Source organism: Acipenser ruthenus, chromosome 1 (genome assembly GCF_902713425.1).
Source record: "Acipenser ruthenus chromosome 1, fAciRut3.2 maternal haplotype, whole genome shotgun sequence".
Taxonomy (NCBI): Eukaryota; Metazoa; Chordata; class Actinopteri; order Acipenseriformes; family Acipenseridae; genus Acipenser; species Acipenser ruthenus.
In genome coordinates this window covers 14,197,266-14,311,692 of record NC_081189.1, presented here as the reverse complement: position 1 = coordinate 14,311,692, position 114,427 = coordinate 14,197,266, and the positions used below count along the sequence as shown (strand labels likewise).

Sequence of the window (114,427 nt, the reverse complement as noted above, 5' to 3'; positions counted from 1 at the left end):
ATTTAATTGACGACTAGGAGCTGCTGACGTGGCCTGTTCACGATGGAAATGACCCATTGAAAAATGAGGCCTCCTTCTTAATGGGTAATATCCTCATTTTAAAATCATTTGGTGTGGGACCATCAATCCACTTTTTTAGAAGAGTCTAAAGCCTTAAGTTGATGTATTTGGAGAAGTGGTAGGCTGAAGAAAAGGTGGAGGGAAATGAATGACCAGGCAAAGACAGGGGTCACCAGATTGAAATGCTCAAGTAATCCAAGAATGCTTCCAGTCATGTGGAGCCGGCAGATAGGGACTTATTAAACAGGTGAAGTAACCCAAGAAGCTGGAGCAGGTGAGCATAATACAAACCAGACCATTTATAATGACAATAATTAGGAGCCTGAGGAATTGGCTTCCTTTCTACTGCTCAATGAGCTTTTTCAGTGTGGTCTCAGTTTGGTTGCACTGGTTTGTAACACTCTTGTGTTGAAATCGCCCTTTAGCTTGTCATTTACCCTGACTCATTAGTCACACCAGTTATAAAGTCTTTTACAAAACCTTTGCACCAGTGGGAGATTTTCCTCGTGAATATGACATCAGTAAGGTACAGTTAGTAAGTTACTGTGTATCATATTATTGAGTATATTTTGTTGATCCGAGGAGAAAGGGACATTCATTCTAGTAAAGAAAGCAGGAGGGCTGCTTGAAATGTGCACAATGAAATACAGGGTAGTATAACTGGTTTTAAAATCTTTAGGGACTGCACATTTAATATCCTTCACATATGTGACATTGTATTCCTGCCTTTGACGGGGAGAATTCTTGAATACGTGTGTGGTCAGCTCAGGTGGAACGTCACTCAAAACAAGCACACCCCTTTGTGCTGCTCTGAGGTGTGGAATATCGAGTGTGGTTTAATGATGGTTTGCGCATGTGCTAAAACGGGAGGCTGGTGGTGATGTTTAGTGACAACTACAAAGAAGAGGACAGAAGGGAGACGAGTTCAAATACAAAGTTTAGTTGTGTCGTTCTTTCAAAGAAATAAAATCACATGTATTCATCTTTGGTAAATTCCGTATAAACATTACAAAAAATAAATACAAAGGAAACGGCAACTTTGTTTTGTTCTTTTTTTGAGGCAGTTTTTTTTGCACTCTACCGGCGGCGTCTTTCTTTCGCATAAAGACTAGGTGAGTACTATTTAGTTTAATATGTTAACATTTTTTTAAGTAATAAAGATGTTATACACGTGTCCTATTTGAAAGATTGCACGTGTATCAATGAACAGAGCACGTGTATGTATATTTATTTATAGTACATTTTAAAATGTTGTACTCAATCCTATTGATTTTCGTAAACTAAACAAACATTTAAAAAAACAAACAAAAAAAAAACTTGTTTGATAAGGCGCTGGGACGCTCCTGTATTTTCTTAAACATATATGCCGTTCTCCACACTTGTGAATTAAATTTCACTGAGCATTTTTGGTTGTTGAGATTACAAATTTAATTCTGAGAAATTGTTAAGATTATGTGAAAAAAGTTCGACCTTTTATTTAATTACTGATATTGTTTTCATAATACCGAACAGACTTTTAAAACAGAACAGCAATACTGTATTTCAGGTAAACTGCAAGTCTAGTGCAGCGTTTAGATGGAATGTGTTTGTTTTCCGTAGGGCTTAAGCCTGTATCCTAAGCGTCAACACTTCCATCATCAAAACCTACCATGCTTCAAAGGGTGGGCGGCGAAAAAGAGAAAGTGTTTCCGCTGTGCTTGGTAATAGAAAGTTAATTGCACTTTTGGTAAATATCAGTTTTTTGTTGTTGCAAAAAGTAAATTAAAACTATTTAATATAAGAATACATCATCACACATCAGTGTCTTGAATTTGTAGTATTTTACCATAGCTAGCTATTGTCTGGGCTACTGCCTGTGGTTTAGGGCATTGTTTTGAAAATGCATATTCATATGACAGTCTGGCTCTGGTAATGCAAGATGTTACATTAAAAGTAACCTGTCAAATACCAAGGTCAATAATCAGTTGGTGCTTAAAAAAAAAAAAGAAAAGAAACACAAAACGAATAATGTTTGCAACATAGATCTTGTTGTATAGTCAGTATAAGTATACTACCTATTTAAACATCACATTTTCCAGGCAGAGCCATTCTAGTGGTGCTCACCAAATGCCACTGTTATCTATTGAAGTACAGTCTGCTTTGAGGGCCCCAGCATTTAATAGGCTTAATTGCTACTATCCTTCTGTCTGGTGTTTGACATTTTTTCAGCAACAAGAAACCCACAAACACAATAAATATAGTAACTAGCCATTTTCTCTTTGAAAATAGGTTCAGATGGTTTATTACAGACCCCCAGTTGAGTCCACCATGGATTAATGAAGCCTTGGACAGCTTGTAATAAGCTAACGCTGTATTTCCACAAATACTGCGTTTACTGCTCATGTGCATGTTCAGCCTGCTCTTTTTAGTCATTTTTCTTGTTAAACCCTCAATTAAAAATAATTTTCACACACTAAGTTAACTCGAACCCACAGCCAATACACAGATGTTTGTATTTTTTTGATGTGTTCACATACCTGTCAACTCTTACGGGTTTCCCGTATTCTTACAGCTTTTTTTTAAAGTTTAAGTCTTACGGCCGTAAAATGAAAATCTTACGGGCAAATCAATCTCGCGGTCAGGGAGAAACACGCAAGGCACCCGTGTCACTGATTGCTTGATTAAAAAAAAAAAAAGGCTGAAGCAGTTCACAAAAATGCCACCGCCAACAAAAAAACACAAAACTGGAAAGTTGTACAGTGTACGGTACCTTAAGGAATGGGAGGACAATCCTGAAATTCATGGCTTGGTAAGAGCTTCTCCTGACGGTGGGGGTTACGCATTGTGTATTCCATATAAGAAGAATGTGAAACGTTAAAGATGTTAATAATAATGAACACAGCACATGATGAAAAAGCTTTTTTTCTGCAGATTGCAATTAATAAACTGGGAAAAGTTATCTTTTTTTTCTTTCATTTTTTTATACTATTTGAGTTAGAGACGAATTTCTTAAGGTTTGGAAGCATTCCTTAAGGGTTTGTAAGCTCTGGTGTACAAGCAGGGCTCAAAAAGGTTTGACAGGTGTGTGTTCATGAAGTACAGTAGCTGATGAGTTATTGCAAGATGCATACTTGCCAACATTTGGAAACTGTTCAGCGGGACGCCCTTCTGGGTGGGGGGGTGGGGGTAGGGCAAAAAGCACTCATTATCATTTAATAGACGTACCCCCCCCCCCCTCCCCCATCATGACAGTAAGAATAGACATAGTGAAGCGTTCTTGCCTTTGTATGAGTTAGTGAGGGATGCAGGACATTTGCTAAGAAATTTGGACTGTCCCGACCATATACTGTTGGCATGTATGAAGATGATAGGTAACTGGAACAGTAGACCAAACTGAAAGCACCAGAGTTTGTGTGCCCGGTAAAGCTCTTCAACCCTTCCACTGCTTGTTGTCTAACTTCTCCCACACAAACTGTGTCCCTTAGATCCCCGTCGTACCATCTTCCAAGACTTTTCACTGGCTTCTCGGACACTGTTGGTATTGCCTCACCATTAATGTAGAACCTTTTATCTACTACTGTACCTTTTTAATTATATGCTCCTTGATTTAGTGGGCTTGAATTGCATTCATGCCTATTCAGTGTTATTGGTTAATTTGCCTAATAATCGATTAGTGCAGGCTACTGTTGTCATATCATCCATTTATGCTTGAATTGGTGGTAGTCACATTCCAGAAGCCAAGCGCTCTCGTCCCACTACCTATTTTGATGCCCTAATAATTACTTAAATTGCCATGGTAAAAGCCAGTGGAGAAATGGTGCATCCTGCCATTATTCCAACTTCTAGGCATTGCCATGCAGTGCTGAATTCTGAAGTTGAAAAACAAAATTGCAAAACTCCAAAGTAGGCTTTCACTAAATTTGTTATTGTCATCGGTACACTGGAAAAAATGAAATGCTACTCAGAGAAGTTCATGTGGCACTGAACCATATGCATTAGCCAGATCCAGGAATGTCACATTGAGCTGCTTCCTCTCCTTTTTAGCTGATTGAATTTATTGTCAGATCACATTGATGTGTTCTAAACATCCTGGGAAACCTGGAATGCCCAATTTTTGTACTGAAGTAACAATGAAGCAGTTCTTTAATAGGTAAGTTGACAACCTCTGAGCAATAATGCTGAAGAAAATCTTGCCTTCTACGTTTTAATAGGGAAATAGGGTGAAACTGACTGATGCTTGTAGAATCTTTTTCTTTTGGGGAAAAAAAGACTCAGCACCATGCTCTTGGTACAACCTGTTTTTTTCCATGCCACTTTCATCAATTTCCACAGGATTCTTAGAACTCCAGAAGCACTCTTGTACACTCTGTACAGAACTCCATTAGGCCCTGGAGGTGATGACGCCCTTGCTTTTTTCACAGCTTGCTCTACTTCTTTCCACTTAGGTGCACAGTCCTCCATTTGGTATTCTGGTGGATTGATAGGTGGGATGTCTGAAGGAATTGACATAGGCTCCTGCCTTTTTGAATCTGTATGTGTTTCCTCCAAATATCCTCCAGCTCAAACTTAGATGATTTTAGTGTGCCATTTTTCTCACTGGTGAATAACTTCTTTACACAAAAGGCAAGTGCGTTGACTTAAGAAATTCCAATGTTTTGTGGCTAAAGCTGTTACACAGGTGAAAGATGTGAGGTCATTGAGTTGAATTGTGCCGTTTCTTTATTACATTTTAAATGTAAGCAATATATTGCTGTATGTGTTATCATTGTTTGAAAATTAATTATAACTTACCAAAAAAAAAAAAAGTTAAGACTTGTGTGTTGGCAAAATTGATTTGGAATTTCAGTTTAAATAATAATAAAAAATGCCTATGTGATTTGTATACTTATTATTTTGGTAAATCAGGCCATTCTTAACCTCCAGGAGAGAACTGTTCATATCTTAATAAAGACTTATGGCCTATTCACACTGGACGCGATCCGATTTGTCCTATGATAAAATGTTGTGACTCCCTTTCACGGCAGTGGCGACAGGCACACGCACGTGATGTGGTAGGCAACTCTCCTCTTATTGGTCAGTCCCTAGCTGTTGCGTGACAAATCTCTAAAATAGACAGCAGTCCTATTTATCTGCCATCACTTCAGTGTCACCCGTTGCATCGCAGGCAGTGTGAATGGTTTGTATCAAAACTCCATGTTTTTATTTTGTTTGTCGTGGCGCAGTGTGTCGTTCTACACATTCGCTTGTCGCATCCCATCTGGTGTGAATAAGCCTTTAGGCTTTGCTATTGTTTCTTCAGAGCCTGGATAAAATGGTTATAGTCTGAAGTTTCGTATACATAATGCCAACAAAAGACTCATTATTTGAGGCTGAAAAGAATTGTCATCAACTTGTTATAATCTATGTAAATGAAACCCCTGTGTGATCTGAATCCATCTTGGCATTACAGCATCATACACATAAACAAAGTCTTTCAACTAGAAGTAATTGTTTGTATTTATTTAGCAACTACAGTGAAGTTTAATTTTACCAGAGATGCAGGCAATCAATATAAGGTTAAGTAATTTAACCACAGGGTGCCAATTATGAAGTGCTTGGAACCGAATGGTATTCAGACTTTGGAGATATTCCCAGTAATAAACAGGGATTTTATTGATCTGTAAGTGTAAATATTGGCAGGTCTTTAAGGATTTTTAGGGAAAAAAAGACATCTAAGAGATCATGTTTTAAGATTTTCTTCAAGTAGAAATAAAGCACAAGTGCAGTGACCATCAAATTTAAGCTGAGGGAACAGTTTTCATGGAACAGTGGCTTGAAACCTGGTTCCATGAGACTGGGAGACTTGGTTTGAGGCAGCTTTGCTTTTTCAAACCCCAAGTCTCCCCTGGTGTTGCCATGCAGTGGCCTGAAACCAAGTTCTAAGTCACAAAGTGTTAACTGAATCTGTTGGTCACTGTATTTTTTGCACCATAAATCCGGCCCCAGGGGCTCACCTAGTAAAAGTACTGCCATGTGGAGTGAGGATCTTGCTGGTTAAAATCCAGTTCCCCCTAGTTGCTGATCTTGGCTCACAGGAAGTGCTTTAGCACTGTGTTTGGTTCCTTAGTGTCAGGTACCAGATGAGGCCAGGCAGATACCTCTAGGCGTGACTTTGTACACCAGGGTTAGGTTCACTGGGTGGAAAGAAACTTCCAGCATGTAATTAGGAACCCCCCCCCCCCCAAAAAAAAGTCTGAAACCCAATTTTCTTTCGTTCTATAAAACTCTTCAGCTTTATTTAAGTTCAGAGTAACACTGGGGCTGATGGAGTCCCAGTTCAAAACAGTCTGATCTTGTACTGCTGCTGATGGAAAATAAGATTTCTAATCGTTTAACAGATGGAAAACAGGTTGAGCTCTGTTGTGTAGATACGTTTTCGATGCATACATCTTTGTAATAGAAATCTCAAGTGCAAACCAGGTTAATTAAATGTTTCCATCTGCACATGTGTAAGCTTATGCACTAATCTGTGATGCTATGTACTCTCTAATGCTAAGTGTACAGGCTTGTTTGACAAATACAGTTATTTCAATACTGCTAATTGTTGACAGAAACAGTTGTTAAAAGTAACAAGTGGCGTATATTCTTCTGTGTAGTTTCATGACTACACGTGCTTTTAGTGCCTTTAGATAGGGCCTATATGGCTGTAGCTTTATCATTGCGCCTTGATGAGAAGCCCATGGACTTTGATCAAAGCAGTGTTTTAAAACCAGAGGGGCCAAGTCACCGCCAGCTGCTGTAAAACGGCTTCATTGGTCTGTGTTTGTTTAGGGAAAATTACTTCCAGTTTACTGCTCGGTTGGAACTGTTTGCTCATCTAATGTGCCTCTGCAATCAATTCGACTTTATAATCCCTATGCCAAACCAAGAAATTTGCAATTTTGGTGTGAAAAAGGGGCAATGGATATTATGTCAGCTGTTTTTAAAGCAGTAACTAAAGTCCAAGACAAATGCAATATTTGAATGATACTAAATATAAAACGTTTTTTAAAAGTTTATAACGTTTTGCTTTTAGTTATAAAACAAATCTTTAATCAGATACCTTTAATCGGTACTTTAGTATGCTTTATTGACTTTCGGGAACACTCATGGCTGTGCCAGGTCACGTTTTATTTAGAACAATTTAAATCTGCGATATTGAAGGATTTCACTGAGTTATATGCTGAAGAATACAAGGAATTGGGAAAGAATTCACTCTTTTAATCTGCACACACGTTAAAAATCCTAATAGTGTGTGCAGGAACTTTGCTTTTAATTGAACTTGAGCATTATAGGGCATGCATGCGTCTCAATTAAATCTGTCCTGATTAAACCGTATTCCAAATGTTTTACTTTTATCGTGGTAAATATTTACTGTACTGTACAGTATTATTTGACTTTATTTATTTTATTTATTTATATAACATGGATAAATTGCCCTCCGGCAACTCAAGAGTGAGAAACTAAGTAAGACTTAGCAGAAAGTAAATGTTGGGATATATGAGCAGTGGATTGGAAAATTAAAATATAGCCCATCTCTGCTCCTTGTAACAAAACATGCATCATTTCTAGTACAGCGTCGCCAATTTGCTTGGTGCATAGCCAGACCTCCAGTGCACTGTTCACATTTGTACCAGGAAGTGATTAGGAAGCAGATTAAAACTCTGGCAAGTTGAAAGAATGTCTTGTCTGACCACAGCTTACTGAAGGCTTTGATGAGCGAAACCATTTTAAACAGAACATGTTTCCAATTCTGTAAAACTCCCTAAAAACTGACACGCTTGGGATTTAAATTACTGTAATACCATTATATATCCTGAAATTTATTTTTTGTTTACGACTGTAAGTCGCCCTGGGTAAGGGCGTCTGCGAAGAAATACATTATATATAATTTAAAAAATGTTTTAAACTTTACCATACAAGCAGTATTCACCTGTCAGTTTTGAAGGAGTAATTTAAGGTCATTACATACTGTAAATGTATTTTATAGTAATACAGACTAAAAGCATATGCTTTATGTGGTGGTTTTGCTTTTCACCTATTCATACCATTTCATGTCATCATTGTTTTCCCACTGGTTATAGTATTAGTGCTAGGACAAATCTGAATATTCGAACAAATATTTTTTGACATGTATTTGGATACAAAAAATCAGATGTTCATATTCGCTACAAATGACAAAAATACCTTGCACTTATTTACCGTCTCACCAGAATTTGCGCAACAGTTTCAAAAAATCTATCTCTATCTATCTATCTATCTATCTATCTATCTATCTCGCTATCTCACACAGGGTCAACACAGCAGCTCTTGAGCCTCTATTTAAAAGTTTTAGACAGCAAAAAGTAAACAAACCAGATTAAGCATGTGCACCCTTAGTGATCTCTATGGAAAGCCATCTGGGACAAAAATGTGGTGTTCTGCTTTAGAGCGAGCCAGAATCTTACTGGACTGAAATGCCTCGCTTAAACAGTACCCAACTTCCTGAAAATGTTGTGTAGTGATTTTATATAGACTGTATATATTCTATATATTTTATTGTAACCTTGTTCTGTGGAATGAAAAAAATAAAATATATTAACTTGAAGTGCTATTTGGCATTTTTTGTTTTGTAGTTAATTCACTGTCAGTCCTACACAACTCATTCTTTACTACTGGGATATTCTTCTATTTTAACGTATTGTGAGGTCTTGCTGTAAAATAAGGCACACACACACATGGGCCATGCCCCCTGCCCCTGCTGCTATGCTGTCTCTACCTGCATTCAGAGCAATATAATAGCTTTTATTGCTTTTTCAAAAAAAGAACGAATATCCAAACGAATATTTAAATTACGAGCAAATCTTTGAACATGAAAATCCCATGTTCATCCCAGCACTATTTAGTAGAAGGTGGTTTAGGAATACTGTCTCGGGCAAAGGCTGCATACAAGAGGATAAACTGAATAAAGCTTTATTGTTTTCTGTAGTGCACAATGAAATACAGTATGGGCTGTTTGACCCCAAATGTCTCCGTAGCATCCCGTCTGTTTACATTTTTGTATTCCTGCCCCAAGGCAGGGGGATAAGCAGCATTGTTTAGGCCAGTAGCTCTGAATAGCAAGTGTCAGGATTTGTGATGATGAGTTGGTAGAGCATCCTGGCAGGTTTGGTGTCTGGCTTCATTCACTGATACACGCAGCACATATGATCAATTGCTGGACTATTTAAGTTTGTAATCTGAGCTAAGTAGCCCGAATTATTTAGTTATGATTTTCTAGCAAGTCATTTTAAGTATGCTGGAACTACCATACATGACCTTGAAGATTAGCAGCGGAAACTTGAGAATTCTGGAAACTGAGCGACAGCTAGTATAAGGAATGAAGAACATGCATGTGCTCAAATACACTTTAATCAAGCAGAGCAGCCCTGCAGTAGAATACATTCCTGCACCAGATTTGAAGATCCCTGATTTATAAACAGGTACAACAGAACATTCTTGTGGGGTACTACAACTTTAATTCCAGTCAGTTAAAGAACACATTGAACATATGAATGCTACTTTGCAATTCGACATGCTACATACTGTAGGGTTGGGTTTTTTTTTTGTGCTCTTTCTCAAATTGTTTTGTGCTGTTACTGTATCTTGATTTATATCTAATGGTTTGGCTTTTCATTGGCTGTTTTTAATTCCTTTGCAAATTATAAATCAAACAAAGGTTGTGAAGTGGAATGAACTCTTCATGCTGAACAAAAAACAACTATTCAAGTTGGAATAGGTGCAAGCAGTGAACTGGCTAGAGGATTCTTTTAACCATAAGAGTGCCTATCAGTAAGAAATTGACTTTGGTTGGGAAATTTCTAGTAAAAACAAAGAATGGAATGGGGGGATTGTGGGAGGAATCTTTGGATAAGAAAACTCCATTATTATTAGGTGATAGGAGTGTCCCTCAGGTGGAGATAGTACAGGATGTGATTTCAGCATAATGCAGTTCTTATCTCTTGTTTGTCCCTGCCGTTGGCTACTGGCAAACCGTTTTTTAAAGCCAGTATTTGGCAACCAGACTTTCTGAAGGGTAAAAAAGAGATTTAGAAGAAGCCTTTACATCCCTATCTGATTGTAGCTCCAAATGTGACTTTTTAATCTGATTAAAGTGATACAGAACATTTTTATTATTTTTTTTATTCCCATCGTATTATGTTTCTTCAGTTTGAGTATTAAACGCTGAAACAAGTTTTCAGTTGTAAAAGTGTAAAGTTTTTAATTTGTTATTTTGTAAGTTTCTAGTATTGTAGAATCTTACAATGGTCTTGAGGCTGTATCATTAAAATGTAAAAGTAACTGCGTGGGGTTGTTAATTAGGCAGTTGATTACTTTCAAGTTGAGGTTCTGAATTTCCAAAAATTACAACTTGACCACCAAGGACACTAAGAAAAGATGACATTTGAAAGATTTCAGTTCTTTGATATCACACCTTTTTGTTTTCATTTTTTTTTAGTATAATCTGCTTTGAAACAATGTCCCCATTAATTATTGTTTTGTGCATATTGCTATTGTGCAGTGGAAACCAACGCATGGTTCAGCAATTCAATGTTAAATCTCAAGATCGTCAAAAAGTGTACTTGTTTAAATGGTGGGGATGGTTGTTTAGGGGGAAAAGCCTAATGAGCATTTTCTTAATATTTGATTATTGAAGTGAGCATCTTGAGTGCTCTTGTCATGTCAGGGGGCCTCTTGCTGAATTGTGCTGGAGACAGCCTAGCCTTCACTTCACATATGGCCCACTGTCTGGGTTTCACTTAAATGATTGCATGTCTGGAATTTATGGTAGTTCACACATTTTATCTGAAGAAAGGACACTAATTATCTCTCCAGATGGGCTTTTCTGGAATATTTAGTAAGCAGTTTCACAGAGCCTGAATAAAACAGACATTGTAGACTCTGTTGAGTTGTTTAGAGATATGTGTAGGTCTTACTGTAGGTTACGTCTTATTTATTTCTTATCAGACGTTCACACTTCTGACAAACTGTACTACCTGATGCGACCTAATTTAGAACCGGACTAGACGTTAACCGTGTTTAGCACTTTTGAAGCTGGTATAAAGGCAACTAATACGGTTTAAAGGCATAGCGTGGACAGGTCCTCAGTTTCAACCTTTCTGCCTGTTGCGCTCAAGTTGGTTTAATCTAGGGAGCCTCAAATAGTACACCTGAACAGTCTGCACTCAGCTAGCTGTTATCATGGATCAAAAACATGGTGTGGGTCTCCTTAAGCAAATCAACATGCACACATCACAAAAAATAGAACAGGCCTTTTATTGGCACAATGAAAAAGATGTGCGATTAGGTCTGCCTCTGAATAACCTGCTTGACTGGGCTTGTTAGTAATAAGTGTTTTAATGATAGCACTCATTTTTGAATAGTTGAATCATTAACAAGCATTCAATCATTAACATTATTTAAACAAAAAAAACTTGGCAGCAGAAGCTCATGATGCTGCCAAAAATATACTGTGCAACTTATTTTAATTGAGATAATTACCTGAATGTTATATTCAACATGACAGTCACAAACTTTTGCACAGGTGTAAGAATATTCAAAAATACATGAAAAGAAATAAAAATAAATAAATAAAAAAAGACAAACCACAAATGCATGATGAAGAAAGTAGCAGGATTCCGAAAAATATAGTATTGCGCAACATACCTGTATTTCATTTTCATTAACATCCTAACCTTTTTTTAAAGTCTGTTTTCAAAGCTCTTTTCAAAATGTCTGCTGTAGTGCACTGATAGTGTAAGGATTATTGCCCACATTGTCAAACAGGTAACACAGCAATAACGATCCATGATGTGACACAGAACGGAAAAGCCAGAGCACTTGTGTGTTTTTTTTTTGTTTTTTTTTTTAAATCTCTCTTCAAGCAGTGTTAAAGGACAGATCTCAAACCACAGTGCACTAGAGTGGTAATTTTGAAAAGAGCTTTGAAACACTTTAAAAGTTATACGTGTAAAAAGTTGTCAGGATGTTAACAATGAAAAGAATTATGTTAAAGTTTTTAATTTTAATCTGTCCTTCTAACAAGTTGGCAATGCTGTACTGGTGCTTGCTTTGTTGGTCCTGCAGTGCTCATGCATCCCCTCAGATTTTGCTTTGCATGCGTTTGATTTATAAGCTGATGCTTTTAAGATTTCCAAATCCTGATGACTCCTGGAGTTTTGTAGAGAGCATTAACAATTCTGTATAGTAAAATTGAAAGCTTAAGAAAGCAGGATGTGCTTGATAATATCATTTATATGAAACCTACAAGCAGAAACAAAAATGGAAATTCCTCCACTGCTCAGCTAATAAAAGAACAAAAAACAACCATCAATAGAAAATAAATTGTGTAGCAATACAATCACTAAAGCTTGATCTGTGAAGCTAATGCTGTTCTCAGAAGTTCACAATTCAGTAGCTGTCTTGGACCAGTGAGTTCGCTATCAATTAAAAAGTGAAAATACTAAAATGGAGAAACATTTAAGCCTACCTTTTTTACATTCATACCTGGTAGAAAAGTGTTGTCTGGAAAGTCTGGTAAATGGGTGAAATAAACTAGTGGACCACCAAGCAATCAGCACCAAGCATTGCTGCTGGATAGCAATTATCTTCATGTAGAGAAGGGGTCAAACCAGCCCTCGAGGGCCGCAGGGTCTTCTGATTTTTTCATTCCAACTAAAGCTCTCAATTAACTTAATTGATCTAATGTTCAATTGGACAGAATTAATATTTATCAAGGTCTTTTACAGTTGATTTAAAAAAAAAAATGCACTTGATTCAAGTTACTACTTGTGAAACATTTTGAGGGTTGGAAAGAAGTGTTAAATTTGTCCCGTTAATCAAATAATTAGACCAATTAAGTAAAATTCGGTTGCTGGCCCTCCAGCAACTGAGTTTGACACCCCTGATGTAGAGGAATAGGTCAAGTAATTTGTGTAGGTCTGCACTACATTTTTTTTTTTTTTTTCTTAAATCTATGCCAGTTACACAGTCAAGTTAGATACTGATATTCAGTGCATTCACTGCATTGTGCACATGAAACACCCAGCCCACTGGCTGATCGCTTCCTCACATTTCAGTTGTATGATACCATCCTCCTTCCCAGCGAGGTCAAGTTACTCCTGTCTCTGTGTGTGTGTGCGCGCGCTGATGATGATGATGCAGTTGAAGCCTGAGAAAATCAGCCTGGATTTGGAGCCTGGTGAGTCCAGTTTTTCTACTTTGGCGAAATGATCAATTTCCTCCTTATTGGAGGAGAGTTGGCTATTAGAAGGCTTAGAAATCAAAAGAAAGTTTGGTTTCATTGCAATTTAGTAGTAAACAAAAAAACAGTATAACCTATACAGGTTTGTTTGTCTTCTAGATGAAGTGCTACATGTTTTATTTACACTTATAGAAGTATGGCTGTTGATTTAAATGGCATGTGATTACATTGTGTTTACAGTATATGGTGTTTTGTGGCTTTTTTGTTTTATAGACTGAATTAAATATGCATTTCTTAACAGAGATCAACAGAGGTTTTAGTGTTTTTTTATTAAATAATAATTACAGTGCAACAGTTTCATAACAAAGACTTCTAACTGTGCAGCTCATGAGGTGAACGGTAATTGGTTTGCTCTGCTAAATGAACAAATCACCCCAGAATTAGCACAGACTTTTTTTCTCTGGTAAGTCTGTAGTGTCTGCTCAAACAGGTCAGGTAGAAACATTCCAAACTGATGTGATTTCTTGCCAATTTTGATAGTATTTAATGTTTCTTTCACAGTTACACTGTGTGAAAGAAACATGCTTGCCGGCAGTGATTTGGGGAATTGGCTGCTGAGAATGTGCATGCAGTTCATTGGGGGTGGGGAGAAGCATACAGTATATTTGTTTTAAGGTAGTAAAGATGTCTGAATAATTTGTCTTCGTAGGCAAAACTAGGGAACCTGAGCTGCCATGAAGTGGGAATTCTGTCTAACTGTAGAGCTTCTGTCTCCAAGGCCAGCCAGGGCTTTTCAGCAGCTGTTAGCAGATTTGCATTCTTATCTTATTGCCGCTAACTTGTTTTCCAGTGATGAAAACATGACATTTAATAATATTAATAAACACATGCATCTAGGATTGAAAGTGCTCCCTGTTCGCACACTTTTATTTGAAGTGTCTAAAGTTGCTCTAAGAGCATTTGGGAACATGAAAATAGATGACAAACCCTCTTCAAAAGCACAACTTTTTATAAAGTGTTTTTTTAAAGGGGAGTTACGTTTCACGGTAACATGCTTCCCAGTTACAGCTAGTGTACCACAATCATGTTCAGTTTTACACTCAAAGTATTGCTGTACATTCTTCCTGATTTAGCCTGCTCAGCACTTGACTTTATCAGTAGTTTTCTGAATGGTAGTTTAGGCTGTCTGCCCTAGAAATCGGCTTTCCGTTGTTGCTTTGTGAGCCATAAAGGAAACCTCCTACTCCAGCAGCACAAAGGCTGTAAATGTAATTTGTTTTCTTAGATTTTTTTTTAAGGGATAGAGTATTCAGAGTTCAAGAAAATACAGTATTTGTCAAATGATCCTTTTTAAATGCTTAGTAAAACCACTAATGTTTTTCAGTAGTTATTATATTTTGATCAGGCTGTGCTGTGTCTTAGCCATGTGAGTTTTAATGCAAAGTCATATTTTCTGAAAGAAAAAAACAAGTATAAATCTCACAGTTTAGATTTAATGGGAGCAATACAGTTATTCATCCTAGTTCTCTAGATGTTTACAGCACTGTTACATTGTATTAAATTCCTCTCTGAAAATGTGCCTTTGTACTTGCTTCACAATAGGGCCCACTACTTTTAAGACCTGTCTTAAAAAACGAATCTTCACTTCTGTACACTTTGGGCAACATTAATGTTTTTGTCAGCATTGGTGCACACGTTTACAAAATTAACTGTATCTACAGTAATGAGCAAGCATTTCTTTTTAAGCTGGTAATTTTCAAGATCATGGATTTAATGGATTAATGCTTAAATAGTTGGTTGAACAGTCAAACAGAAAAATATATTATAAATCGCCATGTAGAGTAGCTACAATTATTTTGTAGTATTGTTACAGATTTTAACAGCTGGATTGGATAGATACATACTTGCCAACATTTGGAAACTGGGGTCATACGCAAAAAACCCTCTATCATACAATAATAGACGTATCCCCTCAATTCAACACCACACGACCAGCATGCCAGTAGACACAGACACAATGAAGCGTTCTTACCTTTGTATACCGGTAAGTTAGTGATCAGCAGATGTGTCAGCCGCACGAAGAGCACAGCGTGTGGTTTTCACTAACTATAATAAATGAATTTTTTCTATGTGTAAATATCGGGACTTTCTTCCTATGCATCGGGACGTCTGGCATTTGCTAGGAAATCGGGACTGTCCCGACCATATAGGGACAGTTGGCATGTATGAAGATTTTTGAATCTATCCAAGAGAGGGGAGAGTGGCTCTCCACATTAACTTCAGCAAATAAGACCTGCGAGGTGTGGGTGTGCATTTCTAGATTCATTAGCCAACTTAACATCAGTGATTCGCCTACCTTTTGCAGATGCGTAAGTGTGAAATCAGTATGCGTTGCAGAACCTTTTTAAACATCCTTTTAGCTACACTTGACTAAATGAGAAAGAAGCACAATTTAGCTATATTAACCCTTTAACACACAACGCGTTGGGTTAATCCCATTGAATAATACTATCAGCTGTAACCAAATTAAATATGCATGCTTTATGAGACAGCTGGTATGTTAATGTAAATTGTTGCTTTCCACACAAAAACAAGTTGTGTTTTAAAATATGCATTATATGAATGTGGGGACCTAAAGTAAAGTTCTGTCGCTATATAATTTATACAAGCGCAAGATGATTAAAGGCTTTATTGGTGTACTTTTAAATGTAACCACTTTATAGTAGGCAAGTAACCTAAATGTTTTTTAGACATTTGTGCAAGAACGGGGCACTTTGAATTTGCGCAGATTCCAAAGTCAGTATTAAAAAATGCAGAATATAGTGCTCGATAAGGCCCTAATGTCACAGTTCACTTGCAAATGAAAATGCACAAAAGCAACAAATGATCAGATAATATATATATATATATATATATATATACACACACACACACACACACACATCACAGTATCTAAAACTGTTTAATGATTAACTGTTCCATTACCCTAGCTTGTCTCATTTGCTTTGTTTTGGCTGCATTTTCGTCAGGTGAAACTGGAGGAAACACTGTGTAACTGCACATCATAAGACAGACTGATTTGGCATTGGAGAGTATTTTTATTTATTTTTTACGCAGGCTGTGGTGGATATTCAGATAAATTGTAACATTGAGATGGGCTTTGTATCAGAAAACTAGTGACAGTCGGAAATCGCGTGTGACGGGTAAGTGCATTCATTTGTTATATATAAAGGGAATTGATTTTATTCTTAATACAACGGCTGATGTGTATCTGGGTAACAGAACCGAGTGCTGACTGTAATGCTTTTTTTCTTGTGTGTGTGCAATGTGCAAGGAATCCTCTGGAACCTGAGACAGAAGGTCTGCTGACCTAAGCCTGCAAAGTTGTTTCTTTTGTGGGAAAACAAACAAATTAGCCCTCAACCAAAAGCTTTGAAGTGGTTTGGCGGAGGTGGATCTGACTTGAGGTGCTTTGTAAATTCATGTGACGACTTCTCAGGCCTTGAATCGCAGCAGATCACGTATCCGTTTATATCGCATCACACTGCGCAGTACCTGCCGTGGAACCTAAACTTAACATTAGTCAATTACTGCCTGCCTTGGCTCATAATATTTTCAGAATTGATATCTTTAACATTGCATTGGATTGCACAAGAATGAAGCGTGCTGCTGCTTCTGTTGAAAATGATGAACACTCAATAATCATAGACCTTCAGTAATACTGAAATAAACTTGAGTTAAGGCAAACCAATGTGAAGACTACAACCACTGAAGAAATGGAAACAGTACTGAAATGAAGCAAAATAAAATAAATACATGAATATAAAATCAAGTTTCTGGTTGTTGTGGTATAAGTATTGACATTCGTGTTCATTATGCTGCTTCAGGCCTGATATTTTTTTGCTTGGTACTACATTGCTGCTATTTTGACATTTCCGATTTTATGGTGAATGTGTTGCTTTGAAACACTGATGGATTGACGTCACTAATGAATAAAACCCTTTATTTTTCTGGGTCGCAAATACTGCATTGCTAGTCGCTGATCCTGGCTTGCTGAACACTGTCCTACTGTAGAAATTCTTGAACCCTGACGTTGACTGGCCAAGCTTTTTGGGGTAATTCTTTTTCTTCCCTTAGGAAGCAGATTACTGTATGTGTTCAATTAAACTTTGTGTTTTTAAAATGTGTGCACAGCATTTGTAATTCAGTACTTGAAAACCATTAAAAACCTAAAAGAAAAAACTAAAAAAAACCCTACATGTTCTCTTAACTCCCGGAATCCGAGGCTGTATTCTGTAGTAACCTGCACACTCTGCCATTGTTTTGTTATTCCTCTCTGATCCAGCACAGCTGATAATATGTGTATCAGGTTTCTGTTTTTACAAAGTAGAGAAGGAGCCTCACCTAGGCAACAAGCTTCCATGTTAATGCAGGGCCTGACATACTCTTCACATCACTTTGCATTGATGTTGCATTTGTTGCATTAAAGCAGCAGCACTTCCACTTAAATACAGTAACAAATGAAAATAGCTTTTTGTTTGAACAAAAACTACAGTGTGATTTATTATTCAAGACAGTATCCTTGATATATATTACTCAGGTTACTAACTAACAAACATTTTTTACACAATTAACCCTTATTTATTCTTGCGGGTAGAAATCAGACTTTTCTACCCTACTCCTAAAATCGGAACCCCTAGTTAGGTATTAATTATATAAGGGTACATGTGCCATGTGCTGCTAACTCTCTGGATCACAAATCCACATCTGGGGCTTGGATGCTAGCTGCTGGATTTTAGCATGCTTGTGTGACGGTATTGAAAGGCCGGGGAATGTTCGGATTGCTGTGAACATCAAATGGGAATTAGCATTTTCAATATACAGTAATTGGTGATTTAAAGTATAAACACTATTGTAACGGCCTCATTGATTCAAAGAGGTTATAAATAGGATTACAGTCACATGTCGGCACTATAGTAGTATTGAGGTTTTCTAGTAGGGTACAGTAAGCCTCTCAAAACTCCAGGATCAAAAACCTGACCTCCTTTTGTTTTGGTAGCATTTCTTTAACAGGCAGTCATTAGAAAAGGGAGGGGACGGGGGCCATACACAATTATTCTTCTTTTAGTCTTTTTTTTTCTTTTCTTCTGGTGCTGCTTCTGCCTCTGTTTTCTTAAGCCATGCTCATCCTACAGTACATTGTGTCAGTTTGAGGATCTGTTCCAAGTCAGTGTCTGCTCTTCACAAAGTCTGCCCTTGGTTAAATAAGGAAGTATTGTTTCTATGGCAATGGAGTACATAAGGTACTGCAATTACATCAGATACAGTACAGTAAGCACACGTGCATCTGCAGTGGAGCACAGATCATTCGGACAAATACCTATGATTTACATTGTGTCATTTTATTTGATTTGTTAATTTTACTCCGGTAGTTAACTTTTAAGAGGCACTAAATTCACAATGATCAATAGCAAACCCATTTCAAACTTGTCTTTTTGGCAAAAAAAAATATCTGGAAAACCTTTTTATTTTTATCAAGGAACAATAATCTATTACTGGATCTTTTAATTGCGTACAACATATCTACTTTAGTAATTTTAGTTTTAAATGGTGGTGAAATTTAAGTTAACGCAAGAATTGAGAAGTGTTTAATATCACGTGATTCATATTGTGTTTGATCTGTAGTATCTGAGGATATGTCTCCTCTAAACCATTCTGTATCTCAGTCTCATATTCCAATATCACTGGGGCTGTTTCAAGTTCCATCTTGTTACCCAAAGGTCAAAGTTCACCTATTACGTATTGTTCAATGTTATAAATTAATTCACCTGCTTACATTTGTGTCCCCTGCAGTAAACACTCGAGTTGGATGCACATTAGGTGGAAGTGACTGAATTCTGCCACAGTGCAATCCTTAACCAAGTCTGAATGACTCGTAATGTAATCCTGCTGCTGATGGAAACTACAGGGACTGATTTCATATTGCTTTTAACATGGTCCCCATGGCAGATGGAAATGTGGTCCTGTTGGTTCAGTTCTGTTTTTGTTTTAATACGAAGGACTGGGCTGAAGTGGCTACCAGATCATTTTCTATTGCTTTGCTATCAAGGTTATTCAAGCAGTGAGGCACTGCATTCCTAGCTTGTGCTTTTGACACAGAGCCAGTGTTGGAGAATGGCAATTAGTAACTGCTGATATTGCATAGTGAATCTGAGAAGAGAAAGATGACTGCATGCCACATGTACACAGCCACCTTGTGCCAAAATAAAACACTGTTGTGCGAGTGGCCCACAGCTGCTGGTGTTCGTCTCCTATTAGTTTTAAAGTTGATGGTTTACAAGTCAGCAGGTGGACCTCTAGGTACAGTAGGGAGCATTACGTCACAGCCTTGATATAGTAAATGCATTAATACTCCTGTCTCACACAAAACAATAAGGGCATTGTTGCTTTTAATTAGCTGAGCATATTGGAGCTCTTAATTACACTTTGAACTGAGAATATTTTTACTTTACACATAGCAGTTTTATGTCTTTATAAGTCAAATTAAATGCCAAACATTTAATTACATTTAGTCTAATGGTATGTTTTTTTTTTTTTTTTGAAAGGACACTGTTTCTTAGGAAGGTATCTGAAAATACTAGCAGGTGGTGTTCATTTTCCAAGTAGATTAAGGTTCTGCTGCAGACTTGGCTAGAAGTGGTAGCATTTAGTGAAGGAAAGTTTGATTCTAAAATGCTTTTGCTCTTATTTGTTTTATAGTACTACAGTATTAAAGAAACATGTATAATGCCCTGTAGACATGTAGGATGAAAACTGGTCTACATTGGTTGCTTATTTCTGTGGTCATAAGTGTGCTTGCAGTGCAGTTTTTGCCCATGTACCTGAAGCTAGGCTGTTGGGTGATAACTTCAAATTACTGTCCTGTCTTGGACTTTGGGGGGTGTAAGTGTTCCATTTGCCGTTTTATATAGGTAGGACTTCTAGTTTTAGTAATATAATATTAATTGAGGATACAGCATAGGATAAAAGTGCACTTTTTTACAGGTCTGAAATTTAGGGTTTTGATTTTCTTGGGTGCAAAGCTTTTTTCTTTTAGGGCCTTTTCATATGTCAGGTTAGTTTACATGTGAACCCAGTTAAGTTTTATTTCTATTAGAAACAAACTGCCTAAACAAACCAAGTTTGAATATACATCAGACATGTGGTCTTTGAAAGGAACTTAAAATGAATACAAGCACTCCCTGTGACACACCTGTACATATTTTGACTCTTCTCTGTTCTGAAGACTACAGTAAAAATAAAAATTTAGGAGTCAAACACAGGAACACTCTTTATGAGCTTTCACTGAATCATCTTTTGCAGTATTCAATTTCATGAGGAGAAAAACCTGATTAATTGACAACAGCTTATGTAATGGTGACAGGCAGCACCCACCATTTACCCAGTCAGTTAATAAAGTGGAAGATGGCCTGGGTCTATTGTTTAAAACAGCAATCATTTTGCCTTAAAGGTCAGCCGTTAGTTGGAAATAAATGATCTTTGTTTTTGTGAAGAACATTTGTTCTTCATCTCATGAAAGGAAAGCCTTGGGATATTTGCATTTTTTAACATAATATTCATTCAGCAGCAAACGTAATACCTCCTTGAAAGAATGGCTTGCATTTGGGATTAGGAGGCACCTGCACCGCTGCACGTCCACAGTTAAACTAAGTGGCACAGCTTGGACACCGGCCTAGAGCGGAAACCTGGAGTTCAATGAACTGAACTAGCAAAGAAATGGTGATTCAGTTCATTTTCACTCCATTCAGTAGTCTCAGAAGAGAAGGATTTAGAAGTTAACCCAGTGCAGTTTTATGTTGTTCCCTTCCCAGGAGGATCCTTTATGTAAAGTGAATAGCCATGTTACTGCCACTCTCTGCTGTTGCCTGAACAGCTAGAATCTCTCTCTTTATGATACTGTATCGCATTTCTCGTTGTATAATGCGAGACCTACAGTGTGCATGAAGCTCTTGCCACTTTACCAGGTTGTTATCTAACATAATATAATATATAATGTAATGTAATATAATATAATGAAAATTTGAAAGCAAACGCAACTCGACGGTGTCATTTCTTTGTGAGTGTTGAAGTGGTTTCCATTGCCATATGAACGAGGTGTTGACTGACAGATTTGAAAGTTCGTCTCTCATGATCCCTTTGGCTTTGTGAAAGGGTTATGACAGTATCATGCCGGCATAGATGGTGCAATTGTGTGCTGTGCGGGGGTGTTTTGTAAGACTTTTTGAAATGTGTCTGAGATGACTAAGTGTGTGAAAATGGCTTGAGACTAGGTAAAATATAAGTAGGCTTGCTCCTTTTCAACATTTATTTTTCAGGGGTTCACAAAAAACCAAATAAATCACTCGTCTTTTAGAGTAACATATCTATTTTTGAGCCAACTCCTGGTTCTTTATTGAAACATCATGGAACCTCTTAATTGTGCAAAAGGTTGCAGAGGCTTTGCTACTTACTGCGATAATGTTCCATTTATTCTTTGCTTCTGACCAGCAGCTGACTAAATGCGGCCGGGTGGAGATATCCAAGCTAAGGAAAATCACAGCAAATAAAACGGGTCAATCATATTTGATGCTTTCCTTTTGTTACCTTTGAATGCCAGTATCTCCACTCAAAGTATGTCCCTGGTCATAAACGACTCATAAACTGAGAAGTGAAAATACATACTCTAAAAGGTAAGTGATTTGAAAAAGAACAAGTCTTTCTGCAATGAATTTGTGTTAGAAGGTGACATTTAGAGGATGTATTTCTTCATTGCTACCCAGTTGTACTGTATCAATATTTTGCATCTTTGGGGCCACAAGGTAATTTATGGGTTAGTTGTTGTTGAAGTTTAAATATTGTATTGTTTTAAGTGTTAAATGTCTAGAAGTTTTCATAAACGTTAACCACTGTACAAGATTCAAATGATGTCAAATGTAGATGTGAGCTGTGTTTATACAGCAAGTAGAAGTGTACAGTGTAAGATTCATTATTCAATATTTAGTCTTATCCATGTACACAATATTTTTAAAATTGAACATGTTTAAATGTTTGTTTAAACTTTTGAAGTTACAATTTTAGCACATTTTACAGACTAACTTCCCTAGCTGGAACAAATGGAATGGCCCTTACTGAGCAGCCCTGGCTGGATAAGACCCTTGAATCATTTTAAATATGACATTTCCCTCAGAACTACTGTAACTATACTGGGGAACTTGTTAATAATACATTCTTGGTTTTGTTTCTGTTCACATTCCACATACCTGCTAGTACATAACTGTGTCTGCATCCAAGTGTTTCACACACTGTTACTTTCAACACTGTCTTAAACATAACAAACAAAAAACAATGTACTCCTAATAGTGCAAATAGTGAATTTAATTTATTTCAATTGAAACAGCTAAACACACCTTTCCTAAACTACTGAATTAAACATCAGTATCACTAGGTTTTTGAATGGCATCCGTTTGTTTGACACACTTCCTAAATAGGAAAGCAGATGAAACGTTGGACATAGATTCAGTTGTTTGATGTCAACAATAGTATTTTCTTACGGCGAACCATAAATCTTTCTGCAATGTACAACACAAAGCACTGCAAATATTTGTCTGCCGCAGACTGCTTCAGTGACACTACTTCGTTGTTTATTTGCATGCTCTGGTGAAGCTAGTCATAAATCTACTTTAAAAGATTTGTTAGCTTGAAATACACTCCTATGAAACTTTTTTTACTCGGACCACAAAAGCATCTGTATTGTGAGGTACCATTGCTGAAAAAAATTAAAGCATTGGGGAGATGGACTAGTTGGGTCAGTTGCAACATTACACAGATTTTAGATTACTATTTTGGTACTAAATTGAGGTGTATGTGTGTATGTGTGTGTATGTATATGTATATATATATATATATATATATATATATATATATATATATATATATATATATATATATATATATATATATATATATATATATATTTATTTTTTTTTTTAAACTTCAGTTAGACCATATATACTATATTGGTCTAAATTAAACTTCAACTTTTTAAACACTTTAAGACAATTAATTTGTTTAACAAGGCACACTTGCATTGGTTTACTCCTAGAGCTGTTTTAAACCAGTCTTATGAACTCCCATACAGTTGACACATTGCCCTAGTATGTGTGTCTCCCACACAGTCAGATATACAGTATGTCTATAGTCCTTGTCTACTGCTCCCTCAATTAAAAAGTAGCATCCTGTCATTTCATTAGTATCCAACTTCTAGTATATGATTTGTTTTAATTTTATTGAATTTATAAAAATCCACATACTTTAGTGGTAATAAAAAAGCACCATAGTGCTAGTATGTTTAGGGTAACATGGGTTTTTCTACACCATGTGGTATTAATTTGTATGTTGAAACTGAGCCCATGAAGCAGTCTTTCTTAAGACCCATTGTGTGTTCTGGTACAGACTGGTTCAGCAAACAAGGAATTCATTGTACTTTTGGCATTTATTTATGCTGTCCAAGACTTGTCCAAGATAATTTGTGATTATACTCCCATTTTATACATTGTTGAGTACTTTCAGCAGCACATACACGACTAATGTGGCTAAAAATGGTTTTGTATTCTACGGTGGCTCATTAAGGACAAGTGGAAAAATGAAATAAAAATTTGTTACGTTGATCACAAGATAAAATAAGTTCATGATCGCGACATTTCAAACAGTTGTGCTGGTCACAAGATCAATTCTCAGGATCTCAAAGTTTCAAACCATTCGATTATGATTATGACAGAATTGAGAGAGAGTGCGATGCAGTTGACTTGAGATCTGTTTCACCCACTAGAAGCAGCACTAATTATCCTCTCCACCTAGCACACTGGAGTGGCGCTCTGATCTTGTAACGAAACATGCTAAGGTCATTCTTTAGCACACGTTATTGACGATCATAATCTTGGTGTCTGGCAGCAATCCCTCTATTTTTCACCCTTGAATTATTACATGTGCATACAGCACGATGGATGTACAGTAGGTCATCTACCTTTTTGATAATGGGTCTGATTTCGTATTTCCAACAGTGGCAGGGTTTGTGTGCCACTGACTGATTACATTTTAATGTTTATCTGTACATTGACAGTACTTGTACTGTATATTAGTGACCTTTATGACTTCTAGTAAAATCAAACAAGGATGCGCACATGAACTGGACGTGGGTAGCAAGTGGGGAGTGGCTATTTGGACAATGCACCACCTAATTTCATCAGTGTTCATTGATACGTTAAGCTTGGCATAGCTACAGAACTGATTCCCATGCATTCCTTGGGTGGTAGGTCATTTCATAAGCCTTTTTTAATTATATCTCTTGATTGTGTGGTTTTTTTTTGTTGGAAAATTTGTGACCAGATATCTGCAGCTTGCTTGCTCCGTGTGAATTATTACAGTTTGTTTTACCTTTTGTGTAGCATCTGAAAAAACCTAAATAAATAAAATCATGACTTCCCAGTCGGCCAGATGGTTGGCCTGTATTTGCTTTCACATAGACTTGCATTATGCATTAAAATGAGGGATGATGTGTTTAACTGCAAACATATAGGCTAAGTACAGGTTTAGTGGGCCAAATAATGAAAACAATAGGCACAACATTCACTATAAACGGCTGACTGACAAACAAACTGCTAAGCATTTGAGTTGAACGTAGTATAGTCAGTGTGTGAAATTAGAAATCCATGAAAAAACCTGAGATTTTTTTCTTCCTTAAGGTAATCAGTTTTTCAAGTAGAGGCCTCACACTGTGCTTGTAGCCCAATTGCCCTCACTGAACACTAATGTTCTACATTTTTCTATAAAGTAATTTCTTTCATAAGTTATACTGTTCATTCTTTCTCAGCCCGTGCTTGTTGGTAAAACACCACATACTGTAGATGCTCAGTGTTATTGTAGGCTTCCTGAACAGATCGTTTGTGAACTCTAGTTTTAAAGACATTAACTAATGTAGTGTTTAACTACTTTCTGACCAGGTGCCCGAGTAAACACATTGTCATTTTTATTGTCAGAGTTTATTTTAAACATCTTAAATTTGTCTATTATACTGATGATACTGGGGTTTGAAGTAGGGAGTACTGAATTGAAATAAACCACTCTCCTGAGTAAAATGTGTCTCCTCAAATGTGTGTGTGTGTGTGTGTGTGTGTGTGTGTGTGTGTGTGTGTGTGTTTTTATTTCAAAATAAAACCAAGTTGCAAAACCAAGTTGTCTACAACCATATTAGACCCCAGCTGTTGTGTTGTGCATGAGCACTAGGGGGACCCAGAGAATATGAGAGCGAATGAAGAAAGATAGCCACCTGCTGAAATGTATTATTTTTGTAATTCTATCCCTCAGGGGATACATATTGATATAGTGCAGGTGCCCATGTATACATTACCTGTCACACATACAATATATACAGAGAACCGCTTGCTCAATTGGGATGACTCAGATTGGACATTCTTTAGAACTGCAGTTAAGAGCAGAACATGGGTATCTTTACTTGCATATATTTATCACACTCACATTTTTACTATCATGATACTTTGAAAGCTCTAATTTGTATCTACAGTACTTCTGTGGCGATGGACTTGCCTGGTCTCATCTGACTACAGAGGGCTGGGAAATGATGAAAATGCTTTCTGTCCTACTCCAATAATATTGTGCATCATAACCATGCACAATATATGTAACTTCATTTCTAACGGAAGGTTTAGTCAATCTGAGAGCGCTTCTTTGTTAATCGTCTGCTTGTTAATCACCAATAGATTGATTGTGTTCACTGTTAAATAAAACCAAAACCCTGCAAGTTATAATCTACTTTTTTGTGTGTGTTTTGTGCGACGGGGAGGGAGCAAGGAGATTCAGAAGGACATGTAGGTTTTTCTAGTATTTTGTCCATTGGACAAGAAGTTTTGTTTAAAAATTGCACAACCCTGACTTGTTTTTCCCTTTGCACTGTATCTATTTGACACCAGCACTTGTTTACCCAAGTATTTCCTTCCTTTATTTACTGCTGTAAAGCCAGCAGGAAGCAATTGAAATGTCCCTTTATTTACATGATACAGAATACTTCCTAACTCACAAATGACAGATCTTTTATTAGTACTTATGAGAATAGCAGATCCCTCAATACAGTGAGGAAACGGTGCACACAAAGGGCATAGAACATTTGTTCCTGCATATGGCTTAAAGCTTTCTCATCTTCAATGACTGCTCCTAACAGACCCTTCACAACTTTAATGTCGTGAGAGCTCTGGAACAAATCATTTTGCAATAAACAGAAAAGGCAGATTAACTAGGACTAATCTGCTCTTTGTTCAACCTCAGTCTCTTAATGGGGTGTTTGCAAAATGTTCAACAATATAAGCCAGGCAAACTGGATTTCAGACATTTAGTTTATGTTGGTTGTTTTTGTCAGTCATATCTATCTATTTAAAAAAAATAAAAATTATATATAATATATATATATATATAATATATATTTTAGCTCATATATATATTAGGTAAAATTACGTGCAACTCTTTTAAATATGTCTGTAGGTTTAACTACTTTAACAATGATTTAAAAAAAAAAAAAAAAACTGAAATGATTAAAGCAACTGAAATCGATTGACCCACATGATAGGACTGGGAGCCACCTCTGACATGCCTTAGTCAAGGTCTGACAAGTGTTTTCATTGATTGGATTCAGGCTGGAGCAGCAGGGGGAGCGTTTGCTCATTCCACACATTTCACTGGTGTAACTGGAAAAAGAACAAAACTAACTCATTACTTCCATTGTTTGCTCACTGGCTCTCAAGCAATTTGCAAAAAAAATCCATTAGAAGGAAGTTCTAATTAAGACTGACAAGGTATGCTTAGCTCGCAATTCTTTATATGTTTTTGGTTATTTAAGTGTTGTCAGGGTCTCTTTCTGTTCAACTGAGATGTAGAGTTTGTACTCAAAAGATGCTTACGATATTTTGTCACTGCTTAAGTTATACTGTAGTTACAAAACTAAATTGATATACTAGGGGTTTTGTCATGGCAGCAGTAAAATGTACCCAGTTGTAGCTGTTGCTTGATCCAGTTTGGGCAGTCTCGCTTGTTTTGAACACGTCTATCTACATGTATGTACAAGATTAAGGCACGATGACGGTAGACTAGAAAAGCGCTTCTCTGACAGTTTTGCATAATTTTCTTTGCCTTAAGCTTGTGTTGGGATAAATATCTAAAAATCCAAAACAAATATTTTTTTTATATGTATTTAAAAGCAAGAAAGAACATGACCGCGTCCGGCAGAAATGATAGAAATGATTTTATTTATTTATTTATTTTTTCTTGCACTGGTTTATCAACAGTCTTGTATAGTGGTCGATGTTTTGTTTTTCGTTTGTCGCGATTTCTTCTAGCTTTTGTTACATGGAATGTAATAAGAGAATTAAAATGGTAAAAAAAAAATTCATTGTACAACACCTGCCTTTTATCCACATTTTATTTTATTTGAAGCGTTTACCATGTTCAAGTTAAAGTTATTTTATTACTTTATGAAAATGTTTTTACCTGAAATACTATGGCATCCTTTTATTTTGTAGTTAATTCACTAGGGTAAAGTAAGACCTTCTGGGATATTTTTGAACTTTGATACACTATTTTACATATTATGGCTTTGATACCATTTTGCAGATGTCCCAGCACTAGACAACTGTGCAAAAATCTTGTATTTTTTCTTTTTTTTTCTTTTTTTACTAGTGCTAGAAAATATCACTTGACTGCAACAGTAGTCATTATTAGCATAGCCAGTTTAGTTGATGTATTTTAATAGTGGTAAAATACAAAGTCCCCAGTAACTCGACTTGTTATTTACAGTTAAAGAAAGTTAACGGGAATCACTTCAGTTTTCTACATGCACGTTTTCGTGGAGCAGTGACCCACAAGCAGATTGATAAGAAAGCAGTGTGCAGTCCTGTCCTGCTGCAGTGTTAGTAAATCCCATGCCACTCTCCCTTGTTCAGAGATCTGCCCAGAGCATTGTCTTCTGTTTGTCTTGTTAAAATAACAGCAGTGTATTTGGGAGCCCTTTTCATCACCATCCATTTCGTGTTTGAGATGCATTCTCTTTCACGGTTAATGCTTAAGTGATGTCTCAGGAGAAAACATTAGGTCCATTGATGGGAAGACAAAGGTCAGCATTACTGTCAGATTGATAAGGGTTGCTTGGGATATTGTGGGTGCATTTGGCTTGTGGCTGTCACAAAGAGGAAGCTTGCCATTCAATTGGATAAAAACCATGATTTAATTTTCCAACTATTCCTAGTAAGCAATGAAGAATATTGTCATTATTAAAAAAACATCCAAGTTATAAGTAGATCTGTATGTTCATGGTGACATATCTACAATGGGGTATTTTTTTGTATTGGGGAATAGTTTAGGAGAATTAAATCCTATTAAACCTGTGAAACCTGAGTTATTTTACTTTTACAAAACATACGAAAACTGTGCTTTTTACACGTGTAGTATTTCTAGACCACATTAATAAAGTCAATCTTCTTTTAAACTGCTCTCTCTTATTTTGCCTGTAGCTTGTTCTTGCACCAGATCATGCTTCATACAGGCATTAAAAAGGTGAGGCTCTGTAGAGCTGTGTTTTGAGTTGAAACCAGGGCTGCAGAATGTTCGCACCCTCACCCACAATGAGCGCCGGAGGGTTTGGTTGGGAGCCGAAGATTTATTTACAATTGAATGTTTGGAAAAAAAATAAAATGTTACAAAACACTCAGAATTATTTTTAACATTTTATGAGGGAAAGGTAATAAATAAACATTCTATGAAATACAATTTGAAGCCTCATGCTTTTATACTGTACAGTAACAGCAAGAGAGGTAAACATTTAACATTCTAAGAATTTCTCGATGGCAATTTGTTATTGAATAACTATCTCAGATGTATCCTTAGTGGTGACTGATGCCTTGCACTGTCAGCTCAGATCACCTGCTAACCAACCAGCCCATTGTCTGGCTCGGTTTCAGCAGAAGGGAGGGACTTTTGAAATACCAACAACATTCCTGTTATTGTGACTTGCCACCCTAATGAGATTCGTTTCTATATTATTAACTATGATATATCCAACAGGTTAAAACACACTTTTAGACTCTGTTTAAAAGTATGTAGCCTAATACAGTACATACGTGGTCGTAACCGGCTGTGAGGACATAGAGGTCGTGTCCTTCTTGTCCTTTTTGTAAAAATTCTGGTAAAAGTACAAGAGACTCCTTAATTTTCTCTGTTGGTTTGCCATGTAACATAGATTTGGAGGTTGAATAGTAAATACCAAGCAGTCGTACAAATACTGCAGCTATAGCCTGAAACCTCAGTTTGACCTCGGTAGAATGTCTGCTCTGGTTACGATGCTGAGTACATGTACAACATTGTTATAGTTTTGCCTTATGCAGTGCAAATTGACACATTCAGGGTTGTCCACTAGATGGCAGTACAATAGAAATGAATACATCTGAAAAGCATAGCGACTGAAATGGCTGTTGGTACACTGTATGCTGAAGCAGTTTCTTGCAGTGACGCTATTGGCACAATGATGCATATACAATCCGGTGTATCCTTCCTTGCTCATGTTAGGGAAGGTTACGTAGGTCTATTAAAATTCAAATTGTAATATAAACCTGGCTGTGAAATTGGGTGTTTGTTGGCTCAATACATTCAACAAATACACAACGTCTCCTACCTTGCTATCCAGGCGTGTTTGTGTAAGCCACAGTTCTGAGTAGTTCTTGCCTGCTATAGAATGTGTACAGTATTTATGTTCTTTTTGTGTTTTGAGAACATTGGCATTCCTGAGAGACTGAGAGAAAATTGGTTGTTTTCTCCAGTGGCTGTTTTATTTTTTATACCCTTCATTAAAAGTGGGATTTTAAAAATAGCACGTCAGTAATTGAAGGTTTGTTTTTGCTGTGGAAATTTGAATGTACTAAGTCTAGATTTTTGTGGTTTTGTACCATAGCCAATTGTGGTAATGGCATTACTTGGACAGATAGTATGCATTCTTAAAATAGATGGGTTTTGGAACAGACAGAAATAATTCTTTGCTAGAATTAACTGTTACCTCCACTTCAAAAGTTTCAAAATTAACTATTTAATAATAAAATCTTAATTAAAGCTGGTTCTTCAACCAGTAGACTTTTGGACAAAAGTTATTTGGTTTTATTTAAATATAAAATGAGAATCTGTGAATTGCCACTGACCACATTGGGTTTGCTCAAGATACACACATGTTTTAAATCAATGCAAATTATTTACATCATGGGCTAGAGCTGTAGAACAGGGAAAGATAGGCATGAATAAAGACACCCTTAGGCCAGTGTACTGTCATTTGTTTTCTGTGTATAATCTGTCTCTGTACAGGTCCTGCATTCAGGTTTGTTTATAGAAATGCATGGAGCATGATGTACGGCACATTCGCAGAATCACGCTTATGTTAGAGGTGCTGACATTACTGTATTGGAGCACCATGGATATATTTAGGGATGCCCGTGCTGTTGCAATATGCTTGTCTGTTCCCCGTAATAAACAACATTTAATGGAGTGTATTCAGTGCCAGTGGATCACTTTGGGATTGGTGTCTATCGTCATGGTCACAAATGACTAATTTTAGTTTTCATATGTACATTACCTCCTCTTGACATTAAGTGGCTGATTTGTTGAGAGAGAGATTGATTGCAGTTAGAATCTCCAGAAAGATAACTCCAGCATTGGAGCAACAGACCAAAAATACTTCAGTTTATTGTCATATAAAAGTGTCATGTAAAACAAAACCTATTAAAACGGCTTTTCAAGATAAAGATATTCAGTGCTGAAACCTAATTAACCCCTGCTTAGGATAGGAATTGAGTTTTATATACAACTCAAAAAAAACATGTACGTTATGGGGTAAAGGTTTGCTTTTATTTAATTACTTTTATTTAAATTAACACTTAGAATTTCATAGAAATTAAGTGCTGCGTCATTGTCTGGCTAAATATAAAATGTGTTCAGCAAGTAACCTTTTTATGGATTGTATCTGTCTTATGTTTCAGTCTGGAGAATTCTGCATTATATACTGGAATCTTCCATGAAGTAGCGAAACAGTGCTGCTCTGAGGAAGTAATTAAACGGATGATATACATGTATATTAGATATGAGATGTCTTCATCCTCCCAATTTGGCAGATTAGTAGATAGATTGAAAGGAAAAGGGAGTTCCTGAATAATTATCGTGACATTGCAAAAATAGCCTTTCATCTTCAGTGTATATGCCTGTTTCTTTCATCTGTAATGGATTGGCCAGAAATAAATTGTATATATATATATATATATATATATATATATATATATATATATATATATATATATATATATATATATATATAATATATTTTTTTAATTTATCCTACATACAAAATAATTCTAACCATGATCTGTCATGAACTTCAGATTGTGTGTGTGTGTGTGTGTGTGTGTGTGTGATTTTATTTTTTCTCCCCACCTCCCTCTAGTGAGGATTCATCTCACTAACGTCGGGAATATAGGCATACGGGTCACACCTGCACAATATGTCACAGTTAGTAAGTTGATTGCATGTATAACACTGCTTTAAAAATGTCTCCTTCAGAACTCAGGCTAGTTGCTTTAATAGTGAAGAAGATTTTTGCAAATGTGTTTTTGTAACCTGCATGGTGTTTGGAAACTCCTTTTCTTTAGCATGGCTAGACTTCAGCAGTATGACACGCTGCCAGTGGGGTTTCATTAAATTACACTTTGAAAAATGCCTTTTCTCTGTGTGGGCCACAGCAAGCTTGTTTTTCAGCTGTATTTACAGTATAAGTGTACCTGGAAAAAAATAAAAATAAATGAATAATAATAATAATTCACTGGGAAATAAATTAGAAAAATTAAAATCCTATGCCTGCATTAAATGCTTTTAATAACTTTCAATGATTCACATGATTTCAGGATAAATTCAGCAGTTCCTGTAGGTTCCCTCTGCTGGGTAGTGCATTTCAAATCAAAGACTCAACCATGAGCACCAATGCACTTTCAAAAGAACTCCGAGACAAAGTTGTTGAAAGGCACAGATCAGGGGATGGGTATAAAAAAATATCAAAGGCCTTGAATATCCCTTGGAGCACGGTCAAGACGATTATTATGAAGTGGAAGGTGTATGGCACCACCATGACCATGCGTAGATCAGGCCGTCCCTCCAAACTGGATAACCGAGCAAGAAGGAGACTGATCAGAGAGGCTACCAAGAGGCCAATGGCAACTTTGCAAGAGCTACAGGCTTTTATGGCCAAGACTATTCAAAGTGTGCATGTGACAACAATATCCCAAGCACTCCACAAATCTGGCCTGTATGGTAGGGTTGCAAGAAGGAAGCCATTACTCAATAAAGCCCACCTTGAATCCCGTTTTGAAGTATGCAAAAAAAACACTCTGGAGATTCTATAGCCATGTGGCAAAATTTTGTGGTCTGACGAAACTAAAATGTAAGTTTTTGGCCTAAATGCAAAGCGTTATGTTTGACGCAAACCCAACACAACGCATCACCCAAAGAACACTATCCCTACTGTGGAGCATGGTGGCGGCAGCATCATGTTATGGGGATGTTTCTCATCGGCAGGGACTGGGGTACTCGTCAGGATAGAAGGGAAAATGAATGGAGCAAAGTACAGAGAAGTCCTTGAGGAAAACCTGCTGCCCTCTGCAAGAAAGCTGAAACTGGGACGGAAGTTCACCTTTCAGCATGACAATGACCCAAAGCACACAGCCAAAGCTACACTGGAGTGGCTAAGGAACAAAAGTGGCCCAGTCAGAGCCCCGACCAAAATCCAATCGAAAATTGGTGGCATGACTTGAAGATTGCTGTCCATCAATTCTCCCCAAGGAACTTGACAGAGCTTGAACAGTTTTGTAAAGAAAAATGGTCAAATATTGCCAAATCTAGGTGCGCAAAGTTGGTAGAGACCTATCCCAACAGACTCACAGCTGTAATTGCTACCAAAGGTGCTTCCACCAAGTATTAACTCAGGGGGTGGAGACTTATCCAATTATGATCTTTCAGTTTTTTGTATTTAATATAATTTTTTTTCTCTCAATAAAACCTTTTTTCCCCTTAACAGTGTGGAGTATGGTGTGTAGATAACTGGGAACAATCCTCATTTAAATGCATGAAACTCTGAGGCACTGACACAACCATCTTGCCTTCATAACATAACAGTAGCAATAGTCAACGTGAATATCCACGGGGTTTACTGGAAAAGATAAATACTGCATCTTGTAACCAAGACGACAAGATGATTGTGAAGAGGGAAAAACAGTGAAAAATGATTCTGGAGAGGGGGAGGGGGGTGTTACTCTGATAATTGCATTCTGGGCACGTAGTTCATTTTATTTTGGTTCATTTTAAATACTGAAGTACTTTTGTGGTGGGGGGGGGGGGTCACACTACACAGGATTGTGACCCGGGTAGCCAGGACCCGGGTCTGGACCCAGGTAGGAGTGCCATTGTGAAAGGGGCTTATGTCTAAAGTGACTACTGCAACATGAGGCCTTGAGTTACAGTACATCTAAGTCTCTCACCTCACTACATTTAAAAGGTTAACAAGCATTACTTCAGCAATATATTGTGTACATAGTTTGTTAGTGTTTCTGTTTTTTTTTTAATAATTTGATGTACTATTAGACATTGTAGGTAGAGGGCAGAAACACTGTGTTGTGGGGACTACAGTATGTGGTGCAGTGCATTACTTTGGCTTTTTCCTCTGGAGGCCCGTGGGATTGAATTCAACCTCACAAGTGTATCTGCTGCGTATGTTAGGGTGCATTTATAAATTGGAGTCATGCATTCCTGTAGTCTTTATTTATAAACGGGTCAGTGACTGGTATCAGTACTGGTTATGGTAGTTTTCTAAAACATTTTTTTAATAATGCTACTTGTTAGATCGGGGCTTGGTACTGCAAATCCTAATTTCACACGTAGTTACCAGAAAACAAATACTTGTAGTCATATATGTTTGAACACACTTCTTACTTGGTAGTTTCAGTACTGAAAAAGACCCTTTTTGGAATATATAAAATTATATTGATCTTTAGTACAGTACATTTTAAAGCATTAGACAAACCATTGTGTCAACATTGATACTACCATGGTATTGTACACCGTATGAATGGGGTTGTTTTAACTGTTTCATCCTCTTCAGGTACAACATGCATTTCTTAAATATTCAAATGTATTGGTCAATTCTGCTCTTCACAGAGAATTATTATTTTATAGAAAATAATAATTTCTATAATTGGTAGTGGTTCTCTTTACTGTACACACAAGTAACTGTCATGTTTAACTACCATATGTATTTCCATTGTTAATGAATATCAATCAGGGACTAAACATGGTATAGAAAGATCTGTTTTTCTTCCAAAACGAGCTCTATGTAAATGCACATCTTAAACTGTGGATGACTGTAGTAAACAGGTACTAAGAGGAATTAATACATTGGATGCAGCACTGGACAATGTTGCCTTTTAGTTTTAATTGAATGTTTAAAATGCAGCATTTCTGTACCATGTACACTACATTTTAGACCTTCAGTAAAACATTTGTCCTTGGCCTACTTCATTTATTCAAGCATTTCAGTTCAGTAACCGTTCTAAGCAAAGACTGATAACTCATCTGAATCAAACATAAGACCCCAAGCATTCTTTTTTTTATTTCATTTTTCATTTACTGTAACATTAGTTTCTCAGGTGATATTGTTTTCATTGCTGATACTGGGTGTGTTGCTAAAGTGTACTGCAGAGACCTGTAAATGATTGCAAAGTTCAGCCTTAGGCAACTTAACTCAGTCAGGTGATAAGCTACCTGTTCTTTTATTCACACACATTATATATATATATATATATATATATATATATATATATATATATATATATATATATATATATATATATATAATGAGACATGGAAAAAGACATTTCAAAATAAAAATGAAGTGGGTTTACTGTGAACTGCTGAAACTTCAAAAAAATTGGTTACATTGTATTAACTAACTGTTGGTTCAGTCAGTATGTATTATTGATATAGGGTTGTAGCTTATATTGTATTTCCTGTAAAACATGTTTTTTTTTTTCTAAAACTAATATCAAATTGTAATTTTCCAGGTGGTTTTAGTGGTTAAATTTATTTTAATTACTGGTACAGTCAGACAAACCTCTACTATAGAATACTGTTACATGCTTGAAAGAGCATGCTCATGTGTTGATTTTTAATATGAAATAAAAAAATTAACAAACAAATGCAAAGACATGTAAAAGATTTAGCCTACTATTAAAGTACATGCATATTTGACATGAGTTATTATTCATAATATTTTTTTTTCCATGGTTTATTTTAGCTTTAACTTGTCTTAACATTTGCTTTTGCTGGTTTGCTGCAGGCAGTCTCTGCATGTGTCAGCGTTAAAGAAACACAAGATTACCGAGCGGGGGGGCTGGCCGGGGCGTGGCTTCACTTGGAGGGCAGCAGGTACTTGTGATTGTTAGTTCTCACCAGCAGTGCTGCACATGCCCTGTTTCTGTTCATTTTCAACTATAGAGCATACTGATTAACCTTTTATTGCACAAGGCCTCTGCTCCAAAGAATTGCTCTGTTGAGGAGATTGGCCTTTAAGCATAGCAAGGAAAGTAAGGACACTTTGTAACTTACTGTTCCTGTTTGACAGCCTGTGGGCAATTCACTGCTACCCAGGAGTCTGCTGCTCTGGAAGACCCATCTGTTTCTCTTCACTTTGGACTGTATGTAAAAGGCCTGGTTCCTGTTATAGGACATGTATCATTTGTCTGTCATTTGAGGAAGTCTTCTAAACTTAGCGGTGTAACTAATACCACGTTTCAGTATTTTTAGGAGAGTTTTAGACTGGCCCATCAACTGCTGGGTCCAGTCATTCTGCTACCTGTGTGGTGTTGGTGGGGTTTAGTATGAGAGTAACAGGTAAGCCTTTTTGTATTCATGCTGCAGTGGGAAAGAGCGATATACAGTACAGTAGTATGAAAGTACCCACTTTTGTCTTGAATTTGAATAGTGTGCATGTCTATATGCAAATATTCACTCCAGGTTAGCTACAGTTCAGCTGTGAAGTATAGAAGTCTAACCATGCAGAGAGAAATAAGTGATACGGTTAGAAATTATGGAATGTATTTTAAAATGTGTCAGTGGCATGAAATGCATGTTTTATATAGTTCTTGTTTTGCTTTTATTTTAAGAGGTAATATATTATGATGAGGTTGGTTTAATATACATTATTTTATAAGTATAGAGGACACATTTAGTGTATATAAATAGTCTGAAGAACAGTAGTTAATGTTAGTAACAAATTTCATGTCAATTTAAGGTTTCAATGTAACATTGATAAAATTAGCAGTGTAACATGATATTTCGAAACACTTTTTCTTATAATGGCACTTGCTGAACGCCAACAGTGTCTGAAAGTAAGATGTTTTTTTAACCAGACATATTAATAGTCATTTGGAAATAAACACAGAAGATTGTAAATGACGTTAAATGTGCAAAGGTATAATACAGTGAAAATAGGCATGATTTCAAATCTACTGCTAAGGCCAAAAGTTTAGCATCACCTAGAATTTTAGGATGAACTATATGAAGCTGGAAGCCATAGTAATAGTGTAGTATTTCATGTTCGATTTTGAAATACCACATTTTTTAGTTTTTAGTTTTTGTCAATTATATGGAAAACTAGTACAAAGTGGTGTGTAATTCAACTTGTTAAAGTAACATTGTTCAGCAGGTTTCATTTGACCTTTATGAAACAGAATTAGTTAGTTCTGTAGGGTGATGCAAAACTTTTTTCTGTAGCTGTACAGCTGTAACACAACTGTCTCAGCTGAGGGTTTCATGTTAAGGTTGCACAATGTGAAATGTTCTGTATCGCTCCTTTTAGAAAAGATAATGTTTACATAAAACAACTTTCAGTTATATCGGTAGGTATCAAAGCACGTGTCCATAGTCAGATAAAAATATGTCTGCATCAGTAGTACAATCTATGACCTTGACCCACTGGAACATAAGGCGTGTACGTGAAGAGGTTTTTATTGACTAACTTTTTTTCCTTGCTTACTGTAACTGAATATAACCTTTTAAAAGGATTCTGGAGAGTCCGATTAGTCTGGATAGTTAATGAGCTGTGATTTATACACGTATTACTAACTTATACTGTAGAAATAATAATAAAAAAAAACATTGAGAAACATAGTATTAGGTAGAAAATAGTTGAATTAATCTCATTAAGTCAATATCCTACCTACACCGTTAAGACCATCTTAAATGTCTAAAAGATTTGTGAAAAAGGCAACCACTGTTTTAAATTTTGATTTTTGTAACTGCTTGATGGGTATATTTGTGTAAAGGAATGACGAGATTAACTTTATTCTAACCCCCTTCTCCTGCAGGTAACAGTAACAGTATCAGACCAGTCCATGGAGGGTCAGAGCTTGTTGATTGTGGGTCAGTCAGTCTGCATGTCAGGAGTTAGTTGCAGTGACTGTGTGTTTCAGTATACAGGGGCATGGGTTTTGTTTAGTTTTTGTCTTTTTAAATCAATTGTAGCTATATGTATGTATTGTATTTCTTAAGAGCTTTGTTATTTTAGTGAAGCGTGGTACTTAAAAAATAAATAAGCAAAATAAACACCAGACGTGCATACTGTAGTGGTGTGGGATTATAGTCTAAAATCTATTCTCTACTTTAATAAAACTTGCATAGGGAATTTGGAACAATTTCTGTAGACTTGTACAGTATGTGAAGCTATAAACCCCTTCTTACAGTCTATTCAATTTCAAATGCTTTAAACATATCTACTGCAGTAATCTTGTGTTCATTCTGCAAAATGATCCTTTTTAAGTACTGTAATACAGACTTGGTTAGTGATGCAGGGGGTTGCAGATTGGTGACATCTGGTTGGAGGTTTAGGTGTTTGAAGGTTGTATTTGTTACATGGAGTAAGCATTGTAATGTTTATGGTATAGTCTTTTAAAAACAAGTTAGTCTTGGCCAGTATAGCTGTAATTCATCCTTGGTAGTTAAGTAACGTTGTGTCCTTCATCTGTTTCATCAGCACTTGCCCTTCTATTTAACTTGATTTCAGAGCTGAAGGCTACAGTTATCTTTGCACTACATATGTGGGTGGGTGTGTGTGTATATATATATATATATATATACACATATAATATATATGTGTATATATATATATATATATAAACTACTGGCTTGAGAAATGTTCTGTGCGGCATCTTAAACATTCTTTTGCTTGTATTGGACAAATCCAATGTAGGTCCTTTCACAGGCTTAAACTGGCGCATAATGTGAGGGCATCCCTGTTTCATTTAACACTTGCCTGTTTATCAACCCAATTAATAATATACGTTTGTAAAGAAAATGAATTGCATGTCATTGTTCATCGTGTTCCTTTTGCTTGGCATTCACACTTGTTCTCGCCCCCACCAGGACGTGCATATCCCAGACATAGGGGAATGTATCTACAGAATGTTACACTTGGTTTTGCATATCGGACTCGGAACTGCTTATACGTTTTGATATTTAGGACATTTCTTTGGAACAAGTTACTCTGAATATCATTATCTGAGGTTCTATTGAATGAAGATCTACTCATGATACTGATGGCTCTTATTTTGCATTTACAGCCATGATGATGGACACAGGTTACTTGCGTAGTTGTATTGCGTAAGCTTGTGTCTTGTTTATATACAGTGTGTTACAGTAATCCCACAGAGCTGATTCCCCAATTCTTTTGCACTGTTGGACATTCTGTCATCGGCATATCTTATATAGGTCACTTCATTTCTTACTTGCAAAGATAAAACCATACTTTATACCATTTGGGATAAAGTAAGCTTGAATTACAATTTCAGGACTGGTAAATGTTTTCTGACATTACATAGCAACTCATGTGGCTGTTCATTAAGAATGCCCCGACTTGTTTTTAATTGGTGTACTTGTTGTGCTTCACTTTTCTTTATTCTTAATAGTTTTGTACAGTACTTTAAGTTAAATCATAAGTTTGTATACATTCTTTTCTTTCACTGTAACATTTTGCCACCATCCCAGTCACTTTAATTTTGCAATGTGGTTATATGCACACATTCAGCAAACTTTTTTTTCAGTATTTGAATTGCTTAGAGAACTCTCTCTTTCTGAGTAGAATTAATCATTGGTTTATGAAGCGGTCTATTCAATCATAAAATACAGAATACTTGATCATACAATTAAATACTGCATTGTGTACTGTAGTTCAGTATGTGGCAAGTCTAATAGAGATGCTAAGTTTTTTCTTTCTTCGCTACATGGCGACTGTCTGAACTTTGAGATACAGCGCTTTTCTACAGCTTCACTGTTTAGCTCATATTGGACAGTGTTTTACATGGTTGTTTGATAATTTCCGGTTTAATGGTGACTAGATAAACAAGACATGACTGTGGATGTGCAAATACTGTTTGTACTGTATACCACAGTGCACCTAGCTTTGCACCTAGCTGTACAAAACTGCATGATGCAGACTGGCATTTAAGAATCATTTACATGGTGGTTCATGATGTGTTTAATGTTTGTAATATCTGCACTTCGCTACGAATGAGAATATTTTGTATTTAACTGTGGAATAATAAAGGGAGAGAAGTTTTAATAAATCACAAAAATGTGAACTCATGAACGCTCTGTGTGAGAAATATTTGAAACCAGTTTTGACATGCATGTTTCCCTCAATTTTGCTTTCATTGTAGCCGCAAAGGTATGAACTGCAGCCAATGAAGGGCATAGATAGTCACGTGAGTTGGGGCTAGAATTATCACAGCAGCAAACATTCCTTAATGTTAGACATTTAAATACCATTTATTACTAGATGTATGCCATTTGTTTAGACATCTTGGAATTTGCTTTCTCTTAAACTATGTCTGTATGCTTCTTACTAGGAACTTTAGTAAAATGACAGAGCTAACAAAATAATACGGACACCAGAATGAATTACATTTTGCTGCATGAAAGGCACATTTTGTGATTTTTAGCAATACATTAACAAAATGTTTTTAGTGTTGCTCTGATAGTCACACAATGAATGGCAAGACATATTGTTACTCGGAAGGAAAGCCAAGGTGTGAGGACTAAGTCAACTCTCCTCCTCAGAAACCAATATCTGAGACACAACAGTTCATGATATACTGATAGTTTGATGTGTTATCTGCACTTCCATACTGGTGAATGCTTTGGAATAATACTTGCTAAAAGTTTTTTGGCTTTGCCATAAAACTTCAGTGTCTGTGTCTCCTGAACCTTCTGAATGTGAATTCTTGGATGTGTCTGTTTCTCTTAAACCCCAACACTATTTCCTCATCTGTGAAAACCAATAGAGTAGCCTGGCACTCCACTTACAGCTTGGTCTTAATAAAGTTTATAAAGTTGCTTTTGTTTTTTGTACTTTTTGTTTTTCACTAAAGGAATTTGAGCTGGAACATGTTGTAAATTGAACATTATTCTTGTCTGGCATGCACATGTCGTCTTTAACTACCCGACTGTAAGTCCAATCAGACATGCCAAGCCATTAATTTGGTAAGTACTTGAAACTAAATATTGAAAAGTAGTTAAAAGATTATTTTCAGTCCTCAGAGAGCACTTGATTGAGCTCCAGTTACTGTATCCCTTCAAGTGAATCTTTTTTAGCACTGTGATTTAAAGCAATTGAAGTGCATGTCTGGCATTTAAAGAGGCCCATGTTCAAACACAGGCAGTCCTCGCACTTAGGACACAATTGGTTCCTGAAAGTCGCGTTGTAAGTCGAAGCACATTTTCCCATAGGAACAATGTTATAAATTGGGTTTACGTTCCTGACTCTCTGGCCAGATAATATATTTTTACAAAAATTACCTGTTTTATATTGTACACATGCAAACATTTATTTAACTCTTTACATTCAGCCCGTTGATTTCAGAGTGCCGGCGCCCCGGTGGTTACATGCAGGCACCGTAAAAGCCATCTACCTGGCTTGTTTAAAAGTACAGACTCGGGGCTTTCCAGTGACCTATTCAGTGTGTGTATGTGGTACTCCTAGCCGGAACTACGATCGCCTGAAGTGAAGTCCCTCATCATGTGACAGAGTTCACAGCTTAGGTTTCGTTTTGAGTCCTCTTGTCAGACATTCAGTACGTTTACATGACAAATAGTTTTCTGAAAACTAATGTTTTCGGAAAACTGATTTTCTTAAAACGTCACTTTTCTGTGCTTACATGATTAACGATAGAAAGTCTAATTAGAATTCAGCTGTATACATGGATTGAAGTTTTTGGAAAACGCAGGATATTTTCGCATGCAAAGTACTGTAGTACCCGCCTAAGTACGATTTGAACAGAGCGGACATTTTTTTCTGCGGTAGAACGGAGACCAATCCAATAACAAGTGCTTTATCGAAGTGTCAAGTCTTAAATTCAAATATTACTATCCTATAGGTATCTCTTTTCAGATTCCACACAATGTGCAATCAGCCTTTCCAACAGCTCATCCTGTTCTATATGACCAGTTTCTTTTGCAGACATTATTTTAAATTATCACGTAATTTTAAAGCTGGAAAACGTGCTGCTTCAGTATGGGCTATTAACAAAAAAATACATACGGACAAATATTACTTCATCACAAACTATTTCTTCTTCTTTATTTCATAGCAGACGCCCTTATCCACGGCCACTTACAGTCGTAAACAAAAATACATTTCAAGAATCACAGTACACGTATTAATACAATTGAGCAAGATAAAATACAATGACTTTGGTTCTAGTAAGTACAAGTATGACAAAATACGATTCAACGGAGCAAATGGATCCATGCAGACTGACTACATATTATTATTATTTTCTGTTTTCTAAAACCACGTGCAGGAATGAAGGTCAAAGTTTGCACATGTGCAGTACGCTATCAGAATAAGTTTTCTGAAAAGTGCGTTCACATGATATAGATTTGGTTCGTTTTCGGAATTGAATCGGAAATTTCTAGCTCCTGTTTTCCGAAAACTGACCCAAGGAATATTCCCGATATATTTTCCGAAAACTGTTTACATGACTTTTGATATCGGAATTAGTTTTCCGAAAACTTAGTTTTCCGAAAATATCGGAATTCTTATGCTGATGTAAACACACTGATTGTTAAGGGCAAATAAACTCTAGTTACATGCATTAAAAAAACCAAAAAAAAACCAAAAAAAAAACACTAAGTGACTGAGTAAGCGCGACTGCGACCGGTACTGCGGTTCAGACACCGAGCGTGCGCACATGACGCATGGCTCATGTCTTGCCGTGTCGTAAATGCCGTATCGATATCGTAAAGTTGAAGCAGGGTAATAATGCAAAAGAGTCGTAAGTACCGTGCGTTGTAAATCGAGTCGCGCCTGTACTGTGTTGTAGTTATTTCATGTATTTTATTGAAATGCAGTATTTGCTATGATATGTAAGCTTCAGTCCCAATAAACATAGCAGACTCCCTGCAGCTTTTTATTTATATATGTGATTGTTGTTGGTGTTTTCTGGCAACACCTTCTCCATTAAAATAAAACTAATGGACTCAATGTGTACACAATTCCCACTGAAATGTAAAAACATTTTTAACAATTATTACATTATGAATCTGGGATAAAATCATATATCTACATAGTGGAGAGATTTTTATGGTTACTTTTTATATAGAAAACACATTCCAAGTAGAAGGCTGTAAATTATCAAGGAGTCCTTGTCTTATCAGAGAATGGAATTTGTGATAGCTTGGGGTCAATGTCTCGTCTCTCAACTCTACATTCCTAAAGTTTAAGCTGTTCCTCTGTGTGTGTGTGTGTGTGTGTGTGTGTGTGTGTGTGTGTGTGTGTGAGAGAGAGAGAGAGAGGTGAGAGAGAGCACCGTAAGCAGTCACTGCATAGTCAAAAGACAAACATTTTAAAAATAAGTCTCTTTATTTAATTGTCCATGCAGATTTAATGTATAGCTAAATAAATGTACTGTATGCATGTTTTACATAACGCCTCCAAGTTTTTAAAGAAGTTGATGTACACTGTTGCCAAGTACAGTAGGTACTAAGTACTGTTAAGTAAAAACAATGCATTCTAAACGAAACAAATCTATATAATGTCCCAATGGAGGTTAGATTAGGAGCCAGGAAATTCTAGTGTAAATTCTCAAGTTGGAAGACTTGGCAGTTCACGACCCTGGGGCAGTAAGTTTACCTCTTTCTGCATCAATCCCACACAACTTTAAAACTCTTGTTTGTTTTTTGTTCGCCTAGATGTCCTGTGTAAATATTTCATCCACAGCGTAAAGTGAGCTGATGCAAGATTGCAAAGCATTTTTTAAAACTTTTGATTTTAAGTTTTTCAAAGTTGTGATCACATTCTTACTATGTATTTTACAATGTTTCGTTGGTTAGAAGAATTGTATGAGTAATGTTATTTATCTTTTTTTTTTTTTTAAACATGTTTTTCTCCCTGTTTCAGGTTGCATGGTAGGCTGGACTTGATGCATGACATTTGCATGACTCCATTCAGTGTCTTTGTGGATTTTGTCAGTGAACTGATGCAGACATGGCTCAAACAGCACGGGTTAATGGCAGTGTTTCAGGTAATTTAATGTGCTTTTCTAATGCTTTTTTTTAAAGAAACTACAATCTGACTGGCTTTCTCAAAAACTAATAAAAAATGTGGACTGTTTAAAAAATATATACTATGCTTTTATTTAAAGTAACAACAACAAATCCTTGCTTTTAATGTATAATAAACCTCTGGTTAGTTAGAGGGAGGGGGGAAATTGGATGGGGTGGAAGAGTAAGCTCTATTTTGAAGTTTCCTATCTATAAATAAGCGAATAATAAAACCTAAAGCAAAATGCTATGCTGTCCCTGCTTGAGTAACTACTTCTAGACAGAGCATATTATAAATGTCCTGCAGTTTTAAACTTTGTTTTTGTTGTTAAATTTGTGTGATGCACTGATGTTACGGATTCTGTCCCCCATCTCTGAGATGGGATGATGTTAAAAGCTGTATAACCACAAATGCAGGCAAGCCCGGCTCTCTTGCATGGGGATTAGGATGCTCACTTGCGGTGTGCAGGTTCAACTGTTCACACCCAGACTCCGCCTGATTACATATAGCATTCACCTTTTAGTTTCTACTCAAGAAGGATAGGCAGGACAGTGGGTGCCTCCTGGGCTTTTATGGGCAGATGAACAGTGTCTTGTTAGGAGTGCCCTGCAAAACACTCACAGGTGGCTCACAGTTTGGATCATGGTTTCCTTGGTGCAGAGAATACATGCTTACGTGCAAACAATAAGAGTATAGGCTGCAGGGCAAAGGTTGTAACACCCAGAGAAAGCAACTTTTCTCACATCAAGGCACATGAGAACCAGACTGAAGTAGATTGAACTACGCTGATGGGCATGGCATTAGTGGAACTGTGTTCTGTAGGGTGACGATGATTCCTACACGTTAGATCATGCAAAGTGCCCATAAATAAACACCTACATCTTGGGGACAGCTCTTTCAGCTGTAATGAAACTTGATATTGACATTTGTTACAAGAAGTTGTGCCACATACTGTGGCTGTAGTTCAAACTTTTTCACAGTAATGATGCCTGAAATCTTGATAAATCTTTTGTGTCTGATTTTAATGAAACTAAGCGTTGGCATTAGAGTGATAATGTTCTTTATGCAGTGGATGTCAACCTACTGTTACTACGTAACAGACATGACTCCCGTTAAACACTTCTGGGGTCGATGAATCTCAGCACTACACCATCAACCCCTGAGAATTACTCCTCTTCCTATCTGAAGGTGGTGCGGTTCTAGTGCAAACTTGGATGTTGGGATCATGAAGGAATGTTTTGATCTGCTTTTGGTAAGTGTCCCTCTTGTCCTCCGCAGAACAGAGCATTTCATCCAGACGATGCGTTACAAAAATGCAGTGAAATCAGGGAATACGTTTAAAAGCATTGTCGAATAAAATGTTTTTTGACAATGAGACTGCTTAGGTTTTTGACAGTATCCCAAAACAGACTATTTTTCCTCTTAAACCTCCATTCGTCTAGCTTTCCAGCAATATTACTGGTTTGAACAGTTAGTTTATTAGAAGGCAGTAAACTGTAAATGGACTCCTACATACCTTGAAGACAACAGCGCTCTGTTTTCTGTGCTTCTACTGAAGGTTGCTCGGCAACCTAAGCTGTGAGGCAGATTGAGACAGGTAATATTTGTGTTTTCAATTGAACACTGGGATCATTCAGTAGTAAATGGTTTATTTTGGCCAGTCAGCATTTTGAAAGAGTACCCAGTTTTACTGAACACATTAATATAACCATACAGCTCAGTTAGGCCATACTATAGTATAAAACGTGGTCCAGTTTGGGATTTTGGTGTGCTTCTAATTTAAATACATTGGGTGTACAATTGAGGTATGGGACTGTAAAATGTTCTACAAAAAACAAACTGTGACAGTATAGTATGTGGTACAGTGTGTGTGTGTGTGTAATATTAGTGCTGGGGACAAATACCCGAATATTTGAACAAATATTTTTTGACATGTATTCAGATAAAAAAATCAGATATTTGGATTCGATAAAAATGACAAAAATACCTTGCACTTATTTACCACCTCACCAGAAGGTACGCAAGTTTGAAAAATGGCAAATGAAAAAGAGCTCCATGTGATACGTGAGATTTAATATATAATATATATAAAAAAAAAAGAAGGATCAACACAGCAGCTCTTAAGCCCCTATTTAAAAGTTTGACAGCAAAACAAAACAGATTATTGCGTGCGCACGATTAGTCATCTCGATGGAAAGCCATCTGGGTCAAAAAACCGCTGTGCTGCTTTAGAGCGAGTCAAAATCTCATGGGACAGAAAAAAGGCAAGCATGTCATTCTGAAATGCCTCGCTTAAACACTGCCCAACTTGCTGGAAATGTTATGTTGTGATTTTTTTATAGATTGTATGTATTATACATTTTTTGGGACCATGCCCCCCTGCCCCTGCTGCTGTGCTGTCTCTGCCTGCGATCAGAGCAATATAATGGCTTTTATTACTTTTTGAAAACTAACATAATATTTAATTATGAGCCAATATCCAAACATGAAAATCTTGTGTTCTGTAAGTATTGAAGTCATCTTGATTGTAGCTGGAAGTGCATTACATTGGATTTGTGAAAACAATTCATAGTTCATTCTTTTTTGTTGGGTTTTCAGCTATTGTACTAAACGCACTCACCCAGTGCAACGGTTTTGACAGTTAATTGTAGGTCAAACCTTTTTCTATCAACATTTCCTTACAGAAATAAAGGCTGTACCACACAATGCTGAGTAATATAGTACCATGTAATAACTCGTGAAAATGACTACAGCTAGAATAAGTCACACGGGAATACAAATTATGAGAACCACAGACTCAACTTAAATCGTATGTACCACTGAATAAGCTTTGGGAAAGGTGGTGGTGCTGCCTCAGCTTAATTAATCAATTAAACCCTACCCATGCAGATCTACACAAAATTCCACAAGCAAAAAATTGACTGACCCTATTTTTTCTCAAAATATTTTTTTGTTTTTTTGATTGTCATTCAGACCAGCTAAATTTAAATCCATGTAACTTTTCCATTAGAGTAGCCTGTTCTAAATAGATAAGAGAAGTAAACCTGTCAATGCAGAGGTATGCATCACAGCCAATAAAAAGGAATTGCTTTTAGAGTAATGTGTATAAGCAAACCCTTATGATCCTTCCACTAAAGTATTTTCACAGTGTGACACAAAAAATTCCAGTAGCTCTTCTGTATCCTTTGCAAACAAGTTGGCTCGCATTCCCCCTCCCTACCCACAACACTGTGGATCAGATCACTAGTGTGATTTTCTTTTTAGATTCCAAGCTGAAAGTGAGAGGAGGGTTACTTAATCTAAGTCTAATGTAACTAAAATCATTGAATTTCATACAGTGTTTATTACATAACCCAGCATTTCTCAAACTGGGGGTCCCGACCCAAAAGGGGGTCGCATGATCACAAAAAATACTGACAACCTTAAGATTAGGGCTTCTAATTTTCGATTTTAACCGATAAAACACCCAATATAAAAATGGTTACTCAATTTGCGTGAACTTCACCCCTTTCCCATGTACTACCGTACAAAAAAACTAAAACAAAACCCCCTTTCCTAGGGCAGTTTGTCAATGTCCCTCCTTCCTGACTCGTAACTATCATTGATTCGTTCTGAATACTATAAACCCACCCAACTACTGAGTGGCAGCAAATTCTACATTTGTATTGGAGACTCAGCTTGCGAGATTTAAAACAAGGTTACAATTACAGGAGAAGGCTTGTTCGTGGGGTTTAAAGCAATATTACAGTTAGATAGATAGTGAGAATTTAAAACAGAATTGAAAATAGAGGCGAAATGTAAAAAAATGCCTAGACACGCAAAAACCCCAGAATGTGTCCGTGACCATAAGGGTTTTGTTGTGGAAGACAGCAAAGGAAAGAAGGTACAAGTAAAGTTACTACTATTGTGACAGAAAAAACGGCCAAGCAGTTTGGAAAGTAACCGAAAATAATAATTTCATACAGTATACAAAGCAAAACACCCCCCCCCAAAAAAAAGATTTACATAAAACTCAAAGATCAAAATAAGTACTGGGGGGAAAAAAAAACAAAAAAACAGTAGCCTCCTTAAAATCCTTAGCATTACATTACAGCGCATATACACTTAATACTTAACAGTAAATGATGTAACATGAAGCCAGACCTCCTGTCGTGTTTACGAAGTGTCCAAATGTTTGTTTGTTTGTTTGTTTGTTTGTTTGTTTGTTTGTTTGTTTTGTATATATAGTTGTGTATAAAGTGCTAGCGCCGGTCATTTTTTTTAATTTTTTTTTATAAATGTTCAGGTTTTTTTTGTGTTTCACATGGTTTCTCAATTTTCCACAATCCCTGGACAATGTTATGATTATTGCTACAATCATTGGCTAACTCTGTTTGTTTACAAGTACTGTACTTCCAGCTTCCAGAACTGCATCCTGTTGGCTGTGAAAGGTTAGACTCAATGTTTTCAGACAGTAACACATGTTTCTTAAATGTCTACATACCCCTGAAGAGACTTTGAAAGAGGAACTTAAAGAAGCAGACTATTTACAAATCAGAGGAGTCTACAAGTAGACGGTACTGATATTTATGCAACCTTTCCAAAGGGGGGCACAGCAAAATAAGTTTGAGAACCCCTGACAACCTATTTTCTTAACTGTTCTGTGTATTAGTTTTACTTCTGCAGAGTAGGTTGAGTTTTGTGTTTTCAGATAAAGAAAGCAATAAGCATTGATGGAGATTTGATTTGAATGTGACACATGATTGTTTTATGGGTATATTTGAACCCCCACTTGCAGATCCTGGCAATTGCTACAGTGAGCAGAATGTTAGCTCAATGAAGGGTTAAAGGTGGACTTTCATTTACAAAAGGTATAACCACACATTCGTAAGCTTAATAGGTTAGTCACTGAGTGAGCTAGCTTTCAGGCAAGTATGACAGATGAACTGTAATCCCATTTGGATTCTGGTGCACTGGATACCAACAATTTTGAAATATATTTTTGCATTGAGTTTTAGGCCATCAAAGCTGTAGCAAAGGAACCTCGACACCTGTGGTTTTCAACCCTGGTCCTCACATACCCTGACCGGTCCAGGTTGGTTTCAGGAATAAAATATTTACCCTTTTCCAGTCATTGAGCTAAGACTAGCATTGCATTCTTATTTGTATAATCTATATGACAGGGGTATTCAATTAAATTCCCTGGAGTGCCAGATAAGGCAATGTCCAAATCTTGAGGGGCCACAGGGCGATCATGATGTGCGTATGGGGGGGGTGGGGGTGGGGTGGGGGGTGGTAAACCACTTACAATGATACGATTTATGATTTGCCATTTTAATAATACAAAGCAAATATGTATCACTGTACTGCTATTAAAATTGAATGCTAGTAAACTTAATTTTATTACAACTATTAAATTAAAATGGACATCTAAATTCCTTTTTGTTTAAAATGTTGACACTCGCTCGCACCGTCTGTTTTTGAAAAATGACTGCAAGCATGCCAGTTGAGTAATGAAAGCACATCATTTAGCACCCCACTTTGTGCAGGCATGCATAAAATACATTCAAATAATTCAGTATCAGAAGAGTACCAGGGTGAACAGCAAGCATTTAAACAGCAACCTTTGGAAAGATGGAAGTTACAGGAGAGGAGTCATTATCTGAAGAAGTGAAATAATATCAAACTGTAAAAAAATCTAGAATTTTAAAAAAGAATAATTGCAATCACTATTCATAATTGTGTTAACATTAATACAGACTAGTCATTTATTAAAATGTCGTGCTCTCATTTTAGCGTTTTTCATTCTGCGTTTAATGAGAAAGTAAAGACTTGGGCATTTAAAAGCCTATTTAGTTGTTTCACGTAAAAAAACATAAATTTAAAGTGATTTTCCCGCAAAACATAATTAAAAACAGCCACGTTTTGTGGAAAAACCGCCCAGTTGTCAGCACTGCAGCTGGCATCCAATGGGCCGGATTTGGCCCGCGAGCTGCCAGTTGAAGAACGCTGATCTATGATCTCATTAAGATCATGCAACATCACACACAGCCTACATTGATGCTTGGGAGGGAACACCCAGTAATGACTGCAAGTGAGGCTTTACAAAAACTCCTCGTTCTATCAAATCATCTGTTTTATTAAACCAGTTTGAAATGTTTCTTGTTGGTAACTTTTTAATGTACATAACTGACTTATTTTTGACAAAGCGACTTCTTTCTGGTGGTATACATCTGCAAAGGCTTTGAGTTGTTGAGGTGGCGTTGTGTGTGGTTTTATTTATTTATTTATTTATTTTTAATATTAAAGCCAGCTTTACTCTCTCCACATCAGGATGTCTGGTTGCTATTTTCCCCTTGAAAAGCAAATTGCTTTTCTTCTATGAGTTTGTAGTATATAGTGCAGAATGAAAGAGGAAGCTTCATTTACCCCTTTAAGTTGTCCGGCTTTTTATGTAAGTATGCCAATATTTATTATGCAAGTCTAAAAAAAATCTCTTTTTGATGATTAACTAATCCTGACTGAAACTCCAACCGAGTTAACTGATTCGCTTGAAGTCCGGCAGGCTGGCAGTGCTTTGCAATTTGTCAGGAAATTCCAAAGGAGTGTGAAATTTTCTACTGCAATTGGGGCTTGCTGATGTGCCTGGGCAGCTAGGCAGAGGCCAGTCTTTTCATGTGCTTTAGTTCATTAGAACTGAAAGTATTGTTTGGCTTTGGTAAGTACAGGAAATTTAGATTGTGTTTTTATTATTGTACTGTAAGTCTTTTAACTGCCCCTGTTGAGGGTTTTAGAGTCTAGCAAATTTTTATTTTTTGTTTTACAATAATCTTGACAGCAGTGTTTGTTTAATTTGCAGGGTAGTGAATGCTTACAGTAATGACGGATAATGCATTGTGGTGATTGTCGTGACATTTAAATTGGGTGATCTTTTGTTTGTTCTTTTTTGTTGATTTAACTGTTATTCAAACCTGTTTCTTTACAGTATTTGCAAATTTAAATAATATTTGTGCGTTTTTGGTTAATGCAGTACTGGTGACTCTTTCTATAGCCACGACACCTGTAAGGTTATGACTTGCCTTTTTACTAATCTTCATGTGTGTTTTTGAAGCTCTGAGCCATACTGTAAACAGGGTATTATGTGATAAATATACTTGAACTGTCAACTTTTTTAAATCGAACAAATGTTTCTGTTGGACGTGAAGGTCCTGGAGGCCAGCTTGTTTTTAATGTGCTTTTTATTTGTACTGTTTTACTGTGGCATTGGAGACCTAATGTAATATTTGTCTAACTGTCTTACATTTACTGCAACCCAAAGCTTTGAATGTCACTTCAGTTTCTTAAATGTCTCAATAAAGCTCACCTTACCTAACCTAACTATTTAAAAATATTAAGCCAGCTCAAAATGAATGTCAGGTGTTTTCTAAGGCTGCATTCACACTGGGTCCGTTTCAGACAGACTCTGGTTCATTTCGTTTGAAATAATGTATCGGTCTGCTTGCTGTTCACACTTATCTGTGAACAAAGGGGCCGAGTTCGTTTGGATGCAAACTGAATTTCATTTTTTTGGTTCTTTTCCATTGTTTTTCAGGACCGAGTGTTTGTTTTCACAATGCAGTTTAAGTAAACTCAGTTTTACATCAATTACATCAAACTGACTTGGTTGATAATCCAGACAAATGTAAATGTAGGACATTGAAAATGTGTTTTGCGCTGCAAGGTTTGGAGAAGGCGTTTCTCTAGTGTGAAAGCACAAGCTCTGGGTAACAGAACGCAACCATCAAAACGTGTATTCTGTGTCGACAGTTTACTTCAAAATCATTATTAAAATACAGTATCAGTTCACAAAAAGATCTTCATCAAGTATCATCGCTTGATTTGGAAGAAGCATGTTTGCAGTTGTATAAAGTAATCATGATAATTGCGGTGTAGAATAAAGAAACTGTATCAATACCTTAATGTACCTAAACCGAAAAACTGGTATACCGACCCATCCCTAGTGGGAACACACCCGAAGAGCCTTCAGCGTCATTACTCCCACTTCTATTGTAATGAATACTTTTTTTTTTTTTTTTTTTTTTTTTAACTGTTTTGTTTATTTATAGCAACACCTGAATTTTACTGCAGCACCCAAATACAAACACAAAAAATACAAATAAGAACATAAGAAAGTTTACAAACGAGAGGAGGCCATTCGGTCCATCTTGCTCATTTGGTTGTTCATAGCTTATTGATCCCAGAATCTCATCAAGCAGCTTCTTGAAGGATCCCAGGGTGTCAGCTTCAACATTGCTGGGGAGTTGGTTACAATTCAATTCTCTGTGCCTTGTATTTTCTGTTCTGAATGCCCCTTGTATCTAATCTCCATTTGTGACTCCTTGTTTCTTTTTTCAGTTCGAAAAAGTCCCTTGGGTTGACATTTGTCAATACCTTTTAGAATTTTGAATGCTTGAATCAGATTGCCGTGTAGTCTTCTTTTTTCAAGACTGAATAGATTAAATTATTTTAGCCTGTCTGCATACGACATGCCTTTTAAACACAGAATAATTCTCGTCGCTCTTCTTTGCACTCTTTCTAGAGCAGCAATATCCTTTTTGTAACGAGGTGACCAGAACTGAACACAATATTCTAGATGAGGTCTTACTAATGCATTGTAAAGTTTAAACATTACTTCCCTTGATTTAAATTCAACACTTTTCACTATGTATCTGAGCATCTTGTTGGCTTTTTTTATAGCTTTCCCACACTGTCTAGATGAAGACATTTCTGAGTCAACTCCTAGGTCTTTTTCATAGATTCCTTCTTCAATTTCATTATCTCCCATATGATATTTATAATGGACATTTTTATTGCCTGTGTGCAGTACCTTACATTTTTCTCTATTAAATGTCATTTGCCATGTGTCTGCCCAGTTATGAATGCTGTCTAGATCATTTTGAAAGACCTTTCCTGCTGCAACGGTGTTTGCCACTCCTCCTATTTTTGTGTAGTCTGCAAATTTAACAAGTTTGCTTACTATACCAGAATCTAAATCATTAATGTAGATTAGGAATAGCAGAGGACCTAATACTGATCCCTGTGGTACTCCACTGGTTACCTCGTTCATTTTGAGGTTTCTCCTCTAATCAGTACTTTCTGTTTTCTACATGTTAACCACTCCCTAATCCATGTGCATGCATTTCCTTGAATCCCTACTGCGTTCAGTTTGATAATTAATCTTTTATGCAGGACTTTGTCAAAAGCTTTCTGGAAATCTAAATAAACCATGTCATATGCTTTGCAATTGTCCATTGTCGATGTTGCATCCTCAAAAAACGCAAGCAGGTTAGTTAGACAGCATCTCCCTTTCCTAAAACCATGCTGACTGTCTCCCAAATGTGTTGACTGCTGAAGCCTGGAGTTAACTGAAGTTCTCTGATGAATTATATTTAAAGTTATATACAGGGCTTAGTCTTGTATCCTGTGGGGAAAAATTGGATAGCCACATATCGGCCTACACTAACCAATATTTCTCCAACAGACTTCAATTGCTCTGTAATTTTAAAGAAAAAGAAAAAAAACATACTTGCGACAGCCAAAATGATGATTGCAGTGGTGTACTTTTTTTTTTTTTTTTTAGAATGTAGCCTGTAGTTTGTTTGTAGATTCTGAGCACACAATTACACAGACTCATCAACACATCGGATAATGCAAGTAAAATGAAGAAATGCCCTACTGTGTGAATTGGATGCCACTGTTATGAGAAAGCAGTCTGCAATGATCAGCAAGTCTATTGAGACAATAATTCTGCAATTCCTGCCCAGTTGGTGTGAAAGCATACCTTTTGTGGAAAATTGCTTCTTGTGTTCCTTTTGTCCCAGTTCTGCTCTGTCGACTCACGTTACTCATAATTGGACCCAAAATGAAATGCCGCAAACGTACAGTACAGTCTGCTGATGTTTTATAAAGGCTGTGAAATTAAGGGAACATCTTATTAAAAGAGCTTCTGTGAAGTAATAAAATTGAACGACCAGAATTGCTGTTTTTGAAGAACTGACAAGTTCAGATAAGGTTTTCATTTTTTGTTGAAGAAATCGTGGAATACAGAAAAGTAAAATATTAAACCGCAGTCACTGACATAGCTTGTGTAAATGTTTATTTTAGCTTTTGTATCTTCTGCAGTACAGAAACATCATGTGCTGCTGTGACTGCCAGCCAGACTAGACGTTCCTGCTGAGATGCACTGTGCTTTTAAAGACTAATGATGGCATAGGGTTACTGTTAAACTACAAATATAACTCATGTGACGGTTTAAAAAAAACAACAAAAAAAACTATTTCAGGGTTGAAATATCAGTTGCCTGCAACCGTACAGATTTTTGTATTTCAACCTTCTGGGTTTTTTTCTCCAGGGACTAGTTAGTTCCATACAAGTCCAAAATATAAGCTGAAAACACTTTATGAAACTGTCTTTATAAACAAACATTCACAGAGTGAATAAACAAACAGCGGTGCAATGGGTATGTGGCGAGCATAATGCGTTATTATTATTTGGTCTTGGACTTGGAGTAATAAAAAAATGATTGAAAGTGATTACCTATTGCAGGAATGTTCATGCTCACTTTAGGATAGCAGGATTTGTCACACACTCCTGTTCTAAATCCTTTCTGGGGTTTCTCCTGCAGATATTTGTGTTGATAAATAACAATAAAAATTGTGCACACTGCAATTGTAGTGGTCAAAAAATAAAAAATTCCCTACTTTATGTGTACTTTTTTTTTTTTTTTTTTTTTTTTTTTTTTTAGCTTTGCTATAATTTAAAAAAAGTAAGCAGTTGTTTTACATGACTCTTGTTGCTACACTGAAGACAAGGGATAAGTGTAATAGAATTGGTTCTGCCGCACTCTGCATAACAACTTTGAGTGTCTTGCTTTTGTCCCACGGCTATGATTTCAGAATGATTGATTAGATACTGCAGAAGGAGACCGCCTAGTGCACCTTTTTTTAATTGCACTGTTTTTCTGTTGTACATTTCTGTAATGTGCAATTCTTCCCTTTTTTTTTTTTTTGGTCCTATTTATAATTGTCATTGAAATTTGTTGTTTCCAATCCCAAGTTTGGTTGTTCTGGTATTACCAGCTATTGTACAGCACCTCCCAGCACCACAGTAAATTATTTACAGGCATAATGATACAAAGCTGACAAACTTGATTTAATTTTCTATTGTAAGCTAAATGCTCAAAGTGTGTGTAAACCAGTCTTCTTATGGCAGTTGGGTAATTTGGTCTAAGTTCTAAACCTGGTTGGTGGGTATGAAACGACAGCCTCCCAGTGTGTCTTGATTTATACTCCCAGTTCAACAGTACAGCTGGATTCCGTTTCTCATAATGGTGCAGCCTGGTGCCAGAAAACACCGACACATTGAATGACATCTTTGGGACATGTCCATTGTGAAACTGCATGCCATTCACCATGTAAAACAAATGTTTGCTTGTTATGATGAAACACAGCTGTTTGGAAGTGTTACATACCCATGCATACCGGTATTTGTGTTGGATGCACAGGGATTTAATTCTAACATGAACTTGTATTCTATGATTTCAGACACATGTACAAGTACAAATTAGCTTTTGATACAGACTGTAAGAATTGTCTTTGAAGATATGGTGTTTTCATATTTAATAGTTTTACTACTCCAAAAAAAAAAAAAAAAAAAAATCCAACTGCTGAATGTCTACATTTGAGCTACAGGCGTTTTTTGGGGGGCAATGCATTACTATATATATAAAACTTATATATAAAAATGTGTAGTGCACATAATTTGAATTACTAAAGCTTACTGTATGATAATCATGTAGCTTGCTTTTTCTCTTACTTTCCAAAAAAACATTATCCATTGGACAATTCTTTCTTTCTTTCACAAAATGTAAAGCATTAAAATCTTGGAATTATTTATATATATATAAATATAAGGATTGCCCAATTAAGAGCCACATATTATAGGAAAGTAATAATTTAAACTGAAAAGGGTAAGTTTAGACGGGGTTCCATTCGGTAGGAGGAGGAGCTGGCTGAAAGAATCCTGTGATTGGTGGAGGCACACAGCCTATAATCAGCAGAGCTGTGCTTGGCTAAGTTTACACTAATAGTGGATTTTTTCCTTATGGGGTGAAGAATGAGAAAGCACAGGCAGAGTTTGATAGCGGCTTGCTTTCATTAGATGAAGCCAGTGTGGCGAATACTAGAATCTGAAGGCCAGTGTTATAAGCAGCAAGGTAAGTGAGGCTTATTTTTTTATTTTTTTTTAAATCCTAAAAAAAAAAAAAAAGACGTGTAAAAGTTCAGGAAGTTCATGAAACTTTCTTGGTTGCTGTGTTTTAAAATGTGTTTACCTGCAAGTTGTGTAGCAGCATTTTTTTTTATTTTTTTTTTATTATTGATTGGAAAGCTTTCAGAAGCAATTAAGATGGTATTGTACTTTCCGGATACAGTAAAACTTGGAACAACTGTTACCTTGTATCTGTCTTAAGCGAGTATAGAAGCTTCTCTAACTCGACGCTCAAGCAGTCATTTTCTCTCTTTAGCTGAGGAATTTATATCCTGTTGCAAACTGGTCAGACTGCATATTTTAAGGATTTGTTTTTGGAACAGAGGGAAAGTTACAGTAGCAAATCTTTCTTTAGCTGTCTCTGGTCTGTGTTTTCACTCTTTTAGTTTGAATTATGAACGGTCACAGGAAGAACTATTTGTGCAAGTTTGTTTACTCTTCTGTCCCCGTCCCCGAGGAATCTTTTAACACACGGTTCAGTGCTGTGGATGTAATCACCTGCTATTCAGCAGCAGTTACACTCATTATTCTGTTACAAAAAGATGTTTGTACAGCCTTCAGTGCTGTTTGACTGTCTGTCTGGTTAAATGTGAGTTTTGTTCTGTATATCAATACTGCATGTTAAAATATACTTGATTGATTTATTCTTGATTTTGTTATATTAGAATGTAATTATGGAGTTCATAACACACGTGATCTGCATTCACATATATTTTCTTTCTTTCTTTTGGATTAACATAAAAAAACAACAGCATCGCAATATAGTTTACCAGCAAAACCTACCAGGAAATAATAATTAAATAATGCAAACAGAAATTAAATCATTATTGTTTAGTGATGTGTTTTTGTTCAGAATGTTTAAATGGATGATGTTCTATTACTTTTGATAAACATTAGGTTATGTAATTGTGATGTACTCATTTTGTTGTGTTTTCCCCCTCACAGAAAAAGAGGGAGGTCTGAATGTGGAAGATGACAAGGACTCACCAGCCCCTTACTTTTTGGAAACTCCCTATGGTTATCAGCTAGACCTGGACTTTCTGAAGTATGTGGACGATATTGAAAGGGGCAACACCATCAAGAGGTTAAACATCCAGAGAAAGCCTAAAGTGGCAAAATCTGTGACAACACCCAGGAGTGGTGGTGGGCAGACCTGTGAATGGACATCGACAGAGTCGTTGTCATCTTCATCAAACAGCGATGACTATAGGCAGTCCCCATCTTTCCTCGCCACTAGAAGCCAACCAACTCCTCCTCCAGTGAGGGCAGCTGCTTTACATGAGGCCTCCCCAGCCTTTCTGAGTGTCCCTGAGGGCAAACTCCTGCCACCTCCTTCCCCGAGGCTTCCCAGACACAACTTTCTTGTGGAGAAAACCTTGATGGAGACACGAAGACGGTTGGAGCAAGAGAGACTGCTAATGCAGCCCCCTGCCAATGAGACCCGCAGGCCTAGGCTTGCCAGTTTGGGGGGAATGGGATCGACCGGTTCTCTTTCTTCCTTTACTGGATCCAGTGGGCACAATCAGATCTCCCCAAACCCCCAGCAGCACCTTCACAATGGGCATCAAGCCAATGGAGAATACAATCCATACTTTACCTCCTCCATAGGAAGCTCTATCCGTCACAGCCCAATGAGTTCAGGAATGACTACCCCAGTCACCAACGTTAGCCCCACACACTTACAACACATCCGGGAGCAGATGATGGTAGCCTTGAAGCGGCTGAAGGAGCTCGAGGAGCAAGTCAAGACTATCCCAATTCTGCAAGTAAAGATCTCTGTGCTGCAGGAGGAGAAGAGACAGCTAACCCAGCAGATGAAAAACCAAAAACCATCCAATCAGAATACTGGCTGTGCTTTCAGAAAAAGGTCCTACAGTGCTGGGAATGCTGATCACCTTGAACAGCTCTCCCAAACTAGAAAGGGAGGGGAGCTACATATTGATTCTGAGGATGAAATGGAAAGTCTAGGGCAGAGCTCTCAAAGAATAGAAGAGTTCAGGCAGCTCACCGCTGAAATGCAGGCTTTGGAGAGAAAGATCCAAGACAATAGCTATGATCTACAACCTGGCTTATCCCAAAATGTGGAGCAGCAACGGAGTGTGAAAGAACACAAATCTGTTGCTGTTGGGGCTAATGAGAACATGAATGACATTGTGATTTATCGTAAGTCATCTAGACAGTGTCAGGAGGTAGCAGTGGGGACCGAGACTGAGACAAGGAGTGCTGGCGTTGGTGTAACAGAGGCTTTGCTGGGCATGACAACAGAAGCAGAGACAGAAATTGAGATGCAGAATCAGACCATTGATGTACTGAAAGACAAAATTTACAGGTTGGAGGTGCAGTTGAAAGAAACAACCCATGAAATGGAAATGAGCAAGTTGAAAATGGAGCTTCAGGCAGCGGGATCAAGAAAGAAAGCTGATAAGGGGTCAATGGCTCGACCAGTGGTTTGCAGCACCTCTGTAGAAGCATCGGTGCAGATGCAAAGCCAAGCGGTGGGAAATCACATTGATTTCACTGATTGTTGTGTCGGCAGAGATTTGCAGACGTCTACTATTGGATTTACCTGCAGACCTGAAATCCAGAATGCCTCTGTGGGCCCGGAAATCCCCATGAACCGATGGATTGTCCGTGAAAGGGCGGAGACTCAGGATCAGTGTACCGGGCAGCATGTCGTAATGTGTAGCAAGAATGTGGGAGTGGAATTGAGTGTTTGTGAAACTGGAGTGAATACAGAAGAAACTGTGGATAGTTTAGCCCTTTGCAAAGCTAAGCTCGAACAAGCTAAAGAGTTTAGGTCAATAGGATGTGGGGAATGTTCAGTGGATGTGACAGTTTGCCCTATAAAAGAGCTGGTGTCTCTAGGCACAAATACTGATTATGTAGAGAGAGTGGAGTTAGGTGTCATGGCCATACCTCAGACTTCTTCTCAACAAACAAATACAGTAATAGATTCCATTAGCAAGTTTACCAACACAGAAACAGCAACTTTCATGAATTCCAGCACAAACACAGTGTTAAGCACTTCTGATAAGCAGACAAGTACAGTACCGACTGAGACTAGAACGGTTGCTGTGGGAGATGGTAGAGTGAAAGATGTTCAGTCTGTTAAAATTCGTTCCATTGGGGTGGGTACCTTGGTCAGTGGTGATGCTATTTTGGAAAAGCCATATGCAGTGAAGACCAAAGATTTTGGTGTAGGGCAGGTTAGTGTCAATGAAAACTTTTTGGTTGGTCTGAAAACACGCAACATTGCCTGTGGACCCTCAACTCAGGCACTTTCACCTGCCAATACCAGAAGTGTCGCATTGGGTGACAAGGGTGTTCATGTAACAGGACAGATCCAGCCATCTGAACCGGAAATAGCCTTTGGTTTGGACCACTATATTGAGCAAGTACAGAAACTTCTGCAAGAGCAGCAGATGCTTCTGGCTGAGAACTATAGTGAACTTGAAGACACATTCGGGCAGCCTCATTCCCAGATTGGTTCCCTCAACTGCCAGCTAATGAACACATTATCATCTATAAACACAGTTATGAAATGTGCAAGTACTGAGGAATTAAGAAGCTTGGACATCTTGAAGCTCTGCCCTGATACTACAAGTGCCATAACAGGTGAGGTGACATTTTCTTAAACAAGTGTCATATGCATAATTGTTTCAAAGCTGTTTTTACGTATACTTTTAAATTAGCATTTCATGGTTAATTATGATTCCTTCAAACTTAATCGTGCAATTTGGTTGTGTAGACTTTGTAACCTAAATGGTAGTGTGGTGTATGTCACATTCTCTCCAGGATTTCTTAATGGTTTTTTTAATGATTTTCCCACAAACGGCTGCTGTACAGGACGTTATTTATTCAACCAGTACTTCAGATATAATTTTTATACCCCTAAGAACATATTTAGAACTGCAACAAACTGCTATTTTAAATTGGATTTTTTTTTTTTTTAATATCCCAAACAAGCGGCCTCTTGCCAGTGTTCTATCTTTACTATGTTGTTCATACCACTCAGTTGGAAACATAAGGGAGTTAATATTGTGTCTAAAGAAGTACTTGATAGGATTTGACAGTTTTCCCTGACCCTGAAAAATGCATCGGGGCTTTGGAAATTTACCAACAGTTACCTAATTTCTTTTTATACCAGAAGCTTGGACTTTAAATGGAAAATGTTTGGCTGCTACTAAATGATAAATGATGCTGAATTATAAACCGTAATGAAGCTCAGTCCCCCTCCATCTATATTTTTGTGCATTAACCCAAACATAGTTTTCAGCTGCACTGGGGGCAGTAGTTGCTTGTACAAGATAATGAAATTGATTTAAAATCCCTAGTTCTCACTCCTTTAACACTTACTGTTATAGGGTCTTTAATGACCTATAGTCTTGCTGCCTTTCATTGAAGTACTGTATGGTAGGGCACACATTGTTAAGAGTTATTCCTGGTGTTTTATAAATCATCTGAAATTACTTTTGTGGGACGACTACAGTACGATGTGAAGGGGTGTTTTGAGAAGAGAGAATCTTTTAATTAACATGGTTGCTTACTTGATGATCTCTTTTGAAGTATGTGGGAAGATGAAGGACTCTGTTTTAATTGCAGTAGATTCCTGAACATTACTCTTGTCTTCTCTAATAAAGCTTCTGCATACAGTTAGTCAGTCATACACAAACATGTGCGTTTTCTTTGTATTCTTGAACAGTGTTTTTTTTTGGTTTTTTTTTACCGTCTGTGTCCAGGTTGAGAGTATAGCAGTGGCTGTACTGTATCTCAAAATTACAAAAATAGGTTTTATGATAGATAAAGCAAGTCACTTAACCTCCTTGTGGTCCGTCTTTCGGGTGAGACGTAATTGTAAGTGACTCTGTATCTGATGCATAGTTCACACACCCTAGTCTCTGTAAGTCACCTTGGATAAAGGCGTCTGCTGAATAAACAAATAATAATAAGGAACGTCTTTTTTGGACTTGCTTATCTTGTGGCTAAATAACTGGAAACATCTTAAGAATAATGAAGGGTAACACCTCCTTCAATCTGACAGTCAGAAATAGGAGTTATACTTTTGTACTTGCATTGGATCAAACTTGGACAGAAAAAATGTCACAAGTTGGCACTGCTGATTTTAACAAATTACATCCCGTAAATTATTAGTAGTTTTGCTTGCCAAATATTTTTAAGTATTTCCAGATTTGGAATTCAAAGCACTTTTACTAGACCAGCCAGAAGTCAGTAGTTTAGTAGCAAGAGAGACTCTTAACAGTTTCCTTCCTTTTTAATATTGTTTTCAGGGCTTAAAACACATATTTGCTTACAAAATCCACAACTGTACAGAAATTGTAGTAAAACAAATCATGTTAAATATTTATTTTATTGTTCAGATTTGTTCAAATAAGGTTTAAGTTCTTTTTTCAGTTTGGTACAGTAGATATATTCAAGCAAACTTAAAGAAAAACCTTTATCACAGTGGGCATCCATGGAAGCTAGAGTATAATCTTTAGTAAGTAGAATACAAAGCCAGTGTAATGTTGCAATAAGATATTAACTTTCACAAGTACAGCAGCAGTCTTTTTTACTCTGACTAATTAACCATTCCTTATACAGGCATGCAGATATCCTTGTTTGAAGGCAGACGCCTTCCAAAAACAACTTCACCCACTTAATACTGAAGGATGAAGCAGTAGTATGAAAGACTGGGTTAAAATGTTGAATACATATTTGATGAAGTATAACCCCTAATTTAGAACTGAATGGTTGGTGAGTGGGTTAAGCATTTTATATAGAGAACTGCATTGAATAACAGCAGCTGAAATCAAGTCTGAACTCTGCCATAGCAAATGAAAGATAACGTGCATATCTCAATGTAGCATTTTGTGTCTGACAGATATCGATCAGTCTTTGCTCAGCAGCACTACCAACACGTGTGTGTCCTCCACGACGCAGTCGGTCATTCTCGAACAGAAGGTCGAGGCCACACCAGTGGAGCAAGTTACATCTGTGTCTACAGTGAGCGAGTTAAACACTGGGTCCAAGACCTATACACCCCAGGAGAATGTGACATCTCGAATGAATTTGACGGATCAGCAAATGACTTCAGCCTTACATGGTAATTGTTTAGTTTTCTGTTTTGCAATATATTTAAAATATTTCTTTGAAAAGTGCGCCCCATTCAGGGCTCTTGGATAAAATCAGCTGTAATGTGTTCTGGTCGTTCATTGCACCCTGTAAGTCACTGTAGTATATTTATTAGCTAATCGATAAAGCACAGCTCAGTGTTCTCTGTACAAACATTACATTGTTGTTTCCTCTACCGAGGGTGAATGACAGTAATATAATGGTTATATTCAAACAAGCTGGGCACTGTGCATCAGCAGGTCTTGCTTATACGAAGTATCAGTGGAGGCTGTGGTTGAGGTTGTTTGTCACGCTGTTTGGCTTGGATTGAATGGAATTCTGTTTATTCAGGGCAGTGAAGCTTTGGGACAGTTGCAGTTTCTTTAAAGAGTGCTGGATTTTGGTAGCGCTTGTGTAAAATACTTCCAGTACATTAAAGGAGCAAGATGAACATTTAAAAAGTGTATATAATGAAAACTCTTTTCTTCGGTGAGTTTAATAAAGTAAAAGTGGAAGTGTTTACAAAAGAACAGCCTGTCTGGACCAGGCGGAAGACTTTAATCATAATAAAAATAAACAAAACAGGAAATCTGGGCAGTGCCACTTCCTTGTCCGCCCACACTCTTTATAGGTTGACTCACAAAGACTCATTCTGTATCCAAATTACCATTGCATAGTTTTAGTCCGCTTGGGATTTTAAAAACCGATTATTTCTTCCAGTAATTATAACCAACACATTTTTTTTCAAATTTTTAAATATTCAAGTAGAAATAAAAAGCCAGGGAAAGTTGAGACAAGCTCTTGTTTGGGTTAAAGTGAAAACAGCTTAGTGTCATTTTGAAGTTTGCAGAAACAAATATTTGGATTGTGTTGTGAAACTCGGCTTTAAAATGTGTTTGAGATCAGAATTGTGAGCCATGTTAAAATGTAGCAGTGTACCTGATTCATCAGCTAATAACAATGCCTTGTGTTGTGTACTGGCACAAAAATGTGCTGCCTCCTTTTCAGCCCAGGGTCATCGATTGCTCAATGATGTAGCGAGATATCGTTCCATTTAAGTAGCATTGTTATAGTGTACATTTCAATTTCAGTCCAATATATCTTAATATAAATATCATTACAGGGCAGTCTTGTAGTCCAAATACTCTGAAGTCTATTATGAAGAAGAAAGATGGCAGACAAGGCTCAAATGGCACAAAGAAGAACTTGCAGTTTGTAGGTGTGAATGGAGGGTAAGTTTTAAAAGTGTAACACAGGGCCGAAAATACATTGAAGAAATGTCCATAAAAAAATTAAAAACACATCTTGCATTAATGTATGAATGATGTACCTCCCAAAGGAATTGTGTAGTAACCCGACTTGGAATGGCAATGATATGCATGTGTGGGGAGGGGGAGGGGGTTAAACAGGATGGATTATAATGTGATGGTGAATAAACTTCTGCAAGAGAACTGCTGCAATTTGTAACAGCTGTTTATAGCTGGCTAATGGCAACAGTCAAACAATCTCTCCGTTGGGCAGCTTTGTAAAGCTTTAAGAATGATAATTGATTGTAGATGGACTCATGTTTTGTTAAAAATGTTCATAATTGGTTTTCAATGTGTTCTGTTTACACTTTGAAAAGGAAATGCCCCTCTAGATACATGACTTTGAAGAAATAGATCTTTGACCTGCTCCACTCTCCACCCTGACACGACCACTCATTTTGTTTTGTTGTCCAGGTATGAGACCACATCAAGTGACGACTCAAGTTCAGAGGAAAGCAGCTCGTCGGAGTCGGAGGATGAGTGTGAAAGGAATGAGTATTTGAATGAAGGGGTGGCTGGGAGAGCTGAGGAGTTTTGCAATGAAGGTGCAATGAAAGTCAAAGGAGAGACTGAAGAGGGAGATGCTGAGAAGGTGGAGATTAGAGAGAGGTAGTTGGAAATGTTTCTAAAAATGGAAATATTAATCTCTTTGTAACTTAAGGGCCCTAAGAAGACAAAGTACCCAAGCCTGTATTTGTAATGTACACTTAAAGAAACAGAGTTACTCAGCGCTATTTATTTATTTATTATATATATCGCACACACACCATGTGTTTTACTATGGAGTATCTAAGAAATTGAAGAAAATAGATTTCTTAGCTTTTTTTCTACCACAGTCATCAAGATATTTCTTGTATGTCCTATAACATACATACACAGCTAGGAGTTACCTCAGCATTGTGCAGCACAGTAATTTAGGTATTTTCTTTACCTCAGGTATGAGCTGAGTGAGAAGATGTTGTCGGCATGCAATGTATTGAAAAATCACCTGAATGACTCCAAGGTTTTGACTAACAAAGATGTGGTAAGCAAAATCCTTTCATACTCACTCACATACAAACACAAGTCCTCATTTTTTCAGGCTGTGATATAACTAAACCTAATCCAAGATCTATATTTGAAACTTGATTCCTGATTTATAAAATAAACACAACCCTCCCAGAGGGTGATGTATGCAGTATATGTGTTTTGGTTTGTTATAATTAGGAACAAATGGGAATTAATTCCCCCATTTTAAATTATCTCCACGGTGGCTCTAACCCTTGTCACCATAGAGTGTCCACCCTAAACCAGAATTACTAGGCCAACAATGATGAATGTTTTTCAGTGAAAGCTGGAATGTGTTGTTTCCTCAGACAGCTTTCATACTATGTTGTGAAGTTCTACAGTTGATCTAAAAAAAAACACTTTGAAGTTGTTTCAATTTTTATAAAAACAAAACAGTAAGCTATAGCACCCCCTTTACTTCCTGACCATAGCATGTCTTTATTAATCAAATCTGTGGCAATGCTGTACTGGGCTGATTCGGTATTTCAGTAGTTAATTGAATCTGCAAAAGACTGCAGCACTGGCAAACTTCATCCAATTGAAGTGTAGCATGGGGCCAGGGTTGGGGTTAATTCCTTTTTTTTCCAATTGCAATTCTATTTCAAATCCTTTTTTTCAAATCAATTCCTAATTCCCAATTCTAATTCATTGTCAAATCTAAGAAAATAGATGAAAAAAAAAATAAAAAAAACTTGCCATTTTAATCTTCAAAACGTGGAATTAATATCCCTATGCACCAAAAGGTGAACAAATCACATGGCCTATAAACTGCCATTTACTGCTAGAAACTGATCTGTCAGCCGTGGTATTTCTCTATTCTTGTACCATGACGTGCTTCTGATTATGTAAAATTGTTTGCTGCTGTTTCACCAGAGAGCTTGTCTGAACACGATTCAGCACGAGTGGTTCCGTGTCTCTAGTCAGAAGTCTGCAGTCCCGGCTATGGTTGAAGATTCTCTTTCTGCCTTCAGAGAGGTGTCTGCTGCAGTCCTGCGACACATAGTCAACATGGCTGATGGCAATGGAAACACAGCCCTCCATTACAGTGTGTCTCACTCCAATTTTGATATTGTCAGGCTGCTTTTAGATGCAGGTTTGTCTTTTTTTTTATTTAACAGTTGGTTCCAGCAGATTTATAGCCCTTTCCTCACTCTGCAGAAAATCTGCAGGTGATTATCTGGCACTTGCAATGGGGCTTCCTACCATTGTCAGGGCTGATAGCTACATATGATCTAGTGGGAGTAGCTGGGTTCAAACAACAATTGGTTATTCCTGGCATCGGATGAGTACTGTTTTCATGGCCTGAGTTGACACTTGTCTGCATGCTTGCCGCATACTGTAGCTATGTCAGAATATTCCCAACACAGAAATATTGTGTGTCAGGAATATTCTGACATAGCTACAATTATGTATTTATAACAGCTACTGACCTAATCCATGCAGTTATCCCAGGATCTTAACCATACATTGAGTCATGTAGTTTAAAAGGTGTGTTAACCAAGGTGTTAAAACAACTTTTCCTATCCCTGGTCTCTTGTGTTAATCTTTTGGTTCTTTGGTGGTTTTTGTTTTTATTTTTATATACATTGATTTGGAATGTGCAGATATTTTAGAGACTATGCTGTAGAAGTAACAGTTGCGGCTGCTTGCTTGTATGAAAAAACTTCCTGTGCAGTAGGAAGCATTTTCACTACAGTGCTCCAGTTGCAATCTGATCGACTAACCTGCCACACAGGAAGTGACTAGGAACCAACCTCATTTGTTTTGAACTACAGTGTTCTTGTAAATGTCTATCAGAAAAAGGGGGGATACTGAGAGTGCTAATAAGTGGTAAGAAAACCTTGATTAGCACTCCTTTTAATAAAAAATAAAAATGGATGAACAATGAAAATCCTTTTAAAAGTCAAGCTGTGTTGTTGATTCAAATGACACATGTAACCCCTATGTTTTTAAATATGCTTTTCAATACAAAGTCACAAATAACCTTTTTCCCACGTTTTACATGATTTGTTTTTAACAGAGCTGTGCAGGCGTACATTAAGCTGGTGTCTAGTATACTAGTATATGCTGAGCCAAATGTGATGAAGTGCAGGCACTCCTGAAAGAATGGCTCATTGTTTTGTTCCTTGTCCCACAGTGGTGAATGCCACTCACATAGCTTAAATACAGATCCATTGTGCATGAGGAGCTGGTTAATTGTTGTCTTACTCATTATGGCATGTTCAGACCGTTCAAATAAAACCACAAAAAAGAATATATATATATATATATATATATATATATATATATATATATATATATATATATATATATATATATATATATATGCATGCTCTCAACAGTAGATGTAATTTCAAGTGTTCACTGTCCAATAATAGTGTTATTTAACCTTCACCTTGACTAGTGCTGTTTTCAGACCAGACTGATTGTAATGGTTTCATTGCAGATGTCTGTAATGTAAATCAGCAGAACAAAGCTGGATATACTCCCATTATGCTGGCTGCTCTTGCAGCAGTGGAGGCAGAAAAAGACATGCGGATAGTTGAGGAACTCTTCAGCAAAGGGGATGTGAATGCTAAAGCCAGCCAGGTCTGTATTACATTAGCAAATGCAGTACTGTGTAATAAAACATGAGATTTTGTGGCATTTTCAGTTGGTGCATTTTAGGCATTAGTGTCACATGCTCTGCACATGTTGCGTTAATCCAGCCAACACTTCCATGTAATCACGTAACCACCATAGCGTGAATATGTGTAATGACTGAAAAAAACATGAAACTGTAGGCTCCTTCAGTAACATGAACAAGTTACCCAATGCCGATTTTATAAAGAAAAATAGGTAGTATTGGTTGAATATTTTATCTTCTACAAAGCTCAATTATTTTGAATTTTTCATATAGTAGTGCTTTTATTGTGTCGAATATCCTATCGTGCCATGTCACTTGAATTAAATGAAGGTGCATTGGGTGTGTATTTGATCAGATGACTGCAGTTTAACCAGAAGACACACGGTGGTTTTTGGTAAAATAACAAATGTGTGAAGAAGTAAAAGCACTGCTGCCCCCTGCTTGACACATTTGTGACTTTCAGCTGAAGCAAAAAGGGGCATTCCAAACTCGATTAACACTGAGACCACAGCATTCTCTCAAAACAAGTAGTTTACTTGAGGAAATTAAGCTTCCCTGTGAGGGGGGGTGCGATGGACGTGGGGATGCTTCTTTACAAAAACACACATTGCAATTTGTTTAATATAAAAAGAACATTGAAGGATGTACAATTACAATGCATTTTTATTTTATTTTAATTTTTTTAAGGCTGGCCAAACCGCACTAATGTTAGCAGTGAGCCATGGGCGAATGGATATGGTGAAAGCTCTGTTGGCATGTTCAGCTGATGTCAATATTCAGGATGATGAGGGGTCCACAGCTGTGATGTGCGCCAGTGAACATGGTCATGTGGAGATAGTAAAACTCCTGCTGTCTCAGCCTGGATGTGATGCTACATTGACTGACAGTGTAAGTTAACACTGAAAAGAAAACTCTGTGTAATATTCCTTTTATAGGTATTTAAAGCAGTATTTACTTAAATGTTTCTTTTTAATCTTTCAGGATGAGAGTACTGCATTATCGATAGCTATGGAGGCTGGACACAAGGACATTGCAGTTCTTCTTTATGCTCATGTAAACTTCTCCAAAGCCCAATCACCAGTGAGTACTGTATATATTGTTCATATGACATACAATATTTATCTGGCTTTCCATTTAAAAAAACAAAACGGCTATCATTAGAAGAGAGCAGTAACACTTTGCATAAAAAATACTTTTTAAATAAAAAACAATGTACATAGATTACATGTGATTACTGGAAAGTGTGGTTAAAATAAATCGCAAGTCAATCACTCAATCAATATTTATTTTATGTCCCGCCTCATAGTGGACCACCATCACAAAGTGCTTTACAAGATAGTGAGGAACAATGCAAAATATATTAAAATACAAAAATGCATTGAAGTACAGGGCATAGTACATTAAATACAAATAGTAAAAAACTTGTTTACTTTTCCAATGATATTCTAACAGTAACTAGTGTTTTGGCCACCTGGTGGCTAATTATTATAGCTGCTGTATTTTCTTCATGTCATTTTAAAGATGGCTCAGAATCTTCTTTTTCTATCTTTTCTTAGGGCACACCGAGGCTTGGAAGGAAAACGTCTCCTAGCCCAACACGAAGAAGCATGTTTGATTAATATTCCAAACCTGTCGATCCCCCACCCCACTCCCCAAGCTGCTATTGGTTCTTGTTAACCTGGACAGATACTGAATGTAGAAATCAGTTAAAAAAAAAAAAAAAAGTGCCTGAGCTCACCAGCGTATTTTAGCAATAAAAAAGTATGTATGTGTGTAATATAATTAATATATATATATATATATATATATATATATATATATATATATATATATATGAAATTATCGGCAGCAATAAGCAATTGAAGCTTGGTAATTTAAATATTCAGAAATGCTGCTTTCGTTTCTTCATTGAACAGTCAGGTCTCTTCCTAGCTCTTCCTCATTTTAATCTGCCGTTGACGTTACGTTGTCTCTATAATCAATGTATTATGTAATCTGCCAGTACAGGTTCTGTTACTCTCAAACAAGCCATATTGTCAATGGCATATTTATATTGCTAATCCTGCTTTACATTTATTTATTTTTTTTGCTTGTTTTTTAGCATTAACCCTTTGACCTCTTTCCTTTTAATTTGAGATTAAAGACCTAAATTGAAATCATTTTAGCATAATCCTGGGGAAAGATGAACAGGGAAGGTTAAAGGGTTAAATAAATCAAAGTGACCCATTTGTTTGGTCCAAATTTATTCTATAGAAAGATATCTCAGAACGAATATAGTGTATAACTTATGTAAAGATCATTTGTATCTATTTAAAAATTGAGTCAGTATTTTCAAACTGTTTTATGTAACCCAATTAATACAACATTTACATGAAGTTGCATATTTACTATCAACCTATAGTTTAATTCCTATAAATATTGTATTTGTCATTGTGTATATAAGTATATATGATGGCATTTTTAGTCTAACTGGAGGTGCTCCATTTGTAATCGCTTCTGTCTTATGTAAGCTTGTCTTATGTACATTTATGTCCCAGTATATTTAAGGTACTTTAGTTGTGTCCTGTATTTTTAATGTTTGAAGTGCCTTAGACTTGCCATATTTCTGAATAAACTGCTTTGTGCTAATTTGATTGCTGTTCTCTTATGTTCATTTTACACCCCAGAGCAGGATTTCTACTGAACAGACTAGCCACATACTGTACATACCTTCAAAGTAGTGCAGTCTGGCTCTAGCTGGGTTTGTAATGTTCTGTTTTTAAGTTTTGATCATCAAATTAGTTTTGTTTTCCCATCCAAATGCAGTATTAAGGGGAGTAATGTATTGACAGGGGTGTGCAATTCGTATTGCCCGACACCCAGGACAACAACATTTGTGTGAGGGAAACCAGTTTTGCTGTTATACTTTGCCCATCGGATAAGTAGTTTTTATTTATTTATTTTTCCTATGTTCGTTCTGTTGCTAGACATTCCAGGTACATTTTTAGAGAGCCAAAGAAACCCAGAAGTGGCTGCTAGGAGAGCCACTGACAATGCACAGAATAATCTCTTAAATTGAAGGTATTTACGTTTTTTTGTAAATTAGCAAATAAGTGCTTAATGTATGAACCTGACATTTAAATACAGCAATCTAGTAAAGTTACAACAAAAAAAACACCACAGTCACTAAGGTATTGGCAGCTTAGAAAAAAATCATGTTGTGTAATTTATAGTTATTTGAGTCATATGATCAAGCGTGCACAGTACTTGTTGTGATGTTTAAAAAAAGTGACATTTACTGTTTGAAAGCATTTCAAGACAAACTTTAGTGTTACTAACCTTTTTGCTACTTACCATATAATATATATATATATAAAGATTTAAATGCTTTATTTAAAAAACTTTACTAGATTTGAACAGAAGCGGTATTAGTTATTTATTGGTCATGCACAATCCATCGATTTATTTAAAACATTGATTGTCAAACAGCGATATAAATGAAATGCTTGTATGAGGTTCTGTACAATATTTTATTTTAAAATAAAATGGACATTCTCATGGCAGTGTGTTTGTATTAATTTATGTATTTCTTTTTCAGTGAGAGTAGTGTTGAAAACTTAATTCTGCTATTGGTAATGTTCTTAATGATAATAATAATTCCTATTGTAAACAGGTTAAGTTTTACTTGGTCATCTACGACTACGGTAACTAAACCCAGCCACGTATCAGGTCAGTTGATTAATGCCCGCTCAGCTAAAAAACATGATGATGAGCTTAACTAAATTTTAGTTGATTCTCATCCTGATTTTATAGGTCTCACTGAAACTTGGTTTTATCAATCTGGTGATGCCTCTATGTAAAATTCTCACCTCAGATTATGACATTATACACTGTCAATCTGAACTGGTAAGAAAGGTGGTGGAGTAGCTCTAATCTATAAACACTGGCACTGAGATTCAATCAGGTTTTGAAGCTTTATTGGTTTCAATACAAACTGAGCATTCTCTTTCAATGAGAATTATGATTGTGATCTCCTGGTACTCAAATGGATTTCGTATGAGAGTTATTTGATTTTTTGGCTCCTTGGACAATGAACTCTAATTTACTAGTGATGGGTGATTTTAATATCTGGTTGGACACATATTCGTGCCTTGCATCTCAGGTGTGTTTTTTAAACAGAAATGGATCTCTTGGGATTTCACCAATCTGTTGCAGGTTCAACACATAAACAAGGTCATTCTTTGGACTTTCTCTATTATCCCTTTACACTGGACTGATTCCTTTGGCCGTGTCTCAGACCAGGAAAACACTGCAGACCTAAAAGACTTTAATGAAGTTTTAATTAAGAATAATTCTGTGGCTTAGCTGTATCAACTGATGAAATGGTCTCCAAGAGATGTGTTTTGTCTAAATCCTGTCCTAATCAACTCTGGTACACCCCAGAACTAGCACAGCAAAAGAGAGAACTTAGAAAAATGGAAAGCATGTGGTGAAAAAGTAAAAACCTGGAATTAAAGGATGCTTTAAAATCTCTGCAAAAGGCTCATAAGAGAGCGATAACAGAAGCAAAATGTCAACATTTTTCTGGGTAGATAAATGATGCTATAAATAAGCCTAAGGCTTTATTTCAGATTGTCTCAAACTTAAGCAAAATAGTTTTTATATTCCTGAAGGTTCCCCAGAATTATGTGAATCTACACAAGATTTATTTATTGAGAAGGTTATAAAGATCCGTGCCTTTATACCAGCTGATACTTCTTGTCTTTTACCTGGAGAAAAAGACCCAAATTTAAAGATGCCCTGTCAAATTGGTCATTGATTACAACTGCAACCTTGGAACCTTTTTTTAGCTGATACTAACCCTTCATATTGTAACCTTGATCCTTGGCCTGCCACCTTAATAAAGGTGCTAAATCTGTTTTGCTGCCGGTTCTTACTGATTTAATAAATAAATCCATTACCGAAGGAATTTTTCTAACTCCTTTTAAAAATGCGCTGATTTCTCCTACTGTAAAACAGCCAGGCCTTAACAAATTAGAATGTTCCAACCTTCACCCTCTCTCTCCTTCACCTTTTATGGCAAAAGTTCTTCAATGTGTGATTGGGTCCCAGCTTCAGGACTCTATCTTCTGCCCTTCTAGGTCCTTTTCAGTCTGGTTTTCGACCCTTCCATGGTACTGATATGGCTCTGCTGTGTGTTGTAGGTGCCCTTTTGAAGATCTTGGATGCTGGAGGTGCTGCAGTTCTCATCCTCCTTGATCTCTCAGCAGGCTTCGACACCATTGACCATGGGCTCCTACTTGACCGCCTGGAAAACTGCTTTGGCATTACTGGTCTACCTTTGTCTTTAAGTCTTTTCTTACCAACTGTACCAGCACACTGTCAATATGGACCGATGTGTCATCACTGTTGTTGGTCAAATATAGGGTCCCTCAAGGATCCACTCTTTCTCCCACGTTATTTAATCTTTACATAGAGCCCCCGGAGGAGAGCATTGAGGCATGTGGACTCCAGTTCCACCAGTATGGTGATGACACACAGCTGTATATGCGTGTCTCAGGCAATGTTGAGGAGTTAAGGGCTAGACTGGAGTGCTGCCTTAATAGACTTCAGAGGAAGTCTGGGACTCCGCTGCGCTCCCACATCACTCCGGTTCTGAGGGACCTGCATTGGCTCCCAGTCCGTGAGAGAATAGATTTCAAGATCCTGTGCACTGTTTATAAAGCATTAAATGAAGTTGGACCAGTCTACCTTCAAGCCAATGGAAATTAGAATATCTTCTAGCCTTCTTAAGTTTAGAAAGCAATTAAAACATTTACTTCGTCACAGAACATGGGTGTAACTTTAGAGAAGCTAGAATGGTTTCAATAATTTAATACATAACTTGAAAGTGCAGAATTTTGTGCAATATATTTCCGTTGTACTGTATGTTTTTATATTGTTTATGATTTACTATGTTTTTATATATGGTACAATATGTTAAATGATAATGCTTTTTGCCTTGTACAGCTCTCTGATGTCAAATGGCATTATATAATAATTAACTGAAATGTTGTCCACCCCCCCAAAAGAAAAAGCCATTAGCGTATGAAACCAGGATGACCCTGCTGCAGCAGTGTTCCAGTTAGAGAAAGGGGAGGGGAGAAACAGGCAGAAGCTTTTTTATATTTGAATCACTCCCAAGTATTGCTTATTATAGTTGTACTCTTAGTATGTTATTCAAATTTACTACCAAATGTGTTCCAAAATGCACTGAAAGGCACATTTTCTTAAATTATGTTATACAGTTGTTGAGGTGAGATCACAGGAAACCTTTTGTATATCTTGAAAAATTTAGTGAACCAGTCAAGTTAAAGGCTAGATCCACTCCTATTAATCACTGTTAAGTGTGTGTGTTTTGTGTAACAGGCAGGAGGTAAGTTAATATTCTTGTTGTTTTATGCCAGGGGGGGGGCAGAGGGGAACAACCCTTTATATTCCTAAACTGAGAGAAGCATCTGTCTGCCTTTATCATTGAATTTGACCAGTATTGTAGAACAGTAAAACAGTGCCACCTTGTGTTTGCAAAATAAGCATTCTTATTCTGCATGTCAGCTTGCTCTCCTATAACTGATTTTTTTTTTTAAAATAGTCACTTATTAAAACAACAAATAGATACTAAAACAATACAATGAATGGTAAATTAAATACAATTCTCACTCTTGTAATAAAACTGTAGGTCTGTAAAATTTTTCATTTTTTCAGGTTTACAAGTAGATAGTCATCAGGAAACAGGAACACACTGTTTATGAACTTGTGGATGTGTAGTACAGTGAGAACTGAACTTCATTATTGATGCCACCAAAAATATTAGCATAATGAGAATTGGTGATGTGCCTTTGCTCAAAAACCAAAAGGCAAGGGCTAAAGCCCTACTAAAATCATTAGTACAAATTAGACACTTTTACTGACAGTGGTGAGTGTATAAATGTGTTATCGGGTCATGTTGCTGCCGAGTCATTGAGATGCTTCAAGAGCTACCAAGACAAAGTTCTGCATTTCTATCACAATTTAACAGATAATCATTATGAACACCGAGCCAGTTTTTCTGAATGTTTTGGTCAGTACTTGAAAATGTTAAGCCAATCCATGAAGAGGTAGATTTATTGTTTATCAGGTATATGCGCTCCAAGCTGAGAGACATTACTCAATTCCATGTAAAAGTAATTCACATATTTTATCATTTGCATACAGTCTGACATTTGCTTATTACTAATGTGTTTATACAAGAATATTACAATGGAAGCAGCATTAGCTAAAAACTATGGCTCACAATAAATAGCAGATTCTGCAGGCAACTGCATGATTCAGTGTTTGAGAGGATTTAACACACAAAAATTAAGATGGTTTTAAGTAACAAGAGTGCCAAAGACACGACTCTGGTATGGAACACGCTATTAACCAAAGTATCATGCTGCAGAAAAATAGGACACAGAATAAGAGAGGCAATGGAGCAGTTTCTTCAGGAGGCAGAATGTTCATTGGTAAAGCAGTGGTCATGGCTATGCAGTCATTTCCATATTAAACCTGTAATGATCACTCTCTTAGAAACAAACAGCACCTAATCCTTTCTGAGAGAGATTGCAATGACTTGCCCACGCATATGCTGCTCTGCGCTTGTAGTTTGTCAGTTTTCAGATGGTCTGGTTCAAGAGACTTGACGCTGGTTGAGTAGCTGGTAAACTGGCTCAAACAAATCCTATTGAAATAAACAGTAAAGTTTAAAGTCAACTGTTGTGTGGTGCCCCCTCTCACTAGGGTTATTGTTTCTGACTATGCCACCCCTTAAATGATACCAGGTGTAAGGAGAGCTCGAAATTGAAATATCTTCCATATATAACTCCACAAATACACTCGTCATTACAATTCTCTTTCCAAAGGGTTGCACTCAGATTTGATAGTTTACAGTTTATTAATTAAACCTACATAAAAAATGCCACGTATATTCTGTTCGGGTTGTTAGAACCAAACAGGAAAAACCATACCACATAAAAGTCAACTAGCAAACAACGTTGACAAAGAATTCAACATAAGCAAAACTTAACAGAAACAAGCAGTGACTAACATTATAAAAAGAAAATAAACAAATATGCGTGACCACAGTTCAGACAGTTTACTTCAAAACAGCAACAGCAACTACGTCCATTTTATTTATTAAAACCAAGTAAACTGTCTAAAATAATTAAAAACAAAACACACGTTATCCCGGGTGAACCGGAATGATCACCTTACCAAATACCAATAAAACAAAATAAAAAAAACATTTAGAAACAGGGGAGATAGACACACAACCAAAAGGTAGCGAGACCCATTCTCTTGTTTTAAATCTTACCGTCAACAGTAGCCGTGAGACACAAACAAAGCAACCACAGAAAAGTCTTGATTCAAGTGCCACTGCAGCTCTTATATACAGGTGCGCAATTTGTTGGGAACGGCGCGGCGTTAATTCAATCATTACTTAATTAAAAGTAATTAGCAAAAGGTCTAACCTGCTACAATTTGTTGTCTGCTTTAATATTTGTTATCTGCATTGATTCATACACTGCTGGGTGCCCAGTAAAAGCTAATACATATGAATTATAATTCCTAACTCAGCCTGGTCATCGGCTCAGGAGTAGTTGCGGGACTTTCTGGCAGGGAGCTGGGAAACTACTTCTATAACAAATATCATAGAACATATAATTTTTTAAAACCTGCATAGACATTTGTAGATTGGACCAGAGTTTGCATTATTATTATTATTATTATTATTATTATTATTATTATTATTATTATTATTATTATTATTGTTTTTTTTGTTTTTTTTAAATACAGAAACTGCTTACAACTCGATAGAAGACTGTCTGTAACAGATACAGTTTGTATGCATCAGTCAGACCCTAATCTGAAGTCTGTCGGGGGATTTGGCTGGTCACAGCCAATTGCGCAGGGTGGATGGAGGAGGTATTTCCAAACGTCTCCCACGCGATTGCTGTGACCAATCGCGCCAAAACGTTCAGAGATTTTCAAACTGGTACTGCTTGCAAATAAAAAGAAAGCTTGTTGCATTGGTATATTGCAACAATACATCGCAGCACCAGAACGCCACAGACAATCAGCTGGTGCAGAAAAGGCAAAGTGACATCGGCCTGGAGATAATGAACACGGTCACGGAGAGCTATCTTCCCCTAAACTCTAAAAGGAAACATAGAGAGAACAGCAAATCGCCGGCCAAGCGTCCCCAAGACATGCACAACAGCAGCGATGGCGAGCAAGGTGGGCAGTTGCTGGATTGTGCGGGTCTGTCTGCGTCAGCAACCGGCAAAAAGCCCCCTCGGATGCCGAAGTGTTCTCGCTGCAGGAACCACGGCTATGTGTCCCCCCTGAAGGGCCACAAGAGATTCTGCACCTGGAGAGACTGTCAGTGTCAGAAATGTAAACTGATTGCAGAACGACAGCGAGTCATGGCGGCCCAGGTATCGTGTGCGACAAATTAGCGCAATTGTGAGAGAAGGACATGTTTGTTGTTGTTTTTGTTTGTTTGTTTTGATAACATTTTTTTTAAGGGACAGGAACATTGTTACATTTTTCGATCAGATATTCCAAAAATGTATTAATATTATCCACGTTTTGTATAGACAGTTGCCATGGTCTGTCAACACGTGGCACATTCATTCGCTGAGGTGCCCAGGACTGAATTGTAATATTTTGATGTAGTATAGTATATAAGTAAACTTGGCACACTGTGATTTTACTGAAATATAATTTTACCAACATACATCGTTTTTCATCTTGCAAGGTGCTTATAAATATTTTACAATTTTTTTTCCACATTGAGTGATGGCAGGCCGGATAAAAATGGCGATACAAGGTACTTACTGACGGTACAATAGTACATGTTTTCTGTTGACACAGTAACATCATCAAAGTAAAGAAGCTAGTATGTCGATTTCAATTTTTAAATAAGTTACATATATATATATAAATGAATGCCGCATTATATACATTACTACATGCTGTATTTTGAGGCCTCGTGGAGGAAATGGTAAACAGGTTCCAAAAAACTGACAGGCCTGTTATGTGTTTGCATTATATTTGAATGATTAACGTATGTGATTCGTATTTTTTATTAAATCAATGTTTTCACAGCATTTTAAAAAGTACCTACTGTACTTAATATAAACAGATTGATTTTATTATTATCCCAGCTGTGGAGTAAAATAACTATTTTCGTTACTTCACTGTAAATTGCGACATGTTGGGAACTATCTACATTTTACTGTATAGAACTGGGTACTGGTGGTATTGGAATACACACATGTTCTAGTTAAAAATAAGTCTTTTACAGAAACATATTTTGAAATCTGTGCTTTAGTAAAAAGAAAAAAATAAAGATTTACGTGGAAGTGTTCAGTTTGTAAATATCTGAATAACAACCCCACAGCTGGTTTTAATTAGAATGAATCTTTTTTTATTGAAGGGATTCTGCAGATCTCATAAGACTGGTTATTTACAGAACCCGAACAACCAGGTTACAAGATGAAAATTGCCTAGAAGAGACTAAAATCTATTACTGCATTGAACAGCCCCCTTTTTGTTGTGGTTGTTGTTTTATGTAACGGTCTTAAGTGTTCTCGTTTTCTATAAATAAATAAAATAGCGTACTGTTCCGTTAACAGCACCTCAGGAATGCACACATATTGTTTTTTTCTAAGAACAAATACAAATAATGAAGATATTTGTAAAGGGTTGCCATTGTAAAAGATACTTTATAGTAAATCAACCCAAATTTAGAAAACGCGTAATGACAAAAACATCATGAATGCACAATTGTTTGTTTATTTATTTATTTATTGTTATGATGATGATGATTATTATTATGTTTGTTTCACTGGATACAAAATTATTCATATATTACTAAATATTACATGACGTTTTATCCAGCAGCTTAATAAAAAATACTTTAGTCTTGTCAGGTCTTAAATGAGGTAATCTTGGAGTCGCTGCGGTGAGGAGAAAAAAACATATTACAAATTGGGGGGGATAATTGGTCCCTCATAGCTAAACATATTTGGAATTGGGTAGCTCTCCTTCTTTGACTTCACTCCTTTTGGGTTTAGGTAGCACTGAGGAGGCAGCAGGCACAGGAGGAGGAGCTGGGCATCTGCAACCCTGTTCCACTTCCAGACACAGATCTGCTCATCAAAAGCGAAGGCACTGGAAACAGCTCCTGCTTGTTTGCTCCAGGGGGAGGGTCCCCTTCTTCAGCCTCAGCCAGCACAGCACCATCCTCTTCAGTTACAGGTATATCAAAACTGCATTCAGGATTCTTTAGAATCTGGTAAATGCTTATAGCCTGTTAAAAATGTTTTAATAAATACAAAATATGTATATACAGGGGATTGACAAAACACCAGAAACGCCGGAAAAACAAAGCACATATTTTGGTATAAATGATCTGCCCTTCATATGACTGTTAATGTTTAACTGACTCATATTTTCAATGTTATGAAAACTCCTCTGGCAACATCTAACGGTACCCTTTTGTTACTTTGACCACTGACTTTTAGTTTTCCAGATGATACACACCTAATGCTTTGTGATATTAGCTTCAAACTCAATACACAGCTGTATTCTTTGATTCTTTAGGTTCTCCCCGGGTGGCTGTCACCGCCCAGCTGAAAAAACCCGATCCGCCCGTCTTGCAGATGTTACTGTGTCTAACAATAAGGATTGATTTTGCTTCTAGTAGAACATTGCAGCGTGAAAAAAAAATCTTGGAACCACATGACAGCTGTGTTACATCTTGACACAACATTTAACCAATCAGAGAGTTGAAGGGGCGGGTTTTCTGTGTTAAGCACCTCGAGAGGCTAAAATGTTAAAAGGTACTGCTAAAAAAAAAAACTATTATTTTTAAACCAAAAATAGTGACAATTATTATTATTTGTTTATTTAGCAGACACCTTTATCCAAGGCGACTTACAGGGAGTAGGGTGTGTGAACTATGCATCAGCTGCAGAGTCACTTACAATTACGTCTCACCTGAAAGACGGAGCACAAGGAGGTTAAGTGATTTGCTCAGGGTCACACAATGAGTTTGTGGCTAAGATGGGATTTGAACCTGGGACCTCCTGGTTACAAGCCTGTTTCTTTAACCACTGGACCACACAGCCTCCTATGAATGCAGGGGGTCAAAATAAGCTGTACCATCCACCGCCTAATACTATATTTGTGCCGGCTATTAAAAAAATATTAAGATTATTTTCGGGTATTATCATTCAGTCAATTTTTTGTCGTATTATTGTACTGTAAGGTGATATATAGTACATAATAGCTATACATATGTACCAAAAAAGAAAGTGTATTCCTTTTGTTGTGATATAGTAACAATATGTACCCAGGTGCTTGTGAGAGATATTGGGGGTTCAAATATAGAGGCTGTACGCTTTTAAGAAGAAAGGCGTGATGGGATATCAGCTGAACATTGTCAGCTGACATACAAGTGCAGTGGTGCTGGATTATTACACTCTGGTTTCAATGCAGCAGTTCTGCTGGTGACCAAACGTGTGAGTACTGTTGTGTTAAAAAAAAAAAAAAAATTGGTTAAAATAAACAGTTGCATTAAATAAATGTAGAACAGCGAAAAATCAGAGTGCATTAACAAAACGCCCTGAAAACTTAACATAAAGAAAACAATTTAAATGAAGCAATAAGCTCAATAATTAAGCTAAAAAGGAAGTGCAAAGGTTACCGTTTTTTTTTTTTTTTGTGAACTCCATTTAGGGATGGGACGGTATAAAATTTGCACGGTATGATAACCGTTAAATAAAACACTGTGGTGACCTTAATATCACGGTATACAGTACATCATGCAGGTAATAAACTTGGTATGTTTCTTTCTTATAAAAAGACAATCAGAATTAAAAAAAAAAAAAAAAAGTTGTACACTCAATGTTATACTACAACAGTATTAAGGTCTATTATTTGCTCAAAATTACATGGTGCTGTAGTTTGTTAAGTCATTTTAATGTATAAAATTAAATAAATAAATAAATACTTTGTTTAGCTGATGGTAAATAGAATTGGAAATGATTGGTCTTATTGCTTAAAACACAAACATGTACCACAGGTTATTATTTAAGAGCAAATATTAGTTGTTTATTGTTTCAACTGGATAAATAAAATATGTATAGCAAAAAATAATGTATTTTAATACTAAAACGTGTTATTGGATTTATAGCTACATGTCACGACATTGCACAAGTAAGCTTACACATGTGGAGTTTGTAAAGAAAGATTTCTTCACTTACCTAAGAACATTAGAATACTGTTATAACTTGTTTAAACAAAACTACGTTGATAATAAGCAAGCTATCCTGCTGCTGTCGCGGATCTGTGCTCATTTTAATTGAGACATTGGTCGTGTTCTTATAGCGCAGATATCCACAATTCTGCACAGTGCTGCACAGAATCGTGGAGATGCGCTGTAGACGTCACTCAACACTGATTCTGCAAGCCCAGCGCAGCTTTGAAGTGTTACTGCGGGAGGCTGGCTGCGGCTGTGAACCAAAGGGACGATGCAGAGATCATGAGTGACCTGTTCATCGTATTGCAAATAACCACTAAAACTACTGCTGCCACCTTGTTAGCAGAGGCGAACGACATTTTATCATTTTAAAATGAAGCCGTGAACAGCCTCGTCAATGCTATATTAAATAAATAAATCAATTATTTAAACACACATAATGTATTAAATCCGTGGTAAGTGATGTATAATTTTACAATAAAGTTAATGTTAATCAATTACATTAAACTGATTGTTGATAATCCAGGCAAAATACGTTGAAAATGTGTGCTGCACTGCATGGTTTGGAGAAGGCGTTTCTCTAGAAGCTGCTTGTTTTATTGGAAGTCACGTTTGTTTTATTTGAAGTCTTTAAAGTTAAATTTCAGTTTTTGTTTGCTTGTTCATCTACAAAACGGCACAAGTAAACCTCATATTATTACTGTATTTTATTAAAGTGTGTCTATGGCCACTGTTTACTGTGAAGAAACGGCAATGGCACGGAATGAAAAATTAAATAAGTAAATAAATAAATATGTGTTGTCAGCTTTATGTACTATCTGTTTCAGGATGTTTAACTGTTATTTGGCATCCTTTGTTTTGTAGTTAATTCACTGGGGTAAGTAAGTCTCTTTACTCCTGGCATATTTTTCTATTTTAACATGTTACATATTGTGAGGTCTTGCTGTAAAATAAAGGCACACACACACAGGTGCCACGGCCACACACCCTGCCCGCGATCAGAGCAATATAATGACTTTTTTTGAAAAATTATGCGGGAATATCCGAACATGAAATTCGTCCCAGCACTATTTATATATATATATATATATATATATATAATATTTTTTTATTTTTTTATTTATATATATATATATATATATATATATCACATATCACACTGAGCTGTTTTTCATTTGCCTTTTTTGAAACTGTCACGCAAATTCTGGTGAGATGGTAAATAAGTGCAAGGTATTTTTGTCATTTCTAGCGAATACGAACATCTGATTTTTGAATCCGAATACATTAAAAAAAATATTGGTTTGAATATTCGGATATTTGCCCCAGCACTAGTTAGAATTGTACAGATTCTAACAAAAACCTGGAGCAGAAACACACACAGTGGGATGTGAATGGAGAATGGCGCTATTGCGCCGATTTATTGTAAAATAAACAGACAAAACACTTTCTAAAAGAAAACGGCACGGTGGCCAAAATAGACAGACAAACACAGTGGACGAACACTAAACAAACAAGTATCGTGGTGAACTGTTTCAGCACGAATAACAATTGTTATTTATAATTACTTTCTCCTTCTCTCTCTCCCTCCCATTCTCCACTCTCGAACACTCAACACCCCGTGTGCGTGAAGCACTCTCTCTTTTATGCAGCTGTACCAAGACTCGATTGCTAATCAGTCATTCAATTGGAATCTCAGCACAGCTGCACGTGAACTAATTGTACTCCCCGTGCTTCCACACTAATACCTATTTTAATCTGCATGTGGAGTGATTGTGCAATCCTTGTGCCTAAATACAATGATACACTTTACATCACCTGTGCTACATAACCCACACTCTGTGTACCAATACCTACACCAACAATAACACACCACATACAACATATAACTCAAAATATGTACGGTGGGGCCACCCAGCCACAGTTGTATACTGTAAGGTATCAAATTAAAAGTAGCAATTCAGTTTTAGTTACAATGGGCCTGACAGTCTTTAGTAGGGCTGATATTTGACAGGTTCTTTCTTATTCAGAACTACAGAAATTATAGTCGATTTCCACCCCCAAGTTCCCTGAAGAAATTAGGGTTGTTTATCATTGAGTAATCGTAACTTACTGTGAACATTGTAAATGGGTTTTCAAGTCTTGAAATAAAGCTGTATTGCTTGTCCCTTGTGTAATTTACAAATTATACAAATAAAAAAAGACATGCAGCTCAGTTGGTAGGTGCTTCTGTATCAAAGACTGCAGAAATTACGGGTGTTTCACAAGGAACAGTAAAAATAGTCACATCTGTTATTCCTCGGTGTAAGGTAATGTATTTGCAGTCTCGGTTCTTAAAACGCTTTGGCCATTCAGGAATTCTGAATAAGAAATAAAATAAAATGCAGGGTTTTTTTTGTGTATAATTTGTGGCTTCTGTCCACTTATTTTCAAATACTGCTTGATCAGGACTAATACTGCTACTTTCTATGTGATAGCTTTGTAATAGATGTGGGAGTTTAGCTAGAAAGGTTCTTTGATAAGTATTCTTAGAATAAGAGATACAAAAATGAATTAGCAATTATTGTTTCCTGATTCAAGAGGCTATCGTGTAATAGAGAGTATGTGATAAAGAATGTGGTGACTTGGCCTTGACGTCAGTGAAGATTCTGCTCACACAGGCCTATTATACTCATTGAGGTGTTAGGTTTGTGCTGTGACTTGGCAGCACTAAATCATTTATGCTAGCCACTTCACTGTGGCACTGTGTAGACAATAAAACAAGGACAACTACAAATATTCAAAAAATTAAACATGGCTGTGGGATACTGTAGCTTTAAACTCTAAAATAGGTCATTTAAATTCTCAGTCAAAAATGTTGTGGTACCACTGACCTAATAGCCATATTGTGCTCTTTCTACTTGTTTTCAGCTGTTAACAGTTGGAGATTTCAAGTTAACTGTAACATGTATAAGTAACTTGAAATCTGCAACTTTCTAACAGCAGAGACTAAATAATTAAGCAAAATATTAGTTAAATAAAGGGTTTCGTTAAGTAATTGAGAGCTGAGTTGAAATGAAAACCAGAAGAAACTTGGGTCCCGAGGACCAGGTTTGAAAAGCCCTGGTCTAGTCAGAAACAGCAGCTAACACTGTGTTGTCAGCAGTTCAAGTACCTGTCATCAGTCTAGTGCAGTGGTTTTCTTTCTTCTTCTATCTTTGAGTTAGAACACTTCACAGCACCTTGTCTGTACCCCTCAGAAAGGATTGGAACAACATCAAAAGAAAGGGTACAGCTGTAATGCAGTGTACATCAGTTACACTGTTTGTTTTGAGGAAAACTTCAAAATACATCATGAGCTGAAAAATGCGAATAGACTTTTATTTAAATGTTCTTGTTTGTACAGTAAGTTGCTTTGCTTCCATGGATAAACAACTATTCCAAAGTTTTTGAAGTGTATACTGTGTTTACTTGTATTTCACTGGTCATATAATTAACATTAATCAAGTAAGAGTTGCCCTCACATAATAAATGGTTCGACACCACCAGTTCAGCTTGCCAAACTGTTCTTCTGCATTGTACAATCCATTTCCTCTGAAATTTCATTGAAAACACAAGTAAAGCTTTATCTTTGGTGTAAAGGGCTTTGTGAATTTTTCATTTGCACCCCATTTTTTTTTTTTACCTCAAGGTGAGGTGATGTACATTGTATGATGACAGCTTTTTGTTTAAAAGTAATTTATCTATACGATGGACAAACTAGTAAAAAATAAATAATGACATATCTTATTAGCTTCTAATAAACATGCATTCTTACTTGGTTATACAGTATTTTGAAGATTATTTCATTTACTTTGATGTGTATTAGTGTTAATAGATGTACTGTAGTATTTGTACAGTACCCTTGGTTTTGTGCTCAGAATGCACAGTTGGAAACACAAAGCAACACAAGATATTGACTTCATACTTGGTACACAGCTGTGTTTTATGATTCTGAAGTTATTCAAGGGGATAGCTTTGAGTTGAGATTTGAAGTTGTTCCCCATGAATAACACAGATGATATGGAGCACATCTTCACATGTCCGCTTAAAATCATGTGGTTTTTAGAACCAGTCGACCCAATGTTAAAACCAGGCTACCTAGCCGAGTTTGAAGTACAGTGCTTGAGAAAACAGACGTACATAAGCAGCAAATGATTAAAAAAATAACTTCTTGACACTTTTTAAATCTGTTTTGCAAATATGAACATGGTCTTTTTCTCCTGTGAATGCACTTCTGTGTCCCAACCCTCATTCTATTGCAATAGCTGTTATTCCCCTCATGTTCCATTGGAATACATTCTGTGAAGAACATATTTTAATATGTTATCCCATAATATTCTGTTTGAAGACCAGTTATATGCTGTCATTATTTTTACATGTTCCCGTACAGGACCTGATGGGGAGGTTCGGTAACAAATGATTTAAGAGGAGGGATAGAAAATGAAAGACGGATTTAAACTAACTTATTTTGCTGTCTGTATGTTAGCATAAGGGTCATGTGCTGGTGCCAAACTTCCCCATCTCTTGATCAGTTCCCTTAGTGCTGTCTTGTGGGAGAAACATGCTGTTCTAGCGGTCCTGATAGTGCTCTTGGGGAGGTGAGATGCCAGCAGTGTCAAGGCTGTGTTCCTGATTTAAAGGAAAATCACTGACAGGCCAAAACAGCTAGTAGTGATATTGAACTGCTGATGGAATAGTACAAAGCAGTTCATCTTGGCAATTTGCTGGCAGGGACCTGGCCAGCATAACAGTAACAACCCTCATTTCTTCGAAATGAAAAGTTTGATGAGTGTTGCATCAAATGAACAATGAAATGGGGAGTCTTTCCTTTGTACTAATCTGCATTATTGTTTCAGAAATAGATTTAAAACTAAAGACTGTCAGGCCCATTGTGTTTGGAAAGCTTAATGCTGCTCAATAAAACACAACATATTCACAGTCACCTGTTTATTTGTGTCTTATCTGTATTTTTAAATATGTAGTTGATCATTATTACCACTAGGTGGAGCGCTTTAGTTGCTCTTGTGTGGCTATGGGTATGATTTTTTTTTTTCTTTCATTTTTGTGTATAAAATAGAAGAATTACATTTTGTGCTCCTGGTGTTTGTTTTGTTATGAATAAAATAAAATGATTGCGACATTTTTTTTTAATGTTCTGCTCTGTCTGTAAAATCAAGGATGATTAAAATGTGTTATTTTAAAAAAGAAAGTTTTTGATTTTGAATTAGCACCCTCAAGTGGTGAAAAACATAGTGCAGGCCGGTCTTGTTTTTATAATTGTCTTGTACATTGTACTTTTCAGTGTTCAATGGATTCAGCATTTTGTAGGTTTTCCACATTCTATAATCAGCAATGATCTGGTGCAGAGTAGAAATGATTGTATTTATATAGGCAATACTATGCAGAATTCATTGAACATAAGAAAGGTTTGGGAATGAGAAGATGTTCTGTCCATCAAGGCTCATCCCATCTTAGCACACCGTTGTCCCTACTAGGGGCCTCTAAATGAATAGTCTAGAATCTGTATCTATAACTGTAAAAAAGGTGCTGCCTGCCTTCTGTTTGAAACATACTTTTACTCAGCTTCCATTTGTGCCCTCTCGTTCTCTTTGTGCTGAATTTGAAGAAGTGACTTGGATTGTCTTGATCTATTCTGTTTTATAAGCTTTCACCAAGCCCACTCTTTTCCTTTCTTTTTTCTAGGCTGAAGAGATTTCATTATTTTAACCTGTCCTCATGGTTCATGCCTTATTGCCATTCTCTGTACTTTCTCAAGGTGACCAAAACTGGACCTCTTAAGAATTACAAACTTTTTTTTAGCCAGTTCTGCAAGCAATTACATGCCCTTCCCTGTATTTCTGCTGATTTTAATTTATGTATAAATGTTTTGTGTGGGACTTTGTGAAAGGCTTTTTGAATTAAAAAAAAAAAAAAAGTAAATTGTAATGTCCTCAGACATGTCAGGTAGGTTAGTTACTGTAAGCGGGACCTCGATGTTCTGCACCCATGCTGGCTATCTCCTATTATAGTGTTGCTATACAGATAGTTTTGAAGCTTACCTCTTAATATTGCTTCCACCATTTTGTTATGGAAGGTAAACTAATAGTACTATAATTACCTGGAACCTCACTTGTTTCTAAAGAACTTTTCATGATAATACACATTTCTACCATGTACCATAGTTGTTTACATGAGCGAATAACAAGACTTTGACCAAATACCAAGAATTTGAAGGGGTTAAGTTTGTTATGTATGTCAGTCACTCATGTAACAACTATAACTGCAGCACTCAGTGACGTGTGGTGTTCTATTTGTATACTCTGTATTGTACAGTTCAATTGAATTACATTTCAAGTGGTTGGTAATGAGGACCTGTTTGTTGCTGGGAGGAAGCAGAGTGATAATGTCCTCTTGCTGTAATGTACTGTGAGATCCATTCTCTTCATGCTAAATTAGTCACAGTGGAGATAGAGGCAAAACACTCAGATGGTTCTAACTAAGATTACAGTAAAGCCTGGAAATACTCATAACTGCTAGTCAGAATGTAAGTTTGTGTAGGTGACAGGTATAATACAAACAAGGTTGCACTTAAACAAAAAAGCAAAAAACAAAACTGTATTGAATCATTCCCCTAGTAAAAGTTTATTTACCACAGTAAATTTGCATGGGATCTTTTGCAGTTTTCCCATGCTTTTGCCATGGTTATACAGGTCCTATGCATTTCAAATGGTTTATCATAGTTCTACAATGATTTATTTTTTAATATGCTTTACCATACCTCTCTCTGCGTAGCAATGTTAACCTGAGTTTTACCATGCTTTCACTCTGCTTTTTTAATTTTTTAGGTCACAGAGTAGCCGGTTTTACAATCAGTCTGCCAAATCAGCTTCAAATGTGAATTATATTAAACAGCTGTAAATAGCTGTTTAATATAATATATTAAACAGCTGTCCTAAAGGATTTATTAAACAGCTTTATTAATATATTATTAATATATTAAACAGCTGTCCTAAAGGATTTATGTTGCTTGGTCATTCTGATATTTATAACATCTCAATTATTTCTGGGTTAGCTTTTCCAGGTTCTGTATGCTCATTAAAGCTGGGCAGATATTATCAATAACATCCTTTTGTTTTGGTATACTGTATTTTTGATTGGTAGTAAATTCTGCCTGTAAGGGGTCTGCATTCATCATCTGATGCGTTCAGTTTTTTACTTCACGTTTGCCTGAAAGCATGGTGAAATGTAATGAAATAGCTACTGACTAGCTCGGCTTCTCCACTATTTTATGTTACAGAGAGCCGTACCAATCTGCAAGACAGTCCATCTGTCACCAGTAGAGGGCACACAGAGAGCACACCTGAGCTGATTGTTGATTCCTCCTACTACAGCAACTTCTACCAGCCATCCCGCTACCCAGCCTACTACAACAACCTGTACAACTACCAGCAGTACCAGGTGCCAAGGGCTGATGAGGGAACTGCACTGGGTGGGACTGCTTTCTAAAATCCCATTGCTTCTAAAAACACTCTGCAAGGCTGATTGCGAGGGAAGTGAGGTGGAGAAGCATATTTTATTATATCCCGTATAACTCTGCTATGCTTACCCACCTCACTTCCTCTGCATCAGCCTAGAGTCTTTTCAGAAGCAATTTATGCTGGAACAATTGGTAAGCATGGCAGATAACAGGAGTGAGGCGATTCATCGTGTATCGATGCATCACCATACTTTACAACACGATACGATACACCTTCGTGCATCGTGTATCGTGATACAAGCTTGAAATGAGTAGCTGTAAATCATGAAAGAAAAGGTCTTGGCTGTTTGAACGTAAACTCCACTTGATCCTAGACAGATCCCATTGTGCAATGAGCCGGCCAGACGCTTCCGCTACGCAGGAGTAGAGGAAACAATGGCGAGTTCTTTATTTTAATTTAATTTAGGGTTACAGCTGTTAATGAAAACTGATACGGACAAAAACGTGAAATAAATGACTTAACAATAATAAAAAGTTAAACGAAATTTAGAGAAAAAAACGAAACTTAGATGAAAACATTAATAAAAATAATAATAATAATAATAATAATAATAATAATAATAATAATAATAATAATAATAATACAATAAAAAGTCACTGCACCTGCTCTAAAATGGAGTTTGTCATTTGTCGATCACATCTAGTGAATTTTATCCAAATATAAGTGATAAGTTTCTTTTGATGCTCAGATATAAGTGATGAGTTTATTTTGATGCTCAGTATATTTGGTTGAATAACCCTTAAACTTTGATTTGGTTGAATATGTTACTTTTTAATCCTGATAAAAATCACTTATTTAATACTAATTTTATCATTCATTTTAATCTAATAATTAAAATGATTTCTAACCACATTTAAAAACAGCACAGTGTAGAATAGTATACAAAATAAAATAATATACTCAACCTTAACTTCAAAAATACAAATACTTAGTTATAAAATTAATAGATTTAATAGTTATCAGACATATTGCTTTGTATTTTTTTCCTCTCAGAAATGTGGAAAGATTTGGTTGATTCAGCTAAAATGGATATCCCAGGAACTCACATACTGCTGGTTTACTACTTTGTGGGAAATAAATATAATTTATTTTGAACTGAATCTGTGTCTATAGAATTGAAATTTTAATTATTTTCTAGTCCGTCAAGTAGAGATGAGTTTTTCATTAGTATCGTGATATGTATCGTTTCGTGGCTTGTGTATCGTGATAAGGACCGTATCGTGACCTTGGTGTATCGTCTCACCCCTAGCAGATAATGATCTAAGCAGAAACAACAATAGAAAATCACACAGATATAGTAGGATATCAAACAGGTAAGTAAAAAGGAAATATCAAGTGCTCCTTTGATATTAAAATAAGGATAAAATCGGTACCAAATAGTTTTTAATTGAAACAACACTTCACATGTGGAATATGATGCATAGCAGTTCTGGTTTCTAATTAATAATGTCCCTGGCATGTATGATGAAGCAGAATCTGTGCAAGTCAAAGCCACGTTTTCCCAAGTTAGCTGGTAACATTTGGGCAATCGCTGTGCTGATGGAAATAGTATCTACAGAAGGTATGAACATCCTTTGCCTCATCTGACACACTTCTTCTATTTTTGTTTTTTGCATACTTAAAAACATTTGTTTTCTTTTGAATATTCATAAACTGATTTACTTTTTCTCTCCATTCATCATCCACTAAAAATGTTATGTTTTCGTGTATTTCAATTTAGTTTTTAATCAAGCTTGTAGTTACTACACCCAGCAATTGCCACAATAATCAGACTATGACCAACATAATCAGTTCATGTGTTTGTGAAGTAACAGAGAACCACGTTTTAATGTTATTTGATCATCTGACGTCTAAACGTCTGCTGTATCCATGGATATACAGTGTAGAGCTTCTTATTACAATGTCGGAGTCAAAATAAACAGCATTTTAATCAAAATATTGTGTATTTCCTAGACAATAGTACCGGGAAAATATTGAATAATAGACAAAAAGTGGGTATAAATCAATAAAAAACAAAATCCAGTTAAAAAAAAAAATCCTGTAATTTTTCGGTAAAATTCTGAATGAACCGGAAACACAGAACACTAATTATGCAATACAAACTATGAAATAAAATGAAATGGTAAGACTGAAGTAAATCGTGTTAATTTTGCTATTCATGAAGTGAAACAGTAGGGGGAGTACTCAGATGTTTAATTATCTTCAAGACGTCTCCATTACCATTTTAGTGGATTTTTGCCTTTACTTACAAAGCTTTCTATGATCTACCAGTATGTTATTTGTGGTCTGTTATAGTAATCTTATTAATTATATGCAAGTGAAATTACTGAAGGGTACATGTTAAACTTTTAATATTAATATTATTTGCTACAGCTGGGTGGCATATGCAAAAATGTAGCTAAGACACGGTAGTTGGGTGGGTGTGAACACACAGTAATTTGAGTTAAACTCCAGAAACCCAAAAATAATATTGCTGGGAATAAGCCCAATTAAACAAGTGGGGAGAAGCAAGTGTTTCAATAAAAGCGGATGTGGCTCCTGATGTCTCAGAAAGACTTTATAGGTAAATTTAAATATTCATATAGTATTTTCCGCAGTGAGGCCAGAATTTAAACAAATTAATCTTGAGATTCCTTATAGAAACTAATAGATTGAAAAAGAACTTACCATATTAGTATAGCTGGTTATAGGTTTCAACATTTAATCTGTAAACAAGAAATCATTTTTATGGTGATATAAATATACTTAAATGTGTATGTAGTTTCATTATTTCTGTATTTTTATTTTTGTGGCCAGGTTAGTGAAAAATATATCCCATGAAGCGATACTGTAGAACTAAAAGAAACTTAATTATGAAATTAGAAAAGCATTTCAATAAGAAATCATTATCAGCGTGTTGCAATTGTCTGTTGACATGTTATTAAATGTCTAAGTTTTAATTAGCTTTATTTTAATACAACCTAGTTATGGATCCCATAAAGTTTATATTCAAGTAGAAGGAAGTTAAGATTCTTGTGATAGAAACTGTGATGTAAAAGCTACTGCAGTACATGTGAGATCAGCAGTGTGCTAACTGCTAGCATGGCAATGATGGGTCACACACAGGTCTGTTGCACAATTCTTATTTGAAATCATGATTAAATTTAATGGCAAATTGTTGATAGTGGCTCATGTCAATCTGTAGCCTTAGTGTTTTGGTTGGCAGGAGTGTTTTAGCTGGCAAGGTCAGACTCCCTTTCACAGAATGGTAATGCACCGTGTTGACGGTTATGCCACCGTTCCAACTGACTGGACGAACACAGCGGAAAGGTGGGTCTGTCTTCATGGTGTGGTACCCCTTTGTAGAGTGTTTACATTTTTAATATTCCTCCATGCAGAACGGTAACTAATTCTGCCACTGGGAGTTCTGTAACCCTTATCCAAACTGGGTAATTTGGACATAGTAGATTAAGAGCTGTCATATGCATTCTTGTTAGTTTCTAAGACATGATGCTGTAATATGAGATGTTTAATCTGATTACAGTGTTTAGTAGTCATATACAAAAGGCTATAGTGCAGCGCCCATCATCGGTTCCATATAAGGTATGCTGAAGTTTAAATAAAGTGTCATAGACTGGTATAGAGGATGTGTATGGCCACTAAAAAATAGGGCATATGCACTATAGGGCCCTATACCCAAAACATTTGAAGGACTGTTTTAAGAAATGTTTGTTTAGCACTGTTTTTTAAAGCGGATTAATTAAACCAAGTTTGAGGTTCATGAAACAACTGTTTAAGAGAGTGTTTATTAGTAAGCGCTGTTTAACCTAATACAATGTTTATAAACAAAAAACAGTCCTTAAATAAATATTCTTTAAAGGTTTGTAAATAGGGACTATTAGAATTAAATATATAGTGTGTTGTGCACAGTACCAGTGGAGAAAATACAGTACCTTTATTAACAGGTCTGAACTTTATGGGACAATGCGTTTACTATAGTTTATAGTGGTTAGTAAAATGTTTTTCTGTACATTTCTAATCTTCACCATGCTTGTTTATTTTACTACAATGTTCTGTGTATGTACTGTATGTACTCCAGTGCTGACAGAGGTTTGTTGCTATATAAAGTAAAAGTGGAAAATCTTAAAGCACTAAATGCAAATGCAAAATGTTCTTAAAATCTGAATTTAAAGTGAGGAAGCAGTAAAGGACGGTCTTGTCACATGATCTGCATTTAGCGACCGTAACCAATATAGGCTTCTGAGTTGAATGACATTAGAAACCGCAGGGATGATATAGTAAATTACTTCCTCCTGTCCAATCTACAGTACTGTATATGCAAAATGTGTCTACAGTAGCCCAGTAAAGTTTGACCGCCAGCTCTAGCAAGAGTATTTAACCTTTAAACTATTTTATATATAACGGTTTAGCAATTTATTTATTTTTTAAAAAGCTGCTTAATCGGGTGGTTGGCGGTAGGTTTGTATAGCTAGAGATTGACTTAATTATTTTTAATACAACTTTGCGCTGTGAGACTGACCGTGCAATACCCACTGAAATGCCCACAAACCAAAATGATTTCTCTTTATCCAATGGCCGTATAGGAAACTAAAATGTATAAACAAGCATCATCGCCAGTCTTCTGGGTAATGTAGTTTAGAAACCAATCCTTTAACCCTTCCGCTCCGGTGAACATTCTACCTGTTTGACCTGTGACTGATATAACATGACTTTCGGCTTGTGTATCAGGACAAATATCCACCGAAAGTATACCGTATTATACCTTTCTACACAGCTGGGTATCTGAAGATTATTAAGAGAATAACATTTTCACTCTGATGAAATATTCCCTACGATTACCTAGTTTGAATGTAAAAAATAAGTTTTAAAATGTACTCAAATTCATTTTCCTTTAGAAATATCTCCATAAGTGTAATTTACTGATTTCCTACTGTGTCAAAGTGGTTAAGTGGATACAGGTGCAGGGGTGATGCATTGCGTGATTAAACTGACAAGAGTTCTAATCCAGCTGGAAAAGGGGTTTTATTTTTATCCAGGTCTGGTGACCAAATAGGACCCCGGCAATAAACAACAATGTGTATTGCATGGAGTAAATAACAATGGGTTACAATCCCAAACAATAAACACAATATATCCGCCCCACAATAATACTAACACCAGTCCTGGGTGCGTGCAGTAGTGCTCATGGTGGGTGATACAGTTTATTTAGTGACAGCAGTGAAGTGCTGTTCCGGCTTTGTGCTGGCCCTCAGCGACAGCTCCGGAATCATGTTAGCCGTCTGTTAATGCACAAGGCAAGACAATTACAGACAAACAAACAAAACACTCACAGTACGTGTATATATATATATATATATATATAGATAGATAGATATATATATGGTTCTCTCATGGGTCCTTTCAGGTTCAACTCGTAAACCAAAGCGAAGGAACAGATTGCGTCTCTCCGCCCCCTTTTATGCCGTCACACATGACCCCTTAGTAAATTAATGCAGCCACCCCTCCGGGTCAATGCGTTAATGCAACGGAGTTCCGCCCCCTTCCTAGCTGGCCGACTTCCCTTGAACCCTGGGAAAGAACTGTCAGGTCAGCCTGTACAGGGAACTCTGTTCTCGCTGCTTAGCGCCCTCACAGGTCGGGAGGGAGATTTACAACCAAGAATCACTGTATTTCTGTCACACCTACCTACAAACTGTAAACATGTCAGTGGTACCCACAACCTCAGGAAGTAGGATCAGAAAGAATTTTATAAATACTGTGTCTTGTTTTGATTTGACACCAAATTGTTTGACGGGTGCGTAGTGTGAAGAAGTTCGCCATCAGATAGATTTGTCAACTCATCAACATCTGTAAAAAAAAATATATATATATATTTTATTTTGGGTCGGTAAGCATTCTTGGTTATGTAAAGCAATTTAATATGCTCTGCGGTAATGCTGCGCTTCAAAATCATGGTATATACAGTAATCGAAACCGAAACCTAAGATACTGAAATGCTAGATTTTTCTAGCATTTTGTCCCTTGGACAGGAAGTTTTTTTCAAAAATTGCACACCCCTGGGTTATAATAAAATGACATACTGCAGTAATCCTATGTTAATATTTTTCTTCCATTTGAAGTAATACAAGCATAGATTGTGACTTTTACAGAATGAATATGTCTAATTTCACTTTGGCTATTTGGTGAACTATTTAAAGTAGTGCTTCTTGGCTAGATAGAATGTAGTGATAGGACTTTACAAAGCATGCATAGGATAAATAAAACAAAAAAAAAAGTTTTCTATACAATAGTTGTTTTTTTTTGTCTACCCTGAGATTTTTTAGTGGTGGATATGTACTCATATCTTAGGTTATTCATTTTGTAGATTTATGTTAAAAAGTATCCCCTTGTGTCAGAGAGCTCATGTGTGAAACAAATTAAATCTTTATTTCTTCAAGGATCTAATCTAAGTGTTCTATTTTTCGATTGTGCTGATAGGGCCATATCTCTTGGTGTCAGAGCAGTCGAGATTCTGATGGTAACATATTTTTTCTTGGGTCACTGCCTTTCAGACAATAGCAGGTTGGAACAGAATTGCAAAGGTTAATTATGTTGTCTGTCAGGAAGGAGGACACAATGAAAGCTTCAGATGTTTGCCATATTTATGTCGTAGAAGTAGAACTTTTACACTTAGCTGTTTACTGAACTAGAAAATGCTTGCATGTGAAAACTGCTTAAAAAATCAAATTAACATTTCAGTTCCTCACTTCAATTAATAACAAACTGTAGAGATTGATTTAGGGTGATACGTTTTGTGCAGCAATAGTGATTTATAGACTTAGCAGTCAATTGTTTGTCTTGATAATAAATTTCAAAATGCCTATTACAAAAACAATGGCTAGCCAGATAGGTGGGTGGACAAACTGAACGGTCCCTAGGCACATTTATTGAAGGGGGGTGAATATGCTCTGAATCTGTATGGTAAGCCTTTCATATTTACAAATGTCTGTAAACGTGCACTCTTAACTGTAGTAAACACTTATGCATTGCCAAATTTACAAAGATGCGCAATTAAGGGACCAAGTGTAAGCAATACACAATCTATTCAAATAAGCTGTTCCAAATAAGAATACAGCAAATGAATAACATACTTTTAGTGAGTGGCTAAACATTTCGTTGTTGTAAACAAAAATGCAGTGTGTACACATTTAAACCTGACTCCCCTAGTGATAAGGACCAACCTGCAAATAGCAGATGGAAGTGAATAAAGCAGGGGTGGCCAAACTTCCTGACCCTACAAGCCGCATACCACAGTGTTCATATGGCTGAGAGCTGTAAGACACATAAAACATATAATGTTTTGGAGCAAGACATTTTAAATCCTTGTTTTAAACTGTTTTTTTAATTCTCTCGAACATTATAACGAAGTCTTGCACTTACTCTGTGTAGCACAGTAGTTGTTATCTGTTCATGGCAGAAAAATACACAAGAACAAGGAACATTGTGCCTTACAGTTTCTGTGTAATTTTATTGATTAGTGTATTAAACTTAAAATGTAACACTAGTGTTTTTCCATTATTTCTATTTATACTGTGTGTATTATGCACTTTCAATAAAATATATTCAGTTATTGTGAAGCAAAATAGGATAACTGTCCTGATTTCACCAAAAACACCACATAAAAAGATACATTTTTGTAAGGATTCTTTTTGACAAGCTCTTCCCTTGAAGATCTGAATGCTCAGTTTTGTTTTGTATGTCTGCTGTGTGTATTAACCCTTTAAGGACCAGGATCGTGTTAACACGATCTTACTGAACTGGGCTTCTAGGACCGCGATCATGTAAACATGATAAAACCAAAAAAAAACCACTTTGTTTTGATGACTTACAGGGCCACTGTAGTTTGCAGCACAGGCTTGAAACACACATCAATGGCTAGGGGAGGGACTGACGTTCACTTCCTGATAGTTTTTTTTTTTTCGTGTGACGTCACTGAGAGGGGCATTTAGTGTCTAAAGGGCAGAGACAACAGCAGAAACAAAACATCACAGAAACTTGTTTATCGCCGAAATAAAACTAACAGTAATTCTAAGTGAAATTGCCTATATATATTGCAGCTAAGACATGCACATAGACTGTAAAAATGGGGAGCCAACTCCAGGACGCGATATATCCGAATCCGCAGTATAGCGAGGGGCGATATAACAAGGGATGGGTTTATGTCATTGCAATCACTCAGGTGAAACAATGTCTTGTAATCTGCCCAAACACCAATATTTTTCAACTTTCAGGAAGTATTGTAAGGTGCCTCGGGTCATAGAATAACACGTTTTTATGTATGCATCTCTAAGCAGAATACATAATGAAATATTGTGTTGAAAAAAAAAAAAGTGAAAAGGTTATATGGTTTCTGTAGTACTTTATAATGTTCCCCAGAGTGTTCTGAAAAAAAGGACACCATTTGCAAGACACTACCATAAAAACATTTTAGTGAATTTCTATAGGAAGAGAGTCAGCTGGAGCCAAAAAGTGCCTTGTCCTGGGGGAGCATCCCACTGAAAAATGCTTGGTCCTGAAAGGGGTAAATACTTTTGAGAGCTTCGTGGATGACATGCACTGTATTTATTTTGAAAGGGATTACAGTACCTGCTCATGACGAGACGTAAGATATGTAAATATAATAATACATTTAGACCTGCAATACAACATTTAAACATGCATTCTCTAGTCAGGCGCCAACATAAAAATATATAACACGATTCATTCATCTGAATAAGGACGTTTGGTAAGAACGATTTCCCATGCCATGCAAAACTTGCTTGAGTCGTTACATCAACTTCTTTACTGAACACCAAAAGGAGCCAGCTTGTTTCCCCTCAAGTCTGATCCAGGAGGATATTCAGATGAAAATTTGTTGTGATTTGTTTTGTAATGACGTTTGAGGTTGCACGCCTTGCACAGACTACAGTGTGTAAGCGATTTGTTGCAGGTTCACCACTGTTTTCAGTGAAAGCACACTCTTCCTCCCATTCTGGCTTGTGTTTATTACTCGTGGATGGTTTGCTCAGTGCCATTGTCTCCACTAAACGAATGAGCACTTAATTCACAATCATGAAATTGACTTTCATCTGCACATCCGGCTCTCACTCGAGGTGCTCAAAATATGCATGCGCCAGCGCGCGGTGTCGAAGGTCATCAAGTGACCAAATGCCCTTGCAGCGTACATGCAGGCTCAAAGAAACTGACGATAGAGAAGGGGAGAGAAGAAAGAATAATAAACATGAATGAATACAGAGAACAAAAATAATACTTTTTTTATCTTTTTATTTTCGTTTTGTATATTATTCTTCAGTTCATTCGAGCCGCAAAGCGTGCGTCACCCAGCGTTTCACCGGGAGCCGCACTTGAACTGCCCGGGAGCCGCATGCAGCCGCGGTTTGGACACCTCTGATATAAAGTCTGTCATTGGCCAGAGGCTGGGATGTATGTGGGCATGCATCTTCCCCAGACAACAGTGGACTGTGAGAAATTACATTACAGAACGTTATGTAGATGTGTCCTGATGCTGAAAGGGAAGGCCCACAAAATAAAGATTTAACTATGCCTTTTATACTTCATTTTTATTAATCATTTGAGTTTGTTTTTTTATTTTTATTTTTTTGTCTTGTTATGAATATTCCATATTAAATGTTTACATTTCACGCATTTTGCATAAACTCTGTATCTTGGAACATATCTTCCACCTTTTAGAATAATTGTGAAGAACCCTGGTGGAATGCAGGTAGAAAATGAAAATATAGGGGTAGTGTACAAAATCCAGACAACTGATGGTGCCAGATAAGAACCCTTCAGGTAGGTAGGAAGTAATGCATAATCTCCCTGCTCTGTGATTTACTTGAGAGCTGCGTCCCAGCAACAGCAACCTCCTGATTTTGAACCCCCAGCTCACCTGTAAAACTGTATTTATTCCAATCCAGACATAAAAGGTATTATGATCCCACTGCTAATGCAATTCAACAACTTCATTTTTAAAAATCTATTTGAAAACATTCAGAAGCTTGCTATTGATACATTTCTTTAAACAAATATGAAAAAAAGATTTTGTTTAATCACCGTCCTTCACAAAAAACCTTAAGAAGGTCAGTGAGACACACCAAAATGTGTGACTTACTGTATTACTGTAAGCATACAGTAAAACCTGAACTGGCTCTTATCCCTGTGCAATTGTAAATATATTATCTGGGGTAGGCTCAAGCCAATAGGTTGAGTTAATAGACTAGAGCACTGATGCTGACCAGGGAGCTTACAGTACAGTAGGTTTCATTTCAATCAGGTCAAGTATTCATTCTAACAAAAAAGTTTGGATTTTATTTTGCTGACTGAAAATTGTTTCAGGCTCATTTAGTTGGAATGTTTTAAATGTCAACTACACTTAACATAAATAATAGTAAAAGTCTGTTTTTGTTAAATAACACTTTATAAAGCTGTCATGAAGGGAATTGATCGTGCAAACAGTAAAAGATGACATACTGCCTGACAAGAAAGTAAATTCTGTAAAACATGAATTGAAAATACATTCAGGTCTATCACAATAGCTTTGTGTTTGATAAGGGTTCTTTTAAGTTTCTGGAAAAGGGCTCTAGAAGTCTCATCTAATTAGTTTTGTGTCCCTGAGCATTGTACAGTAACAATAAACACTTAATGGTGTTATAAGTTTTTTTATATTCTTTATTTTATTTTTTTACCTCTTATGTAAAATGATTTTCTGGTATCTACAAATGTATTAGAAATATATTTTATGTTATTTCCACATTGTAACCTATCATACAATTTTAATTATGTTAGGAATGTCATCTTGTTTGTGCACATAACATAATCAAATACTCAAAACACGATACTATACTAGTAACATAAATCCTACAGGGAAACAAACAGCAAACTTGAGTTAAACATTTGAGTGAATTCAGTCACAGCACAGAATCAGTTTTAAGTTTCATTAAACAAACCTTTTGAACCCAAGGGCTGACCCATAAAATGTGTGCCTGAAAAATATGGATTCCACCTTGCATAGATGCGATGGATAATCTGTGGATCAACTGTTTGTTGTTGTTCACAAATACGGCTCCATTTCTGGTTGTTATTTTTATAACAATTAGCCGTTTTAGTATAAAAATATAAGTCAACTGATTTGCATCTCAGATATATCACCAACCAAGAGTCATGCATCAGATCACTGCAGTTGTTCTTAAAAATTAAAAAGGGAACACATACTGTCTTGTCTTAATACTGTCCATGTGGGTTTAGGAGCAATGTAAAAGGTTCAATTCAATGTGCGTGCAGCGAATGGTTAATAAACGTATTGTTAACTAATGTAAATATGATTTTGCTTTCTTACACTTGTTTTCTATGAAGATGCAAAACAGTGAGAGCCGTTTATCCAGCCACAACGTGACACCTCAGTACCGGATGCATTCATACTACTCTGCAGCCTCTTACCTGGGCCAGGGCCTTGGCACTGCTGCCTGTGTGCCTCAGCTCTTCACCCTGGAAGACAACCCAACCTACACCGAGCCAAAGACAAGCCGTAAGTACGACATTTATACAGTTGCAGCAGTGTGGAGTAGTGGTTAGGGCTCTAGACTCTTGACCAGAGGGTCGTGGGTTCAATCCCAGCTGGGGGACACTGCTGCTGTACCCTTGAGCAAGGTACTTTACCTAGATTGCTCCAGTAAAAACCCAACTGTATAAATGGGTAATTGTATGTAAAAGATAATGTAATTGTATGTAAAAAATAATGTGATATCTTGTAACAATTGTAAGTCGCCCTGGATAAGGGCGTCTGCTAAGAAATAAATAATGAGTAGCATCCTGAGAGGGCCTGTGGATGATTGTGAAGATTTTATCAGTGCTGGCCTGAAAATCTGGGATATTTCCTGTTTGCCCACTGACTGCAAATTAAGGTATTGCTATTACTGTCTGGCTATCATAACTACATGGTGGATGGTAGAGGTGATTGATTTCACTTTGTTCTCTAGAAGAACAGTAACTATTTCAATGTGTAGTTTCATGTGTATTTCATAAGATTATTTCCGCAAAGTGACATTGTGGCAATCAGTTTTCAATGTAGGAGGAAAATTGTACCCGTACAACAACAAAAAACACCTTTCTAAGTATAAGGCTAAACTGTATAACAAACAGACCACATATTACATTTCTCATATATAGAAAAACCATTTCCCTTTGACCTCTGACCTAATATGCACGTATTGTGGTCATGTGACTTTTCAGGTGAAACGTGCAGAATACTTTGATATTTTGGCGTTATGTTTGATATATAATTACATTCTAATTTGTCTACATTAGTGGTAGTAATTTTACAAAGCTGTGCCACCACACATCATAACCTAATAATACCATATAGTGACCATGATTCAAAACACACAGTTTTTAAATAAAAAGTTTCTGATATTTAATGGGGGGAAAAAAAACATAAATAGAAAATGTACATTCATAATCCCTTTGTTTTTTTCTTCATGTTTTTATAAAATGGATGAATAGGTATTTATGCCTTGGAAATAAGGTGAGGTGGGGAGTGATAATTGTGGAAGAAGGTGTGGAGCTTAAAAAAACCCCAAAAAACTACTGAATTGTGAGAAACAGTTTTCCATGTGGATAATTTAATTGCCTTGTTTCAAGTCATCAACAGAGAAGCATCCCTTTAAGTAGCATAAGGTTGACGGCCCAGAGACTGAGCTTTATAATGGTTATAATTACTGGTGCTGGGCAACGATATGAACATTTTAAATCGATATTGTGCATGCATTTGAACAAAGAAATGTAATCACACAATTGCAATATAATATATATATACCGTATTCCTTGGAATTTAAGACACATCTTTTCTTCTCAAAAATATCCTGCCTCTTAAATTGGAGTACATCCATTGAGTTATCTATTAGTCTTTTTAATAGTTTTTATCCCTTCGGTACCAGTAATAAGTGTCGAGTTAGGAGTAAAGTGTGGTGTCGAATTAAAAAATTAAGAGGCAGCATGCATATATTTTATATGGAGAAAATCAGGGACAAAGACTGTCTGTCGAATTAAGCGAAGGTGTCGAGTTATCCACCAGTCGAGTTAACCGAGGTTGACTGTGTGTGTGTGTGTCTGTGTGTGTCTGTGTGTGTGTGTGTGTGTGTGTGTGTGTGTATATATATATATATATATATATATATATATATACACACACACACACATATACATACGTTAACATAACAGACATTAACAGATATTTACATATGAAAAGCAATAACTTACTTTAACTTAGTGGTGCTTTGTTTCATAAATTTTCATGGAGAAAAACAAGGTCTTTATATTTTTTTACAATTTCATTATCAGCCACCTCAAAACCAGAATATTCCCTTTCTTCACTTCGAGGCCATTCTGGAAGTAATTAAATCTTAAGCTGCTCTGCGCATAAATGCTGACTCATGACACCTCCAGAAGTATTAAGTATGGGGTCATGCCAAATTTTGCATTATTTTGAGTTTTGATGTTTTTATACTGTTTTGATGTCTAAAAAGTACATCTTGTTTATAATAAAACCATGGAGATTAATAAATTAATAGCGTAAGTAATCACACGGACAAAATTCAATGAAACACTGACACAAGCGCATATCTTGAAATGATGTACAATTCGCCACGACACCGGCAACACTTTATGGATGGTCAATAGTGCCAAACTTAATGCAGCATGCAAATAGCGTTTGGTACCTAAACGCCAATCAGTGGAATTAAATGGTTAAATAATACTTGTGTGTGGTGTTTCCCTGCCTACGAGACTGACAATGATTGGTATGTAGAGAGTTTCTTTTTTTTAAATCCCACAGTATCGCAATATGGAAATTATCTATATCGAACAATATCGATATCATATCAAAATATCGATATTGGTGCCTGTGATGGGGTACACCCCCCTCTGTGTATTGTATTATTTTGTATTATTATAATTTAAAATATGTGGTTTAGTGTGTAGAAAAACAGGGTTAAAATACCCCATCCAGATAAAATCGTGAGAGTGCGCGGTCAATAGCGAGTGATTATTGACAAACTGGCTGTTGACGCCCATGCGTATGATAAAACCCACGCCCAGTGTGGTCGAGGGATAAACTAGGTAATTGACAGCCAGTTAATACCTCTGCCACAATATAAAAACAAGCAGCTTTGGCTGAACAAGGTCAGTGTGTTCAGAGGCGGAACGAGAGTCGGGAGGTAAAGCAAAAGAACCCTTTTTATTCTTAAAATCGGCGCATCAGCGCTTTCATACCCCAGGACTGTCTCTGTCCGGTCTTTCATCCTGGTCTGACGTCACCACATGAGCTATCCGTCACAGTGCCCATCACTAATAATTACACAGTCAAACACCATAAGAAGGCCTGAATATTTAATTCTACTAAGAGTACATAACATTAGCAAGTTCTGAAGTAGCAAGCAATTTTATTACTTTGTTTAAAAATGTGTGGGGGACTAGCCAGTGAAAAAAATTCTAAGTTTGACACAGTTACAGTTCATTAAACAAAACAAAAAAGAAAAAAAATATATGATCTGGTGCACCACAATAAATAAATACATACTTTCGATATATTCTTTATCACGCTTTATGTCATTTTTCTTTTAAATTATGTACTAAGCTCACATTCACCACACAGTGACACAGCAGAGTATTAAAGAGGGTAAGCTGGAAATCTCCTAAAATCAGGCACCTGTTGGTTTTCACTCCTGATCTCAACAGATTTCCTGTTTTCTTTCCTTCCTCATGAAGGCAACCACTAGCCTCATCAATAAGACATGCCATGCATCATTACAAGGCAGAACTTTCAATACTGGGTGGTCCTGTCACCAGTGTACATTGTCTTAATAGACTAGAATTGGAAAGTGGAATCAGTCAGAATTACATTCTTAAAGAGTGACTTTATAATTATTATATTTTCCTAATATTTAAATTCTTACAAGTTTGGTTTACCTATTATGTGTGTTCTATATGAGTCTCTTGTTGGTTCTCCTTAGATCATTATTTGCCATGCTTACTAACTTTTCCAGCACCTCGCTTCCTCACAATTAGCCTTGAGGAATCTTTTCTCAAGGCTAAGTTGCCATAGTGCTCACCCAAAAACATGTTGAAAGCGGGGGATAATTCACCACCGTACAAGAAAAAGAAAGGTGTTGCTGCAGATTTCAAAATATTCCCACAAACACTTTGTCAACCATTATGAAAAAACAGAATACAATAATACGGGCCTATGAACAGCAAATCATGGATGCAAGTCATCAGAGTTTCCGATTTGCTTAATACAGTGATGTGTTGTTTTGCTTTTGATGTTTAAAAATGCCCCTGATCACAATGGGACATGCAGATTTCAAATGCAGTTCATTAGCAATGTATACTTTTTAAAAGTTGATTTACAACCATATTTTCAGTAAAATGCACAGTACTTTCAGATGTATACTATTTTTCATTGTTTTGTAATTGAAATTTGATTTCAGCGTTACTGTAACTTCATTAGACTGCTGATAATATGATATGACACATTTTTTTGCTGGTCCCTTGAAATTCGTATTAACGAGAATTGACTGTATTAGGAAGTGTAGCTGATTATATAGTATTTTTAAGTGGTCTCTGGTCTTTCAGAAGGAATCTTGATTTGAATTACAGTACCTTGAATGCATTGCTTCCCAGTCCTTTACAACCCTGTGTCACAAAACGGGGTGGGCCAAATAGATAGACAAGCAAGACTGCACCCTTTCTCCGTCTGTCCAAGAATACACGAGATAGGCTGAGATACTGTAGCCCACTCCTGAATTCATCAAAAATGATGAATGATATCCTAACAGCCAGAACCTATTGGGTTGTTGTAAATGGGGGAAAAAAGAAAGAGGACATCTGATACTGTAGTGTGTTTCATTGAAGTTATCGTTGTCAAAATAAAAAATGGAAGGTTAAGAAATATATTAACATAATTTCACATTTTCATCAAAATGTTCTTTATTATGTACTCAAGGTAATAGATTGTATGTCAGTCACCTGAATTTTATGCCTGTTTAGTTTAGTGAAGAAAAAGTTACAACCCACTAGTATATCTCAATATCTTTTACCCCATTAAATTAATATCTATCGTAGTTTGTTATATGTGTTTTTATAGTGTTCTCCTCAAAACCACCTGACAGGTAGATAACGCTCTTTGGCTTGGAAACATGTGTACAGTGCATACTTTTACAGAGAGTAGCAGAATGCAGGAGGTAGGTGAGCGAAGGATACTTAAATGTCTTCATTGTTTTTAAAAGACAGTGATGCCCCTTATACAAGTTTCCCATAGTAAAAACATAGCAATGTGTATGGTAAGTATTGTAAAGCACAGAGAGGTAGGGTAGAGTGTATTAAAAAGCCAACCATAAGCTGTGGTAAATGCGTAGTATAACCATAGGACAAGCATGGGAAAACTGCAAAATTACTGTGCAAAATTTACCGTGGTAAACTTTTATAAGGAATAACCATAATACAGCAGAAATCCAAAGTCTGCTAGCAATGTGTCACAACCTTATTTTGCCTAATTGTAGAAATTCTAATGACTGAATAATAACAGGCTTTAATACAATATAAGGACCCACGGAGCAGGACGTGAAAACAGAGGCTGTGTTGTAATGAGGATGGAGTGCACTACTATGGAGCAGATCTGTTAACATTTTGGAGCCCGCTGTCTCGTAGCCTCCTTCTGAAGTGCACCACATTTGTTTCTCAATGCAAGTCATCAGTTGGCCAAATACAGGGCAAATAACCTTCAGGAGTGCGACGCTGTCCTTTCGTTGGCCGCTGTCTTTGAAAATTGCCTCTGGAGTTAGTGATCAGGAACAGTTAAGATTTACAAACAATGATGAAGCTTGTCATGCGTCTTTCCCCATCCGTCACCCTGGCAGCCTGGCAGGGCGGTGAAGTGTTCTTCATAAAAACCAGCTCAGTGTGAAATACACCTCTCTGCAGTGTTTACTGCTCTGAAACTCGTCAGCAGCCCTTTACTGTAAATCCAGATTGGGATGTGACATTACAGTATATCATGGAGCTTGCCGGGGTTTACACTGGGAGTGAGTGCAGTTCACACCAGATGAGATGCCCAGATTGAGTTATGTAGGAATTTCAGTGTTATATGAGACAGCTTTGTTTTTGCGAGTGTTCAAAGTTAGTTTTCTTTCATCAGAACCAGTTGGCTTATTCCAAACAAATTGTAAATTTTCTATACTGCTTTTGTTTTTAAGTGTGTAAGGTGCCAAGTGACATTAAGGGAATAAAGGAATATTAACAAACATCTTGGTATCTCCAGATTGGCCTTATACAATCACTTGTAAACTGGTGCACCAAAAATTGTTAAAACACTTTGGATAGTTTTGTTGGTTCATTAATACTAATTAGTCAGACAGTTTCCATTGTAGCATTTGGCTGAACATAGCTTTAGAACTGTTTTGCATTTGAAGTATATTTTTCAAGAAGGAAAAACAACACAACAATTTGAAGAACCCATTACTAATGTTTGTACTTCCAGGTTAATGTTCTCCTGAAGCTGGGTCACAGCTGGGTCACAATCTCCAGCAAGATTCTGGGAAATGTAGTTTATAAAAACAGTATCATGAGCCCAATTTGCACAGGACTAAAAATCACCACATAAACAGGTGGTTTCTGAATTTTTACTGACATTGGTGAAGTTTAGTCCTGTGTGAACAGTCCATTTCTTTTCATGCCAGAATATTTTCTCGGAGGTCCTCTGGGTTTTTTACAGGGCATCATTACCTTCTGTAGAATTTCAAACTCAAGCATCCTGTGTCTTTTTACTCCCATGTGAATCGACAATGTCAGTGTTATGTTAGAATTGATATAGCATTTCCGGGGTATTCGTCTCAAAGCAGTACCAGCCTTCACAATAAACCATAATATTAAAATCGGTACCATCTGTCATGAGATCCTGCAGTTCAGTAAAACACAACTATTGGGCATAACCAAATTGGCGACTGGAGAAAATACAAAATATAATTGTCGACTCTTAAAAAATGAATGCTTTTAACAGTGCATTTGAAGATATGTATGGAAGTACATGTCACTCAAAGGACAAAATGGTTATTCTAGCCTTTGGAAAAGAAGGTACAACAAAATGAGTTATTTACGTCTGATTCATTGTTTACAAATCATGCACAAAACTGCCTTCTCTGGCCTCAACATCGCATTTCATTTTGAATTTACTGACTTTACTTGATAAAAACTAATCCACGTCTGCGAGGTTACTAGACATCCTCTGCTTTTGACTGTGAGGACACCTGGTTTTTAGTGTTACGTGAATCATGCTGTAGACACAGGGTTTTCAAGAGTTAAACAAGTGCAAACCAGAAAATAACAATTTGTAAGTTATGACTTTTTGCCAGTTGTAAATTACAGCGTATGCGTTTACATAGCCCAGGTTTTGTTTCATAACGCAATTGATTGATATAAACAAAAAGCAAAAATCACAGTTGTCTGCCATGTTTTAGTAGGACAGAAACTGCCAGCGCGACTCCTGTGACTTTCTATTTAGCCTAACAGATATTTCCAGTGCTGCAGGGGACAGATAAGAGGTTCTGTGTGTGTCAGCCTGTCTTCCTTCTGACTGCTGCACTAAATGCTATCCTGAACAGCTATAGATTTGGTTAAATACCAGAGTAATTGCTCGCTACAGCCACAAGCACTCTTGTAATGTCTTGTACAACATCTCTTTTAGCACTTGCCTGAGGCTGTTTGAGGTATTAAGGACAAAGGTTTGTAGTTAATGTTTACAGCTAGTGATCTGTCCAGTTTTAAAGGTGTGTAGTAGTAAGGGGTACCGTATGAGCTGGAATTCAGGCACAAGTATGCTTGCTGAAGTTTGTGATAAAATGTTTCTGAACTTTCTTTATTTATTAATTTATTATAAAGTCATTACATCTTTTTGGATGTACAGACTTTAGTAATCCAATTAACAAAGAAAGATTATCAATACCTTAGAAGTTAACATTCAGTTTTCTGAATGTGGGTCAATGAATAGCACAGTTTATTTGCAAAAGTGTAGATTTTACTTTTAAAAACAGTAATGGGACAGCACAAATGACTGCAATTCTCCAAGCAAGCATTTTTTCAAATGGTTCAGTGGGGCTCTTGTGTAGTTGTACTGTATATAGCTCCAATGAAATATTAATCTTTGATTAATCATATGTTTATGCTAACAAAATCAGTGCTGAAAGTTAATATTTTTCTTTGTGTGAAAAACAAATGAAATAGCAGTGGTCAAGATAAAAAAAAAAAATCACTGTTAACTTATGTGGCATAGTGGAAAATTATGTTAAATAGGTCTTGTTTATAAAATTATCTTATATGTGGTTTAAAATAATTCCATTGTAGAAAAATCTAATAAATTGATTTACACAAAATGCATTTTATCCTTTTTTTTTACATAGTGTGTCATTGGATCATTACCAGAAGTTGTCAGTATTAGTGCTTTAGAAGGGGAAAGTGCAGCTTTTGACTGAGTCAGTTTCTTACAGAACCGATTAGCTAACAATACAGGAGCAGAGGTCAGTAGCCGTTTAATTACCCTCTGACCTTCTTGTGATTCTTCTTGTCAATGGACACTAAACTACTGGGCACAATTTCTAATAACATCATAATAGGGATTTAAGTGTCCTCTTTGTTGTAATAAAGGAGCAGTGATGTGTATTTAAGGGTAATGATTATAAGGAGAATAGTCACTCCTGCTGACATCTGTGATAATAAACAGCTTTCCATTTACATTTTATTTGATTATTATATCTGACAAAGACATTGCTGTTCTAAAATAGCTCTTCTTAAATAGCCTACTAAAGGATTATGTTTAAAACTGTATTTGACATTAGTAAGTCTTTTGCTAAACAAAACCATATGGTCTCTTAAACCTTGTGAAAGAAATTGGTCATAAAACACTATTAAAACACTACAGTAAAGGTCCATTATGCCACGGTAAAAATGTTGCTTTGCATTGTTTTATTAAATTATTAATTGTAAAATTCTTCAGTGTAAGAGGGTAGATTTTGGACAGGATCTATATCAGAAACAGTAGCTTCCAGCTTCTTCTGTTTTAGATTTCTTACAAAAATGTATTTATCATGAGGACAGAAAGGCTACTGAAAAGGTCAAACTAGAATCAACATGAGGTACAGTTTAGCTTTTGTCCCTGATTTAATGAAACAATAAGAGCCAATATCTTGTCAAGCTCACTTCCTTTGAGAACCATTTTATTTACAAGCAGTTTTTTTTTGTTTTTTTTTTAAGGTCGGTTTTATGTAAGTTAGCAGCTTTGGTGAGCAGCCAGAGATACTTTGCAAGTTTAGTCACAAACTGTAAGCATTTCTGTACAAACTAAGATTGTTATTGAGCCGAACTCAAAGGTATCTTAGAAGGGTTTACCAGTGGTTTAATTGTTTCATTAACCCCAAGCAGACTGTGCATTTTCCAGTCACTTGTGTAGGAACAGACGTTGTGCATTTTGAATGAAGCTCACAGCTGTGCGGTCACTGTCCCCTACATCACATCTTTGTTGCTTCACCTGCAGAATGTTGATACAATCTGTAAACAATTCCAGGACGAAGATATCTGGAATAAACTGTGATAAAACATGTTTGGTTGTTTCATTTTAATACCTATATGTGTATATCCAAGATAGTTTCTGCTTATCCAATAGTAACCATATAATCTATTTTTAAATATTCTTTATAACAAAAGGAGAGACATCCTTTATTGGGATTAGCTTTGATTCATTTTTGTACTGAATCATTTTACCATAGCTTTCATTTAGTGCATGAAGTAATTTAAAATTATATAAAATAATTACAATACAAACATATAGCGCCATGTCATTCTAAGGCATTCCTTGTACTTTACAGTACTACAGTAAATATAATCCCTGCTTAACCTGCAAAGCAAACTCAAAACTAATTAGTAAGTCTATAATTGAATAACATGTTAGTTTGTACAGAGACAAATGACAGATTCATTGTCAGAATATTGCAGGAATTGCAAAATGTTTAAAACTTCTATTTCTATTCAAGATATTTTCTTATCTTTACAACAAAGTAGATTTTATCCAAGTAGTTTCCTGTTTGTTTTTTCTTGGTGTTACCTAAAACCCTAACCCAGCCTCCTATTAAAAGGAGTACAGGTATGAACTTTAAAAGAAAGAGCTAATCCTCAATAGAATAGGCTGCATTGAGATCTCCTTTCACATCTGTACCTTTGTCCCTTGTTCTTAGTGCCAGAAATTATTGAGGCTCTTTTCAAATTACACAAAGAAGGTTTAATAGCTTGGAAATCTACGGTAATCCTAATAACTTGAACGGGGGGTGAAAAGGGCAGGAGTTCAGCAGTGGAAATCACCTCTTTTAGAAATTGGTTTCTTAAAAAAAAAAAGTCTACCCTTGTTTCTATACTGCGTTACTGAAAAACACATCATTATTTCAACTATTGGTCACCATTGATTTATTTTCAATTATTTTTATTTACATATTCTTTTCATCAGCACACTGCTAAGTGCTGCTACAGCATGATGCTGTTTTTATTATTATTGTTATTAAGAATTAATTTTATTTTTCTCTAATTTGTACGAGTTATTTTAGAAATACTACAGTGTTATCGACATATTACTAGAATAGTACAGGTTATACAGTGCGCCTTGCCTTTGTGAAATATTGAATCAACCATATATGGGGAAGAATACCTTTACCTGATACTATAAATAATAATATATTACTGGGATATTTTTTTTTTTAAATGTAAAAATAATATATTTTAGTTAATGTGTCTGTGTACAAGGGAGGTGTTTCATTAACTGTGTGAAAAGTAAAGAAGAAGAAAAAAAAGTTATGTTTCATGTGATTGAGCCCCCTGACAGTAATCTGCATTAAACTGTACAGTGCGGATAATCAAACATAATAAGCACTGACACTTAACATGTCAGACCACTGTACAGCCTGCTGTGATTTAGTGCCCTACAAATGACTTAACAACACAACTACCAATGCATTTTGCTAATTGCATCATAGATTTCCCCCATGATGAATACAAAGTGAATTAACACAGGATCACTAATCCACCCTTTCGCCATTATTGCTGTACAAGAAGTCGTGAAAGGCCCCATACAGTTAGTTACACAAACATTAGTATTAACGATCGCCCGTTTGGAATTGGTGACAAACTGCAGCCTGGCAGAATCCTGAGTCTGAAACCAATCAGAAAGTTAATGAGGAGAAAAATGACTGCAGTTGCTCCTTAATTACATCCAGGGTAGGTGGGAGAAAAGGGAACTGTGGGTGGATTTGAACTCGGCTAATATTTGCTTTTATGAAGGTCAGGAACCTTCAGATTGGTTCATGTATCTTCCATGACTGGCAACTGATAGATTTTTTTTTTTTTTAATTTCATCTATAGTGAGATTGTATAGCTTTAATGGAAAACTGGCCAGCTGATGGGTCTGTCTGCTCCTTATTTCAACGCTGATGCAATATAATGACAATAATTTTAACCTCCAGCCTGCCTCCTCACTTTGATTTAACATTATTCACATTGCTTAGTTTACCGACTCTCCTGCCTAAGCTGTCTGGACTGCAGGGGCTGCAGGCTTTTTAATCCATCCAGTCAGGCCTGCATCTGAATGCAAAAAACACATTATTTATACACGTGTGAGCTGCATATTGCAGGGTTTTTTTTCAAACTCCTGTATAATAGCTGTATAATAGCTATATTTCTTTATATACCTTTTATACAAAAATTGGAAAAGCAAATGCTTTGTAATGGACAGTTTCAATGTATTTTTTAAAGACATTAAATATATATGTATTGCTATCAGTTTTATTCATAACACTACCATATACTACATGTGCAGTATATAAATATTAATTGAACACTTGTAGAATGTCTCCATGACCTGTGCTCTCTACTTATTGCTTATAGACAGCCTAAATCTATTTCTAAATGTTTGGATTTTTCCTAGAAAATGATGGTTTGTTATTGATATAAAATACTGTGTGTTCACGATATAGCGCAATGTGACATGCATATAGGTCTTCCATCTTATTAATGTAAAACGAAATGGTTAAAATAAAATGGTTAGTATAGCCTACTTACATACAGTGCAGTTAAAATGAAATAGAAATGTTTCTCACGAGTTAAATAATTGGTAAAAATGACACATACCGTACTTGTACAAGTGTGAGTTTCATAATTGAAATATAGGGTTTCTTCTTTACTATGTCTTTTAAAATATTATAAACTCTCATAACTAGAGAGCATGTGTTTATGTAGTTCAGAAAACATACTACTCACTGTCAGATTAGAAACTTAAGGCTGTGAAACACTAGTGTATAAGACAAAACGTGAATTAAGCTTTTTCAGTGACTGTTAAATACCAGTACATTTAAAAGAAGCTCTTTGAAAGAGGCAAACACCCTGGGGCCTACCAGGACAGTATCTAGCGAATGTAGACAGTAAGAAGTGAATGGTGCTATACAGAGTCTATATAGAGCATGGCCCCTGTGAAACTACATTGAAATGCTGCATAGCAGCAATATACCGATAAGAACTAAGTGTTCATATTAATGTACTGTAAATATTATTGTATCGCGGTACTATAATACTACTGGCATACCACTGCACCCTATGGCATATGCGATAACTACAGGCTCCATCGAAAAGAAAACTTTCTTCCGACTAGATGAAATCTGAGACATTTTTATACTAGTGAGGGAGAAGGTTTTCTCCAAATACACTAGTATAAAAAACAGCTTGGCTGTTATGTGACATGTGATTTAAGGTTTTCTTTTTTTAAAAGTCCTGGATTTAAATTTTTAAAAAGTCAGCTATGCGCCGCTTTCTCTCTGACTTTAGTTTAATCAGTAATACTTCTTCAAACTGTTTAGTGAATCAGTAGGAGTCATTTGTGAGGCTTGTTTATCCACACTACCACGTGTTCTCATATCACATGATAGAATCCCAATTCAGAGATTCCACTTGTCATGTCTTACAGCGCATATTATACTGGGCCATATTTACAAAGTCTGTTTTCAAACTGTTTTTATGAATGATATTTAAACAAAAAATAAATAAAAGATCAGCCTACCTAGAATCATGAGTTGAAGCTTTATGAACAGTTACAAGTTCTGTGTTTATAAAAGTTTTAATGTTGTTAAAATGTAATTTTTCCCCCCTCTATTCTTTGTAGTATTTTCGCCATCAAGTAGCCATGATTCGGGACTTGCCTGTCTATCCATCAGCTCCCTGGTTGGCTCTGAAAGCACTAAGCAGGAGTGCGAAACCAATTCTGAGTCTGGAGCCTTCACCGTGGATTCCATCATTCAGGGGTCCAGTGAGTAACCCTGGGCAGGCTGTCAGCAGGGGCCTAGGTGAACAGGCTGCTACTGGTATTTCCGTTCTAAAAGAATGGACCTATCTGGATCCTTCACAATCTTAACTTTATACTTAAGTTTGCCCTTTGCCAGTCAGACTACATTTAAATTTTGTTCAAAGAAAATGTGAATGAGAAAGTCATTGCATATGCCCTGTGTAAAACAAGTTGTATACAGTAGAACCTTGTAGTTATGAACACCTTGGGAATGGAGGTTGTTCGTAAGTCTGAAGTTTTCAGTGGTTTTAATAAATGTGCACTCCTGCTATCTACAACCTTACTCTGGCGTATAATACAAAGACACAGCACAGTAATGCAGTATTCATTGTTATGGTTTGATAGGCTTTAAAACATTACTGTACATGGTAGTATACCAGTTTAACTGAAATCGTAACTAGCAGAAATACAGATTTAAACATCCAGGAAGATATGGTTTAATGTAATGCTTGTTTTTATTTTAGACAAAATGCATTCATGCACCTTGCTGAGTCATTCAGCCTCTTTCCATTTGGGGAAAAAAAAAACTGCTTTGTTTAAAACTAAAATGTTCTGAGTAAAATTGCATTTACTTGCTTTGAAATCTGCCTCACCTTTGTCTGGATACATTTCTTGGTTCAGTAATTTTGCCATCTTCATGACCAGCAAGCCCACTTATAAGTAAGACTGTATTTTATTAATGGTTATCACGGATTTCATGATTTCTATGAAATTGCCATGTAATATGTAGTTCCCTGTTAAAATTCCCATTTCTGAAAGAATAGTGTATATATATATATATATATATATATATATATATATATATATATATATATATATATATTCCTAAGATTGATGTGCTTACAATAGCACTGCTGTTGTTTTGACGAATGGTAAAATGAATCAAAACACATAGTTTTTTTCCCTTACTGTGGTTTTAATCTCCCTGCTAGGTTAATGATGTGGCATTAGTACATAGTGATTCCCTTAATCAGGTGGAAGTAAAGGAGCAGAACAGAGTAACACCATCAAAGGTATCATAATAACATGCTAAACTTTATAAATTAAAGCATGTACATTTGTTTGTTGTATGCTGCCTTAGGTTTGTGAAGTTGGGTATGTAGGTAGGAGATTTGAAAACTTGATGTGAAAACTTTGTAAACTGTTGCTGGTATCAGGAGGTACCAAAACATGAGAATCACATACATGCTACTGAGAAGCACAACCCCCCCCCCCCCCCCAACCCTAACCCTAACCCCCCCAGTGAAATAATGAAACATCAGTTTTGGGTAGTCTGACAATCACATTTAGTCACATTGAAATTCTTCACCAGCGCAGTTAGTGAGACACAGTTTTGTCTGTTCTGGTCATCATTTGTTACCCCTGGGCTTGAGGATAATGTCTTTCTGATTTCTGCTTTGTGTTTATGTGTTGAAAGCTGTGTCACTGGAAAGGTGCATACACTGTTTCTTTTGATTGTTATAAGAATACAGGGGGGTGTTGCAATGACCTCAGTGGACATCTGCGAACATTTCAACCAGTTAATTGTGTGAAATGTGTGTTATTTATGGGATAACAAAAAAACAAATATAATTTCTGCAATATGAAAAAAGTGCATTAAATTGTGAACTATGCATGTGAGAAAGTCGCATATTAGTTATATTATTCACAAGTATTTTTATGAACAAATACTCATCATATACATGTT

General features: G+C 36.5%; 2 protein-coding genes across 5 annotated transcripts; both read left to right on the top strand.

The window, feature by feature from the left end:
• Window positions 1-910: 910 nt before the first annotated feature.
• LOC117403526 (KN motif and ankyrin repeat domain-containing protein 1-like) lies at window positions 911-70,052 on the top strand. Of its 4 annotated transcripts, XM_059006464.1 has the most exons (13): window positions 911-1,172; window positions 35,790-35,878; window positions 43,905-44,028; window positions 57,279-59,948; window positions 62,215-62,436; window positions 63,568-63,676; window positions 64,166-64,360; window positions 64,688-64,775; window positions 65,672-65,891; window positions 67,245-67,387; window positions 68,112-68,312; window positions 68,406-68,504; window positions 68,981-70,052. In XM_059006464.1, exons 3-13 carry the CDS (start codon window positions 43,992-43,994, stop codon window positions 69,041-69,043), a joined length of 4,047 nt encoding a protein of 1,348 aa, XP_058862447.1. In that variant the 5' UTR covers window positions 911-1,172; window positions 35,790-35,878; window positions 43,905-43,991; the 3' UTR covers window positions 69,044-70,052. The 4 variants fall into 4 exon arrangements, with proteins under 4 accessions (XP_058862447.1, XP_058862449.1, XP_058862453.1 ...); XM_059006466.1 differs by lacking the exon at window positions 35,790-35,878; XM_059006470.1 differs by lacking the exons at window positions 911-1,172; window positions 35,790-35,878 and adding an exon at window positions 36,228-36,343.
• A 6,428-nt stretch (window positions 70,053-76,480) lies between these two features.
• Window positions 76,481-113,520, top strand: LOC117403752 (doublesex- and mab-3-related transcription factor 1). The gene is made up of 5 exons (XM_034006137.3): window positions 76,481-76,897; window positions 78,542-78,725; window positions 88,046-88,206; window positions 99,678-99,849; window positions 112,561-113,520. The coding sequence occupies exons 1-5, from the start codon at window positions 76,580-76,582 to the stop codon at window positions 112,710-112,712; spliced, it is 987 nt and encodes a 328-aa protein (XP_033862028.3). The 5' UTR covers window positions 76,481-76,579; the 3' UTR covers window positions 112,713-113,520.
• The last annotated feature ends 907 nt before the right edge of the window (window positions 113,521-114,427 follow it).

Coding starts and splice junctions, on each gene's coding strand:
- LOC117403752 (XM_034006137.3), top strand. CDS start 76,580: ATGAACACGGTCACGGAGAGCTATCTTCCCCTAAACTCTAAAAGGAAA. Junction 76,898..78,541: donor AGCGAGTCATGGCGGCCCAG/GTATCGTGTGCG, acceptor TTTTGGGTTTAG/GTAGCACTGAGGAGGCAGCA. Junction 88,207..99,677: donor ACAACTACCAGCAGTACCAG/GTGCCAAGGGCT, acceptor TTTTCTATGAAG/ATGCAAAACAGTGAGAGCCG.
- LOC117403526 (XM_059006463.1), top strand. CDS start 56,226: ATGAAGCCAGTGTGGCGAATACTAGAATCTGAAGGCCAGTGTTATAAG. Junction 63,677..64,165: donor TTTGTAGGTGTGAATGGAGG/GTAAGTTTTAAA, acceptor TTTGTTGTCCAG/GTATGAGACCACATCAAGTG. Junction 68,505..68,980: donor TCTCCAAAGCCCAATCACCA/GTGAGTACTGTA, acceptor ATCTTTTCTTAG/GGCACACCGAGGCTTGGAAG.